Below are 144,179 nucleotides of genomic sequence, written 5' to 3'. Positions count from 1 at the left end.
AAAGTTGAAATCATAGTAAACACTCAAGGTCAATGATTAAGTAAAGAAGCAGTTCCAAGCATGGTTTCTCGTGGCATTGACCTATCCTGAATGTCTCGCTAACGTCATTTTCATACCAAAGAAGGACGGGAAAGTGCGTATGTGTGTAAACAATCAAGATCTGAACAGAACCAGTCCTAAAGACGACTTTCCATTACCACACATCGATACCCTGGTCGACAATATAGCGGAGCATGGTATATTTTCGTTCATGGATGGATTCTCGGGTTACAATCAAATAAAATACTGAAGAAGACCAAGAGAAGATTGCATTTATCACACCTTGGGATGCCTTTCACTATAAAGTTATGCCATTCGGTCTGAAAAACGTTGGGGCAATTTATCAACGAGCTATGATTGCTTTGTTCAATGACATGATTCACAAAGAAATAGAAGTTTACATGGATGACATGGTAACAAAATCAAATCTTCATGAGGATCATCTGGTGAATCTAAAGAAACTATTCGATCGGTTAAGGAAGTATAGCCTAAGACTTAATTCGGCAAAGTGCGTATTTAGGGCCACATCAAGAAAGCTATTGGGGTTCATTGTCAGTAGAAGAGGCATTGAAATCGATCTAGCTAAAACGAAGTATATTATAAACATGGAGCCACCCAAATCAGAGAAAGAGATCAAGGGATTCCTAGAAAGAATTCAGTACATTAGTCAGTTCATCGTACAACTAACGTCGATCTGTGAGCTAGTATTCAAACTATTGAAGAATGAGCTGAAAGAATGGAACGAAGACTGTCAAGAAGCTTTTGATTAAATTAAGAGATACCTACTTAATCCAACAGTTTTATTTCCACCTACACCAAGTCGACCTCTATTGATGTACCTTTCCATACAAAAAAACTCCATAAGTTGTATGCTAGGGCGACATGATGAAATTGGTCAAAAAGAACTAGCCATCTACTACCTTAGTAAGAAGTTCACGAGTTATGAGGTGAACTATTCGACTCTTGAGAAGACATGTTATGCTCTCGTTTGGGCATCCTAACGGCTACGCCATTACTTGCTTAGTTACTTGACCATGCTCATTACTACGATAGATTCTTTGAAGTATCTCTTTAAGAAGTCAGTACTAACAGGATGCACTGCGAAATGACAACTACTATTATTTGAGTTCGACATCACCTATGTTACTCAAAAGGTCATTAAAGGACAAGTCATTGTTGACCACTTAGCGGAGCACCCTTTACCCGACTATGAGCCATTGAAAACAAATTTTCTTGATGAAACCATTTTATTTACTGAAGCCGAAGACGATGATGAAGACAAAAGCTGGAAGATGTATTTGATGGAGCAGAAAGTCAAAAGGAAAACAAAATTGGGGCAGTTCTGGTTAAGCCAAATGGAATTCATATCCCCATTGTAGTCAGACAAAGGTTCCAATGTTCGAATAATGAAGTCAAATATAAAGCATGCATTATGGGGTTGAAAGTAGCGATCAACCTGAAAGTGGATGAAATAGATATATTTGGAGACTCAAGTTTGGTGGTCTACCAGACAACGGGAGAATGGAAGACCCGAGAGTAAAGACTAATTCCTTATCATGAGTATCTCGAGGATCTAAGCTCAAACTTCATCCAGATCTCACTTACTTATATGCCGAGGGCTAAGAACCAGTTTGCAAACGCATTGACTACTTTGGCATCAATGATCAGCATTTTCGAAGTTAGCATACTCGACCCTCTTGAGATGGTATTCAAGACTAGCCAACATATTGCTTGTCTGTGGAGATTGAAGAACTTAAAGAAAAGCCATGGTATGCAGACATCTATAGATTTTTAGAAGATCAAACTTTCCCACCCGATACCACAACAACTGACTGAAAGACTATTCAAAGATTGGTAGGATAGTTCTTTTTGAGTAGTGAAGTTTTATACAAAAAGTTGCACCATGAGGTCCTCCTAAGATGTGTAACAGAAATAGAAGCTCAGCGTCTGATCGAAAAAGTACATGGTAGAATCTGTGGACCTCACATGAACAGACACATGCTCACAAAGAAGATAATGAGAATGGGTTACTACTGGATGACCATGGAGAGTGACTGGTGCCAACATGTTTAGAAGTGTCATTTGTGTCATATATACACCAACAAAATCAATGCACCACCTTCAGAATTGAACAATATGACTTCTCCCTGGCCCTACTCACTCTGGGGCATGGATTTCATCAGGCAGATCAATCCTCAAGCTTCCAATGTGCATTGCTTCATCTTGGTCACCATCGACTACTTTATGAAATGGGTAGAAGCAGCATCTTACACCAATGTTACAAGGGGCAATGTCTTGAAGTTTGTAAAGAATAACATCATATGTCGGTACGACCTCTCAAACAGGATAGTAACCGATAACGTCAAAAATCTCAAAAATAAAGACATGTCCAAAATGTGCAAGGATATTCAGATCACCAATCATAATTCAGTTATTTACAGGCCAAAGATGAACAGAGTAGTCGAAGCCGCCAACAAAAATATCAAGAAGATCATCGAAAAAATGGATGTTACTTATAAGTATTGGCACGAGATGTTACCATTCGCTCTACATGCTTATCGAACGTTAATCTGAACTTCGACTAGGCAACGCCTTATTTATTAGTTTATTAAATGAAAGCAGTTTTGCTCATTGAGGTTGAGATCCCCTCTCTTCGGATCTTAAAGGAAATTGAATTAGATGAGGCAGAATCGATCCAAACTCGATTTGACCAGTTAAACTTAATAAAGGAGAAACAACTCTCACCAATCTATCATGGGCAAACTTATCAACGGAAAATAATATGAGCTTATTGCAAGAAGGTTTGACCTAGAGAGTTCTTGCAAAGAGACCTAGTTCTGAAGAAGATTCTGCCTATACAATAAGATACAAGAGGAAAGTTACGTCCAAATTATGAGGGGCCATTTATTGTCAAAAAGGTACTGTCTAGGGGAGCACTGATTCTCACAGAGATGGATGGGGATGTCTTCCCACAACCGATCAATGTTAATATCATCAATAAGTATTACGCCTAAAGTCATCCTTTGAAATAAAGAGAGGCCATCTTTCTACTATCTAAACCATTATCTACCCTTAGTTAACCCTTTTTGAGCTATCACATTCATTCTTAACCTAGGACTAGGGCAAGTAACCACCATCAAGGAAATAAAAAAAAATCAAAAGTGAAAATAAAAATACCAAAGTATACTCCTGACCCGCATGAGGATAAATTGTGAATGATCAAAAATACAAAAAAATATAAAAAAAAAGTCAAAAACCTCAAATATTTGATCTTAAGCTCGACCAAAATCTCCTACCTAAACAAGTTTGTGAGACGTTGGGAGGAGACATAAATCATATTTTCAAAATAAAAATAGGCAAACCCCGTGTCCATTTCATCCCTTAGTAAATCCAGATTCAACTGTTCTTATTCTTTCGCAACCATAGCCAAGCATACGTTTCGTCCTATTTAAATTCCTCTCAGATTAGAGAATGGTTCAAGGCAACTCAATCACGGTGGAAGCATGTCATGAAAAATATTGTCAGGGTATAGTTGATTTTGCTACTTAATTTGGATTTCAAAGCACCAAAGTTGTTGGAAGACCTGAGAGGGGAGGTTAGGTCAAAAAAAGAATAACTTGAAGTGTAAAGTCATTGATCTTGAAGCTCAACTTGAGTCACCGCATCATGAAAATCGTCGGACGAACTCGAGAGGAGAGTCCAGATCTATTACTCAAGAAAGAGCGCCACTAGAAGAGTAGAGTGTTCGATCTAGCAGCTCAACTTGAGTTACCAAGTCACAAGGGATATAGAGAAATCGAGAAGGTATTCAAAGTGAAAATCTATAAAGTAAATATAGACTGAAAGGGCATGGTGAAAACCCCGCAAAGGCACTGTGAGTAAAAAAAGCAGTCTATGGCAAGATCAAAATCACTAGTACAATGAAAATTCAAAAAGGGTGTCGATGCGCAAAAATGTGAAAACTGGGTCTGGTGAAAATCATAATGGGCACCAGGGGTAAAAATGGAAAAAATAAAATACGAAAAAAAATTAACTCCTGACCCGCACGAAGATAAACTATGAACGACAAAAATCTCGAAGTCCTCAATGTTTCAATAGATACAACGAAGATAACTCAGTCAAAATCTTTAGTCTCGGGGATGACTCTGAAGATGCAAAGGATTAGTCAACACTTGTATCCTCGGCATTTGGCAAAGGTACCATAACCGTTGACCTTTAAAGTTGTCAAACACTAATTTATCATAGATTATTTGACAAAGGCAATCTTTTAAAAACCTAAAACAAAAAAAATGCATCATCAAAATTACTATTTTTGGCATATGACGAAGAATCTAGGACTTTGCTTAAAATCAAGAGTTTTCGAAAGTAATAGATATATCTGAGGTCACTACGTAAAAAACCTATTTCATTCATTTCAAATAGTACTACATTATTCTCTTGAAAAATAAGGTACGAGAAGGAATAACGGGCAAAGAACCACTTAAGCATTTCCCTAGGAAGCGTAGTAGGGATCAAGCCTATCCTTTAGGGCTTTGATTTGAGCAGCTTGGTCAATCATGATTCTCTCCACATCCCAGGCAAGATGACTCACCGAATACTCAAATACCAGGTCATCATGCATCTTCAAAGCAAGCCTCTTTCAAGAACGACCACACTACACCAAGTCCTTTCTAGATGATCTTGTAACTGCCATAAAAAAGAAAAAAAGAAGTTCAAAATTTGGAATTAACAAGAAAAAAGAAAAATATATCAAAATTGCATTACATGGTTTAAAACGTCAATCATTGTAAAATATCATCAAAAATTCTATCTAAGATTTCCAACGAGCTCTATGCCATGAAGTTAAAGGTTTCAAAAAGATTAATCATGTCAGACCCTATGCTTGGGTAACCACATTCTACAAAAATAAAAATAAAAAAAAATCTTCAATCCAACTGAAATTGTTAATCATCATGCATTAATTATTTTGGATTCGTGCAAATAAAGGGTTTATTTTATTCTTTGCAGTTCTGTACAAGCAATTCCTGCAAAGAGGGGCAGCTGTAAACACCCCAATTTTCACGAACCCATTAGAAAAATCCAAATTTTCTCGAATTAATTCCAACTAAGAACTCAAGCCTATCACGGGCCCACATTGCCACATAGCATCATTTCCCTACATACATGCAGACATTCATATGGTCATATAGTTTTGCATGCTCAACCTTGTCCCTAATCCACTTTAAATCCATATCCATCATCCATACCCTAGCCCAAGTCCATAAACAAAGTCCATATCCTAATCAAGCCAAGTCACCCCAAAACCTTAGCCCATTATCTATAAACAAAACCCAATACCATTCTAAACCCATTACCCAAATCCATTTCCTAGTCCAACCCAAGCCCAAGACAAAGTCCATTTTCTAAGTCCCCTCAAAATGTGACACATGTTGATCTTTCACAAGCCCCCAATACCCAATGCATTATCTAATTGGAGAGTCAACTGTTCCTTGTGAAAAATCCAAGAATGCATTTCCCAAAAAGGTTGGTCAAATCAAAAAGGTTCTTGAGTCTTTGGCAATAATAAAGTTAAGAGAACTTCCAATCATACTATCAAAAGTTGAGAATATTCAAATACATACATGGAGCTCTCCCATTAGTTCATTTCAAAAATATACATCTACCCTTACTTTATTAGTTATTTATAAATGAACTAAGGTCTACTTTTAACCTTCCACTTTACCTTTACACATGTCACTCCCCTACTCACCCTCCCAAAAGTATTTTTGTTCTCCCATTGGTTCATTTCAAAAATATACTTCCACCCTTACTTTATGAGTTATTTACAAATGAATCACGGTCTACTTTTCACCTACCACTCCACTTTTACATATGTCACTCCCTTATTTATCCTCCCAAAAGTACTTTTTGTTCTCTCACCTCTATTTATCAAAAAATCAAAGATTAAAGAATACTTTTAAGGTTTCTTCACAAATGTCATATTTGCCCTTACACAAATGAAAAATCCAAAAAGAAATAACTTAAACATCATGTCCATTCTCTTTATTTTTAGGGTTGGACCACTTTATCTTCAAAAGTTCTCCAAAAACTCTATAATTACCCTCATTTTCTATGAACAATTCATGCTCTCAAGCCTCCATCTCTCAACCTAAAACTCTACAAAAATCTCTACTCATCTCTCATCTATAAACTTTCAACTCTCCCATCTCTCAGCATTCAACTCTCTCAACCCTCAACTACATCCTTCAACTCTCAAGTTCATCTATCAAGATCAAGTTCATTCAAGACTTGTAAGGGGACAAGGTGGGTATAGTAGTTGTTATTTATTTTTTAGTTGCATCTTCTTTTCCTATCCCTTTCTTTTCGTTTCTTTTTAGTAGTCCTTAGGATGTAATGGAGTACCCTCCTTCATCCTGAGTAGATTGAACCTTAACCTTGGGCATGAAATGCTTGAGGTGGTTTTGTTGAAAGGATGGAGGTTGAAGTCCTCTCTTAAACCCATCTTATCTCATGCATCATAATTTACGCACACACACACCACACATGCTTGGAAATGATGAATAATTGTGTAACTCTCTCGATGGGGCTAAAATACTAAGTTCGTAGCTAAGCATTCATGTAGTAAGATTATGGATCTAAGGGAAGTCTATTCATGGAACTTTTCTAAAATCCTAAACTAACATTTCAACTCATGCAAAAAACGTGTTGGTTTCATAGGATATCATCTTCTATAGGATATTCCTCATGTCAACATTAACATTAAATTCTCTTTCAAAGAGGAACTTACTCACCATATGCTCACACCACTTCATACATCTCATACATTTCTATTACTATGATATTCTTTTTAAAAATTGTCAAATTTAAAAGGGAAACCACCTTAGGTGGAGAGAATGGGGTGCTTAACACCTTCCACATTCTCTAATCAAATCCCTTTACCTAGATCTTAGGTAGATTATACATTTTTCATAAATGTCACTATAATACCATGAAAAAATGATTTTCAAAAAATTGATTTGGGTGCCCATTCACACCCATTTCTAAAAAAGAATGGTGGCGATTCCAAACCACGTAGCATTGAGATTCGAAAATGAACATCTCATGTCTACAGCCGTAAACCCACCTCAACAACAGAATATCAACCAAAACCCCCTACCTACTTACAATAGAGGGAGAAGTGGGCACAGAGTAAATACCAATCTCTAGGAACTCAATTTTAATCCATCAACTTTGACAGTTCCTATCGGGTCGAAGATTAGAATCCACCTAACAAGGGAACCAGAGACGTCAACAGTCAGCCCCGTTAACCAATACACGACAAACCAGCATCGAAATACACGACCTCTACTGAAAATGGCTGGTCTCACCATCTATCCTACTCACCAAATTCCTAATGCTACCACCCGACCACCACTCATCATACCCTATATATCGCCAAATCCTCAAAAATCGATTTGACCCCTCCTTCACATACCTTACCATTTATCCTCACGACCACCTTTCATTATTCCTTACACTTCATCATCCCTTCAAGTAGCTCCTCTCATCACCACGACATCCAAATCACAATTACCACCTCTTATTCTCAATGTAAAACCCAATCCACTCCCAATCACCATACATTCACCAAAACCATTTTCATACAACTCTAATCAAGTAGTCCCCTAGAACTATGAGACCACTACCACCATGTCAACAGGGGTCAAGATGATGAAAAAAGTGATGGTGGCCGACATTGACCAAATGACAAAAGTTGGAAGGTGCCAAAGAGTACCAGTAAAAGGGATAAACATCAGAGAAGGAACAAAATAAGCAGCAAAAGAAACAGTGGATGAATAAACAAGAAAGAAAAAGGAAAACGATAAGATAAACGAAGAGGACAAGGAAAAGAAAATAGGGAAAGTATAAGATAGAGAAACAGTAGACTTAATGAGTGAACATAATGTAGTAGACCAACTGAACAAATAACCAACTTAGATCAGCATTCTGGGCCTACACCAAGAAGTACTGTTGAGAGTTCTTGGAAAATCACATGTACCTTTGACCACTTCACCTGTACAGTTGGAGCAAACAATGGGTCAGATCATGGCTCCCAAACCAATCATCTTCACAGGAATTTAATTCGTTCCAGAGGGGCGGGGGCATGTTGAACCGTTAATTATCATGGTCATGTGAAAGGGCATGATGGTTGCAAGGATGTTAATCGATAATGATTCAGTCCTCAACGTCTGTCCTTTCGAAATATTTTGAAAACTTAACGCCAACTGGTCGCATGTTAAACCCAACAATAAGATTTTCCGAGATTTCGATTATTCGAGAAGGGACTCTCTAGGAGAGATAAATTTACCAATCACTATAGGACCCTGCACCTTCGATGTAACATTCAAGATCATGAAGATACCTACAACCTTTAACTTACTGTTGGGTAGGGCATAGATCCATATTGGTGGGGCAGTGCCTTCCTCTCTGTACCAAATAGTCAAATTTATCATGGGGCAAATGATGATATCCTTCTTGGTAGAGAACCTAATCTCAACCGGGAAGCTCCGGACATCCCTTTCATCGATATAGAAATGACAAAGGACAAAAAATTATACCATTCTTATGAGTTTGTTGCCGTTAACCACGTTGAAAAAAGGATAGGGAAGGTGAAGGCAGAACTATCAAGGGCAAATTTGTTGATTGGCTGGATCTTGAAAAAGGCAGGTTACCGACCCAAGCAAGGGTTCGGACCAAGAGGAAAGGGGAAAGCTACACTAGTTGAAAAGAAGTAGCATACTCCTTATTTCGGTTTGGGGTTCAAGCCAAAAAGGATATATCAGACATGAATGACAAAAATAGGGAACTTCGATTAGCCAGAAAGCAAAATCGTGAACCAAATGTTTGGAATTTGGGTAGAATTCCTCATATCAGCGTCAGTTTCCCAAAATCACAAATCAGATCCAACAGTCTATCTGAACCACTGTCGACAAAGCCAGTCAGAAAGAAGAAAATAGAAAGTTTCAAACCCCAGCATATTCAGGAAGACTCAGTTGTTGAGTCCCAACCATCATTTATAGAAGGCATTGATGTCTTATTTAATGGGGACTCCAACGTGAATCTAACAGAAATAGCAAGGGAACCTACAAAAGTGGAAATTACTATATGCAAAGAGAAATAATCACCCTTTCCCACAGCATCGACTGGGCATCAGTCATCATCCTACCTAGTTTGGGGGGAACTATGCCCAACTCTGACAACAATCAATTGGAGATCATGGTCATCTTCGAACCAATGACCAAACCACCCAACAAATCACTTTCTCATCTCATCCATCCCTTTAGAGAAGGGGAAACCTTGAACAATAGGGAGGAATTTCCTATCACCATTGAGGCTACCATAGCCTCAAAAAAATACCGTTAGGCAAATTCACGTTGTCCGAGGATCATAACGAGCCCTCCTCCTCAGGGAAAAACTATTTGGAGGGCTCCCTATCTTTACTAATGAATTTGCACGATTGTCCTTCTTACTTCAAGTGTCCGAAAAATAACACCTAAATATAAAAAAAATCAAATAATCAAAAAAATTAAAAAAATAAAAAATTCTTCAAAAAACAAAAAAATTAAAAACTTTCAAAATCTCAAAAAAAATAGATATCTTCCTGAAAGCACCCTCGATCCGTGGGGTGCGCGGATCCACTTTTGACCTTTGAGATCTGGGAGTCGCCACCTAGTTATTACGGTCTAGGAACCGAGAATCGATTATAAACAGATAAAAATAACTAATCTACTTAAAAAATAACTGAGTTCGAGGATCAAATTACGGGTTTGGAAGGTGTTAGGCACCAACTCCGCCCGGCAAACGCTGGTCATTACTAATTCCCAAATAAATTACATTGCTAAAAGACCTAAGTAATAAATAAATAAATAAAAGAAATATATACATTTTCGAAGACATCGATCTTGTTCCCTCAGATCTGGTAGAATATTTTCTTGTATAGTACTCCTCGCTTCATTCTGCCGTTGGATTCACTTTAAATTTCCAAGGTAAGGTATCTCTTTCTTAAATCTGGATTCTTCAGATTTTTTATGGATTTCTAGATATTTTTGAAAGACTTCTAGGTGTTTTTTGAGCTAAAGTTGAGGTATAGGTGTTAGGTAAGGAGTTAAGGCTTCAAAATTAGGGTTTATGAGAGGCTAGGCAAGTTTTTTGACCCACTTCTCTTAGGATTTATTCTTGGATACGAAAATAGGGTGTAGGGACCCCTATTTATAGTCTTTTTTAAGTGCCTTTTAGAGAGAATTATTGTTTAATTATAATTCTTTTAGAGAGAATTATTGTTTAATTATAATTCTTTTAGAAAGAGTTATTATTTAATTAGAATTCTATTAAATAGAATTATTATTTAATTAAAATTATTTTAGATAGAATTATTATTTAATTAGAACTTTATTAGGATTTTGACTTTTAGTCTCATTTGATTGACTTTAAGATTTTGACTTTAGTCTTACTTGGTTGACTTTAATATCTTAACTTTAGTCATACTTGAGTGACTTTAAGATCTTGACTTTAATCTTACTTGATTGACTTTAGTCTTAGTTGATTGACTTTAATTTTTTGGAGAGCCCCCTTTATTATATTTTTAATTCCTTTGGCCTCTAGATGGAGGGGTCATTTAATAAATATCCGGACAACCAACAACAATTTTACCTGAGAGCCTGATTGATCGATTTTTTTAGTTTAAATTTTTAAATAAATTTTATTAATGTTTCACTTTACATTATTTAATATTTTATTTATTAATTTCAGAATTTTTAATTATTAAAATTATAAAATTATCGTTTTACACTAGGAGAAGACTTTTACGTTTCAAGTCGATTTTTGATGTTCCAAGATGTTTTAGAATCGATTTTTCGTAAGGAATTCAATGGGAATATTGGTTTGTGTCATTTATGAAAATTTTTGTGTGCAATGGACATGAACTTTATGAGGGGCATTTTCATAATTTTGTCAAATTTTGTAAAAATTGGCAAAATGATTTATTTGATTTTGATTTGTTATTTTATGTGTTTGAAAGGATTTTTCTAAGCATAATATAGGCTCTAGGATTATTTTGATGTTAGGGGTATTTTGGTAATTTGATCATTTTTTAGTGATTTTTATTTTAAAGCTTCTTTTTGTCTGCAAGATGATGATTTTTATATTTTTGGGGTCATATTTTTCTAGCGTAATGTGGTTTCTATTGTTTTGTCAGTTCGAGATACTTTATCCAGATTTCTGAAATACATATGATAACAAAATAAAGCATTGGAATAATCATTCATCATTAGAAACCGTTGCAATCGGGTTGACGAGTTAATTAATCAAGCGAGTGCAAAAATGGGATGTTTATAGATGCCCCTCTTTGGCAGAGGGTTGAAGTAAACTAGATAGCAAATCTATTTCGGTAAATAGTGCGATATCTGAATGTCAAAGCTAGTGACAGTTCATTTTGCAACTTGATTTTGCAATTCATCGGGGCGTTCGGATCCTTGAGGGTAAAACTCTTCTTGAAAAAGTTTGTCAGGTCCTGGAACTTGAATTCTCACTGACGATGTCAGATCCTTAATTTTAAAAAATTATCCCTGACTAATGCAAAAGTGCACGTGTGTGCAATGGTGTGATGCTTACTGAGTAAAAATGTGTCAGGTCCTAGAGTTCTTTTCTCGCTGACAATAATAAATTAAAATTGATATGTACTTATGAAACAAAAGCAATCATGGCACGGTTGAATAATGAGGTAATTGGAGTCATAACATTGTAGAAACTTCGTTTAATCCTATTTGAAATTCTTTTTTAGAATTCGAAAAAATATGAGTCTCGTTTATCGGACTCGAACTTATTGTAGCCATGTTTCTCGGGCTAAAGAACTTAAACAATCCTGTTAATTCAATATGATTCAAACAAAGTTGGAGTCTCGTTTCTCGGACTCTGGTTAAGGTTTACAGGAACTTAAACAATCCTATTAAAATTGGAGTCTCGTTTCTTGTACTCGAACTAAGGTTTATAGGCACTTCAAAAAACATATTCATTCTATAATTCAAAAAGTTGGAGTCTCACTTCTCGGACTCGAACCTAGGTTTGTAGGCACTTCGAAAAACCTACTCATTTTATGATTCAAAAAGTTGGAGTCTCGTTTCTCGGACTCGCACTTAGGTTTGTAGGCACTTCAAAAAGTCTACTCATTCCATGATTCAAAAAGTTGGAGTCTCGTTTCTCGGACTCAAACTTAGGTTTGTAGGCACTTCAAAAAGCCTACTCATTCTATAATTTAAAAAGTTGGAATCTCGCTTCTCGAACTCAAATTTAGGTTTGTAGGCACTTCAAAAAGTCTACTCATTCTATGATTCAAAAAGTTGGAATCTCGTTTCTCGGACTCGAACTTAGGTTTGTAAGCACTTCAAAAAACCTACTCATTCTATGATTCAAAAAATTGGAGTCTCATTTCTCGGACTCGAACTTATTAAATCACGTTTCTCGAACTTAGATTTATAGGAACTTCAACAATCCTATTAATTCATTCTGTGATTCAAAATCGAGCTCAAAGTTTAAAAGATAGGGTCTTTTATTAACTTATTATGCATTTGGATTCATAATTATCATGGGATTTCATCGGACTTTTAAATAAGATTTTTCTTTTTATCATGTGATTAAGAACAAAACTTTGGAATTAAATGACTTTCAAAAAATATCCCTAGTTTCAAGGTTAGCTTTAACTGGAACTTGATTACGAGACTGATGGAATATATTACGCTTGAAAAATATGGACTTTGATGTATGACAGATAGAAGAACTGACATTCCCTTAAATTTAAGACTCTTAAGGTTATCATATGTGCAATAAGGGATTGATTATTTTCTTTCAAATTTCTTTTGAAAAATACTTGAGCTGGACTTAAAAAATCTTGATAAATATTAGAATAGAAGATCTTTCTCTTCAAAGTGGTTAATGATTCTACATCTTCTATTAACGAACACTTGAACAAGTAAACATACTTTTGAAGATCCTACAATGTTCAAAATGACTTCTGATTTTTTCGACTTCAACATTATCTTTGTTGGATATGAACTCTTGGCTGAAAAAAGAATATTGAGGCTTGGATGGTTCTGTATTTTCTAGTTTCTGCACAAGCTTCCTTCTGAATTCTTCTTCTTGATGAGACTTTTCTTTCCATTTGATGATGCCCTAATTTTTTCCTAGATCCTCTCTTCAGGTTTTCAATCTAGTGGGCTTTATTTTTCTTTTTTTGATGATGCCTTGATTTTTGCCTATGTCGTCTTTTTAGGTTTTCAACCTAGCAGGCTTTCTTTCTTATGGTTATGTCATAAATTTTGCCTAAGTCGCATTTTCAGATTTTCGACTTAACGGGCTTCTCTTTTTTTTTTTTGATAATCTTGAATAATCAATTCGACAACTTCTTGGTTCCCTGCACTTTAATCGAGCCAATTAGCATTCAGGAGGACTTAATAGGTGGAATTAGGATATGATTTAAAAAAAAAGGATATAAGGCTCAACTTCCCAAAATACCTCTAGTTTGATATTCTCTCTTTTCTGTCAGTCATTTTGATTTTTTCTAAATGCCCCTAGTTTGGCATTCTTTTCTTTTTATCAATTCTTTTGATTCTTTTTTCTAATGCCCTTAGTTTGGCACTATTTTCTTTTGAACCTTTCAATAGGGGATTTTCCTTTTAGATGACACTTTTCTTAAGAGAATACACTTATTTTTTTCGTGACAGGGCCTGAAGTAACTTATCAGGTTTCCTACGTACCCCAAATATTTCTTTTTTTCTTTTGAGATCAGGTCAAAACGTAGTTCATACTAAGATTCCTTCCCAAGGTTGGTTGGTGTGATTTAGAAAGAAGAGGCTTTTTATTTTTTTTAAAAGACTACGAGAGACTAAAGAAAGTTATATTTTTATCGGTTAGACAGGAAAATGGTTCGGCCAAAGAAGGCCTCCTTTGGTGAATGCTACACTTAGTCAAAGTTTCAAGAATTCGATATCTGGATTGCTCTGTCAAGTAAGGTCTTCTTTTGAGGAGGAGTAACTTCAATTTTCTTCTGAGAATGAGTAATCTTCAGTCTTCTTCTACGAAATTGAGTATGATTGCATTCTTTGTATTTGACATTAACTCGTTCAATTCTTTCCAAACTTTGAAAGAAATCTCATATTCTTTTGCTAATGATAATTCTCTTCTCTGAGTAAAAAAGCATAATAGATCCCTTCTTGTGGGTCTTAGCACATTTGTGATGGTTTCGAATACATCATTCTTAATCGATAATATTTGATTTTGAAGTTTACCATCGACTTTATGTCTTGATCTATGTTTTTGTGTGATCCATCCATATATCCTTATGAGACCATGCAAGAACATTGTTGAATTTCTCAAGTAAGTTTACTATTCTCTCATGTTCTCCTAAGGATAACGTATTACCAATTTGCACTTCTTGAGTATACTCTTTAATTTTAATATTTATCAAATTTGATTAGTGAGCTTTAAGTCATTTCTTATGTTTGATTTTACTTTCACATCATTATTGCACACATGATAATCAAAAGTTTCTTTATTTATTAGAATAAAAAAGAACATAAATTGACAACCTTACTAAAACCCAAAAATAAAGATGAATAACTGAACTCAAAGACTGACGCAACTTGTAGACACCCCATTTTTAAACTCGCCTGATTAATCAACTCATCAACCCGATCGCAACGGTTCCCAATGATGGATGTTTATTCCAATGCTTTATTTTGTTACCAGATATGTTTCAGAAATCCGGATGAGGTATCTCGAACTGAAAAAACCTTAGAAACCACGCTATGCTAGGAAAACACGACCCCAGAAACATAGAAATCATCATCTTGCAGACCAAAAAGAAGCTTCACGATAAAAATCAATAAAAATAATCAAATTACCAAAATACCCCTAACATCAAAACAACCCTAGAGCCTACGTTACGATTAGGAAAATTCATTCAAACACATAAAGTAACAAATTGAAATCAAATAAATCATTTCGTCAATTTTCATAGAATTCGACAAAATTACGAAAATGACCCTCATAAAGTTCAGGACCATTTCATACAAAAAATTCATAAATGACAAAAACCAACATTCCCATTGAATTCCTTATGAAAAACTGATTCCAAAACATCCTGGAACATTAAAAAATGACTTAAAACGTAAAAAATCATCTCCGAGGGTAAAACGATAATCTCACAAATTTAATAATTAAAAATTTTGAAATTAATAAATAAAATATTAAATAATGTAAAGTGAAACATTAATAAAATTAATTTAAAATTTTAAACTAAAAAATCGATCAATCATGCTTTCCGACAAAATTATTGATGGTTGCTAGGATATTTATTCAAGGACCCCTCCATCTGGGGGCCCAAAAAATTAAAGATATAATAAAAGGGGGTTCTCCAAAAATTAAAGCCAACCAAGTAAGACTAAAGTCAACCTTAAAGTCAATCAAGTAAGACTAAAGTCAAGATATTAAAAGCCAACTAAGAAAGACTAAAGTCAAAATATTAAAGTTGATCTCATAAGACTAAAGTCAAAACCCTAAATCAAAACCCTAATCTCGACAAATCAAGTCAATCTCATAAGACTAAAGTCAAAACCTTAAATCAAAATCCTAATCTAAACTAATCAAGTCAATCTCATAAGACTAAAGTCAAAACCCTAAATTAAAATCCTAAAGACTAAGTCAATCTCATAAGACCAAAGTCAAAATCCTAATTAAAACTCTAAAAGAAACCCTAATCAAACCCTAATGCTTCTAAAGAACTTTATAAATAGGAGTCTCCACACCCTATTTTCGTATCAAAGAAAAAACCCTAGAAAAAGTAGGTGAAAAAGTCTCCACAACCTTTCCAAAATCCTAATTTTGGAGCCCCAACTCCTTACCTAATACCCTACTTTGATTTTAACCTAAAAAACACCTAGAAACCTTTGAAAAATACCTCAAAATCCACAACAAATTCGAAGCACCCAGATCCAAGAAAGAGATAGTTTGCCTCGAAAATCAAAAATCAGATCCGGAGACAGAACGAAGTAAGGAGTACGGTACAAGGAGTAGTTTCACGAGATCTGAGGGAATAGAACCTTTGCAGATCGAAGGTAAGGTTTTTATTATTTTTTTATCTAGGTATTGTAATTAGCAATGTAGTCTTATTTTGGATAAGTAGAGACCGACATTGGCTGGGCGGGGTTGGTGCCTAACACCTTCTAACCCCGTAATATGATCCCCGGATTCAGTTTTTCTGTAGTAGATTAATTTTTTTTATCCGTTTTAGAGTCAGTTTGGTTCCTAGACCATAATAACTAGGTGACTACTCCCAAACCTCAAGGGTCAAAAGTGGATCCATGCACCCCACGGATCGAGGGCACTTTCACAACTGAAGCTAAAAATTAAGAAGACTTAAAAAGACTACACATTCTGAATGGAGGAACACAATTCTAGGGTCTATGCCACTTCGGTTATCTCCGATGGATGACTTGAACTTACCTACTTTTACTATCTCTTCATATTTCGATTCAAGCCTGTCATATGCGGGATAACCCGTTACTTCAATAATTTTTCTATTTTTTTGTTCTACCACTGCCTTAGGGTAATTGAGCTCATTCTGACATGAAGCGAGCACATTATTAAAATCAATCAGGTAAATGAAGGAAACTAGGTCAATTGATTCAAATTTGGATATGGATATTAGGTTTAGAATAGGAGAGGGTTGATTTTGAAAGGTAGGCAAAGGGTTAGTCTTAACATTGGGAGTAGTAGGAGTGGGTATGGTGACTTTTCCTTGCTCAATAAGGTTTTGGATAGCATGACGGAGGGTAATACATCTATCAAGAACATGATCGAGTATTTGATGGAATTCACAAAATTACCCATTGTCCATGTTTGGAGGAAAAGGATTAGGCAAAGACTTAGGTTATAAAGGTGTTAGCAATCCCATTTTCATCAATTTTTGATAAACAACACTAAGGGACATTCCAAGATTGGTAAATTATCTCCTAGGCTTGGCTTGTGAGGGTTGAGTAACTTGAAGAGATAGTGTGAAAGAGGTGTTGGCCACTTGTAAGGAATTGACATTAGGTTTGAAAATTTTGGGTTTTGACTCAGACGAGTTACTAAAAAGTATCGAAGAGTAAGCATTCTCAACTTGATTTCCAACTTCAAGGAGGGATTGAAAAATAGGAAGGTACTGAGGCATCAAGTATTTGGCATAATTTGGAGTGAGATTCTTGAGGATGATCTTGACTTGTTCCTTCTTTTGAGGTCAGTCCCATAATTGAGTGGCTTTAGCTCTCCATCGAGTAATGAACTTAGTGAAAGTTTTCCTGGGTTTCTGTTTAGTAGTTTCTAGGTCTCTTCTTATAAGTTCAATATCCATGTTTAATGAATATAGACCAATAAACTCTTTCATCAATTCATGCCATGTTCTTACTTGAGATTAGTCCAATGACATTAACCAACGTAGGACAGGACCCGTAAGGGTTCTTTGAAAAAGTTGAGTTATCTGCTCTTCACTTAGACTTTGAGATTACATTATGCTAATATATACTTTTAAGTGAGTCCTAGGGCATCCAATACCGTCAAACTTCTCCATATCTGGTATTGTGAACTTCTTTGACAGATGGACCGTGGGAAACAAGGTAGCCCCTAATCAAAGAGTAAGATCGTCGGGATCTTTAATATTCTTAAAAGTAGTTTCAACCTGAGTTATTCGATGATTTAAGATAGGGTCGATAGGTAATTGATCATCTTCTTGATTTTCGACAAGGTCAAACACATCTTGAGATTCTATAGCTTTATCTTTTCCCTTTTCAATCTTTAGAGATTCAATTTGTGTTTGAACTGAAGTAATAATCTGTGCTTGAAAAGATTCTAAAATCTGACGGAGCGCAGTTTCATCCATGGTACTCGTTTCTTCTTGTGGCAAAGACTAACTACTTGGCAATGGTACTCTGGAAAGATGACTTTTTTCACAGACCCAAAGTCGTACAGATGGAGGTTTAGAACGTTTGGAACCAATTATCACCTAATTGGAAGTAAACCAAGGTTAACCATTGACTCTAAAGATTTGACTCTTAACCATATGATTAAAGTTTCGATATAGAATAGCTCAAGTCCAGTGGGAAATATCGAATCCAAATGCACTATAAGTATATGGTGACCAAGAAAGTGAGAAAGGTTAGACGTGGGTCTACCCTTGATTGGGATTGAACATTTGATCAGACAAATTAATTTGATCCTAAGATCGAATCTATCTATATAAAGTGGTCTGGATCTTTAAAAGTGAAACCAATTAGTCCAACTGATTTGATGTTGATAAGCTAATCAATTTGTCAATTGGGCCAACTAGTTTAATTGGTTCAAATTGATCAATACATTTCACTGATTGGGTTGGACCGATATAGTGGGTTTAGTTTGAACAATCTGGATTAGTTCACCCACTTACCTGTTGGTTGGATTAAATTGAGCAACCTGAGAACACCCATAGTCAGTTCAGGTCGTGACCTACAGGAAGGCTTCTAGACTCTAGGTTTACTACCTGCAATGCAATTTATCTGTCCACCTTGCCCAAGTGCACCTATGTCCCTCTCGAGCGTACTCAATCGGATGGTACGTGGTGACTTGGTTTGATATACAGTATAAGTGATAATCTAAAACTCCAACTCACTTCTCTGAAGTCAAAAATAGCCAGTTTGATCTTTAGTTGAGAGGTGGAGCACGATGCTGAGCAAGGGCCCACTTAAATACCTCTCGTCTATAATAGATGTTGTCTATCCCCCTCATACAGTAGGGCACAGTGGGATAGGATTTTGCTTAGACATTGATTTTGACCAAGAAGTGCAATTGGTGAACTTGGATTATCTTTGATATATCGTATAGGTACGAGTCTAGAGTTGTAGCTTTCATAAATGGTTTAGCATCCCACGAGGGGACCGATCACGTACTAATACTGCGTTGGCAATCAGGACATGTGACTGTGCGGCTTACAATAGGTCAAATGCTCAGGTCGCTCCAGCCTGGGTGCATTAATATACCTTTTAGAGTCACCTGATCAGACGATACTGATGTCCGAGTTTAATATACCCTAAGGTACATGACTAGAGTTGTGGTTTTCATGAATGACGTCGCATCTTCGAAAAGACCGGGCCACTCACTAGTGCCACGTTGGCTATATTGGGACATGCAAGCGTGTAAAATAGGGTAGGGTGTGCCCGGGGCCTTTTCAAACAAATGGGCCCATGGGTCCAATTAAATCATCATAAAATTAATACCACGTGAATATTAATCAAGGTATACAAAACACATTATATTGCAATTAAGATTAAAACAGTCATGTCAAACACATCTATCAATCAATATTATGGCACGTTAGATAAGCAATCATGAAAACTGGTAATCGGGTTCGACTATTGAATCAAACAAGCAATCTAATCCGGATATATTTTTTTTTATACAGTCCAATCAAGGGTTATTTTGGGGTGACCCTAACCAAATTGATATTTCTGAGGATATTGGATTAAGAATGAAGTGACAATCGTTGGGATGAGAGGTTATGATGATCTTTAAACAAATTGAAAGAGAGAAAAAGAAAAGAAAATTTAAAAAAAATGAAACATTTTAGAAAACAAATCGACTTTTATCAAGCAATAAAAATCGATTTTTTTTTTAATAAAAAAACTTAAAACACATTTTTCTTATAAAAAAAAAATTAAAACAAAACCACCAATATTTGCCATGCTAAACCATTAGCCATTAAAGGAAAAATTTAGAATCTCGATGGTATATTGGTGTGACAACATAAAAAAACTAAAACACTCAAACTAGATAGAGACTTGCGTGGAATCTCCTCAATCAGGATGATTCTCGAATTAGATTTCGACCACATAGATTTTTTTATTATTATGATTCTTCTCGATCATGCACTCTATCCAGCACCAAGAACAGAGAACTCATAATCTCGATGACATTCGAAATTTGCACATCAAAAACCCAGCTAGCTGTGTTCTTGATTGTACTCGAAGAAAGAAAAAAAAAGAAAAATTACTGGGAAGCTGCAGGATCGTCCAAAAAAAAAATTATGCAATTGCAATTGCATCACGATCGGATGGTTTACGCTTGGCAAACAACACCTTTGAAGTTCAAAACCTCTCAATTGATGAAATCCAAATCTTAAAAAAAATCCACAATCACTCTGAAACGTATAGACAATTCCAACATGTTTTGGATCGAACAAAATAAGATTTGAGGAAAAGAAATTCAAATTGAAGTACCGATCATTGATTCCGGATTAACCGATCCTAAAACTTGATCGAACGAACCAGACAGAAACAAAAAGAGAAGCTAGGTTCATCATCGATATGCAAACTTCTATAAAGTACCCAAAGGAACTAATCTGGAACCCTCTTATGTTCGATCGTTCTAACTCTCTCCCTCCCTTCAGACTATACCACATCAACTTACTCTGATTAATTGAATTTCCTAATGATCTAAGCCGACAGACTTCAAAATTTCCTTTGACCGAATGAAGAGAGGTCAATTTTCTCTTAAGGAAACCATCACTTTGAATCGGTTTCAAGAGGAACTGATGGTTATAAGCACTAAATCACAAAAAATTGTTGATAAATAAGGAGTTTTAAATCGATCGGACTGACCTCAACCGATCGGATTGAGAGACTAGATCAGTCTCTATTGAAAAAATGATGAACATGGCTGAAAATCGATTAAGAAGATGGTGTGAGGGTTAAAAAAAATTTTCTTTTTACTAAGGACACACCCCCTTTATTGAACACGATGGATAGTTACTGTTGCTAACAGCACACTACCAAATTGCCTTCTTTTTTTTATTTTTTATTTTTTTTTCTATTGTTTTTTGCTTGTTGTCAATGGACAACACAACTTCCCTAAAAAAAAATTTATTTTATTTCTTTTAAAAAAAACATACTAATCACACACTTTAAAAAAAAAAAAAAACTAAGAAAAGAAAATGTTATCCATGGATCAATCGCACACACCCTAAAAAAAAAATTAAAATAGATCTACACATGTAAAAAAAATCAAACGTCATGGTCCAACAATCATCATATTATCTTCAATAAATCCAACCATCCTAAAACCCTGCATTATTTAGGATCACCTTAGATGACCCTTGATTAACTCACAAAAATAATATGCCAAAGCCAAATATTCAAAGTCAAAACACATGCTCAATAATCGAACCAAAAATAAAAAAACAAAGATGCAAATATAATAATAAATAAACAAATAAACAAAATTAAATAAATAAAAACATTCTAGGTCATTTTAGCAATGCTCCCATACTTGGGGTTTTTCAAGTTTGATCCTCAATGGTCCCTAGTGGAGTCGTCACTGAAAGCGCCTTTAATTCGAGGGATGCGCGGATCCGTTCTTGACTTTTGAGGTTTGGGAGTCGCCACCTAGTTATTATGGTCTAGGAACCGAGAATCGACTCTAAACGAATAAAAACAACTAATCTACTTAAAATATAACTGAGTTCAGGGATCAAATTACGGGATTAGAAGGTGTTAGGCACCAATCCCGTCCGGCAAACGCTAGTCTCTACTAATTCTCAAATATACTACATTGCTAAAAGACTTAAGTAATAAATAAATAAATAAATAAAATAAATATATACCTTTTCGAAGACAATGGTCTTGTTCCCTCAGATCTGGAAGAATAGTTTTTGTATAGTACTCCTTGCTTCGTGTTGTCGCTAGATTCACTTCAGATCTCCAAGTCTAGGTATCTCTTTCTTAAATCTGGATTCTTCGAATTTTTTTATAGATTTCTGGGTGTTTTTGAAGGACTTCTAGGTGTTTTTCGAGCTAAAGTTGAGGTATAGGTGTTAGGTAAGGAGTTAGGGCTTCAAAATTAGGGTTTATGGGAGGCTAGGCAAGTTTTTTGACCTACTTCTCTTAGGGTTTATTCTTGAATACGAAAATTGGGTGTAGGGACCCCTATTTATAGATTTTTTTAAGTGCCTTTTAGATAGAGTTAAGGTTTAACTATAATTCTTTTAGAGAGAATTATTATTTAATTATAATTATTTTAGAAAGAGTTACTATTTAATTAGAATTCTATTAAATAGAGTTATTATTTTATTAGGATTATTTTAAATAAAATTATTATTTAATTAGAACTTTATTAGGATTTTAACTTTTAGTCTCATTTGATTGACTTTAAGATTTTGACTTTAGTTTTACTTGGTTGACTTTAATATCTTAACTTTAGTCTTACTTGAGTGACTTTAAGATCTTGACTTTAATCTTACTTGATTGACTTTATGATTGACTTTAGTCTTACTTGATGGACATTAATTTTTTGGAGAACCCCCTTTATTATATCTTTAATTCTTTGAGCCCCTAGATGGAGGGGTCCTTTAATAAATATCTGAGTAACCATCAACAATTTTGCTTGAGAACCTGATTGATCGATTTTTTTTATTTAAATTTTTAAATAAATTTTATTAATGTTTCACTTTACATTATTTAATGTTTTATATATTAATTTTAGAATTTTTAATTATTAAAATTGTAAAATTATTGTTTTACCCTCAGAGAGGACTTTTGCATTTCAAGTCGGTTTTTGATGTTCCAAGATGTTTTAGAATCGATTTTTTGTAAGGAATTCAATGGGAATATTGGTTTGTGTCATTTAAAAAATTTTTTGTGCGAAATGGTCGTGAACTTTATGAAGGGCATTGTCGTAATTTTATCAAATTTTATAAAAATTGGCTAAATGATTTATTTGGTTTCAATTTGTTATTTTATGTGTTTGGAAGGATTTTCCTAAGCATAATGTAAGTTCTAGGGTTATTTTGATGTTAGGGGTATTTTGGTAATTTGATAATTTTTAAGTGATTTTTATAGTAAAACTTCTTTTTGTCTGCAAGATGATGATTTTTATATTTTTGGAGTCATATTTTCTTAGCGTAGCGTGGTTTCTATAGTTTTTTCAGTTCGAGATACCTCATTCGGATTTCTGAAACATATCTGGTAAGCATTGGAATAATCATTCATCATTGGGAACTATTGCAATCAGGTTGACGAGTTGATTAATCAGGCAAGTGTAAAAATTGGGTGTTTACACTTCCATAAATCAAAAAAAGAGTTTTCTCAAAATTTAAGGGATTTGTCTCAATCGAATGGACCTTTGGAGAGAATAGAATATGAAAGGGATGAGTATGATTTCGATCTCGAACTCAATTTCGATCTCATGGGAATTGAGGAAGAGTCTGAGGGTGAAATGGAATATCCTTCCAAAGAGATCAATGACCTTCTAGAACGAAATGAAAAAGGTGTTCAACCAAAAATTAAGGATACAGACTCAGTTAATCTAAGCACTGAAGATGACCCACGTGACGTAAAAATTGGAGCCTTGTTAACCCCTCAACAAAAAGAAGAAATGTTTGAACTACTGCATAATTATCAAGACATCTTCTCCTGGTCCTACAGAGATATGCCCAGCTTGGACATAGATCTCGTTGTTCATAAGCTGTCGATCACTCCTAGGAGCAAGTCAATCAAGTAAAAGTTAAGAAAACTCAAGTCAGAATGGACACTCAAAGTCAAAAACGAAGTGATGAAACAATTCCAAGTAGGCTTTCTCGCAGTCTCTACATACCCCAAATGGCTAGCCAATGTCGTTTCGGTATCGAAGAAGGACAAAAAGGTGTGAATGTGTGTCGATTACTGAGATTTGAACAAAACCAGTCCTAAGGATGATTTTCTATTACCTCATATCGATACTCTAGTTGATAGCATAGCAGGACATGGCATGTTCTCATTCATGGATGGTTTTTCTGATTATAATCAGATAAAAATGGCAGAAGAAGACCAGGAGAAGACATCATTCATCATACCCTAGGACACTTTTCATTTCAAAGTCATGCCATTCGTACTCAAGAACGTTGGGACAACCTATGAACGCGCAATGACGACTTTATTCCACGATATGATACACAAATAAATGGAGATTTATATGGATGATATGATTGCTAAGTCTAGCTTAGAGGAAGACCATATGATAAACTTGAGAAAGTAGTTTGATCGACTAAGGAAGTACGGTCTGAGGCTCAATCCAGCAAAATGCATCTGCGAGGTAACACAAGAAAAATTATTAGGCTTTATCGTCAATAGAAGAGGCATCGAGATAAATATAGTAAAGACCAAGTACATTCTTTAGATGAAAGCACTAGTGTCAGAAAGGGTCGTCAGAGCATTTTTAGACAAAATACAGTATATCAACAGATTGATTGCGCAACTCATGCCTATCTGCGAATCAGTATTTAAGCTACTCAGAAAGGATGTACCAAAAGTATGAAATGAAGATTGCAAAGAAGCCTTCGACAAAATAAAGAAATATTTACTCAATCCACTAGTCTTGATTTCTCCTATGCCAGGATGACCCTTATTAATATATATCTCAGTATAAGAAACGTCTATGGGCTGTGTACTGGGACAACATGACAAGTCAGGTCGAAAAGAGCAAACCATTTACTATCTCAATAAGAAATTCACCGATTATGAGGCAAAGTACTTGACACTTGAGAAGACTTGCTTGTGTACTAGTCTGGACATCTCAATGATTGTGCCACTACCTCCTCAGCTACTCAACTACGTTTATCTCTCGAATGGATCCTTTCAAGTATCTCTTCAAGAAGCCAACGTTGACAAGTTGTACTGCAAAATGGCAATTACTATTATCTGAGTTTGATATCACCTATGTCACTCAAAAGGCCATCAAGGGGCAAGTCATTGTCAACCACTTAGCTGAGCATCCCTTACCTGACTATGAGTCATTAAAGACAAATTTCCCAGATGAAGCCATCCTGTTGATAGAAGTTAAAGACAATGATGAAGAACAAGTTTGGAAGATGTATTTCGACGGAGCTGCGAATTAGAAAGAAAATGAAATAGGGGCAATATTGATCAAACCAGATTGTTCTCATATTTCGATCATCATTCAATTAAAATTCTAATGTTCCAACAACGAGGCAGAGTATGAAGCATGTATCGGAGGGTTAAAAGCAGCAATCAACTTGGAAGTGGACGATATCGATGTATTCAGAGATTCGAGTCTAGTGGTCTATCAGACAACCGAAAAATGGAAGACTCAAGAACAAAGATTAATCCCTTACCATGAATATTTGGAAGATTTGAGCTCAAACTTCACTAGGATCTCATTTACTTACATACCACGAGCTAAGAATCAGTTTGTGGATGCACTAGCCACGCTTGAATCCATGATCAGTATTTCAGAGGACCTAGTTATTGATCCTATCGAAATTGGCATCCAAGACAAACCAACTTACTGTTTACTAGTGGATATAGCAAAACCTGAGGAAAAATCAGGGTATTCAAATATCAATGCTTATTTAGAAGGACCTTCCAAAGATTGGCAGGTCAATTTTTCCTAAGTAATGGGACTCTATTCAAAAAATCACATAACGATGTTCTTCTCCGTTGTGTTACAGAAGCAGAGGCTAAACGATTGATTGAGACCATACATGGTGGAGTCTGTGGACTTCACATGAATGGTCACATGCTTGCCAAGAAGATCATGAGGATGTGATATTACTAGACGACAATGAAAAGTGATTACTATCAACATGTTCATAAATTCCATCTCTGTCAGATCTATGCTAATAAGATCAACGCTCCACCTTCAAAATTACACAGTATGACTACTCTTTGGCCCTTCTCACTTTAGGGCATTGACGTTATTGGGCAAATTTCTCCAAAAGCTTCAAATGGACATCGTTTCATCCTGATCTTTATCGATTACTTTACAAAATGGGTAGAAGCTGCATCATATGCCAATATCACAAAAAAATGTATTGAAGTTTGTCAAAAACAACATCATCTATAGATATGGGCTTCCCAATGGATTAGTAACGGACAATGCCAAGAACTTCAAGAATAAGGATATGATCAAGATGTGTGAAGACTTCCAGATCACTCATCACAACTCGGTACCCTACGACCCAAGATGAACGGAGCCGTCTAGGCAGACAATATAAATATTAAAAGAATCATCGAGAAAATGGTTGTTACATACAAGGATTGACACGGCATGTTGTCTTTCGCCCTTCACTCCTATCAAACTTCATTTCGAACCTCAACTGAGGCAACTTCCGTACTCATTGGTATATGGAATGGAAGTAGTTTTACTCATCAAGGTTGAGATCTCCTCTCTCCGGATTTTAAAAAAAGTAGAATTAGATGAAATTGAATGGATTCAAACTTGATTTGATCAACTAAATTTGATAGAGGAGAAATGACTTGCAGCTATCTGTCATGGGCAAATTTACCAACGGTGAATCGCACGTGCTTACAACAAGAAAGTCAAACCACAAAATTTTTTACTAGGAGACCTTGCCTTAAAAAAGATTTTACCAATCCAACAAGACACCAGGAGAAAATTTCGACCAAACTATGAGGGATCATTTACAGCAAAAAAAGATAATAACGGGAGGAGTTCTGATTCTCACAGAAATGGACGGACAAATCTTCCCGCAACCAATCAATGTTAACACTGTCAAGAAATACTACGCCTGAGAACTGATCCTGAGATGACGAAATGTCATCTTTGCTATCTTAAAAACAACTATCTAACCCTAGTCAATCCTTTTGAGTCATCATGTTCATTTCTTAACCTAAGACTGGGGCAAGTCAACGTTAAAAAAAAAAAAGACTAAAAGAAGAAAAAACATCAAAGTACTCCTGGCCTGCATGAGGATAAATTGTGAACGATTAAGAATACAAAAAAATCAAAAAAGTAAAAAATCGAACACTTGACCTTGAGCTTGACCCAAATCTCTAATCTAAACAAGTTCGAAAGATGCTGGGAGGAGACATAGATCATTTTTTCGAAACAAAAATAAACAAATCCCATATGTAATCCACTCTATATAGATCCAGATCTTAAACTTTTTGTATCTTTTCCACTACCCTTAATCTAAGCCAACGTTTCATCCTACCAAAAGTTCTTTTGGATCAGGAAATATTCTAAAGGCTTCACAATGACAATGGTAGCACCAATGATCTTATAACTTGATCCATACCTCAAGTCTTATTAGTCGTTGGAAGACTCGAGAGGGGAGTCCAGACTGGATATTCAAAAAAAAATACTCGAAGTGTAAAGTAGTCGATCTCGCGGCTCAACTTGAGTTGTTGAACCACGAAAAGTCGTCAGTACACTCGAGATGAGAATCTAGATCAATCACTCATGAAAGAGTGCCACTATGAGAGTAAAGTCGTCTATCTCACAGCTCAACTTGAGTTGCCAAGCCACAAAGATACAGAGGCTCCAAGTAAGATTTGTAATGTAAAATTCTAAAAAATGCAAGCATAGTCTGAAAGGATATAGTGAAAATTTGAAAGGGCGCTACGAGTAAAAGAATCAGATTATGACAAGATCAAAATCACCAACATAATGAAAACCCCAAAAAAGGGCGTCGTTGCGCAAAAATGTAGAAATTGGGTCTGGTGAAAATCCTAATTAGCACTAGGGGCAAAAATATTTAAAAAAAAGATTAACTCCTGGCCCGCATGAGTATAAAATTGTGAACGACAAAAAAATTTTGAAATCCCAAGTCCCACACTCAATCGATATTCACTCAGTACTGAGGTATTGGGGATGACTCTAAAAAGAGCGAAAGAGCTTCTGATATCTATTTCCTCAATAGTTGGCAAAAATACATAAATCATCGAAGTAACAAAGGTTTTTCAAAGTGTTCATATTCTACATTTTCAATATTTATTTGACAAAGACAGATCAAAAAAATTCAAACGTTTCAAAACTATTATTTTGGCCGATGATGAAAAATCTAGGACTGATTAAAACTTCATATTTTCAAAGCAATAGATGCACCTGAGGCCAAGTAAGTAAAAAACCTTTTTTTTTTTCATTTCAAAAGTTTCATATTACAAAAAAGAATACAAAAATATATGGTACCAATCACACATCTCGGTCAAATCTAATTTCCAAGGCATGAATTTGGGCAGCTTACGCCATCATCACCACATTGGCATCTGAAGCATTATGACTCACCAGGTAAGACGCAATGCATCGAAGCACGAACCCTGAGCAAGTCTCTCCTATAGATCATCAATCTCAACCTTCAAAATGGAAGATTCCTCACTCATCAAAAACTGAAACCGAACTAGCTAGGTCCTCAGATCATTCTCAGAATGTAGTAAAAAATATCTTTCCTAACTGAGACACTCTCATCTCTTCCATTCAATCATGGTGGTTGAAGAAACAACCCAGTTGATGAGTGTCTAAAAATACTCAATTATACGCATATTTTCTGAATATTTATCTTGATTTTTGTCCTTATTTCTTCGTATTAAGGTAATTATCATGAAAAGCCTCAAAGCACCATGTTATATGTTAATTAGACTTAATTATATATAAATAAATTCATGTACTAGATAAATCTAATTACGTGTGTTTCTCGTGCAGAAAATCAACAATTTGAAATCAAAATCTCAAGAATGTCCTAATCCTTAACTCATATACTCCTCTTTTGTCTTTTTGTGCAAAGAAAATGGAGGCTACTTTTAGACTTTTCTATACACATTTTCTCTATAAATAGAGCTTCAATCTCTAGAGAAAGAGTTCCTCTTGATTCTAGTAACACCCCGAATTTTTAATTCGTATCTTGAGGAAAAATAAATAGTGGAATTTTAAGAAAATCTTGAAAGTGGGATTTAGGGGTAAAATTTTAGGATGTTTCTGATTATTTTTAATGGAATCTGACCTCACCATTAAATTCAAAATGATTGAAAAATATAGTTTAGCCTGTAAGCACGCTCAAATGCGAGTCCGAATATAAAAGTTGCAAAATCCTCGAGTACCGGGTCGGACCAGGTTAAAACAGTGACTTTTTGTTAGAGAAATAATTTTTAAAATTTGATCATACCATTGGGTTCATAACGAAAAACTATTCAACATGGACTATTTATTTGTCAAATTTGGAGACCAGAAAGTCAAATTATCGTCAAAAACGAAAACGACATCAAGTTTAGGGGTCACCTCAGGCTAAAAATGTAAATTTTTGATGGAGACATAATTTGTAGAAATTGACTACACCATTAAATCCGGAACGAAAAATTAGACGAAATAGAGTATTCATTCGTCAATTTTGGAGTTCGAATGATCAAGTTATCGACGATCCAAACAATTTATAAAATACCGATTCCGTCCCAACTTTTATATAAATAAAAAATTTAAATTTTGTTTTAAACCCATCTTTCCCAACGCGTCCATACAGCCGAGACATATAAAACGATTTTTTTTTCTTTTCTCTTCGACCTTCCACCTCAGATCTCTCACAAACGGCTCGTCATCGACGATCGACGCAGAAGGGAGAAATGTCCGCAACTACGTTCTCTACAAAACCCACCCAACCTTTCTTCATTTCACTTTCTATTTCACCCGATATCGTCAAAAATCAGCCGTATTTGGATACGGAAATTTCAAAACTTTGACCTCGGATTTCGTCCGTTTCCGGGTCAAATCGCTTTCTGACGCAGAAGGGAGAAACGTCCGTCGTCTCATTCTCTACATAACCCAACCAAGTTCCTTCCGTTTTCTCGTCTTTTTCACCCCGTATAGTCAAAAATCAGCCGTATTTTTATACGGAGATTTTCGTCACTTCGACCTCGGTTTTCATCGATTTCGGTGTCAAACCACCTTTCGCCGTAGAAGGGAGAAGAGACGAGCACGTCGAGATCTTCGAAACCACTGGGCCGGTTTCAAAAATCAGCCGCTTCGAAGTTCGATACGCCTCGATTTACGTACTGATCGCCTCGATTTCCGTGCACATGCTTTGATCCTTTCGCCTAGACATTGTAAGGAACTCTCAATTTCTATTAATAATCGTAGATTGTGAAAATTGCACTTAGGATTTTATTGGAAAAATTTGGATGTATTTCCAAAATATAGAATTCTTTTGTTATTTCAAAAATTCACGCTAGAAATTGCATGATTGATATGTTTAATTGTATTTTTAACAAATTATACGTGGGTAAGGTATTTTATTGGGTTATTTCTATAAGTTGGGTCCTGTGCACGGCTTGGAACCTGTTTTAATATAAGTTTTGTATTTTTTTAAGGTTCTTGATAAAAATAAATTCTTTAGTTGGAAAATGTGATTTAATATTCAATGAACTCGTATTGAGTTGATGAATATCAGAAAATGGATGTTTTATTGAAGAGATTGAAAAGTGTAAAAATCGGAAAGGGGGAAAAAGGGTATGAAAAGTGTAAAATGTCAGAGTCACACCCGAGGGGTGATGTCTGCATTTTACGTTGTGGTGTTGTGTGTAGGTTGGTGAACAGATATCCAGGGATAATATTATTGGTTGCATGTTTATTTCCTTTCTGTTAGCGCGAGGCGCTGTTTACGTTTCCGTTATGTTATTTATTTTAGGTCGGGTGGCCACACTTGCATGGTAGGAAACTGGATATCCATTCCCAACCTTGTATTGTTAATTTCTCTTTTGTTTTCAAATGAAAATAATATATATATATATATGTAGCTATTTTGTGAGCTGTTAAAGAGTTTGTGAATGCCTGAAGGGATAGTGCGTCATATCATCCGGAGTGGTGTACTATCCTGGGATGTACGGTAGGGACCACCAAGCTCATACGTGGTATGGGACGCGTATGAGAGTGGAGTCACAACTGGAATCCGGGTTTATTCCTCTCTATCTTTACCAGTGAACTTGTAATGTAAAGGTGGTCGTATACAAATGGTTTATATATTTGGGAATCACATGTACGCCTGATAGGCATAGACGAAGATGATTGGTCAGTGATCACTAACAATCTATAGTAGTCGAACGTTCTGACACATCGAAAAGAGACCCATTACTTACGGTCACGTCAAACGGCCAGCCTGAGTCGGATAAATGGTCAACCAAACGTGGTAAGGGCAGCGACCGGCCACAAAATCAGGAACTAAAAGCCAGAGAGAAATTGTAACATCATGTCCCGACTGGGAGCGATCCAGTCGTGAATCCCAACACTCTAATTCCAATACTCCACTATTGTGTATTATGTATCTGTTGTTTATTTTGATATATAAAATGAAATCCATGTTTATTGTTTTCATTTGATCAATTAGATTTGTATAAAAAGAGAATGTTATAGTGAGTACTGCTGATCGATGTAATGTGAGTTTTAAAATGTTTAGTTGCTCACCATGGCTATATGTATCAGTTAACCGTAGTTTATTATGCAAAACTTTGATTATTTTAAAATGATTCAGTATGCTTATTCGTTCATGCTAGGAGGGGTTATTGGCAGAAATTGTTTGTTTTCTTATTGGGTAACCATTGTTACTCACTCTTTCCTTCTCTATTTTTTTTTAGTTTCAGATTCAGAACTTGGCGAGGCAAGTATAAAGCACGAATGATGATCATCTGGTTGGTCAGATAGACAACCAGAGTCCGTCACCTGGTAAGTACTAGGATTATACCTCCTAGTGGTGTCAGTTTCCCCAGGTAGCCATATGGATTCTGCCTTGAGTGTTAGGACTTTTGTTAGAGTGAGAAAATCTCTATATAATCCTGTATATAAATTTTCTTCTTCCGCACTCTGATCTATTGTACAATATTAGATGCGTATAAGCTTCCGCTAGTATTATATTTTGTATATGTATGCAGGATTGTATGTCGTTTATCAGGTGCTGGTTGAACGCCTTGGAATGCTAACATAAACAGAGGAGACCATGCCGAAATTTCGAGGTGCTACATAATACCTCGAGATCTGACATGGGGATTTGTGTTAGCGTTCGGCGGGGCGCCACAGATGGTATTAGAGCATAGTATTAGATCCGTATGGGATACAGATCTACTATATTTTGGAGAATTGACTGATACCACATATATTAGAGCGATAATCATAGAGTGTCACTAGGAATTCGGTACCCGAGCTCATTAGTAGTTCCGTATTGGAATTACGAGTTCTTCCGTGTCTAGAAGTCTATAGAGCCTAGTAAGCCTAGGATAGGATTCTTGATTTGTTCTGTTAGTAATGGAAATGGAGTCCATTACTAAGTTCCAAGCTATGATAGGAATTCATAGTTACGTAAGAGCGGTTTTGGCCTTATTCTGATAAGTACCTTGTTACGGATAAACACAAGTGAGAGGAATGAACAAGGTAGAGGCCGAAACATAATAGAGACAAGACAGATTCTGGATCAGACCATTGACCCGATAGCATAGCTAATGTCATTCATCGGACAAGTGACTGGGTCTCATGACAAGTTTAGAGAGGAAATATGAATAATACAACCACTACCATTTCGAAACCAAATGGAAGGAAGGCAATTAGTTTCTAATAAGCGACAAACAATTTCGAATCTAGCACATTCATTGAAAAATATATCATACATGAGGATTGAGATTATAGACATACCTACTCAATGGATAGAAGAAATTTATAAGAAACAACAAACAACATATACTACTAAATCAGTCGAAAGGAAGAGTTGTGATATATTACGAATGTGGTAAATTGGGATATAAAAGACAATAATATTCGGGTCGATGTCAATCGATTAAGGATGCGTGGCTCAAAAAGATGCTAGACAAACCAATTGAAGGAACGATAAGACTACCATATTTTACTAGAGTTGATAACGTATTCGTGCCATCCCGAACATACAAGACTAGCGATCAAAAGTGAAAGATGGTACAAGACTTACCATAATTGTAAGGTGCATCATTAAATCCAAGAAATGAGGAAGTGCTGGACTTCTTCGAAAGGGACAAATACTATTCCACCTCAGGGACCACTTCCACAAGTTATGCCTTTGAAGAATGAGAGAATTCCCAAGTCCAAAAGACAAGTAAATCCAAGGATGTGGTTGTAGAATTTTCAACGATTACGTTTATCGAGATTTGGGGACTTTTCCGATCTGATTGAGGTCAATGAGTGGATTTTGAATACTAGAGAGATTTTGAGTGCCATGTAGTGCCCGAGAGATCAGTGGGTGACGGTGACTACATTCCAATTGGATGTGGAGGCTAGTCATAACGTTTTGAAAGGAATGTATTGGACGATCGATCGTTTGAGTAGGTAGACCTCGAGAAGATGTTTGTTGATAGATTATATTTGAAACTGCTCAAGAATGTAAACACTAGGAGTTTTTGATATTAGTGCAGGGTAATCTATCACTTACAGACTATGATATGATGTTTATTAGATTGTCACAATATGCGTCTGAGCTTATCTTGACAAATCTGCAAAAGGCTCGTAAATTCTTTAGAGGACTATAACCCTAACTAAGAGCCAAGAGATCGATGATTGAGATTACCAATTATAGAGATACGATGAATCGAGCTTAAAGGATAAAACGAGAAGATATGGAGTTACAGACCTCTAGAGGACAAATTAGTCGACCTTAGACTTCTTTTCCTCCCAAATCAAATATGACCAAAAGGTCGATGTATTCAAGGCCAATCTCCTCCGAATCAAGGTATCCATAATATAGAACTCCTACACTATCAAGTTTTAGAGTTCTCCAATCGCTGAGTTATAGAGCAGTTGGAGCTCCAATGATGCCAACAAGGCCAAAGGAATCAACAAGGTAGGTTCAGAGCCTACAAACCCCAGTCTACCAACTGCCTACTCCACAGAGATCTATGAAGACAAAATCATTGACATTGTTACGCGTGTAGTCAGGTGGAACATATTAAGAAATAATGCCCTCTATCACAGTCGCGAGCAAGGATTGTGACCGAGGAGAAAATACCTGTCTCCAACAAAGTTTTGGAAGGTACAATTGTTAATTATAATGTTAGAACGTGGAGTTTTACTCAATATTGGTTCTTCTAGATTATACAATTCTGTGAAGAGTTTGTACACTTGCTAGAACTAGAAACCACTGACACAGGTCAAGTAATGAAATTATTTATACCATTAGGAAGCCTTGCGAAGAAAGAATGAGATTTTTGGAAGATCATTTAAGAACTTGCAAAACATAGGTGTTAGAATAGTTGTAAAGTGTGAGAAGGCGGATGCAAATTGTAAGGCTAGTGATGTGATTATGTAGCAAGTGAAAAAAATGTGTGATGTGGACAAGATAAAGTTAAATGGATAAGGTTTAATCGACATTACAATGATATTTAAGTAGTATCTAGTAGAAGTTGTAATTTTGGGGGTAGAGTAAGAAAGTGTGTGTCTTGCAGTATAATTCTACCACCACAAGTTGAGCAAGCCTTCAAGGTGTTCCACGTATTCCTGCTGAAGAAGTATTTGCTAGATCCTTCACACGTAGTTAATTTGCAAGACAATTTATTGGATGTGTTTAAAGAAGAAATGTAGTATCATTCTATTTTGTCAGGTTCATCTCAACTAGTTAACTCCGACTGAACTATTAGATGAAGCAGCCTTTGCTTCATGACTTCTTGAATCGATTCTCCTCCTTTAAAAAGATAGATCATCTTTTCCCTTTTATCTTTCTATCCTCAGTGTCGATTTTAACTCTTCTTTTGCTTTCTCCTTTCACGATCGCCTTCTAGTAAAAGAATTAATTATTATTGTTCTCGTTACGTGATTAATTCTTTCTACAGACAAGCACTCACTTCGAGACTTCGATCGTGACTCCTTTTCACTCCTCGAAACGAAAGCGCTATAAGTAAAGATAATAATTCCGTAGAAGCGGCGACTACCACCTACCTGTACCCACATCCATCCTAAAGAGATTTAGTAGAGTATAAATTAGGAGGTGGGTCGATGTAAAATGTAAGAAAGAATAATCTTGTGACAATGTTGCATTCATGATGACTTAATGGAATTGTGAGAAAATAGATGTAGGGTTTATCCCCTCGAGTAAGATTTTAAATTATAAAGGTTATGACAGAGGTTTTGAGGAAATATCGCAAAGTAAAAAATGTAATATCGAATTGAATATAAAAATAGTGGTGTGTTTGCGGTAAAATTATGCATTGAGGAGTAATATTCATAACAATTATGAGTAACACATAATAGACAATGTAATTGATGAGAGAAGTAAAGATGAAGAATAAAGAAGATGTGAAAGGATTGTGGTTGATAGACATTGGTGGGGAAGTGATACAAGGTAAATTGATTGTTGTGTTAGGATTATACAAATAATGGATTAGTTGAAATATGGGTTTAAAATAAAGTGATTAAGTAATGAATGTATTGGGCTGACAAAATATGGGAGACATAAGTTTACGAGTTATAAATGAGATTGGTTTGGGACTAACAATAGATGGTAATCGAAAATAAGTGTTATTTATTATATATGTCGTGTTAGTGGAATCGCGACAAAGCTCAATAAGGTATGATTTCAATTTCGAGGACGAAATTTTTATTAAGGGGGGGAGAATGTAACACCCCGAATTTTTAATTCGTATCTCGAGGAAAATAAATAGTGGAATTTTAAGAAAATCTTGAAAGTGGGATTTAGGGGTAAAATTTTAGGATGTTTCTGATCATTTTTAATGGAATCTGACCTCACCATTAAATTCAAAATGATCGAAAAATATAGTTTAGCCTGTAAGCACGCTCAAATGCGAGTCCGAATATAAAAGTTGCAAAATCCTCGATTATCGGGTCGGACCAGGTTAAAACAGTGATTTTTTGTTAGAGCAATAATTTTTAAAATTTGATCATACCATTGGGTTCATAACGAAAAACTATTCAACATGGACTATTTATTTGTCAAATTTGGAGACTAGAAAGTCAAATTATTGTCAAAAATGAAAACGACATCAAGTTTAGGGGTCACCTTAGGCTAAAAATGTAAATTTTTGATGGAGACATAATTTGTAGAAATTGACTACACCATTAGATCCGGAACGAAAAATTAGACAAAATAGAGTATTCATTCGTCAATTTTGGAGTCCAAATGATCAAGTTATCGACGATCCAAACAATTGATAAAATACCGATTTCGTCCCAACTTTTATATAAATAAAAAATTTAATTTTTTTTTCAAACCCATCTTCCCCAACGCGTCCATACAGCCGAGACATATAAAACGATTTTTTTTTCTTTTCTCTTCGACCTTCCACCTCAGATCTCTCACAAACGGCTCGTCATCGACGATCGACGCAGAAGGGAGAAATGTCCGCAACTACGTTCTCTACAAAACCCACGCAACCTTTCTTCATTTCACTTTCTATTTCACCCGATATCGTCAAAAATCAGCCGTATTTGGATACGAAAATTTCGAAACTTTGACCTCGGATTTCGTCCGTTTCGGGGTCAAATCACTTTCTGACGCAGAAGGGAGAAACGTCCGTCGTCTCATTCTCTACATAACCCAACCAAGTTCCTTCCGTTTTCTCGTCTTTTTCACCCCGTATAGTCAAAAATCAGCCGTATTTTTATACGAAGATTTTCGTCACTTCGACCTCGGTTTTCATCGATTTCGGTGTCAAACCACCTTTCGCCGTAGAAGGGAGAAGAGACGAGCACGTTGAGATCTTCGAAACCACTGGGCCGGTTTCAAAAATCAGTCACTTCGAAGTTCGATACGCCTCGATTTACGTACTGATCGCCTCGATTTCCGTGCACATGCTTTGATCCTTTCGCCTAGACATTGTAAGGAACTCTCAATTTCTATTAATAATCGTAGATTGTGAAAATTGCACTTAGGATTTTATTGGAAAAATTTGGATGTATTTCCAAAATATAGAATTCTTTTGTTATTTCAAAAATTCACGCTAGAAATTGCATGATTGATATGTTTAATTGTATTTTTAACAAATTATACGTGGGTAAGGTATTTTATTGGGTTATTTCTATAAGTTGGGTCCTGTGCACTGCTCGGAACCTGTTTTAATATAAGTTTTGTATTTTTTTAAGGTTCTTGATAAAAATAAATTCTTTAGTTGGAAAATGTGATTTAATATTCAATGAACTCGTATTGAGTTGATGAATATCAGAAAATGGATGTTTTATTGAAGAGATTGAAAAGTGTAAAAATCGGAAAGGGGGAAAAAGGGTATGAAACGGTAAAATGTCAGAGTCACACCCGAGGGGTGATGTCTGCATTTTACGTTGTGGTGTTGTGTGTAGGTTGGTGAACAGATATCCAGGGATAATATTATTGGTTGCATGTTTATTTCCTTTCTGTTAGCGCGAGGCGCTGTTTACGTTTCCGTTATGTTATTTATTTTAGGCGGGGTGGCCACACTTGCATGGTAGGAAACTGGATATCCATTCCCAACCTTGTATTGTTAATTTCTCTTTTGTTTTCAAATGAAAATAATATATATATATATATATGTAGCTATTTTGTGAGCTGTTAAAGAGTTTGTGAATGCCTGAAGGGATAGTGCGTCATATCATCCAGAGTGGTGTACTATCCTGGGATGTACGGTAGGGACCACCAAGCTCATACGTGGTATGGGACGCGTATGAGAGTGGAGTCAAAACTGGAATCCGGGTTTATTCCTCTCTATCTTTACCAGTGAACTTGTAATGTAAAGGTGATCGTATACGAATGGTTTGTATATTTGGGAATCACATGTACGCCTGATAGGCATAGACGAAGATGATTGGTCAGTGATCACTAACAATCTATAGTAGTCGAACGTTCTGACACATCGAAAAGAGACCCATTACTTACGGTCACGTCAAACGGCCATTCTGAGCCGGATAAATGGTCAACCAAACGTGGTAAGGGCAGCGACCGGCCACAAAATCAGGAACTAAAAGCCAGAGAGAAATTGTAACATCATATCCCGACTGGGAGCGATCCAGTCGTGAATCCCAACACTCTAATTCCAATACTCCACTATTGTGTATTATGTATCTGTTGTTTATTTTGATATATAAAATGAAATCCATGTTTATTGTTTCCATTTGATCAATTAGATTTGTATAAAAAGATAATGTTATAGTGAGTACTGCTGATCGATGTAATGTGAGTTTTAAAATGTTTAGTTGCTCACCATGGCTATATGTACCAGTTAACCGTAGTTTATTATGCAAAACTTTGATTATTTTAAAATGATTCAGTATGCTTATTCGTTCATGCTAGGAGGGGTTATTGGCAGAAATTGTTTGTTTCCTTATTGGGTAACCATTGTTACTCACTCTTTCCTTCTCTATTTTTTTTTAGTTTCAGATTCAGAACTTGGCGAGGCAAGTATAAAGCACGAATGATGATCATCTGGTTGGTCAGATAGACAACCAGAGTCCGTCACCTGGTAAGTACTAGGAATATACCTCCTAGTGGTGTCAGTTTCCCCAGGTAGCCATATGGATTCTGCCTTGAGTGTTAGGACTTTTGTTAGAGTGAGAAAATCTCTATATAATCCTGTATATAAATTTTCTTCTTCCGCACTCTGATCTATCGTACAATATTAGATGCGTATAAGCTTCCGCTAGTATTATATTTTGTATATGTATGCAGGATTGTATGTCGTTTATCAGGTGCTGGTTGAACGCCTTGGAATGCTAACATAAACAGAGGAGACCATGCCGAAATTTCGAGGTGCTACATAATACCTCGAGATCTGACATGGGGATTTGTGTTAGCGTTCGGCGGGGCGCCACAGTTCTCTTATCCAAGACTCCTTTAATCTAAGGTTCTTAGCCTATTCTCTTATTTTTATATTTTTATCTTTTAGTTATTTTCATTTTGACTAAATACGCTTGTAAGAAGTAGAAGAAAAAGATTTTGTAAGTTTCCCCATGAAATAAAGATAAGTTATTTCATCTCTTATCTTCCCTCTCTTGCAATGACATTAGGCTGAGTTCCCCTCCATTGAAGAGTAAAAAATCCTAGAGCAAGTTCTTGTGTTGTTTCTAGTTTTATGCCTTTCTTTTATTTAAAATACTTATGAGTTCTCTTTAAGATTTCTTGCACATTTTATTCTTAATATAGATACTTTATACTTAGATTATATCAAGATAAAGTATGATTAAACTAGATAATTGGTAGTAGAAAATTTTCAAAGAATCCTACTTTGTTTATCTACTCTCATTTGATTTAATTTGTAAAATTTTTCGATCTAAGGAGTTAACACCAAGCCCTTACGATTGAGTTATAAAAAGGCTAGAGATTAAGAATTGCTCACTAACATGTTCTAGGTATATCCACCTCCAATGGTGCTTTAATTTCATGAGTTTACTTGCTTTTAACATCATTTACTTTAATTCATTTTCTAGCAATTTTACATCTTCTTATAAGTTCAAAAATACAAAGAAAAATAGTTTTAATTTTTTTTAGTTAATTTGAATTTTATCCTCTTAGCTTAACTCTATTCGTTATTTCTCTTGAGTTTGATCCTCTACTTACCTCACAAGTAAGGTAAAAATATGATTAATATTAACTCCGGTGAGAAGAACAATGACAGTCTCATCAGAATTTTGACGCCGCTGCTAGGGAAAAGAAAGGTAATAGTGGTAAGTTTTGATTTAAAATTCATTTCTTTCATTTTTATTTTATTTTATTTTTTTCTTTTGGTTTCTTTCTATAAGTTCAAGTGTTCCTGAGATTTTAAAAGAGAAGAAAGAAGAAAAAAACATTTAAAAAAAAGTCATTCCTGTTTGTTTTTACACCATAGACAGTAGAACTTAAACTGACTGTAACTTTCTGCTTCGATTTCTGATTAACTATGATATATACTATATCGATTTGGGGTAGAATGAAAATTTCTATAAAATGTGACATAGTCAGCAAGATTTTGATAAGTCAGATTCTATTTTTGAGTTCGTTTACTATCATTTCTGCTAACATTTCTATTTTGCTCCTTGTAGGTGAATATTTTTTTTCATCTTTTTATTTTAAATTTCCTTTAATTTTTAGTTATGTTTATTTTTCTATTTTAGAAACTCTTGTATAGGTATAATTTTTTTTAATTATCCAAGAAGGCTTGGATTGTAATAGACTAAGGAAGGACGACGGGTGGACGATACTGTCACAGCTCTTTAAGTTTGCACATCAAATTTGGAGTTGGTGGCCTAAGTTGACTCAAATCGTCTTCACCCTGTCTAGCACGGGAGGTAATTTCGAAACACCTACGCCTCTCTTTGCTAGTGAGTTACTCCTTATCTTTGTGTGTTATTTTTTCAATTTGCACACACTTGGAATACTTAATTAAGTAGTAAAGAACACCCCTCTCCTAGGGATGGCATGATAAGATAATGATTGGAAGTCATTACCAATTTCTTGCTCTGATTAGGATAATCAATTTACTAGTCATCCAATCAAATTAATTAAATTAATTAGACTTGACTATAGGACCACGAGCTCAATAGGAGAAATTTCGCTTCAAGTTGTGCTAATTACGCTTCTTCGTCATCTTTTGTATTTAGTAAGATCTTGTCCTTTGAGGGGATAGACCCAATTTATTCAAGAAATGAACGTGATTTAAGAGTGCCCTTGCTTATGTATTGTGCGCCACCTTCGATCTGGAGATCCGAATGATTCAAAATTGACTTCATAGAACTGAGTTGGAAGGCTAGTTGTGCTATTTCTACCCAATTAGGAGCTTTCTAGCTTTAGAAATCCTATCTAGGTCTAGTCTTTTCTTTTCATGATTATTTAATCGACTGTGTGATTTGCATGTTTGGTAGACGTTTACAAAATAACGTGTTAGAACCATTTGATCTTGAGATCGAACGTACCATTAGTAGGAAATGCAAGACACGATCAGTAGTTATGATGGATGATCGAGAGCGAACTCTCAATGAACTCTTCGCTCTAGCTTCTGCATCTCCTCCTACATGTATTGTGTTACCATTGAACAATGCACCTCAATTTGAAATTAGGGCTGCCACCATCAATATGCTTCCTAAGTTTGACGGTTTAGAGCGTGAACAACCTTACACCCATCTTAATTGATTCTTGACTATATGTCAAACTTTTAGAAATTAGAATCTAGATGAGGAGAGTATCAAACTTATTCTGTTCTCGTTATTCCTGGAAGACCACGCAGCTGTGCGGTTGAATTGCCTAACACCCAATTCCATATCTACCTGGGATGTTCTATCCAAGAAATTTATGGCAAATTCTATCCCGTGGTCAAAACTAAGAAAATGAATGACTCCATTAGAAATTTTAGAGCACGTCCTGATGATGAATTTTCCCAAACTTGGGAAAGATTTAATGATTTATTGGTCAACTTCCCACACCATGGCATTGACAAAACACAGTTGGTGTAAAGTTTTTATAGAGGATTAACAATGAATCAATGTACCTTAGTCGAGTCAATGCATAAAGGGTCAGTTCATGAACCAGCCTCCCAACCAAGCGTACAATTTCCTAGTAGAGTTAGCTGAGAGTGCTCAAAATTGGAGCACTAACCATGAAAAGTTTGATAGAGACGATCTAGTTAGGTAGACAGACATGTATGAGATGAAGGCAGACCTTGATCTAAAAAATGTCATGTCTAATCTAGTGAGTGGGATGAACAATCTCACGAAAAAGTTAGATGCCTTTACCATCTCAGCATCCAAACTTGCCCTAGACCCTCGTACAATTTCATAAGTGACTGTCGAACTGAGTTCTTTGTGTGTCATATGCAATGGTAATGACCATTTGTTCGAGTGTTGTCCCACCTTTTCTTAAATCAAAGCTGAACAAACAAATGCGATTAATGACTATAGTGTTTTTAGGAAGCCAACTTCAAACTCTTTTAGCCAAACGTATCACCCAGATAATTGGTTCCATCCTATTTTTTCATACAAACAGAACGAACATATTCAATCTAGTAGTTCGTCAGGTTACAATAGGAGTTTTCCTATGCAATCTAGTTCTTCCACAAACCAAGCCATTGTTCTTCAAGTCCCTTATCAACCCCAACAATCTACAGATTGTAGAGCCATCATACCAGATCCTATGACCAATTACCAGCAGCCTGCTCAACAATAGTCTTCCTTAGAATCTATGATTGTCGAGTTGATGAGGTAACAGCAGCAGTTCATCCAAACTCAACAGCAAACTCATCAAAATCAAACTCAGATTAACTAGGTCACTGTGCAATTTATAGCTAAAATGGAAGTTCAGTTGGGGCAGTTAGCTCTCTCCTTGAGTGGGAGAGAGAAAGGTCAATTGCCTAGTCAGACTATCCCTAACCCTAGAGGTCAACTTTTGATTCCAAACGAATCAAAATGTCAATACAAAGTAGGAAGCCATTCTAGAGCTCCACAAGACTCAATCCAAGCTATCCACACCTTGCGTTCAGAAAAGAAAGTAGACAACAAGGTCCAACCTATTAATAAGGGAGAAAAAGTCTTAGAGAAGGACAAAGTTCAAAAAGAAGTCATAGAGTCTCCAATAGAGAAGAAGAAAGATTTGGAAAATCCTCCTATCATTTTTCCATTTACAAAAGCTCAATTTCTCCATCTCCTTAGAGATTCTAAAAAATATAAATAGTTTTAAGGTATCTTAGAAGTCTTCCAAAATGTGCATATCAATATTCCATTCCTAGATGGTATTAAGCAGATACCTTCTTGTTCAAAATTCCTAAAGGATTTGACCACAGCTAAAAGGAAAACACCATTTCCTCGGGAAGCCATCATGACAGCCTAAGCTTCGTTACTCATCCAACAAATGATTGCACCAAAATTTAAGAATCCTGGATATCCGACAATTTTCATTCATATTGATAATCAAGTGGTAAAAAAATGTCTCTTAGACTTAAGGGCCAGTGTGAATCTTTTACCATATTCAGTTTATAAACAATTAGGTTTGGGGGTTTTGAAACCCATTGATATCACGTTGAGTCTACCCAATAAGTCCATAAAAATTTCAAAGGGTATAGTTGAGGACGTGATAGTTAAAGTCAAAGATTTTTATTTTCCTGTTGACTTTGTTGTCTTAGACACAGAGCCAGTCATCAATTCGAACAGTCATGTTCCTATCATCTTAGGACGTATATTCTTAGCCACGTCTGACGTAGTCATTCGTTGTAGAAATGGGATTATGACTTTAGCATTGGGGATATGAAAGTAAAACTGAACGTCTTCAACAATTTCCAAGGAATTGATATAGATGATGGTATGGAGGAAGTGAACATGATAGATATGCTAGTCAATCAAACATATCAAGAGTTAGGGTACTCTAATCCCCTAACGAAATGTTTGGCTCACTTTGGCCTTGATTTGGATGTAAAAGAGTGTATAAGCGAAGTTATTGCTTTGCTTGAATCTGTTCCACTCTTAGATTCTGTGTTGTGGCATACAAAAGCTAAAAGTCTTCTTGTGCATACATCCAATCTTATTCATTTCCATGTCGAGCCTCCAAAATTAAAACTCAAGTCACATCTAGAGACTTTGAGATATGCATTTCTTGGCAAGAATCAAACATTGCCTGTGATCATTTCCTCTCACCTCAATGAAGTTCAAGAGGAAAAGTGTTAGGAGTATTAAGAGAACATCAAGAAGCTATTGGTTGGAGCATATCTGACATCAAGGGAATTAGTCCATCTGTGGTGATGCACCATCTTCGTTTAGAGGATTTTGCTAAACCTTCATTAGAACCTCAGAGACGGTTAAATCCTATCATGAAAGACGTGGTTAGGATGGAAATGATGAAATTGCTAGATATGGGTATTATCTATCCTATCTCAGACAGTCATTAGGTGAGTCCTATACAAGTAGTTCCTAAGAAGTCTGGTATCATTGTAATAATGAACCAAGACAATGAATTAATCCCCATTCGGGTCCAAAATGGATGGAGAGTTTGTATTGACTATAGGAAACTCAACTCGATGACTCCTAAGGATCATTTCCCCTTACCTTTCACTGATCAAATGTTAGAGCGTCTAGCAGGACATTCTTACTATTGCTTCTTAGATAGTTATTCCGGGTTCAACTAGATACTCGTTACTCCAATCGATCAAGAGAAAACAACTTTCACCTGTCCTTTCAAAACTTTCACGTATCGTCGCTTGCCTTTTGGATTATGTAATGCACCTGCTACTTTTGAACGGTGCATGATGAGTATATTTTTTGACATGCTAGAAAGATATCTTGAAGTGTTCATGGATGATTTTTCAATTTTCAGACCAAGTTTTAATGAATGTCTCCATCACTTGACTTTGGTCCTTGTACGTTGCAAAAATGTCAATCTAGTTCTCAATTGGGAAAAATGTCATTTCATTGTAACATCGGGGAATGTGCTAGGGCACATTATTTATGTTAAGGGGATTGAGGTAGATAAGGCAAAGGTAAGTTTAATTGAAAAATTACCACTTCCTAAAACTGTCAAAGAAATTAGGTCATTCCTAGGCCATGTGGGTTTCTATCGTAGATTCATTAAAGATTTTAGGAAAATCTCGAAGCCTTTATGTGAGATATTGGGAAAGGATGTTCCTTTCGACTTTTCAGAGTCATGTCTCTCTGTGTTCAATAAGCTCAAGTCCGAGTTAACCTCGGCACATATTATTCAAATTCCAAACTGGAGCATTTCATTGAAAGTTATGTAGGACACTTCAGATTATGTAATAGGCGCTGTTTTGGGTCAGCGAATAAAAAAAAACCTCATGTTATCCAATATCCTAGCAAAACCCTTAACGATACTCAGTTTAACTACTCTACAACAGAGAAGGAAATGCTAGCAGTGGTCTATGTCGTTGAAAAATTTTACCCCTACTTCATAGGATCTAAAGTCGTGATCTACATAGACCACATAGTATTGAGGTACTTTCTATCAAAGAAAGATGCTAAAGTAAGGTTAATCCGTTGGATTCTACTTCTACAAGAGTTTAGTCTCTAGGTCCGAGACAAAAAAGGGGCAGAAGATGGCATAGGTGATCACTTGTCTAGGATAGCTAACAAGCCATCTGAGGAGTACTTACTAGTCTCTGAATCTTTTCCCGATGAGCAACTTATGCAAATCTCTCAAGCCAAAGTTTCATGGTCTGCGGACATTGTCAATTACCTAGTTACAGGTCAATTCCCAGTTGAAATGACTAGTCAAGAGAAATTCCATCTTCTGTCAAAAACAAAATGTTATTTCTGGGATGAACCATACTTATTTAAGTATTGTCCCAATTAAATCATTAGACGTTGTATTCCAACCTATGAGCAAGTCAATATCCTAGACTTTTGCCATAATCATGTCTGAGGAGGGCACTTCAGTGGTAAGAAGACCGCCATGAAAATCTTATAATGCGATTTTTTCTGGCCTAGTATTTTTTGTGATGCCTACGAGTTTAGCAAATCTTTTGGTAGATGTCAGAGATTAGGAAAAATCTCTAAGAGAAATGAAATGCCTCAAAATCCTATCCTGATTATCGAAATTTTTGACTTGTTAGGTATAGACTTAATGGGATCCTTTCCTATTTCCCAAGGTTACCAATACATCCTAGTTGCCGTTGACTATGTGTCAAAATGGGTCAAAGATGTGGCATGTAGAACTAACGATCACAAGATTGTGATAAAATTCATCAAAGAGATGATTTTTTCAAAATTCGGTACTCCGCGAGCTATCATAAGTGATGGTGGCTAGCATTTTGCAACAAGATCTTTGCTGCGTTGATGAAGAAATACCTCATAACGCATAAGGTTGCCACACGTTACCACCCACAAACAAGTGGGCAAGTGGAGATTTTTAATAGGGAAATAAAGACTATCTTAGAAAAAATAATCAATCCTTAAAGGAAATATTGGTCTTTGAGATTTAGTGATTCACTCCGGACCTATAGGACTGCATTCAAGACACCCATAGGGATGTCTCCCTACCGGTTAGTTTTTGGCAAGGCCTACCATCTTCCTGTAGAGCTAGAATATCGTGCATATTGGACGATCAAGTGCCTCAACTTTAATTTGGATAAAGTCGATGAGAAGCAAAAGTTACAACTAGACGAGTTAGAAGAGATTAGAAATGATTCGTATGATTGTGCCAAAAGTTACAAAGAGCATACCAAATTTTTTCACGATAGACACATTCATAGGAGGAATTTCATTCCTAATCAAAGAGTTTGTAGTATAATAACAAACTTCACTTTTTCTAAGAAAACTTAAGTCTCAATGGACTGACCCATATATTATCCAAACAGTCTACCTCCATGGTGCTGTTGAAGTCCTTAATCCTAAGGATGGATCCACTTTCAAAGTGAATGACCAACGTCTCAAACCTTTTCTCGAGTATGTTCCACAGGAGGAAGTTCTTTTCCTCGACGACCTCGTCTATCAAAATTAACTATGTTTTCGTCTAGCTAAAGACGTTAAATTTAGCGTTTCTAGGAGGTAACCCATGCACTTCAAGGGACATTGTGTTAAATATCAACAGGATTGTAAGGTCTTTCTCAGGTGCTATCTAACCCACTTTATTTGCATGTATATGTTGAAATATTGAGGACAATATAATATTTAAGTTTGGGGGTGTATGGGTTGGATTTCCACTTATTATTTTATTCTTTAAGAAAAAATTTTATTTTTTTGGTTGGCGACTTTGTTGTGTTTTGCTCAAAATCTTAACTTGTATCTTTAAACACTTAGTTAAAAATATTTAATCATTCTTTCATTGGAAGCTATGATTTGGAGCCCCCATTTGTGTTTCTCTTAGGTAAAAATTAGATCAAAATTATCTTTTGGTTTATAGTCACTTCTAATAAGGTTACCAAGAGTCCAGATTGTATTAAGAGAGCTTGTTCCCTTCTTTCTACCTAGAGTTTAAGTAAAACTAGGTTTGATAAATTTTGACTTCCTTGTTCAATTGGTTGGCTGATTAGAAGAAAAATAGAACTAGGTTGTATACACCTTGTACAACAACCATTGAATTAGACTAGGTACCTTGAAAAGGGTTGCCTACTTTTTTTAAAAAAAGAGTAATGAAGTAATAATAAAAAAAAGACCTTTCAAAAAAAAAATTGCAAAGATCTAAAAGTTTATGTAAAATTTTAGTAGGGTGAAAGCCATCTAGTGTAAAAATGTGAGTATACTGGAATATCACAGATAAAGCCTATTAGAAGTATTAAAGTGAATATTTACACTTCTCACTACCCCAGACAGGATGTTAAGTTTACAATTAGACCCTAAGTTACTCCAACTATTTTTGAGTAGTTAGAAGGTTGAAACTCGTTATAGGAAATCGAATCTCTTAAATTTCTAAGCTAGAACCACTATCGCTCAAAAGTCAATTTAAGTCTAAATTTTGTTGTAGAGAAATAAGGGTTGGGACTTTATACCAAGCAATACTTCCAATTAATTGACGAAACAAAAAATAAACTTGTGTTTTTCAATATAAGTTTTGATTTTGACTATTTTTACTTCAAAATTATTTTCAATTTTGTGGGTATATTTTTTGTAAACCCTCACGAGTCAAACTCGTCCAATAGGAGTAACCTAGCGGTTCAAGGGATTGATGCATTCGCTAAATGTAGTCAAGGTGCCTGCGAAAGTGGAAGCTTTATTTTCTAAGGACTAAAAAAAGGTAAGTTTGGGGGTGTGATGAGTGTCTCAAAACACTCAATTATACGCACATTTTCCAAATATTTATCTTAATTTTTGTCATTATTTCTCCGTATTAAGGTAATAATCATGAAAAGCCTCAAAGCACCATGTTGCATGTTAATTAGGCTTAATTATATATAAATAAATTTATTTACTAGATAAATCTAATTAAGTGTTTCTTGTGCAAAAATCAATAATTTGGAATCAAAATCTTAAGGTAAAAGTATTTGGACCCACTTTGGAATGTCCTAATCCTTAACTCATATTCTCCTCTTTTATCTTTTTGTGTAAATAAAAGTGGAGGTTACTTTTAGATTCTTCTACACACATTTTTCTCTATAAATAGAGTCTCAATCTTTAGAGAAAGGGCCCCTCTTGGTTATCTAATCCAAGACTCCTTTAATCTAAGGTTCTTAGCCTATTCTCTTATTTTTTATATTTTTATCTTTTAGTTATTTTCTTTTTGGCTAAATACTCTTGTAAGAAGTAGAAGAAAAATATTTTGTAAGTTTCTCCATGAAATGAAGAAAAGTTCTTTCATCTCTTATCTTTCCTCTCTTGCAATGATATTAGGCTAAGTTTCCCTCCATTGGAGAATGGAAAAACCTAAAGCAAGTTCTTATGTTGTTTCTAGTTTTATGTCTTTCTTTTATTTAAAATGCTTATGAGTTCTCTTTAAGATTCTTGCACCTGTTATTCTTAATATAGATACTTTATACTTAGATTAGATCAAGATAAAATATGTTTAAACTAGATAATTGGTAGTAGAAAGTTTTCAAAGAATTCTATTTTATTTATGTACCCTCATTTGATTTAATTTGTAAAACTTTTCGATCTAAGGAGCTAACACTAAGTCCTTACATTGAGTTATAAAGAGGCTAGAGATTAGGAATTACTCATCAACATGTTCTAGGTAGATCCACCTCCAATGGTGCTTTAATTTCATAAGTTTACTTGCTTTTAACATCATTTACGTTAGTTCATTTTCTAGTAATTTTACATCTTCTTATAAGTTCAAAAATACAAAGAAAAACAATTTTAATTCCTTTTAGTTAATTTGAATTTTATCCTCTTAGCTTAATTCTATTCCTCCGTTCTCTTGAGTTCGATCCTCTACTTGCCCCACAAGTAAGGTAAAAGTAAGATTAATATTAATTCCGGTGAGAAGAACAACGACAGTCTCATCACCAGTTCAACTTCCTGGTATTGTGCTAAGTGCAACTGCTTCCGTTCCACCAAAGGGAGTTTTTGATTTCATCCGAAATGAGAATTCTCGTGATGAATGAGATATCTTTTCTAATGGTTGTGGTATTAAAGAAATGACACACATTGCTAATAGCCAAGATCCTGGTAATTGTGTATCTCTACTACAAGTAAATACTCAAAATTCCAACCAGAATAACATGTTGATATTGCAAGAGAGTAGCACTAATACAACAGGCTCTTCCATAGTTTATACTCCTGTTGATATTGTTGCAATAAATGTGGTTCTAAATGGGGGTGACTCAGATTATGTAGCCCTTCTACCTTCAGATATTGGTTGATTCGACTCCAACAACAAAACTCCATCTTGGATCTGTGGCAACTGTTAACAACTTTATTGATTGCACCGTTGAAAGGATCAAATGCGTCATTACAATGGACAATACATGAATTGAGAGGGTTAACTTATAGTAGAAATAAAGTAAGATTAACAAAAGAAGGCAATGAAGAGTGGATTTTAGATGGGAAAAGAAATAAAGTAAAGAAGTCAATAACGTACCATACGTCATCATTGCCTTGTGTTTTTTTTTTTTGTTTGAGAAAAAACGACTTGGGGTGCATTTAAAAAAAAATCCAAAAAACTTCAAAAACCTTTTGAGTTGCACTCAACTCCAATTTATCAAAACACGATTGAAGAAATATTCAGATTTTAATACTCATCAAATTTTCATCAAATCCAAGATCTCATACGAGCTCCGCGCCATCAAGATCAAGGAATTAATAAAGCAAAATTTTGTTAGACCCCGTGCTTGAGTAGCCATTTTCTACAATAGTCATCAATTTAATCGGTAATTCGAAGTTATGTTTTACAAAGTTTTTGGCTCATGCAAATAGGGGTTTAGTCTATTCTTTGCAGTTGTTTGCATGCAATTCCTGCAAAGAAGGATAGTTGTAGACACCACAATTTGAAAGGGCCCATACTCGAAAGGGTCCTAAAAACTACAGTTTTTCAACAAAATATGCTAAAGGGCCTCAAAGGCCCAAATCATTGAAAAGTGACATTTTGATCGAATCGAGGCTCCTAAGACCCCCTAAAAGGTCTAGTGGGCTACCCAAAAAGAATTGGGATACCCATCACTTTCCCACCTTCATCGCTTCGCTCTCAAAATTAAAAACACCCAATTTTCAATAAAATTTACCAACGGACCTAAAAAGCCCAATTTGCCAACACCTGACATTCTGATCAATCAAATGATTTCAAAAAATGAATAAAATTAAAAAATGAGACTTGGGAAACCCACTACCCTCCATAATATTCACCGCTCTGCTCCCGAATCAAATACCCTAAACCAATCTAAGACCCACCAACCCGCGATACACACAAAGTATATATTTCATCTTACCCCCTAACCTAAATTTAACACCATTTTACCTAAACTCTAAAACCTACCCATCATAAAAAATCCAATCCAAAATGATCTTAACTAATTCCTAAAACTCAAAAATCATCCTAAAATCTAAGTCCAACATTACTAAGCCCAAACCCACATCCAATGCATATCCAACCCATAACCCTAACCTATAAACCACCACCCATATTAAATCAATCATCACTTTTTCATAAAAAATGACACATGTCATTATCCCATCTCACATCCCTCATCAAACCACCAACTCCCGTCAACTTTTTAAAAAATTAACTACCCTATTATTTTTTCTCTAAAAAAATCACATCAACCCACACGCCCCTAACCTACTATCATAACTCCCTACTAACCAACCATCACATTCCCCTAATCTACCATCTCTACAACCTAAACCTACATCCCTCCTCTCAAATCAAACACTTATTCTCTCCTATCAATTAAATTTAAACCCCTAATCTCCACACATCTTACCACATGTCACCATCTTCCTCACCTTCCCAACCACCCCCTTACACCCTCTATTCTCTTGAACCAAACATCATTCAATCACAACCACTATCTTAAACACTCATTATCTCACCTCACCAAACACTCCACCTAAATGGGTTAGGAAGGATCCAAATCATTTGGGTCAAAAATCACTTATTTACCTTCATTACACAAGTTGCCTCATCCTAATTCTAAATTTCATACCCCCACCTTCAAAACTCATGCCATTCTCTACTATTCCAACATTTCACCCCATTATATCCCTAAAGTATCCTCTAAACCCCTATAAATATCCCGCTCATCTCCTAAAAAAAACACCCCCAAATCTCATAAGAAAAATCACTCTCTCTCACTATCATACTCAACCCTCTAATCTCAACTCACAACTCATATCTCCACTCTTAACTCTCAAACTCTCAACTCACCTCAATTCTCAACCCTCAATACTCAACTCTCAGTTTTCTCTCAACTATCAACTCTTTCAAGCAAGTCCGGAAAGTCAAATAAGACTCAGCCTTTGAAGAAAGTCAAAGAAGGTTAAGAAGAACAAGGTGAGCTTTGGACAAGGATCACCCCCTTCTCTCCTTCCTACTTCCCTCTTCTACTTTTTTCCCCTCTATACACTTACATATACACACCACAAATTGTTTGAATCATTAAAGGGGTCCCTTTTTTTAATAAGGGTGCCCTCAACGATTTGAACCAATATCCAAGTCCTTCATCTTCGAGGATACATGTCGGATTTTTCCAATTTTTTTTTCTTTATTTTTAAAATGGACCGAGTTCGAGGTTACCACCAACGGTGGATGGACTAGGGTACCTAACACCTTCCCTACTCCATAAAATGGATCCCCTTACCTAGAATCAAAAGTTTGATCAAATGAGTCATATCCATACGAGAATCACTAAAATGCCAAAAATAACATATTTTTCAAAAAATGTAATCCGAGTGACCATTCACATCCTTTTCCAAAATGAATGGTGGTGACTTCAAAATCCCCCAAAGTGATTGATATATTCAAAATTAAATAAATCACGTGTCCACATTGGAGATTTATTTGACTTATGATCTATTTAACAGGATGGGAAGGGATATGGCATATGATTGATGGTCTTGTGACTTACTTTGTGCTATCTCTTCTTCAGATCTGTATATAATTAATTTGGATCAGGTTTGACTCATTATATATATATTTTCAACAAAACCTAAATATATTATTTTTTGATGGTTGAAAACCTCATGCATCAGTAGTTGCTATATCGTGTGTATGTCCAATATACGTACATATAATGTTGCTAATCTCCATAAACTAAACAATGAATAGATGATCGTGCTAAGAAACATTTGTTAACATGGCAATGCACCAACAATCCTTGATCTTTTAAACACTTCTTTTTTTATCTACTATTGTAATTAGGTCATCAAAAATGCCTATCTTTTCTTCATTTAGCAATCCATGTTTTATCTTTGTATTGGTTGATTATTTGAGAACGTGGAGACTCAAAATACTTATTACGTAGTGTTTGGTGGTGGAGAACATACTGCATATATGATGTATAAAGAGAGCTACTATTGACACCCCAACTTTTAATTATTACACCCCAATTTCTTAAATTATTTCACTCGCAAATTAAAGGTTAAATCACTATTTTCAAACATTACAGAGGTTTGGCTCAAATTACAATCTCAACATTATAACACTCATTCAAACAATTTGAATAGTTGTTTACCATTATGATTAGGCTAAAATAAAAACCTAAACCCAAACAATAGAAATTTAGTTAAACAAAACAAGAGTTTCTATTCGCACCCCAACTTTTACTTATTCTCGTCCATTCATTTATTTTTAATTGGGGTATAATAAGTAAAAGTTGGGGTGCCAATAGCAGCTCTCCTTAAAAAGTAGTGGCTCAGAAAAAAGAGATAGCTCAGTATTAGTCAACTGCACATACCCCTTGTATTATGTACATAGTAACTTTGATCTTGTGATAGTGATACATTGATATAATACAATCTCAATGTAAGGCCACATTGGATATGGAACTAGTGATGCTGTTTTTGGACTTAACCCACATAATTAGAGATTGTAATGACACAATTATTTTCTTAACTTCCACCTGCCTCAATTTGTGCATGATGTAGTAGATTCACTAAAATGGCTAAACAATTTAGTCTTAGTTGGTATCTTATATAATAGATTTTTTATGAGCCCCCTCCCTATCAATAAACAAGGTTTTCTCTCTTTTAGATAATGACTTATAAAGAATTGTGTTTATTAACTTTATCTGGAAGAAAATCTTGGTATATTATTTGAAGCACTACGTCGTTACTGACTTTTCCACTATGTTGCGATTGGTATGTGGCCATTGTTATTTTATTCTGTCTTACTACCTATTGAATTTTAAATGCGGACACTTTTCAAAATCAATTTTTTGTACTGGTTCAGTGAATTCTGACACCTTTCTAATTCACAGGGTTGTTTTCTCCCTCTCTCACTCAATCCCCAGCATTAACTGTAGTTTCTCGAAGGTGGTTGAGAATATTACTGCTATTCTATTTTCGACCTATTCTATTCTTTTTCTTCATTAATCTGAAATTTAGCACTAAAATGATAGTTATATGGTTATTTAGAGGTTGATGCAATTTTCCTTTTGAATTCAGTAAACTTCATGGACTAGTTGCTTGTGGGGGTGAGGATGGTGCTGTTGAATGCTTTGACTTGAGAATGAAATCTTCAGCTGGTAGGCTTTAATGCTGTTGCACCTGCTGGTGACATTTATCTGGTGCTGCTCTTGCATTCTTCTGAGTTATTTAGGGTTTTTGGGTGCAAGTACATGGAGATGGATTTATGAGAACTAGACTTTGCCTATGCCTTTGGCACAGTCATCCTTTTTAAGGTTAAGTGAGGTAAAAGTGGAAAAATGATTAAGTTGGAGAGGTATTGTTAAAAAATGTTTAGGTTTAAGGTGGTTAACAATGGAAAAATAATGAAGTTGGAGTAGTATTATTAATAAAGGGGGAGATGAGGAAAGATGACAAAGTGGGCTAAAGGGGAAATATAGTAAAGTTGGGGGGTATTTTGAAAAGGGGGTAAAAGAGGAAAAATAATAAAATTGAAGGGATATTATTAAAAAAAAGAACAGAAGGGGTAGGAGAGGAAAGACAATAAAGTTGAAGAGATGAAAAAAAAAGGCAGTAAAGTGAGTGGCCCCGCACAAAAAAAAAATGCAATAGATGTAACTGGATGAAATAATTAATCCCACAAAATTGTAACTGAATGGAATATTTATCCCTTACAAAACTATAGTATAGTGGTCTTTATAGTTGTGTTTTATTATATAGATTGGTTTCTCAACCCAATTATAAGGCATCTAAAAAGCTAGATATCATTGACAAACTATCGAAGTCCAATATTCCTCAGCTAAACAAGAAAAATACAAATATATAGACATTGATTTCTTATCCTTGGTTTAGGCAACAATGGCTTGCACTCGAAACTTCCCTTATGGTTATTTTCACTATTTATTGCAAATTCTTCTATATTTGTTTCTTTGGTCTTAGTAAGCTCTCTTACTATGAATGCTGGATTTTCTAGGAGGTTATTGCATTAGGATTTGATGAAGATGGGGGGGTTTCCTCATGGCTGTTGGAAGTAGTGCTGGAAAGGTATGATGGCACATCATTCTCACAATGTAAAATCCTATGTGGTTTTGAACTCTATCATTTTATCTCAACCTTTGTAATTTTTTTTCATAAAATCCTTTTTGGTTAATTTGTTGTTGATTATAAATATTGTAATTATTTGTATAATTGTTTATTTTGTCATCCTTATCTCAACATGTTTTGGGTTTTGGGGTAAGGCTTTGATGACAACGATGGTATAAATGTAATTTAGTAGGTAAATTTCGGAAAAAACCCATAATGTGAAGTAGATTTTTGTTATAGAGCTGCTATTCACACCCCAACTTTTACTTATTACACCACAATTTCTTAAATTAATTATCACACCTTAATTAAAGATTAAAACACACCATTCAAACATTATGAAACATTGGTTCAAGTTATTATTTTCTCAACGTTACAAAGCATTATGTCACATTCAAACAACTTCAACAGTGGTTTACAATTAGAATTAAGCTCATATAAAATCCTAAATCTAGCAATTAGAAATCTAAACAAAAATAATTGAGGGTTTCTATAGGTACCCCAACTTTGACTTATTCTCAACCATTGATTTATTTTTTTAATTTTAATTAGGGTGTAACAAGTAGAAGTTAGGGTGCCAATAGAAACTATCTTTTTAAGAAAATTTATCAGAATGATATTTCTACCAGTGATTTGAAATTCACAACCTTTGTTAACCGGTGCTTGAGAATTTATTGTCATTGAATAGTTGAATTAAAGATGTTGCACAGGTCACCCATTTAAAAAAAAAAAAAGTAAAATTAATTTAAGAAGAAAAAAAATTAAATGTTGGGTAGGACTATTTACACATGTAAATTGGGTATAACAATCAATATTATCACTTCTACTGTAACCTACGTTCTCATTCTTGCCATTAAATATGCAGGCATTGATCTATGATTTGCGCTCTTCTTATCTTATTCGAGTGAAGGATCACATGTGAGTATCTTTTATGATTTGCTTAATGTTTCTAGAAATCTAGTAGTTGTGCATAAGATTAAGTCTCATTTTCTTTGGCTTAGTTCTGACTAGTTGCTTTTTGCAACCATTACCATTCTTACAGGTATGGAAGTCCAATATTGGACATCAAAGGGCACCAAACTCTTAATTCTGAGTGACCTAAGTTGATCACTAATAAAACATATTGTTGTAGGATGCCATGTTTCAACAGTTTGTGAAAATCAGAAAATTTTCCTGCATAACTATTTTTATATTAATTTTATGTGTTATTTATTATAGAGGGTGACAAGGTTATCTGTGGAATGTTTTCAAGTTTCAAAGTGACTTGGCAGTAAGAAAGCATGTTAGAACTGATTTTATGAGATTAAGTGGCTATTGGACATCTTCTCTAGAAAATAATTCTAGTCAAAAATAGGGATTTGGTGACAATCCTTATTTGATAATCCAGTCGACAACCAATTGTCCTATTGGGTTATAAGTTTTGAAATAGGCTCATTTTTTTTGAAGATGATCTCCATGGAAAGGTGATCATCCCAAGAAAAAATCAGCCCATTCTGAAACTTCTAACCCCATCAAAAGTGGTTTACAAAGTTCACTACGTCATAATGCGTTAAAAACGACTGCTCTTACAATCGGAAAAGGGGTCGTTTTAAAATGAGTGGTTTTTAAATTATGACAGACTAAAACAGTTGGCAACAATGACTGTCTTTGACAATCGAAAAAAACGACTGTCTTAAACAGTCGTAAATGAAAGACAATCATAGACAGTCGTTTTTCTTGCTTTATAATATAAAAAAAAAAAAAAAATTCTTAATTTATAAATTGAAAAAAATAGGTCATTAAAAAATCATTTTTCTGAAATACAAAAACACTGCCACCAAAATCTGCCAAAATCCTGATGAAAAACTAATTTCTCACCTTAAAATTATTGAAACCTCATTTGCTTCTATTTTTATTACTACTACTATTATTAATATCATAAATGCATGAAACAGAAAATAAAAAATACATGAAAGATAACCAGGCATTCACTTGCAAGGTTAGACTTGTAAAAATCAGACATGAGACATGTGTGACCCTCTAAATTTGCTTTCCAATGTAATTGGTGCGTCTGGACCTATTAACATAGCAATAGCAGCTGCCCCTCCAGTAGGCCGGGCTGGTCATTCTGCATAGACCTAATTAAAGAAGATAACTAGTTAGAAAATAGGACATTTTGAACATGAAAACGAGTTTAGCATTTATCAAAACTAAACACTAAGAGTTCCTGTTGACAGAGCCGAGCAAATTCACTACAGCCAGATACTCTTCAGGCTATCGGATTATGTTAAGATCGTGACCTCTTAAAGCATACAAAGAACTTGTGACTTTTTATGATCAGTTCCACTGGAAGGTAAATTGCAAATGTCATAAAGAAAAGGCCCTATCACACTATCTGTGCACACAACAAGTCCATAGCGCCCATCCCAAGAACTATTCTCCACCCAATTCACAACATGCATTTGTTGAGTCAACTCCTTCAATGTCGGTATTACCAGATTCTTGCTTGTTTTACATTAAGGTGAGAGCAGAAGACGTCAGCAAAGCATAGAATATAAAGTTAAGAACAGTAGAACGAAAATAACAAAATGTGCGAAACCAAGTTTTTAACAAAATTCAAATAAGTTTTAGTGGTATGATAGTTGCATTGGGTGCAATATGTCTCAAGTTTAATTCTTCTAATTCTGGGTAATCAGTCAGTCGGCTCAATAAGTAGTAGTACATATTTTTATAGTAGGGTGGAGCGCTTGGATTTCTAGACCACTCATGTCATAAGGGAAAAAAAATGAAATTTGGTTCTAATTTCAATTGAGAAAAGGCATGCTCCTCCAGAGTAATTGGAATAATACCTCAAAGATTTGCATCAGGAAGGTCTTTATGGACTTGCTCTTGTCTATAACAGTCTCACTACCTACTTCAAGGCAACCAATTTGTTTGGGTCAACCCCATACTTTTCAAGAAGGGTAGTAACAGTTGTCAAACTGGATGAGAGAGAGAGAGATGGAGCATTTGTCAATAAAAACTCTTCAGAACACTGTTGATGTGTAAATAAGTTGAAGATAGAGAAACAACCCCTTCAAAATTTGCATGTAGTCTCATGTCAAACTATGCATGAATTTCTTGAAAAATTAAGAGGATTCAAATGCAAACCTAAATTAGGAGTATGCCCTGCCTACTACAGAATTCTATGCTTCTAGAGTTATAAGAATAAACAAATGTTTATCACAACCTTTATCCCTCAAAGAATTGCAAAGAAACTATTGGCAGTAAAAGAACATCAGGGATCAAATAGAGAGTTCAAACCTCATTGAAAAAACATCTTCCAAATTAGTACAAAATGCCATGCAGTCTTGCCCAAGACCAATAGTGTATTTTCCCTTACTTACACCATGAATTTGATTGAAGGAAGGCCTGAACCAAAGTCAAGACAAAACCAAAACTATATTATAGGCAAAAGATGAGAGAATATCAAGTTTAAGGAAAGGAATAAAGTACATAGATGTATTAATCTTTCTATAAATCCAAGCTGTCACATGTGCTTATGTGCCTCCTGAAAATAAATTTACTTATGTTTAAAATGCTTACCTAGGAGACGAGTGTATATGCTTGGTAATTGATATTTCATGCTTACATTCCACCCGCCATGACATACATTATAACGTTAATAACTTGTCCACCATTGTAACCTTTCTCGATGATCAACTTTGAACCGTACCACACAGCTAGTCCATAACTTCCAAATATGATTACTAAACCAACACCAAGTCCTATGCCAGTTGCCAAACCTTGTTTAAGTGTGCTAGCATATGCAATTTGAAGTGATTTGTTGTATCTTTCAATGGCTACTCTTTCCCCTGTAAAGGATGCAACCTTGTATTTCGACATACAAGAAGGATATATCAGTATCAACAACACTAATAAAAATTTTTGATTTCTACAACATTATAAATAGTGCCTTTCCGTTCTAATAGATTCGATTGTTTGTTCTATTATATTTCCAGCTTCGACATATGCGATTTGTCCACGGCTAGTCATCCTTGACATGAAAATAGACAAAATGCCACCAACGTTCACAAGTGGAGGAATGCATGATAACATGACAAGTATCATAGCCCAGCGTCGAGTGAATGCGACCAGGAAACCACCAATGAAAGTTGACATGAGTTGAATGAACTTCCCAACCTATTAAAAGGAAAAGTTTGACATATATAGTGAACATAACATGGACATGTCTAGCTTATTTGTGTCATGTTTTGCAAGTAAAATTCTTACCTTTTCACCCATAGTAGCTTGAATGAGAATGGTATCCCCAAACATCCTTCCTACGACTTCTCCTGTTGTTGTTTCTTTGTCGAAAAATGTGATGTCTTGCCTTAGTATGGTTTTTAGGTATAAACTCCAAATGCAAGTGCTTGCCTCTCTCCTGTCACTGTCCAACAAGACACCTTTGCCATGGATGGAAAAAAAAAATTTATATTGCTACATTAACTTTTCTTTATAACACATCAATTAATACAATTAACTGTTACAAACCACATATTGATATATAAACATCAGTTCCATACATAATTTTAAATGGACTTTAAAACATTGGACTCATCCTAGACACTATACCACATTTGAAGTCCATGACAATGCATATAAATACACCTTTACACAATTACAAATAGAAGCTAGATGACAAGGAAGTTCAGTTACAAGAGTTATACTTATATACAAAAGATACTATTGCTTACTTTTGTTATTGAAATAGAGAAAATAAGATCTTCACAAACTTCAATCTTCAAAAACAAATACCATTTTGAAAACTCAAAGCCTTTACCTCTCTGAACCAACCAAGTCCACAAGATTAAACCAAGCAAATCTTGACAATGATAACCATCAGGAAAGTAGTTACAAAATCCATTTACAAGTAACTAATAAATATTGACAATGATAACTGGCCAACTAGCAATATTAAATCAATAAAGTTCTTGAAAATCAAATAATAGTCGGGGACATTTTGGAGTCATAGTTGCCCCACATTACATAGATAAAATCTTGGCTCCTCCTTGTGGTTTGGTATTGCCCAGACAATTAATAACGTGACATATAGCCCCATCTAATAAGTAATATAATGATTTTAAAACTCATCCAAGTCAACTCAACACATTTGGATTTCAAGTTGGGATGCCTATAGCATATCTCCTAGAATATTGTCACAACTCACAAATGCAAATTTTGTATTGAGTTTCTCTATTATTTCATTTTTTTTTTTTTCAAAACTATTTAGGATCATAATAAACTTAAGAAACAAACAATATCTAAATAGAAAAATACAAGAATAGAAGAAGCAAAAACTATTTCTTCAGTGTTAATGAATCAAATAAAGAAACATACACAGAAAATTAAGTCCATTTTGCTAGAACTTAAAAAAGTAAAATATACTTTTCAACAAAAAACAAAAAAAAACATATAGTGAACTTGATGAATGTATAAAGTATAATTTATTTCTGCATATACTGAAAGTCATGGACAAGAGCAGTAAAGGGGCGATGTAAAAGTGAAATATAATTTCAATAAACATTACTTGAAATTTAAAGATAAGAGTCGTGATAACATGACTCCTCCATGTGGCATACTCAATCAACTCCCTGACGTGACATGTGCTAAAACTGTAGATCTTTACTCCTAGGGATACATAAGAGTTGTGATAATATGACTCCCCATATGAGGGAGTTCATAGTTCTTAGAGAAAACTGTGAGAAATATACCGCCGATCATTGACATTCACAAAAAGTGGTGCATAGCTGGCCATCTCATCAATATTGCAGTATTAGAAGAGAAAATGCAACCATTGTTAGTAACCAGAGACCAAAGGTCCAAAGTTGAATAAGAGATCTATGAAGACAAATAATTTTAGTGGGTAATTTGAAGCTTACAAGTTTCAAACTGAAAACATACGAACTTCTTTAAGTGTGGTTAAATACGAGAACTTCTAGTGCCACACCAACTTTTGCTAACGCCCCCCAAGATGTGCCTAATTCTTTGGCGATTTACATATGAATTGGATTGGCGTTAGCAAAATTTGGTGTGCTAATAAAATCTCTCTTAAATATTGACTTTGCACAAGTGAATTGAGTGAAATTATTATGAAAAATATAGCAGTGACTAGGCTCCGAAGAATGGAAGCCTTTCTCTTCAAACCTGTTCAGAAGCTAATTCAGAACATATGTTTTCTAAAGTGGGAGTAAGCAAACCTGTTCCTTTTCAGCCCAATAAGGAACCCAACTTCTGCTAGCACTGCTAAAAGACTTCTGGTGCCAGCATCATTTCCCATTACAGCATACTCACTCACAGAAGCCTAGACATGTATTAAGTGGAAGGATAATTTATAACCATTAATATAGAGCCAAATTTTAAGTCAAAAAAAAACCAACGGAATCATACCTTTGGACTAGTGTGTGATGTATGATCAAATTGATGAGTCATAGAAAACAAGTTCTTAGCAGATGTGTAAATCTACAGGTAATTAGAGAGTTAGACAATGTTATGGCCACATGACCCTATACTTACATACAAGAGGTGTTGATGTTAATGTTCTTATTTCTTACATGATAGTCATATAGATCAGTGGGATGATCTAATGGGCAAGAATACCCATTACAATTTGAGATTATTTTGATATTCGGGAATGCTTGTTTTAAAGCATTATAGAACTTTGAGGTAATTTCCTAGTCAAATGAGAAGATAAGAGTAAGTTCTCAGATTATTTACAGGGATAAAAACTAGTTAAAATCTTTGCTCCAAAATAAAAAATAGAAAATCCAATTATAATTCAGAAACTACATATTGGAATGAAATATATCTATCAATCTTAGTGATTAACATTGGTGAATAAGTTGGCATAAAAAATCAAGCCCAATTCCATAAATACGCAGAAATCACGAAAAAAGCCTAATTATTTTAGTAATATTATGCATGAATTAAGCATTACATCCAGTTCAAACACTAACATATGAAACTATATTTTAGGTAATTTTAGAGAAGAAAATACTGACTCCGCAATTGAGAGGAAATTCAGCCATGAGTGCCAACTGAGTTAATAAGGATAGATATGTCAGAAATTTTGTTTAGATATAATATTATGGTCTTTCATGATCAACAAATAATTCTGTTGAAAATTGTCAGCAAATCCCACAAATAATGAACCTTGCCATTGTTGAACTTTAGGCTTGCATTGCTGGTCCACATATTAGAACTTCCCAAAGGTTCTAGTTGTTGTCAACATAGTTTCCTAGACTGCAACTCCTCATGTTTCAGGCTTTACCATATCTACTTTAGTGTTTTAGGTTCCAGTATTAGTTTTTTAAGAGAACATGATTAGTTACAACACTTCAGTACCTTACCACACTTACTAACTCTATGGTGTTGGGGAAATAGATGCCTCATTTGACCTATGAATGTGTAAACAGTGCAATGCAAGAAGCAAACATTCAACCAAAAGACAAAAGCATAATAAGCATGCCAATAGCATTTCCTTTTGAAGTACCTCTTTGGCATACCTGCAAAGGACAAAAGCATGTAGTTCTCCTAAACATACATACCTTCACATAGACAACATACATCTTGAAGACATGAACAGAACTATGAACTAAACATACTCAATCCTTTTTTCCCTCTTCACACCTATGGTGGATCCCCCTTTCTAAGTGTGTGAGCATTTTGTTGAGTATGTGAGTGCCTTAGTGAAATCAAAGGAACTCCTTGGACTCTTGGCTGAAGCTATATTAGGGGATTAGCTTGAGTGCCAAACGTACTCTATGCGACAAGAGGCTAAGTTAATGCCAATGTGGAAAAGTATATCAAATCTTGGAATCAAATATAAATGCATTCAGACAAAATCTTCTTTGAGCACTTGAAGAGCATAATAAATCAGGTAAAAAAGGATATTTCCTACCAACATTTTTTTGTATAATCTAGAACTCCCAAAATAGGAAAAACAAAAAAACAAAATAATTTTAGCTCAACTAAGATAAATTGAAATAATTTTTTGAAAAAAAAATCACCTTCAATTGGGTATCTGGTCCAAGTTTCAATTTTCCTAATTACCAAATCTCAACAAACCATAACAAGACCAATCGAACCCTAATTACCAAAAAAAATACTCAAATCATTCAACAACCTTAAAGTAATTTGATCCACTAATGTAGAAACCTCATGTGATCAAAGAATCTCAAAATCTCAAATCTCGAAAGTTGGAACAAAAGATAAAAAGAGTAAAACCATACCTGAACAGAGAAATCGAAAAAGTTGTTTTGTTCTTCTTTGATTAAATCAAAGAACAGTGAGAGATGCGATTAATCTTGAGTTCCAATAGAAGAACATAGACCCTAATTTTTGAGTTTTTTTCATTTTTGACTTGTGATTTTTGTGAACCCTAGATTTAGGAATCTATGGAAGGAGAGAGTGCGCAAACCCTAGGTCTGGGAAGCTGCGAAGAGAGAGAAAGTGTGTGTGTGTGCGCTCGCACGCAAACACGAGATCTGATTAAGATTTGTAGATTTGAGACAAATTTGGGAAGCGAGTTCACAAGCCCAAGATCTGGCATGCTGTGGGGAGAGAATGCGTGCAAGAGAGAGAAAGAGAGAGAGTGACAAAGAGAGAGAGGGAGAGAAAGTTGGCACAAAGGGAGTATGCTCGAGAGTTTTTAAGAGAGAGTGACGAGAAATAAAGAGAGAGAGAGAGAGAGAGAGTGAGGACAAGAGACAGTGTGACTTTTCTCTCTCTTGGATTGGAGAAGAAGTAGAAGAACGGGTTTTTTTTAGAGTGACTATTGGAACCCCAACTCTTACTTATTATTGTCGGTGATTCTGTAAAAATGATGGTTAAACGACAGCTTTTAGCAGTCCTTTTTAACGTAATTATGACGTCATGAAAAATGCAATATGACGTAGTACTTGAAGAATCATTGACTGACAATAAATCGGTTAAAATAGCTTATCCAACAAAGACCAATTTATTCATACATGTTTTTACCATCCTGTAATTGCTCCCTTAAGAACCACTTTATCTAATAATCTTCACCATTCCTCTGATTTGAAAGAGTTAATCCATTGTGTTTGTTTAATGCATATATCTTGAAAATGTGTGCAGTTAAATGATCTGAAGAAAGAGATTGGTTATTGGATACCAATTCTTACATTTCTATTATTCCAATGCTTGCATTACTTTTGCTCTAGTAGCATTGATTTTGTGCGTAACGTGGCATAGTCAAAATTACAGAGAGTTCTCTTGCTAGTGTTTGATACTTTTGCTAGGCTTGGGCAAGTAAGAATGTTGGGGCTGCCGACTAATTGCTAATATAGCCGAGTATTTTCTTTTCTGAACATCTGATTTCTTTATGTATGTGTGTTTCGTGAGAGTGGATTGATGTTGTTGGCTCTGGACTCTAGCCCGATACCGTCTTACTTCATACCTGCTTTAGGACCTGCCCCAAAGTGGTGCTCATATCTGGAAAACTTAATGGTATGAGTATTTAATGAGATTTTATCTGTTCTTTTAATAAAATTATACATCTTAATATTCTTACTTCCTTTCCATTTGGTTCATATTTTATTAATCACCCCTCTGTTAATTTAAAAAAAAAATTATATTATTACAGGAAGAAATGGAGGAGGGTGCACAAACAACTATTTATGATGATTTCAAATTCTTGACTAAAGAAGACCTTGAGCGGTTGAACTTGACAAATTTGATTGGCACTAATCTTCTAAGAGCGTACATGCACGGCTTCTTTATAGATCATCGGTTGTATAAAAAGGTAATACTGTCTTCTTATCTTAAACATCTATCTTCTACGAAGCATTATATTTTTTTGGAAATGGAACCCGGTCAATTATATTTAGCGTTTCAAATTTTTCTTAAAGATAAAACGAGGAGTAATACTTTGAATCTTTCCGTACAACTTGTGGCTTATTGATTCTGTTGGATATCATGATTCCTTATCCACTGTTGCAGGCAAAATCGTTAGTAGATCCATTTGCGTATGATGGTTATGTAGAGCAGTGGAAACAAGAGAAGCTGGAGGCAGAACGTGCTTCTCGAATTACGGTCAGATATATCTATCTTCTCTTCTTTGATTCTGCTAGCTTCTCTCCTTCAATTAGTTAGTATTTTAACATTTTTGATACAGGTTTGATACTCATCTCATCCTTCTTTTGATTTTCTGTAGATCAAGAGGAAATTACCTAAAGTTAATCGTGTTCTTGCCGCTTGTCTTCTTGAAAATGAAGAAGCTGTAGAAGGTGAAGTGAAAGATGTTGATGATGCCAATGCTGATGCAAAGAAGAAATCATCTAAGAAAAAGAAAGGACTAAGCGGTGAGGTGGCGTAAGATGAACGTTTTGCGGTGATGTTTACAAACAAGGTACCCAATCGATCGATCATTCGGAAATGTTTCTAATCTAGGCATTAATTTATTATTTACACATGTTATGAAGTCTGTTTGATGAATTAATAATGCCACCAGTGACTATTTTAACTATAGTATTGGTAACAAGAATCTTGAAACGTCACATAAATGTAGAGAGCTTTTATTCCATATCAACTTTTTTATATAACACTGACACCAATTGATGTACTTTTGTATACTCTCTCCCTCCCACCCTCTCTAGTCTAAGAGAAGGGAATGGCGTGAATGATGAAGAAACAAAAAAGGTCATCCCCATTCCCCACCCCTTCGATATTTTAAATATTTTTGCTGGTGTGTTACAAAAATTTGATGTGGTGATATGACTTCTTTGAAGTGCCATGTTAGCTAAGTTGATGATGTGTGGAATGTTTTCCCACGTTCTATATTCAAACTTCAAAACCCCCTTGAACCCACCTTCACACCTTCGCTTTACGTATAAAAAAGTGGTTTACAAAAAATTGGATGGCCCACGATTCTTCAACTTGTAAATTGGAGTAGAGACCATCCTCACAAAAAGACAACACATTCCTAAACTTCTAACCTATATGGGACAAAACATGTTGGCCTCTTGATCTTGATCCATATATATATATATATATTTGATAAGTATAATGTATTGAAAAGAGAAAATATAGAATACAAAGGGGCCGAGAAAGCCTCACAGAGAAAAGCAAAGAAAAGAAACAAACAACACTAGTAATTACATAAGGAGTTCCATCTAAAAACAAAGCCATCAAAAGAAAATCCCGCTAACTTTATGTTTTGTTTAGACCAAAGATATAAATAACCCAAGATCTCCAAGAAACCTGCATGGGAGCTTCTAACCTTACTATTGAACACCTTGTTATTTCTTTCATTCCAAATTTCCCACGTAATAGTAGAGGGAAGCATAGCCCACAGGAAATGTTTTTTGGTGTGAAAGGCATTACTGGTCCACTCTTCTAACAATGAAGAGAACTTACGAGGAAAGAACCAATTAATATGGAATAGACCAAGGAAAGTTAACCAAATGTTATAAGAAAATGAGTAGTGACTTAAAATATGATCTACAGATTCCCCTTCCCTCAAACAAAGGGGACAACAATTGGGAGTGATCCAACCCCGAGCAATCAAGTTATCTATCGTAAGAATCCTTCTAAGGGAAGCTAATCAAATAAAAAAGAAGATTTTAGAGGGAACTGACTTGGACCAAAAGATGGAACCCGATATGGCACGTCAGCAAAAGGAGTGAGCCACTTATGGAAGGACTTAACAGAGAATCTTAAATCCTTAGCCCTTATCCATTCCCACCTATCCTGATCACTTTCGTAGAGATGAAATGTATGCAAGAGATCAGGGAAAAATGTAACCTTAGTTAGTTCCCAATCGTTAAAGTTTCTCTTGAATCCCAAATCCCAAGTAGGACTGAACTCGTTGCGAATCAAGCACTCTTGGATTGAGCGATTCTTCTTAATAAAACATGCATACAAAGATGAAAATTAAGTTGCCAGAGACGCTGTGTCGTACCAAATATCTTTCTAGAATCTGATTTTGTTTCCTACACCTGCTTTAAACCTAATCCTTCTCTCGAAATCCTTGCTTACTTTCATAATCCCTTTCCAAACACTACACCTATATATATATATATAGGGGACCGTTTAAGGGCCAAATATTTTTGCCAACGTGTTTCGTCCTATATGAGTTATAGACTATTCTCATGAAAAATTAGCTCATTCTGAAACTTCTAACTCCACTTTACAAGTTGAAGAATCTTTGACTGTCAATTATTTGTAAACCATTTTTGATGGAGTTGGAAGTTTCAAAATGGGCTGATTTTTTGTGGAAATGGTAAGAATGTGCATGACATATGAATGAGGAAGTGTTTTATTTTGCATCACCCCAAAGGTGTAATCAGTTGTTGTCATGTACCCTATTTTTGTGTCAATTTTTTTTATTACTTACACTTTCTACTAAATCATGTTTGTTGTTTGGTTTCTTGTTCAGGACTTTGAAGTTGATGAGTTCTCTCAAGAGTATCAGTCCTTGCATCATGCATCTTTCAAGAAGCATGCCTCATTGATTGAGGAACATTTTGAGTGAGTCATGGAGGATGATGATGAGGGTTTAAGTGATTCTGATGCCTCCACAGTACTCGTGTCTTCAGAAGATGAGCTCAACAAGGACAAAAGGGAAGTTAAAAAGAAGAAATCACGGGTTCCAAGGTCAATTTTTTATATATAATAATGGAATGGCCTTTTGTGGGTGGACCATGCAATTTCGATTAGAAAAGTTTGATTTTGCATGGTATATTGTATTCTTCGAAACTTGTGAAATATCTTGGCTTCGAAAAATGAAAATGAAAAACATGCTCAACATATTTTCTAGATGACCCAGGCAGATCACATTCATTTCTAAGTTGACTTAGTGGCCAGGATTAGGGGTGTCAATTAACCTAATTAGACCCAACATCCTATTTGTTATGATGCTACAACACTAGTTCTGGATCTGGATCAAGGAATTGAATTCTGATCTGAGAAGCATCTGATTTTGAAACTTCACTACAACAAATATGGAAATTAGGAGCCATTCTTAAGCTAGTATGAAATGGTTTGCAAACCGTCTCTAATCAAGGCGTCGTTAATGAGTTTAAACGGATGGAAGCCGTTCTATATTTCAGGATTTGGAACAGTTAAAAACCGTTCCAGATCTCGGAATGTGGAACGGTTTTAAACCGTTCCAAATTTGAAAGCACTAGTCCAAAAAATGACAACTTAGACATCGATTTAAAATCCGATGTCTATAAGACTGATGTCCCATGTTTGAGACTTTAGACATTGATTACAAACCGATGTCAAAAGTGGTCATAAATCGATATCTAAACTTTTTAAAAGAAATTAATTAAATTTTTTTTTCTACCCCACTATTAACAGCGGTCAAAATAGACACAAATAGAGAGCGTTGAGGTTTTCTATCACATTCATTTATAAACAAAAATAGTTACAATTAATCATAATTTACAAAATTACAAAATAGAATCACCACCCCCCCCCCCCCCCAAAACAAGAAACCTACCCATCACTTCTTCCCTACATTACCATATATACATTACAAGTTCCAAACACTCGTAAAGCTCTGTTTTGGAAGTTCAATAGCAGTCGACAAGAGTCCTTCCTGTGAAAAATTTTCAAAACGACCAGAGATTAGGGGATAAAGCAAATGTTTATAAATAATTAATAAGTCTTCTCTAAACTTTCATAAAATTTGGTTATAAAAGTATTGCTTTTTGTTTTCTAAATTCTAAATCGAAAAGTAAATTTTATTCACCTATTATGCCAACAGAGGTATCAAAGATTTGTAAAAATTGCCACCACAGAAGAATTTATAAAAAAAACATATAAATTAATTAGAAATGAAATAGAAACATGGAATCATCAAATGTTGAGGATTAGAGAAGAGAGAAGAAGAGTTGCCTCGGTTCGAGCATCAGTTAAGACTTGTCTTTCATATCCTCATTTAGATCTAGAGGTTTAAGAGCGGCTGAAATGCCATTAACACTTACTCTTCTCCTTCTTCTTCTTCTTCTTCTTATTATTATTATTAGCTTTGATATGAACATAAAACGAATTAATGCTATTGCTCACCACAATAATTGATAAGGCAAAGAACAAGACAACCATTAAAAAGTGTAAATTACTCTAACTTTAAATGCTCAAATATACCATTCGCTTCATGAATTATTAAAATCCCTAGAAATAATGTTTCTAATCCAATTCAATTTCCAAATCCTACCGCAAAATGATCCAAACCCAACCATTAACATAAACGAAAAAGTAAATTACTAATAAACAGTTAAGTAAAAACAGTAAAAAAAAATTGAAAAAAAAACCTTGTTAGGATCAATGGCATCGAGATGGAGAAGCCCAGCAACAATAATGTTCCCCATGTCATCGTCAACGGCTCCTCCACAACGTATTATTCTCTAAGAATTCAGCTCAATTAATAACCAAAAAACTACTAAAAAGAATTTCACGATTCATCCAAAAGAAATTAAGAAAATCTTACATGCTAAAATAGCTGACTAATAATACTCTGGAAGCACTCTTGTACCATAGGTGGCGGCCCTTGACCTCCTTGCATGTAAGAAGGGAAGAACAGTGAAGATGGAATTTGCCAATCATCCTTAAAATAACAATCACCGCCGATAGGAAAGAAAAAAAAATCATTGAACAGTAAATCTTGCAAAAGAGCTGAGATAAAGTTAAAAAACCTTAAACCTTATAGACCAAATCCCTTGCCCAAAACTTCGTTCTTGTACCCAAACAAAGGCGCCATGTTTTGGAAGTGGCCTTGATATTGGAGGTACCTTCACAATTGAACAATAACAAGGAAATCCACAAGGAGACATTAGGACTGCTAAAAGTGTAGGTTGTAGTGTGATGTCCGGGAAAACGAACATAAACGACTGTACCAATTTTGCAATTTTTTTGTAGTGTGATTACCGGGAAAAAAAAAATACCACGAACACGTGGTATCTCACCATAAAAGTTTAAATCTCACCATCTAGCTAGTAATAATAAATCAAGTTACTAAGGATACTATAGAAGCTTTTGTTTGCCTGCTCAAAGAGAAGCATCCAATGGGAGAACTATTCTGGTATTCTATCCATGACTCATAGAGCCTCATGGAACAAGTCCCTATAATGGAAGAGATTGAGATCAAGAATAACCAAAAAGTAAGATCATTTTAGCCTGGTAAAAGATTTTATCCATCATTGTAAGTAGTCTAAAACAGCAAAAAAGTGAATGAGATATGTTGGTTTCAATAAGCATCCCCAATAATGGAAGAGATTGAGATCAAGAATAACAAAAAAAAGCATTGGAAAGCACTGACAAATGGGCAAAATAGATATGATAACAAATTTAGTAAAGGTTTACACTAAGAAAGATTAGAGGTCTAGAGACAGGCAACCAACAACAATCCATCACATGTCTTTTAGATTGACATAAAATTCATTAATCAAAAGTAAACAAAACAAAAGGAATCGATGAGACCTAATGGCAGAAAAGAAAATAAAACTAAAAAATAAATAAAGCGGCGAATCCCTCATAAAACCTTACATGCTTTCCTTACAATTTCCTACCTGAAAATTAAGAGGCCGTTGAAATCATTAAAAGGTTTACACCAAAAGAAACTAAGGTCTAAAATGCAAATGATAACCTTGTGGTGCAAATACCCCTTCCCACTAAAAGCATGAAACTCACATTTGTGAATAAACTAGCCCAACCAGATCCGTCAATACTGGGTAGATCAATCTAGTCTCATATATAAATCTATGATTCAAATTTGGAATAAATATCAAGAACTCACAATTTTACAAAGTACATTTCTATAAAGTGAGAATATGTGTAGAAGAGATGTCATACCATTACACATTCCGTGGTCTAGAGAGAAATCATTTAAAGATTGAGAAATGCTTAAAAAGGTCAATGATTGTAAAGATCAAGAAAAATATTATTTTCAGTTTTCATCATGTGATGAGGAGCACCTTATTTGCGTCTCTAGGGTCAGATTCTCTTTTTGCCTTCTCGCAACGACATTCATAGTCCCTTATGAGTGTCAAAGCCTCCGGTGACCTCAAAAATGATGCATTCTCTAACTCCCATGTAGCATGCTCATAACCAAGACCAGTCCATTTCACAAATCACTCATAATGGCAATTCGAGGTATCACTACAATGCTCACTGAGGTACTCATCATGCTGCTTTGGAGACATTAACAATCTTCTACATGGCAGACGATGTGGCTTACTCCCCTCTGATTTCCAAAGTCAGGTCACATGCAAGTTTGATTGCCCTTGATGGTGACCCTAGGAAGCCATCACCTTCGATATGATCAAAGCAAATTGTCTATGCATGCCAATGGGTCAACTTGCTTTCCCTCCAAACCCGCAACCTTCATATCCCCCTTGTGCAACTAGAAGCGGCCTCCCTATATTTTTCCATGCAACACAACACTACACATCCACATGTATAAGTTTGTTTTGTACTATCTACAATCCTAAAAGGAGATCAGATGGAGAAGAAACCCAAGAATTTGTCTTGGATGACAAAAGAAAGAGAGCACATCTTGTTAAACAAGGAAATCTCCCCTCCATTGATCTATTTTCTACAAAGATAACAGTTTTGCCATTATTAATAATGTCTTCTAAATTTGCCAAGAGAACAATGGGAAGAGATCAAAAATTAAGACTAAATCAGAAGAACAGAGAAAATAACTTTGGTTCAAAGTTCAAGCTTGATGCTATGGTGTACGATGCAGATGACCAAAACAATGTCTCACGAAATTGAATTTGAGCGAAGGACAATTTACGATGTGAGGACCAATGCCACAAACTAAAAGAATACGAAAATAAAATGTATCATTAATGCGTACAGATTTTTATCAAAACCTTATCCCAAAAATCTGGGGTCTACAAGCCTTCACCTAATCACTTTCGTATTCAATTAGATCATTGGGCTGCAGAATCCTACTCACTTTTGCTTTACCACATATTATAATACAAGAACATAAAATTTGGTTAAGCTGTCTAAAAGGACCAAACAAGTCTGACCAAATTTCATAGTTAGAGGGCAGAAAAGGAAAGGCATGATTTTGGATGACAATCCCACTCAAACAAGATCACTGTATTGTGTAGTTTTTTACTAAATTTTAAACAATGGATACTTAATTGTGGCTGACTTCATGTCTTTTGCAAAGTAATCTCTGACTTTAAAATTTCATAGTTGAATTATAATTGTATTATTTCTAACTATCATGCTTTGAGTCTCTTTGTGACTTTTGTTGGGTGTATTTTAGGGAATAACAGAGCCTATGCTTTACATTGGTATGCTATTCAATATGTTTGAATGGCATGTGGAAGATCATTTCTTGTATAGGTAATAGTAGTCTCCATGGAGTTCCAACATCTATTCCTAATTTTTGTGTTCTTTGTGTTGAGAGTGCATTTCAACCTGGTAGTATAAATTATCCGCACTGTGGAGCTTCAAAAGCTTTATACGGGATAAAACGTTTGGTTTATATTTTTTGATTTATGTTTTATCCTTAGTGGAAAGACCTTTGATTTATATTTTTTGATCTATGAGCTTATAAGGTTTATATTTTTCGTGCTTTTAGAGACCTTTTAAGTCCAAGCAATGGAAATTCATGGTTGCAAGCCCTTGGAAAATGCTTATCTGATTGATGAGTACCCATCAATCAGATGTGACTATGGATCATAAATAACATAACTTTACACCAAAAAAGAGTTCGTATAAATAAATAAGAAATACCCACTTGAATAAAACCCCTGGATTTTCATTAAAATTTTCGATTTTCATTAAAATTTTCAATTTTCATTAAATTTACAATATACGAAAAGAAACTCCCAACTTGAGAACAGAAGCTAAATAAGTCCAATTTCATAAACGAAGTGCGACGTAGAAACAACTAAAAAACACACACACGCAGATTTGATTTGGTAAGTAGAGAAAAATTTATCCAAGTAAACTGAAAAAGGTGACAAGCTTGTACCGGTTATTAAGATCAATTTCAAGAGCTCTATTTATATATAGTTCAGCAAGATGTAGATGAGTGAGCTATAGCAATTAGTCTGTGGTTTATTTTTGAAAATTCCATGGTGGAAGCTGTCCTTTATAGCTTTCCCCTTATAAATTGAAATGAAATAACTATTTTTTATACCATAATTGAAGCAAAAAAGAAATGAAAATTAATAAAAGAAAACAAGATAATACACAGAACTAGCAAAAAATACAAACAAATATACCGAAGAAATTGTTGTCTTAGATGATTCAAAGATCGATCCAGATGATGTTGGAGCATGCGTTGCTTGGGATCGGAAAGAGAAATTAGAAAAATAATGTCTTCTCAAATGGTCCTCATCATCATGACTCTTGTTCCAATCATTAGAAAAATATAAATTTGTAACTACGATCTCACAATCATTAGAAAAATATAAATTTCATAAATAAAAGGACAAGGTAGTTGTTGATCCATACCGAGTTTGCAGTAGCCAGTAATGTGACACATGGAAAAAATGAAGTGCATGATTGACTAACACAGCATGATTCACATTGTGCAATATCCAACAAACTAAGAGATCCATCCAACATTTCTTCTACCCATTTCTCGTGATATTTGTGGCCAAAGTCTTGTTGGGCAAGGGTAATTGAAGCAAATCATCTACACTTTCATACAAGTTGTCAAGGACACCCTAGTTGTGGCATATTAAGGTTGGAGACAATGAAGAGGTGGCTTCTGAAGTACTTAGTATGTACAACTAATCCTCAACTTTAAGAACAAGAGGATGGGATCTGGAGGGCAAACTGGTGAAAATACCATGAAAAAAATTTTGGGTGTGGAGGCAGCCATCTACACCATGGTACTAAGGAGGCCAAACAATACAACTGATGAGTACCAAGTCAATTTTACAGATAGATTTCTAAGTTACCTCATATTTGGCACCAAATGTATGGAGGAGTAAAGGAGACATGAGAAATCTTACCCTCCTAACTACATTGATCTATCATCAATTGTCTGCATAATAACATACATAATTAAGGCCCGAAGTACACTATAAATGCAAATTACTACAATTATCAATTAAACCCAACTAAAACTACGTAGAACAATCGTAATACACAAGAATTAGAAGTTTTGTCATTCTGACCTCTCTTTCAGCTTGAATATCCTTGATATTGATACATAGTGCATTACTTGGATCTACATTAGCATACTCTTCGCCACAATTTTTCTTTGTCGACTGGAAACAGAGCATATAAATGTATACTTTTCTCATAATTAATTTACTTGTTTGAACTATCAACCTTGATAATGTATAGATATAGTGAGAGTACAAAATTGATTCACCTCGTAAAGTTCATTGGAGATAAGCCCCATACCATAAGCAAATGGGACTCTTGAGTTTCCTTCAAAGTTTGCATCTATTACAGGGTTGCCGAGCACATATGCCTGGAACAAATTTGGATACAACAATTTAGAATGTTAAGTGTCTTTTCCTATTCCTTGAACATTGTAAAGTCAAACCCTATTCTTGCCAACAGTATACCTCATTCCCCATCTCACAAATAGAACCAATTTTAATTTTGAGATGTTCACCATATCCAATTTCCAGTCACCACTACTCTAATGATATGACTCATTCCCCATCTCATGGTCAAAACCCAATTTAAGTTTGCAAGGCCACCCAACGGTCTATGAAGAGAAGAAGACAATCAAAAAAAAAATTCATATGGTTTGTTTATACAGTTATATTGTAGTCCTGACTGGACATAAACTAGTATAAAAATTGCACACCATCAACTCAAAATTCCAGAACCATTAATAATAATAAAAATTGAAGAATTTTTTTATGAAAAGCCTCACCATTGATGGTCTGAGAAGAAAATTCTTGATCTACAACATTTTGGGAAAAAAAATATAAAACAAGATCGGTAGTGGTGTATTGTATGTGATACATAGATTATTGTGGCACAATCATATAGAAATGTAGAAAGTAATAAAGGAACCAACAACAATGAAGAAAATGCTTCAAAATCGAGATAATAATGTAGAAACCTATCTCCTTCTTGAAATGAAAATAAATAAGGTTTTGTGAGGATTGAGAAGCTACCTGATCTCCTACTCGAACTTTAGGGTTTGTTCCTTGAGACAAAAATCAGAGTGAAGTTTGTGAGAAACCCTTAATCAAAGCTTTAGGGTTCGTTCATGATCTCTTTCTCATGACTCTTTCTCAAAATCGAAATCGAATGACCAAGGTTTGCTCTCGATCTCCTTCTAAAGACACCTTCTCGAAATCGAAATCGAAATCAAATGAGTTCAGATTTTGTCTCTCGAAATCCAAATTGAATGAGCTTTAATGTTCATTCCTGATATCCTTCTCTCGACTCCTCTCCTTAGAAATTGAATGAATGTTAGGTTTCGTCCAGTTCGTTTCGAAAGAATAAGTCGTTAAACCGCGATTTTTCAATTTTAAAACCACGATTAGAAACGGTTGCAAAGGTAAAACGGTTTAATACCGTTTTTAAATAGAAACGGCTTAATACCATTTTAACCCTTTGTTCCTATTTCGCCTTTTTTTTTTTTTTTTTAGTGCTTATTAGATCGGTTATAGATCAACCATCTCCCAATCCAATAAGAATCCTATACCATATGTTATTGAAAATATATAAATGATGTATTTTTGTGTTATATATTTTATTGTGCACCTATTGTTCTGTATATACTTCTATGAATCCGAATTGGATAAGATTAGGATCAATAAGATCCAAAACAACATGGTATTTCTTATCAGGTCTGGATCTAATAATTTTTTTTATCAGATCAGCCAACTTAGTGCCAATCTGATGACAAAGCTAATGCCTTGGTCGGGAGAAAAATCGATCACCTCATCTGAGACATTCCGAAATATTCTGAGACATTCAAAGCATTCCCAAAACATTCAATCTTTCCATGTCAATATTTTGTTCTGGGCTCAACAGAAATCGGAATGTTTTGTTCAAAGCATTCCGAGATAGTACAAAATTATTATTTACTACTTTTGAAACCATACCTATTTTCATTAATATGCATCCTTTCCTTTTGATCTTCACACATGTAGAAAAACAAAAAATGAATGCATGTGCTTTTCTAAAACCTGCAGGCTATATGAAATGAAGGATGAACGCCATGCAGAAGCATTTAGGAACCGTGCATCACTTGCGGCAGAGGATGCTCTTGCTCCAGGAGAGTGGGTGGCCTCTCTTCAAGACCAACAGGTTTCTGGTATCCCCAACAATGTTAAGTTAGGACCGGGAGGATCTTGAGAGATCTCTTTTGTTTCTAGAAGCCCTGCCAGGTACAGAGAGGACAAGGAGGAGGAACGAGAAGCGAAAAGAAGGGGAATCCAATCCTTGGGCTTGAAACCTGATAGATTTGCTATCCGAGGTAGAGGACCTGGTGGCAGAGGCCATGGTGGTGGTGGTAGAGGGAGGGGAGGTAGTTGTGGTCGGAGTAAAGGAAGAGGTCGGAGGTGAAGTTAAGCTTAGCTTGAATTCACATATTTATCATCTTATTGTTCCGCTTGTTTCCAGGAAGAGGGAGAGATGGTACCAGAGAGGTACACCATTTTTGTCATATTGAGAATCTGCCAAGTTTTTTTCTTCACATTTAAGTTTTCATGAAATTTAGTCAGATTTAATATTACAGCAATATTTTTGTTTTAAGTCTTTTCTGGGGGAATTAACAAGCAACAATCTCCAAGTGAATGTAATGTTAAAGTATTCATAGTTAATTGTCTCTTGAACCAAAGCCGTGTTAAGGCCATGTTCGGTACAAATGCAACTGATATGCACTGCAAATGGTTTGCAACGACCGATTTACTATTGCTTGGTTACCATTGGGAAATCTCTTGCAATAAAACATTTCATTGCAATTTTGCAAATGATTTGCGCTACTTTTTGTGTTTCAAATAATTTATTGAAATTTCTTAAGAATTTGGGTGATCCATGCAAATCATTCAATTTGCATTGTAACCATGCACAAGTTAAATTGATTTCAGAAAATTATTCGCATTTCCAAAAGATTTACATCATACCAAGCAAGGTTTTTATTTACATTATTTTCCAGGGATTTGGATACAAAAAATAGTCAAAACTAAAATTACTAGCATAGCTAAAACTGTTCTAGATCTATATTCTAGCTACAATATATAAATTCTCCTAACTTCTAATTACATCAAATCTACTAATTTAGAGGTATTTGATTATCCAAATACTTGAACAACTCATAAAATAATCATTTAGGAAAACAGTGAAAGTGTGCTATTTTGGGACTGGAATTTGAAGGTTTCCATCCGTGATATTCAACATAAATTTATACACCAACAAAGTTACATGAAGAATCAGGAACAGGTTATGTGTCCCTTCCTATAATAGGAAGGGTCATATGTTTTAGTTGGATTTTAAAACACATTTGGATCCTAATCAAGCTGTTTTCTATGTGGTACACAGCCTTATGTGTTTAATCTTTACTTAAAACATGACATGTAGACCCCATTCTTTTTTATTTTGAATTATTAGCTGGGGTTGATGAGACCCCTCCCAAAACAATACTACTAAGGACCCGATGTGTTTAATCTCCAATTAAAACATGACAAGTAGACCCCATTCATTTTTATTTTGAATTATTAGCTGGGGTTGATGGGACCCCTCCCAAAAAAATTACTACTAACGATCCGATGTGTTTAATCTCCAATTAAAACATGACATGTAGTCCTCATTCTTTTTTTATTTTGAATTATTAGCTATGGTTGATGAGACCCCTCCCAAAAAAATTCTACTAAAACGAATGTAATTACTAGGGCTGCAACCCGGGTGGGCCGGCCTGAACTCAACCCGGACTCAACGTGATTGAGAACTTGGGTTATGTCGAAAATGAGTTGAGCCTGAGTTAGAATATCTCAACCCAATTTCAATTCGAGTTAAGCTAGAGTTGGAGATACAAGCAGTCTGACTCAACCCAAACCCAATGCTATATTAGGTTTTCTATTCCCATCTCATTCTATTATGATTTATGGACAATTAGTAAAATATTAATGTGAACTTTGATTTGGTATGGTTTGTCTAAACATTCTCTCAATGATGGATTTAAGGGTTATATGCGATTTTATTTAATAGTAGTTTTATTTTTGATTTTGTATATATATATATTTTTAAAATATTAAATTTATTTGCTAATCAAAATGCAATTAGGGTTATTGAACAAGTCTAACCCACCCAACCCAAGCAAATCACCCAAAATTATTTAAACTTGGGCTGACCTGAACTCAATCCAATTTTAGAATATCAAGCTTGGATAGTTAACCTAGGCTCGATGGCCAGGTTGAGTTGAGCTGGGCTTGAGGGTTCTGCTTCTTGGGTTGAGCCTGAGTTTACCCTATAACCTGCCCAGGTTGCAACCCTTAATTACAAGTGAGATCTTCATCTAAAATTTTATGAAGCTCTTGAGTAGTTTTGTCTTCCTCTTCTATTATAAAAAGTTGATCAACATAGGTACCAAGCTAAATGATCAGCAGCCCTATTATAGGTTTCTCTCTAAAAGAATTCCAACACACAAGTAGTAAATGAATTTTGTAGCAGTTGAATCTCCTTGTCAGTTTTGAGTATTTCCACGATGGCTCTATCTCCTTGTGTATACGTAGACACCATTCTTTTTTATAGGAATGAGACATCTTACTGGATTTCAACTCTTACATGAAAGGTCATCCTGAAGAGCATCTAGCCACTCACTAAGGACATAACATTTCATCGGCGGATGAGTATGTATTTGCATGCAGATATATGCATAGTCACAAAGTCAGAGTATGGGTTTAAAACGGTAAGAGAAAACTTTAGAAAAAACATAGAAAATGAGAAAAAAAACAAATGATACATAAAAGATAAAAGACATATATTAAAAATGATGAAAAAAAATGTGTACATCTAATAATAGATAAGACATTTTGATTATAAAAAAAAAAAAAAAAATAGATAGACATTTATTTTAATTTATTCTTTGTTTCCCATGTAACATGGTCTCTAACATAATTATACATGTTATGATACCAAAAAAAGTTAACTCATAAACGTATCTTTTGTTCAACATAATACATTTAAAAACTAAAAAATCATAGCATTAAGATATTATCATCAAATCTTATATTTTTACATTTATGAGTCACTATATTCTATTATCTATTGAATCCCATATTAAAAATAGGAAGTGTTTTTTATTTTACTTTTTATCGTTTTAATCCTCAGAGGTACAAGATGTGTTTTAAACGCATTTAAAATATATATATATATATATGTACAAGCTGTTATCTAAAAGTCTCAACGTGAGATATGTGAGGACTAAAGTAGGTCCTTGTCATGGTAAGTATGCCCATGTAATACGTCGACTGATCCCAGGGCGGAGCCAAGATTTTTCTGTAGTGGGGCAAATTATGATTAGTTGTATAGTGAAGATTAATAGTTTTAGGGAGATATTAAGAGGTTTTTAGTTAGAAATTAAAGAAAATGATATTTAGGCCATTTTTATTTAATATTTGAGAAGTTCCAATTAAAAGACAATGTCATCAACAAAAAATTGAAAAGATGAGAGAGTGGGGATAAATGAGACATGTAATTAATCGAAAATATAGGTGTATTTTAAAATTTTGTTGGGATAAAAATTGGAGAGAGGTGAGGATGTGGGGGCAAATGAGGAGAGAGGTGAGGGAATAAGGATAAATGAGACATGCACCTACTTGAAAATATAAAGTTCTGTGGGCAGTTGCCCCATGAGCTCCTTTAACAGTGGAGAGCAGAATCAGTCTTGGCTTTATTTTAATTTTTTTTTTTAAAGTAACAAGACTAGACGTTAAAGAGGGATGGTTATCGGCTTATTGTATTATAATTTTTTTTTTAAAGGTTGAAAAGATAAAATCAATAAAATTAAGCCACGTACACCCAAAACGTCGAAGGCTCATTTAAGATGACGAAAAAGACAGGCTCAATCTCTTGTGCCCTTTTTTTTTTTAAAATAAAAATAATATAAAGCAAACACTCATTCTGCTCTCCACTATTAAAGGGATGGTCGTCAACGTTGCAAGAGGAAGTTATTGGATATTACTTCTGGGATCAGTCGGCACGTAATACGTGGGCATACTTAGGGGTGTCAATGGATAGTCAAAATTCGAATTCAAATCCGAATTAGATATTATCCAAAATTTTTGAATATCGGATTCGGATTCTTATAGTTTTGAATATCTGATAACGTTTCGGATACGAATTTAGATATAGATAAATTCGATTCGATAATATCCGATCCAAAATCAATAATATCAATACCATTTTATTTTTATTTTTATTTTAAAATTAAATGAATTTTCACTCATCCTGTCGAAGAACAGTCGAACAGATCCGTCATCGTCTTCAATCATCCGTCATCGTCTTCAACCATCTCAGGCAGCGGTTGAACTCTTCCTCTTCATCGCGGCATCGCCTCACATCCTCAACCCCTCGCAGTCACGAACTCAGGCAGTGGCGAAGCACAGATCTACAGATCTGTCGTCGTCTTCAACGATTCAGGCAGCGGCTCATCTTCCTCTTCATCGCAGCATGGCCTCACGACTTCAACCCCTCGCAGTCACGATCTCAGGCAGCGACGAAGCACAGATCTACAGATCTGTCGTCGTCTTCAACAATCTCAAGCAACGGCTCATCTTCCTCTTCATAGCGGTAGTGGCAAAGTCACGACCTCAACCCCTCGCAGTCACGATCTCAGGCAGCGGCGAAGTCACTCATCGCCTCACCTCGTCCTCACGACTTCAACAGTTCAACCTTTCGGATACTTTTCGAATAATTTTCGAATAGTAAACAAGTTTCAAACAGTTTTCGAATCGGATAATATCGGATATCCAATAATTTATTCGGATACGAATTCGAATATTAGTTACTGATATCCGATCAGATTCAGATTCGAATTCGGATATTACTAAAAAATTTCAGATTCGGATTCGAATATACCACTATCCGATCGGATACCTATCCGTTGACACCCCTAGGCATACTTACCATTACAAGGACCTACATTAGTCCTCGCACATCTCATGTTTAGACTTTTATAAAAAAAAACGTGTTTAAAACATATGTTGTACCTCCAGGATCAAAATCATGAAAAAAAAAAAAAAAAACACTTGCTATTTTTAATATGGGATTTGTAGATAATAGAATTTGGTGATTCATAAATGTAAAATATGAGATTGATGATATTACCTTAGTACTATAATTTTTTAATTTTTAAATGTATTATCTTGAGCAAAAGATATATACGTTTATAAGTAATATTTTTTTTTTTATATTTCAACATGTATAATTATGTTAGAGATCATATTACATGGAAAACATAGAATAAATTAAAATAAATATCTTATTTATATATTTATATAATCAAAATGTCTTATCTATTATTAGATATATACAATTTTTTTTCATCATTTTTTATATATTTCTGTTATCTTTTATGTGTCATCGTTTTTTCCCCCATTTTTTTTATGTTTTTTCTAAGTTTTCTCTTGCCATTTTAAACCCATACTCTAACTTTGTGACTATGCATATATCTGCATGTAAATACAAACTCATCCACCAAATAGTAGAGCATATGTTATGTCCCAAAAGTTTCTTGGCATATACTGATGAAATGTTAGTCCTTAGTGAGTGGCTAGATGCTCTTCAGGACGACCTTTCTTATAAGAGTCGAAATCCAGTAAGGTGTCTCATTCTTATAAATAAGAACGGTGTCTACGTATAAACAAGGAGATAGAGCTAAGGATGTACATTTTACTTGAATCGAACCCATTCGGGTTAAGATCGAATTGAAATCGAATAAATTCGATTTGAGTCTAGGTTTAGCCCTCCTAGATTGGATCGAACCTATTATATGATCCATTACCCAAGATCGAATCTAGACTGATAAACCCAAAAATTTGAATATTTTTCAATTTCCCCCGTCCCCCTCCCCCTCCCCCAATGGCCAACCTAAACCCTATCTGAAACCCATTTTTATGAAGAAAAAAAAATGCTAAAAAATTCAAAAAAATCCCCCCCCCTACCTAACAGATTTATGACCGTTTTAAAATCTGTTGGAAGGGGGGGGGGGGGGGGGGAAGAAATTCTATTTATTTATTTATAAATATGTTATGCCATACTAAATAATCTACTACTCAACACTATAAAATTTTTCCTAATCTGTCTAATTTATTTTCATACTTTTATACAAAACTAATATTAAGTCATCATAAGGTAATTAAGATCAAGTAATCAAGAATTTATGCTTTGTGACAAGATCAATCGATTAAATTGACACGTGACAAGATCAACCAATCAAAATTGAATTTTTCAACATTAAGGTGTAGTGATTCTATTTTTTTTTTTTTTTTCATATTATTTGTAATATCTTCTTCTCCCTTTTAAAATTTTTGTTTTCTACTTCCAAGTGAAGTCTAATCAACCTCTATTAGTTTTTATTTTAGTGTTTAATTTTTATATAATATATCTCCAAAATTTAATAATCAAGATTTTCAAAATTATGATAATACTTATCATCAAATCCCTTGTTTTAATAATGATTTTAATTTATTTACTTACAAGGTTGCAATGAGTCTGAAGCCTCTAATCCTAATCTCTCAAAAAATTCGAAATTATTTCGTTCCGAGATATGACAACATTTCACATTAATAGATGTTGTAAATCCGGATGGAACTAAAAGGAAAAAGATAAAATGAAATTGTTGTAGTAAAATTTTAGTTTATTCTAGTATAGCTATTGGAATAAGCATAATGAATATACAAATAAAAAATATGTGTCCAGAAAAAGAACAATCCAATAGTAGTTAAAATTTACTTAGTCGATCAACTACCGACGAAGTAAGCACGTGGCCGTATGATGTCGAAAAAGCGTGTTGGAAAACCATTAAATTTTTTTTTATGAGAGAAAATGATTGTTTGGATACGACGCATGATGGTAAGTCATTGTTGTTTTGATATTTTCTTTTTTAACTATATATATTATTTTTTTATGGATGGAGTGGATGTAGTTGCTCTGGATTGGATGTTGATGGTGAATGACAGGTAGGGAGTGAACACAGTAAATATGTGAGCTGATGGAGTACAAATATGATTCACATCCAAATGTCTTAAATTATTTATCACGCCCTAAGTAAAGATTAAAAACATACCATTCAAATGCTACGTGAAAAAGGGGTAAATTCGATTTCAAGACATGTTGAATTTATTGGAATTTGTCTAAATTTGACGGATCTTGAAATTGAATTTACTATTTTTGCACGTGATAAAACATTACAAAAGTTTGGTTCAAGTAATTATTTCAATGTTATAAAGCAAGATATATAATACATTGAACTTAACAACTTCAATAGTTGTTAACAATTAGGATTTGGGCATATAAAATTCTAAATCTAACAAATAGAAATATTTAAATATGTAGAAAAAGAGAGAGTTTCTATTTGCTTCCTGACCTTACTTATTACCAGTTATTGACTTAAATTTTTTTATTTAAATTGGGAGTGGAATAAGTAGATGCTGGCGTGCCAATAATAGCTCTCATATTTTGTAGCTGTTATTTCACATGTAGGTGCTGGTATTGCCCCCCCAAGGCCATGAAGAGGATGCTTGTTGGGATTACTTTGATTCCTTATTTGGGAGATTGAGTATCTCTAGGATGATCTTAGGACTTTGATTGGTTATGAAAGTATGCCCATACACTGTCTATTATTACAAAATTTATTTATTTTCTTTTCATTGAATTAGAAGAACAAACAGAAATAAAAAAAATCTCTCAATTAATTTATCAAAACTTGTGGAACAATTGGTGATCCTTACCACCTGTAGAGGTAAAATCTTGGATATTGTCGATTCCTCGAGATTTACTCTTAACAACCAATCTCATTGTTATTGATGCACACGAGATTAAAAATCACATATAAAAATAGTCAGAGAAGACAAACACAAGATTTGTTCACGAGATTCGTTCCAAAATTGAACTACGTTCCCGAGATCTGAAAAGCCATACCACTATTTTTGAATCCAGTACAAGATCTACAAAATCAAGCCTCCACTACTTTTTTTTCCTCCCAAGAGCCCCCTCCCATTGACATAGTAATTTTCTTTATATAGATATAAAAGATGAAACTAAATTCTAATGGAATGAGTCAATTCCCCCCCCCCCCCCCCCCCCCCTCCCCTCACGCCAATCATGGGATTCTCCATCAATTATTCAAATCTAATTCAAATATACCAATTGAAACCTCGTGATATGCATTAAATCTGTCATGTGACCAATATTCGCTTTATTTACGCCACGTCCCTAATATCGATTTTACCCTTTATAGTTAGTCCCTTGTAGGTGGAGATTGTTGAGGTTGAGATCCACCTATGAGAATACTATACTATTCTCATGTCTCCGCTTTATCTTATGAAAATATTGTCCTCTTATCTTCCTTTGACGAGGCGATGGTCCCTCAAAACCTTGTGTTCACCCTAAGCCTCTTTAACCACTCAGGGTAGAGTAATCACTTGGGACATTGGTCATTCAAGACCCTCATCCTTTCATTACAAAGTTGTCAGTTGGGACATTAATCATTCAAGACTTTTAAGCTACTTAGGACTACTCTCTCACTCAGGATAACTTGGCCACTCATGACTCCTATTCACTCGGGACTACTCCGCCACCCATAACAAAAACTTGGTCAGTTTGGACTCATTGTCACTCATGATAGCTTTGCCACTTGGGGCAGAAATTTAATCGTTTGGGATCTTAGAATGTGAATCAGACTTCCTCAATGAGTCTGATTTGCTAAGTGCTTTTCTTGTAACCTACAATTCTTAGACACCACCACCAACAACAATAACATATCCATGGAATATAACGTGGCCATTATTATCCCCCCAAGTGGTAATTTAATAATTTTATTTCATAAATTGGGTTAAAAGGGAGTCCTAGTGTATACCACTTAATTTGGTGGAGCAAATAAATGGAAACACTTAACTCAATGGAGTCCTTGGACTCGATCAAGTTGGGCATAGAATTAGTCCCCATGTCATTTTTATGCTGAGTTGACTCAAATAACAAATTAGGTCACATGATCCTTACTATGAGCGTGAATTAAGCCCCCCGAGTAATATAATTGCTAGGCACCATACATTGGTTGACTTGATTAAGTTGACAATTACGTAACTTGGCTCACCAAGTTGGATTTGGACTACGTCACCCACAAAAATGATGCACATGACACCCCAACAATCATGTTCCAATGTTACCATGTGTAAATATAAACATAAAAAATACTGGTGAATTTTTTTGATCACCAAATTTAATCTGAGTTACAAAATAGAGAATGCCATTAATTGAGTGGTAGTTGTGGGATGATATTGGAGGTACCCCTTTGCCTTATTGTACCGAGATGAGATCTGCACACCGGCTCTATGTGTTGTGGTTTTTACCTTAACATATCGTTAACCTAATGCATTTATTTTCCTCTTTTACACTCCAGCCGTCATCAATGTAATACCAACTTAGAATCTTTCATCCCTCGTAATAAGATGCATATGACTATGATTCACCTCCTTGTCTTTGGTGATGTTTGCATCACGCAGTCGTTCTCCATCCTAAATGATTGAGTTACTCACCACCGATGCGTAGTTTCCTTCACAAAAATTCTGATTATAAAACCTGACAGCTTGAAATTTATATATATATATATATATATATAGGTGGGGTTCCGAAGACACATAAAGCTACTCATAGAGCTACAATATTTTTGTCTTATATGATTAAAAAGGTTTGGAATGAGCTGATTTTTTGTGAGGATGATCTCTATGGTGAAGGGATCATCCTTACAAAAAATCATTCTATTCCAAAACTTCTAACCCTATCAAAAGTGATTTACAAAAATTGGACGGTCTAAAATTTTTCAACTTGTAAACATGGGGCTAGAAGTTTCATAATGGGCTGATTTTTGGCAAGGATGATCTCCTCACTATAAAAATCATCCTCACAAAAAATCAGCCCATTCCAAACATTTTTGCACATATAAGACAAAACACGTTGTAGCTTTATGTGTATACGGATCCTAATCCTATATATATATATATTATTCTTCTTGATCAATCCAAGTACATGATCCTTGGTTCATTGAATCGATTTCGTCGATCTTCTTCTTACAATCAAAGATTCAAATCGACAATCAATGGTTCATCTTTTAACTAAGTCAAATAAAAAATTCAAAACGTTATTTGGGGTAGCCCCCAACACCGGATTGAGTTTTTGTATAGTTAAACATAGTTTTTTGATCAATATCCCATAGACAACGCCAATTTGTAAAGGTAAAATCTCGAATGTTGCAATAATAATCCATCTTTATTATTATTGATGTACATGAATGATAAAAAAATTACATATAAAAATAATCAAAGAAAAGAGAAAGGGGAGGGAAGACAAATGATAATATCTGATCACGAAGTTTGTCCCAAAATTAGACTACGTTCTCGGATTTCGAAGATCCATTCCACTATTTTTGAAGCCATTACAAGATCTACAAAATTTATCTTCCTTTTCATTTTTTCCTCCTCCCAAGAATCCTCTCTCATTTACATAGTAGCTCTCCTTATATAGATATAAAAGTTGAAACTAAAACTTCTTGGAAGGAGTCAATCTCCCCCAATCAAAAGATTTTCCATGAATTATTCAACTCTAATTCAAAATATATCAATCAAAATTCTGAGATATGCATTAAATCTGCCAATCGACTAATATTTACCTTATTTAGACCACGTGTCTAATATCAATTTTACCCTTTACACCACAAAAAGTAAATGTTGAAGACAAAGATTCTTTTGAAAAAAAAGAGGAAAATAAAAAATAATAAAGAATTTTAAAAAAAGATTGAAGAGGGAAGACGAAGGTATACCGTGTAAGGGTTATCTCAAAAATACCAACAAAACTAAAGTGCTTTCTCTAAGTCACAATAGTTTTCACACTGTACGTTAGATGTGTCCAAAGTCTAGACGTGGTTGTCTTTGATTCTTGACTCCACTTTATTATTGCCTTTTTTTTTCTTAAACTATCAGGTTCATCTCCATCAAAGAACGGCTGAGATGAAAGGCTACACCATGGAGACTCCTAATAGAAATGGATCCCTAGGAAATCATGGAGATTAATTGATGATTGAAGTCTTGACTCTTGAGCCTATCTTTAGTTTCAACGCGTCAGGGTCCCATTCAATTATTGAAATAATAAGCCTACTTCTTCTTCCAATTTCCTTGTTAACTCATTCATTCACAGACATCTTCTCTTCTTTGTTTCAAAATGAAGCTTCACCTCATCCAACTTATTAATCTCTTCTTTTTCTTATACTTCATCATCGACTTTATCAATCTACCGAAATCTTTATGTCAGAAAATTGATGCCGATAGTTCAAATGGCAAGCCATATATCTCTAGGGGTTGTGATAAGACGATCAGGTGTCTACCAGGTTCTTCTACTGTGAAATCACCCCCACCCCCACCCCCATCCCCACCCCCACCCCCACCCCCATCCCCACCCCCACCGCCTGTGCAAGCAGTAATAAAAAGCCCTCCTCAAAATTCAACCCTGAATGTAACTAGAAGCGCTACTGCCAACAAGAATCTAACAGCTGCCCCGACCCCGACTTCATCTACAGTTCTCGATGCAGCATCTACTTATCACGCTCACGGTACGTAAATTGGCTAAGGACTTTCGAGGCTTTTCCTCCATCAAACAGACAGTTGAGATAGAAGAGAAAACACGGATTTCCTAGAGATCAGTAAAACCTTCAAAGAAAAGAATTTCTACTTCTTCTTTTTTTCCCTTCGCTCATGGGGTTGAGAATCTCCATCAAATAGACAGTCAGTCTAGATAAGAGGAAAAATGCAGATTTCCTAAAGAATAATATAAACTTCTTAGCGATTACTACTTTGTTTTCAAGGGATACATTTTTCTAGGAAATCTGTAGTGCATGTCTCAACTGTCTGTTTGACCAAGAGCCTCAACCACAGGTTAAGAGTTGAGACAAGTGTTTTCCATACACTCATTTAGCCATCAAACAAACAGTTGTTGAGATGACCCCAGAGAAAAATGCATCAAAAATTAATTTATGTTATCCCTAGAAACCAAGATGAGGAATTTTATAGGGACTTTCAGCTGAAATTTATATTAATCCCAAAATGAGGAGTTTTATTGGAAAAATTACTCCCTAGAGGAGGGATTTCTTTCTTAATAGTTCATAAGTTTTGGATGGCTTCTTAATAATTCATTTAGTAAATTTTTCTCTTTCTAAACAGTTCATGGACCTCTTCTCACACATGCTCACAATTGAATGCTTTAACCGTTCAAACTCATCATTTTAATAAAAAAAAATTGGATTTCTGGCATCTCAATCAAGTTTTGAAGATTCAATACCATCATAAAGGATTTATGAAGGAAGAAGAAATCATTTTCAAACATGTTGAAGATTTATGTAAAAAATTAGAGTTTTTTCTCTTTCTTTTTTTCTTTTTTTGGATGAAAATCGATCAAGAATGGTTCTTTTGGGTTGAAATCATCTAAACAAGTCATTATCTCAAATTTTTAGTCGATCTTTCTATATATTTTAGTTGAAAAAATTTTAAATTTTAAAATGGGTGGATTTTACCAGTGTCGCTAAATAAAAAGTGGTGAACTCGATAGTAAATAATGGTGAGTTCGACAATAAAAATTGTGAACTCACAACAACGAGGGACCATTGAAAAAGAAAAAGTTTACCAAATGTCCTATCAAGCAATTGTGCAAAACATAGGGACTATTTAGAAAGAAGCCCTTCCGCGAAGGTCCTTTAAGTAATTTTTTTCTATTTTATTTGATACCTTTTTGTTTAAGAATATTATGAGGGGATCAAACTTTGTATCCTTGTTTTAGTTTTTTTGTCATAGGGGAAAGAGAGAGGGAGGAGGGGGATTAAAATGAACAATTAAACAAATAAAAAAAAATTCCATGAAAGTTTAATTTCCCACCAATTTTCTATGTTAAACTAAACAAACCCTAAGAAAATAATTTCAGAGCAATTGGGACTAAGATGGTTAGAGGTAAATTATAGTATCCAACAAGGTTTGAGGTTCTCCATCAAACAAACAACTAAGATGATAGGATGGTTCATCCTAGCCATCGATAGCTAAGGAACATAATTAATCCCAAGAAAACAGAATTTTTCCACTCATCTCAACCATATATTTGATGCTACGCACCAAACACTGTTTGATGTTTGGAAAATCCATCCCCCAAAAACCTGAATTTTTCACTCTACTCAGTAAATAATATGATAAAAGTACAAAATGATCTCTTGAATCTATCGATGGACCTCTTTTTGGAGTTGAGTTTTATTGACTAAATATTTAATTACTTTGCGATTCAAAATTGAACTTTCCATACAGTCTTGTCATGCTATACTCTCATCAAGCCATCGTGTGTATGATTATGTATTTTTATAGGTAAGCTAGGGTTGTAGACAGCTCCCCCCTTAAATCGATATCAAGCAAGAGAATAATTAGATATGAAATCATCATGTAAAATTCTTACCAACTCTTGAGGGATACAACTTCCATCCACAATTAATGTGGTAAATCTTTTGTATGATTATATTGAAATCATGTAAAAACATTTAAGTTACATTGGAATAATTTTTAGGTGAATTATCATTTCGTGAGTTGAAAATGAGAATGATTCCGACTCACTGCTCATTTTAATTACCAAAACGTGAATGATCATGTTTTCTTTATAAAAAAGAAAAATTCGGAACAGTAACGAATTCGACGGATTTGAAGTGATTATTTCGCAGTCACTTTAAACCTATGAAATAGTCACTTAAAAAACCTCCAAATTCATTATTGTTCACGTTTTGGTAATTAAAATGAACAGTGAGCCAGAATCGTAAATTTGTCAAAAGTTGATCACTTTTTTGTAAATATCCCATAATTTTTCATGTTTCAACTAAATCTATGTATCAATTGTTTTGCAGGAAATGTAAAATTCAAGCTTGCTATAGGTAAGTTACCCGTCGACAAAGTTTATTTTATGATTTTTCTCTTTTTTATGCCTATTGATCCACAAAAAGTCCATGTTTTCTTTTTATTTTTTCCTAGCAAATTATATTTCAAGCATCCAAAAGTTAATTAGATTTTTTTATCCTCTGTTCATTTCATGCAGCAGCATTAATAGCTGGTATCATTGTTATAGCTACAATGGTAGTTATAATATATTGTTTGAGAAAGAAATTTTCCTCAGATATATTTTTCTTTTGGAAGAAAAAGGCTGAAAATTCTCAAAGTATGGAGACATTTTTAAAGAATCATGCATCCTTGATTCAAAAAAGATACCAATACTCAGATGTCAAGAAAATGACTAACTCCTTCAAAGACAAATTAGGCCAAGGAGCTTATGGTAGCGTGTTTCGAGGAAAACTATTCGATGGACGTATGGTGGCTGTAAAGTTGTTGAGAGAATCGAAAGGAAATGGAGAAGAATTTATTAATGAGGTTGCAAGCATTAGTAGAACTTCCCATATTAATATTGTGAGTCTCGTAGGTTTCTGTGTTGAGTCTTCCAAAAGAGCTCTTATCTATGACTTCATGCCCAACGGATCTCTTGAAAAATTCATATATGATGAAAAACCATTACAGAAACATCCTTACCTTGAATGGCAGACGCTATACAAAATTGCTGTTGGCATTGCTCGGGGACTAGAGTACTTGCACCGTGGTTGTAACACACGAATATTACATTTTGATATAAAGCCTCATAACATTCTTCTAGACCAAGATTTTGTCCAAAAATCTCTGATTTTGGGTTGGCGAAATTGTGCTTTAAGAAAGAGAGTGTCGTTTCAATGATAGGTGCTAGAGGGACTCCAGGGTATATTGCACCAGAATTGATTTATAGAAATTTCGGAGGAGTCTCGTACAAGTCAGATGTATATAGTTATGGAATGATGCTGCTCGAAATGGTTGGAGGACGTAAGAACATTGATCCAGGAGTAGAAAATATTAGTGAAATATATTTTCCACATTGGATTCACAAGCGTCTTGATACACGCGCTGATCTGGGATTACGTGGAGTTACTACTACTAGGGATGAAGAAATTGCACGAAAAATGATTTTAGTAGGTTTGTGGTGCATACAGATGGATCCATCGAGTAGGCCTGCGATGAATAGAGTGTTGGAGATGCTAGAAGGAAGCCTTGAAGCATTGCAAATTCCACCCATGTCACTTTTTACATCTCCTTCAAGATCACAAGAAGCTTCTTCAACCAAATCAACTTTGTAAAATTATTACTTTATAATATATCTAACTTTTTTTTCACATGAAAGCAATTATAAATTCATTTCATCTATCGAATAAAAAAATATGTATTTCAAATTTATGTTAATTTGTAGTTGATTGATGATAGCATTAGAGAATAAGAAGCTTCTTTTTACGTAGCAACTTTTGCTTATAACAAGCAATTAATATATACATAAACAACAATTTAATTAATGTTTGAAGGATTGGTGTACTTTAAGTAAAAGTTAGCGTGTCAATAGAATCTCTCAAGATTAAGCACATCATTTCCCGGTTACGATCATATCAACAATGTCAAATAAGCCGTTTTCTACATGCTTGCAGCCCGATGTGTTAATTTCCAACAAAAACATGACATCTTGACACCGCATGTTGCTATAGTAACATGACACTGTTTTTGGATAGCAACATGAAATTTTTAATTATTTTTCCATTTTGTTTTAAGTGATATTACCTGAGATCAACTTGATTTCAATTAGTTGCATATCACTAGTTGTCGGATGCACCTCAGTCTTAAAAAAGTGTGTATCTTTAAACTTTCTTTTGCAAAATCCATACCACTTGCACTTGATTTCAATACTCTCTCTCTCTCTCTCCCCCTCTCTCTCTTGCAATTTCCTTTGTGTTGTTGTTGTACTAGTGTCAAGGAATGAAAAAGAAAAACATTTGAGCTTCTGTAGAATGATTGCAACTTTTGATTTTGTAGAGCAATATCATACCAATGGAGTGCAATTGGTACTAGGTGATTTGTAACTAATTAGTCTCGAGAAGAATCAGATTAGTCCCATTTTAATTGTGCGTGATCAAAGGAAAAACTAACCCATAATCTAACAAGTGAGAGGGATATATTTCTTCAAAACTGATGAATTGTTATTTTCATTCATATTCATCTGTCACATTACAACCCATATTTAAAGAAGGTTTTCCTACGATTAAGCTCCTATAATCACTCTCATTTACAGCTATACAATCACACCCAATCATACCCAATTAAGCACGATCTCACAACTAATATATAACTAAGAAAGGAAAGAATCATAAGGGCAATCAGACTAAGAAAGGAAAGAATCATAAATCTTCTAAAATCTCAACACTCCCCCTAAAGTTGGTGCATAGCTATCACACATGCCCAACTTGCCTAAAATTTTTGCGAATACTCGATAGGAGACTGTTTTGGTGAGGATGTCGGCTAGTTGATCTTCTGATTTTATCTTAGGCAACTCCACAATCTTCTCATCTAACTTCTCTTGTTGAAAAATCTGTCCACTTCGACATTCTTTGTACGGTCATGTTGTATTGGATTATGAGCAATGTCACATGCTGCTTTATTATCACAGAACAATTGGATTAGTTGCCTAGATAGGTGATCCAAATCCTGTAAGAGGAGTCTTAGCCATAATGCTTCACAAATTCCTAGTGCCATACTTCTAAATTCAACTTCTGCACTTGAGCGAGCAACAACATTCTTTTTCTTACTTCTCCATGTCACAAGATTACCACCTACAAAGGTAAAGTAACTGGAGGTAGATCCCCTATCATCCACGGCACCAGCCCAATCAGCATCCGTATATACTTCTATACTCTGGTGATCAGAATTTTTTTTGAACAAAATTCCCTTTCCAGGAGCACTCTTCAGATACCTCAGAATGCGCATGACCGCATTCATGTGTTGTTCTCCAAGATTATGCATGTATTGACTCACCACACTTAAGCATAAGCAAGATCTGGCCTTGTATGTGCTAAGTACATCAATCTCCCCACAAGTCTCTGGTATCTTCCTATGTCAGCAAGTATTTGATTGGGTTCAATACACAATTGCAGACCTTCTTCTATTGGTGTATCAATAGGTTGATATCCTGACATTCCAGTTTCCTGTAAAAGATCCAAGGCATACTTTCTTTGAGATAGAAAAATTCCTGTACTGGATCGAGAAACTTCAATCCCAAGAAAGTATTTCAGAGGACCTAGATCTTTCATTTCGAATTCTCTAGACAGATAATTTTGTAGAGCCTTTCTTTCTTCAGGATCATTTCCTGTAACTACCATGTCGTCCACATATACGATGAGTGCTGTAATTTTACCATGTTGCTTCTTCAGGAACAAAGTGTGATCTGAATTGCTTTACTGAGAGCCAAAAGCTCTCATTGATTTTGTAAATCTTCCAAACCATGCTCTCGGGGATTACTTCAACCCATATAATGACTTCTTCAATCTGCACACCTTTTGACACTACTTTTCTGATGCCATGCATCCTGGTGGAAGATCCATGTATACTTCTTCAGACAGGTCGCCATGCAGAAAAGCGTTCTTCACATCAAACTGTTGTAATGGCCAATTCAAGATTGCAGCTAAAGATAGCAACACTCGAATTGTGTTGATCTTAGCTACAGGTGCAAATGTCTCTGTGTAGTCGATCCCATAAGTTTGAGTGTACCCTTTTGCTACCAGTCTTGCTTTAAAGCGTTAGATACTACCATCTGACTTATAATTCACAGTATAGATCCAACGACACCCGACTGGCTTCTTTCCTGGTAGACACTCTACTAGTTCTCACGTCTCATTTTTCATCAATGATTTCATCTCCTCATTCATGGCTCCTTTCCACTTTGGATCAGCTAAGGCCTCCTACACACTATTAGGAATAGCTATAGTAGATAATTGATTTACAAATGACTTATTTGATTCAGAAAAATGATGGTTAGACACATAGTTACTCATGGGATATCTGACTTTACTAGACAGTTCAGGTTCATATGTGGGTTTAGGAATACCTCTAGTGTGAGATAGCTCAGACTCTAAATTAAGAACATCCTCAACAAACGACGATTGGTTTGGTAACTTAGTTAAAGCGTCCTCGAACCCAAATTGTTCAGATGGTGGTGGAGGTTGAGTTATAATGTCTCTTTCTTCTTCTATCATTTCTTCAACTTCTGAGTGCTCGTCTCTACTTGGTTCCACAATTACACCACTCGATTCCAATTCACCCACTTCCTGATTCATTGGTTCAGTTTGTTCGGATTCACCTACCTCAGAGATATGATAATCATAATCGAGAGTCTGAATTTCCTAATGGTACTCCCCCTGAAGTTTAGACTTACATCGTGTCTTCATGAAACACCACATCCATTGTAATAAACATTCGTTGAGTTGGCGGATGATAACATCGATATCCTTTTTGGTATAAGGCATATCCAACAAACACACATTGCAATGCACGAGGCATTAACTTGTTGCATTGGTGCTTGTGGAGGTGTACAAATGCCACACAACCAAAAACATGAGGAGGCAGATTTGGGACATTTGGTGCTACTATAACGTTAGTCAAGGCTTGGAGAGGTGTCCGAAAGTCCATTGAGCTGGAAGGTACTCGATTGATTAAGTATGCGGTAGAGGTAAGTACTTCCCCCCAATAAGATATTGGCATATGTGCTTCTATCAATGAAGTTCGAACAATTTCCAATAAGTGTTGATTTTTTCGTTTAGCGACTCCATTTTGCTAGGGTGTGTTGGAACAAGTAGTCTGATGAATGGTTCCATGTGCTTCCAAATATTGCTGAAGATCAGAGCTTTGATATTCTCCACCATTGTCGCTACGAAGGATCTAAACCTTTGCATTGTACTGAGTTTCGATCATTTTATAAAATTTTTGATATAATGAGTTCACTTCACCATTGGACTTCATCAAGCATATCCAGGTCATTCTGGTACAATCATCAATAAAGGTAACAAACCAACGTGATCTTCCCAAAGTTGGGACTTTAGATGGACCCCAAACATCAGAATGTATAACCATAAAAGGAAGTGGACTTTTATTTAAAATCAACAGAAACGACGCACGATGGCTTTTTGCTAGTTCACAAACATTACATCGAAAAATAGAAACATCACATTTTGCAAACAAACTAGGAAACAATTTTTTAAATAACCAAATGAAGCATGCCCTAAGCGTCTATGCCACAATCAAATTTCAGACTTCTTCTTCTCCCTTTCAGACCCATTTTCTATCAAGGCTTGTCGCAGTTTGTTAGACTCCTTCGACTGCAAGTCCATGTAATACAGTGTAGACACCCCATTTTTGCATCTGCCTAATTTGACAATTCGTCTTCCGATTACTGTGAATTCCTAATGATGATTGTAAATGACTCGAAGGCTTGTGAGTACTATCCCTATTTCCTCCCATTTCCAATCTTTTCATCTCCTCTACTCGTTACGACTTGACATAGAAATTTATGCACGCTTAGGATCATTACACCTTATACTCGATTTAGCAAGCACGTACACTTAGGTTCGCTACACAGTTCGATAACCTAGAGACCTCGTCATGCTAGAAAAATACGACTTTGAAATGTAAAATAATCACGTCGGAACTGAAAGAAACTTCACGTTAAAATTCGTAAAAATCTGTAAAAATTGACAAAATGACGAAAATACCCTTTATAAATTTTGAAAATCCGAAAGACCTCGAAAGTACTTTCATTGCACTCAGAACAAGATTTCGAGTCTAACGAGACACAAACCAATAAAAACAGAGAAATTTAAAAAAAATCATAAAAATGACTGAAATGCCCCTCAATATCCAAATTCAACTTAGAGATCCCAATTCTTAAGAAAATTTAATAAAAATCAAAATCCGGTTAAAAATCCAATCTAACTAAAAATAAAACTCAAAAAATTCAAATTCAAAATAAAACTAAAATAAAAAATTAAACAATTCAAATTCAAACTATTGAAATTAAAAATCAAACAATACAACAATTAAACAGTTAAAATTAAACCATTAAACAAATAAAACTTAAATTAAAAATTAATCAATTAAACAATTAAAATTAAAATCAAGCAACAATTAATTAAACAACTAAATATTTAAAATTAAAATCAAGCAACAATTAAAATTAAACAACTAAACATTTAAAATTAAAATCGAACAACCAATCAATTCAAAATCAAAACACAACCAACAAATCGGATTAAAATTGAATCAATAAATTAAATTAATATTAAAATAAATCAATAAAAAGTTTTCAAACCAAAAATCGATCCATAAGATTCAAATCAAAACAACCAAAATCAACCAATCAAGACGTAAGCATCGAAGAATTAATGAACTATGAATAGCGGGGAATCCCCACTATCATTCTCAAAAAAGAAATATAAAAAAGAAAGAGGGAAAGACGTGTAAAAATAAAAAAAATAAAGAGAAAAATTAGAAAGGTTTTTTTTTATAAAAAGAGGACGTCTCCTTCTTCTTCCTACTCTCTAAAAAAAACGTCTTTGGGGCTACTCTCCTTGAACTCTCTCTCCCAACTCTTCTTCCTTCTCTCTTCACGTCTCATCCTCTCTACTGGTTGCAGTACCCACGCTCCAACCCTTTTATCTTTCTCTTCCTGCTGCAATACCCCTTGCCATCTTCTTCTCCATTAACTTGCTACACCCTTTTCGACCTGCCTTGCAACGCCCAAACTTGCTGCCCAACCTTTTCTTCAATAACCTCCCCAACAGTAAGACTACGTCTCTACACATTGCTGCCCTCTTCATCTTCTCCTTTGCTGTACTCCATCCCTTCTACTGCACTTCATCCCCTCCACTTACCTGTAACACAGCCCATTCCATTAACACCCTAACTCTCTGCCCTCTCTTTTCTTCAACATCCTCTCACTCCCTACAATCTCCTTTCCTCTCACTCTCAGACCTTTTCTCTCACGCCCCTGCAAGAGCTAACATCCATCCAACACCCTGCAACAACCTTCTTCTTCTCCTTCACAACATCCCAATACACCCACGTTTTGGCTAAACCAGAACGCCCTTCTGCTGCCTTCCTCACTTTCAACAGTCCTCTCTACAAAACGTGGCTACAACAGCCATTTGGTCTGGCACCCCTCGATCAATCTTCGCCTCATGTGTTAGCACGTTTCCAACGCCCCCATTGCAGCCTTCTCTCTATCCTTATCATTCTAACAAATCGGTAACACGATCCTCTCAGCCATCATCTCCTTCCGTACACAACCAATCAGCCTTCGCAAAACGCTGGGAATATTCACAAGGATTCAAGTCATACCTGAAGGAATCGGCACCCACTGTTCTTCTTTAGAGGTAGGTTCATTATTAGATTATCTATTTGTTTTTATTTATTTTATATTTTGATCTCCTTTTTCTCTCCGTTCTTCACTACACTATTTTTCTCCTCTCTGTTTTCATATGGTTAAAAGTACCCCTACATTGGCATGCCACATTAATTTTCGATGTTACGGTCATTGTGGGAGTTATTATAACGGAGATTTTTTATGTTCATGGTGTTACGAAATGATTTTGTCGTGCTTAGGGGAAATACACTGTTTTACCTTTTGGTAATTATTTTTGGTATATTAATGGGATTTGGAGATAATTTCATATATATATATATATATATATATATATTTATATGTATTTTTTATGTTTTTATTGTGGTAGGATTAGGAGGGTATTTCTTATTTCATGTAATTTTTATGTTTTTTTTATCGATACGGTTAGGCTAATTTTCTTAGGAATTATTTTTTGTGTTTTGTTTATTTTTTATTCTTTTTAGCCTATCAATAGGATTAGAATAATTTCTTGGGTATTTTTCTAGGTCTTTATTTGTTTTTGCATCTCAATAGGGGTTAGGAGGATACTTTGTTTATACATATTTTTTGTGTTTTTTTTCATATTGGTAGGATTAGGAAAGAAGTTGTTTTGCATTTGTCTTTATTTAATTTTTATTTTTTTTTATGCATTTTTTATGTACTTGTGATGACATGATCCTTGTATTTAAGCATGATGGTTCTATACTTCTACAATGAGTTTGTGATGATATATTTTTTAGCATGACGAGTATGCATGTCGTTGAATGATAAATGTTGCTGAAAAATTGAAATATGTCATTGCATGATAGTTGCTTTGAAAAAATTGATGGTCCTAGATGCTTGCCCGTTTGAGTCGATTTGAGAACCATTTGAGTTTGAAAATTTTGTATGCATTGGTATTTGTTGATCTACAATTTGGCAAGCATGGTATTGTGAACTTTTTCTTGTTATTTCATAAGTTTCCAAATTGGTGAACCTTGGCAAATCCACATTTTTTTTAATTCGGAAATTCCCATTCATAATTTCGTTTTGAAAATCGGTATTTGGAATTTTCTAATATGGAAATTGCATAATTTTCTATTTAAGGAAGGAATATATTTATAAATTTCTATTTTAGGAATTTCACATTTTATCAATTTCTAATTTAGATGATTTTTCAATTTCATATTTAGAAAGTTTATGGATTTAGAAGTTTCTAACTCAAAATTGTTATCTTTGGAAAATTTCTATTCCGGGAAAGTTCCATTTTTTAAAAAAATTCTAATTTGGGAATTTTGCATATATTTTTGAATCATAGTTGGGGGAACTTCGGATTTCAAATTTGGAAATTCTTTGAGTTCCAATTTGGCAGTTTCTACTTCGGACAGTTTGGGGAATACTTGCATGTGAAATTTCTTAATTGATTCAAGATCATGAGACTAATTATGGCTTTTTCAAATCCTTCTATTTTTGTGGAATTCAAAGAATAATCATGTAATTGGGACAATTTTAGCCATAGGATTTGTTTGGAAAACCCAACATAAATTGATGATGAAGATTGGATTGCAATCTTGATCGTAGTCTTTGTATGTTGACCATAAGATGATTTTTTATTGTCGTAGAGACCGATCATCTTAATCGGGCGGGTTCGGTGCTTAATACCTTTCGAAACCCGTAATCTAACCCCTTACCCATATCTTTGATCCGTGAAGCGATCCGTATCCATTTGGAGTTATTTATGGTTCCTAGACTTAAACTAGGTGGCGACTCCCATTTTTCAAAAGTCCCCCATTTATAAATCGGACCCCTATCCACTATTTAGTGAAAACGGGTTGAGGCGATTTCATACAGCTTCCCACGCTTAATACCACAACCAATCATCTGTCTTGTTTGGATGTCCTTAAATACACAAAATTCAGGCCAAAAGATGACAATACAAGATAAGGCTGCAGTGATTTGGGAAACTGACAAAAGATTGTAATCTAAAGATGGAACAACTAAAACAGAATCCAAGTTCAAAGTACTAGTAAGGGTTAAGGATCCTTCCCCAATAACTGGGGTTGTGTTACCATTGGCTGTGGAAACAATTTTTTGTGAGGAAGGTTTAAGGGTTGAAACTTGTCTAGAATCAAAAGTCATATGATCTGTAGCACCAAAATTAATTATCTATGCGTTATTAATAACAGATGCAGAAATATTTAAAATCTTACCCCCATTATCTGTGGCGACTACCATTGCAGAGGCATTCTCAGCAACATTATCCTCTATTTTTATTTGGACAACAACTGCAGCCGAGGTTTTCTTTGAATCCTTCTTGCGATTATGATCCCACCATTCTGGATATCCCACAAGTTCAAAGTAGCGACTCTTGGTATGACCAGTCTTTTTGCAATGAGTGCATTTGAAGGTTGACTTATCAACATTAGGATTTGTCTTAGGATGGTTGGTCTTGGTTCGATCCTGCCAATTTGGAGTTGATCGCTATTGAGCTATCATTGCTGAGGTGTCATGATTGTTAGATTCTCCTTTCAAAGTAGCATGACGTATTGCTTCTCGTCGAATCAACGCATAACATTCTTCCAAATCGAGAATTGGATCTTTACGTAGAATCTCTCCTCGAACTTGGTCGAAGTCACTATCCAATCCAGCAAGAAAGATGTGCACCCGTAGTTGTTCAATAGATTTTCGGTATGCTGCAATGTTGTCAGGATCTTTCATGACTACCTTATCTCGATGTTCCAATTCAAGAAAAATCTCAGTCAACTCTCCATAATATTCAGATAGAGACTTGCCACTTTGTCTGGCAGTAAAAGCCTTTTGATTCAAAGTGAAAACGTGCAATTCATCACTTCCATCATAGAAAGCCTTTGATAATGCACTCCAAATTTCTTGTGCGGTGGGTAAACGTAAGTAACGTTTCATAATTTCTGGGCTCATGGACATTAACAACCATCTCTTCACCTTCTGATTTTCAGCATACCATTTTTCATATTTATCGTATGACTCTATAGGTGGTTTTGTCTTACCCCTAATGTAGGCAAGTTTCTCATGTTCAACAATGTGCATCTCCATTAGTTGTGACCAAATATCATAGTTGGATTCGGTGAGGATGATTCCTGCATTAAAACTACTTTTTGACTGAACAATAACTAGAGATGATTTTGTTCTAGATAATTCCTCCAATTTTTTTTAAAGTGCGTGTAGTTAAATCACAAAAGCACAAGACGTTGCTGATAATAAAAAACAAATGTCGTTTCTGGTGTTCTCTTCTCTCTCGGTCAGTCTCTTTCCAATGGCGTTGTACCCCTTCTTTGAATCAACCTCTGGTTTCACCCTCCATTGAGGTTGTTAAGAGTTTTGTTATGGATCTCAACCGATTCTATAAAGTGGTGAAGCTCGCCACGTTTCATCCATTCTCATCTCCTCTCAATGCTCTCAACCAATGTAAAGCTGTCTTTGAGGGCTTATGACTGATGAGTTTAAGAAATTTTTTTATTTGCAGTTGAATCTCCCTAAAAATTACAGTAGGGAAGATAAGGTTTTGATGCAGGGCGACTTCGACGATCGAGTGGACAATAGAGTCCCGGCTGAACAGAGATGGGGCTAAACAGAGTCACGGCTGAACAGAGATGGGGCTGAACAGATTCACGGTTGTGCTTTTCTACGACGGCAATAACGATGACATAGATGGGGATTTCTTGATCTACAGCGATGAAGTTCAAAGCTCTCTAGCTTTGCTTACAACTGGAGATTTGAAGGTAGTTTCTATGGGTTTATGGATTTTGGGTTTGGTGAAAAAAAAAATTTCTTTTCTTTCTTCAAAGATTTCAAAGAAGAGGTTCTGATACCATCTTCAAAACTGATGAATTGTTATTTTCATTCATATTCATCTGTCACATTACAACCCATATTTAAAGAAGGTTTTCCTACGATTAAGCTCTTATAATCATTCTCATTTACAGCTATACAATCACACCCAATTAAGCACGATCTCACAACTATTCTCACAGCTAATATATAACTAAAAAAGAAAGAATCATAAGGGCAATCAGATTAAGAAAGGAAAGAATCATAAATCTTCTAAAATCTCAACAATACTATCCCCATTAATGTCGTAGCCCTCAAATGGGTATGTATTTTGATATTAGCAAAATGACGGGAAGGAAAGCTCCCAAATTGCAGGTAAGGATATTGATTGAATTTCTCTGTAGCAAATCCACTATCATCAGAGTTGAAATACTCTAAAATCAACCACTACGATCACCACTCCATATGGTGATCTTAAAATCTTAGTTCAATGACTTTGGTCAATACCTAATCTAAGAATCTTGAGCAAGGAGATTGAGTCAACCCATTTGCATTCCGAGTTTAACATGTGTGACTAAACAGAGATACCTCAAATTATCAAGGCCAAGTTTGTTATGTGAGGACTACAGATTACTTTTTTAGCAAATGCACTGCTTATGAGAAGGGAAGTTATTTTCTAGGAATTCCCTTAAGAACTAATCACTGGGAAATAGATACATTTATTTGCATCTAAGTCGTCAGTCAGACATCAAGTGATCAAATATTAGTGACTAGAAAAGTTTCCTTTCTTCAAAAAACATAACATAGATCTTCTCATTACTTTAAATTGCACGCTAATTAGCTTCTTCTACCATCTTCGAACACTACAAAAGATATTACAATATGCATGAGTCTACTCTTTCGCTGTGTGTATGTTTATAGATGATAGAATTAAGAACAAATAAAATTTATCTTAAGTGCTTTAGCAAGTAAGGGTTGAACCCACAGGGACGGTGGGGAAATCTCAAAAAATTGAAAGAAATCGAATTTTAGTTTCTAGAGAAGTTAAAATCAGATTTAAAGGTTGATCAACTTTAAAATTATAAACACAAAAATTGAAGTTTGGAAAAACATTGAAATCAAAGCATTAGAGAAGAAAAATCCACCATGAACAATGATCAAGGCCTAAAAATAGCTACAAGGGTGTTTGGCTACTTAAAAAAAAAAACCTCTCCTCTTCACTCTTAAACTTGACAAAGCCTAACTTCATTACCATACAAAAATCCATCTCCTCTTGAAATCGCAAACCCTATTGAACACAAGGGAAACTCGTCAAATCGAAGAAGCTTACTGAACTACAGCAAATCAACCACCAAGAATTATAAGTTTGAATTCTCTCTCACATTTGCAACCTTGTATTCGACAAGTCCTAACCGTTCAATATTTTCTCACATTTTCCTCCTTAAAAAAATTCAAGTTTATTTTCTGTTGGATTATTTTGTAGGTGTTTCAAGGATAAGGTTGCTTGTATTTTAATTTTTTTTTTTTTTTTTGGATATCATGTTAGTTTTTATTTTATATTTTTCATCAGGTTTAACCTTGGATGGAATGAGAAACTTGGTGTGTTGGTCTTGCCAACAACCAGATCATTTTTCCCAGACTGTCGAAAGAGAGTTGCATGCCCAAGTTGTTATGAAGGGATGATTGTTTCCTTTTTCGTCAAGTTAGACACACGAAATAAAGGTTGACCATATCAGAAATGCTTAAAAATTATACAATTTGTGGGTATTTTTTGTTTACCGATCAAATTCATAAGGGAGATACATCATCAACGGATCAATCAAAATTATTCAATATTGATGCGTTCTCTCGTCTTTTTGGAGAAGTAGGGCAAGCAGCGTTTTCTGAAGATATGGAGGTGGAGGCGAAGATTGAGTTAACTATAACATTTAAAAGGCCTCATAAATAAATAAATAGTTTGTAATATTGGAGTTGTGTTAGCCATTTTCTTATTTTTATCAGTATTTAGGGTTATTATGTAACTTAATGGAATGTTCTGAATATATTTAATTTGGTTCAACAGAAATCTGGATGGGTTGCAACCTTGGTCTTGGCTTTCACTTGCAGATCTTTCCTTTGTCACTACTTATATTTTCTGGAACAAGAAGGTGATCTGATACCCAAGTCACTAGGTTCAAATACAGAGTAGCAGTGAGTAAGCATTTTTTTGGCATATTCAAGAAGAAAAATAATGGTGATGACCATATGGTGTTGTTTTCGCTAGGAGCAGCTATCTTGGCCTCCCTCGTTGTCCTTCTTTACTTTAATGCTTGAGTAGGATTTCTAGATAATCATTTTCATAGTTGCATTATCATTTTGACTGAATTTTACATCTCCCATCCATTGAAAAAATGGGAGTGCTCGGTTTTCGTATCAATGGCCTCTATGCATGTCAAATATGACAACCATGTAACCCTTTTAAAATAAGGCAGCAATAGCTAATCTAAAAATTCCAAATTATGAAACAAGGTTAATCCTTTAGATGACTAAGGTACTTCCTGAGTATGTAAAGGAATACTGCAAAAACCAACACCCCTTCAAAAAAGGAACTATGGGTGATTTATGATGCACCCAAGAGGCTAAATATAATCTAAGGACCATATGCTTAAAGACTTTATGCCCACAACTCTCTCTACATGCAACTCAAATCTGATAAATATATTAGAATACAAAGTTGACTGAAAAAATCCTTAAAGACTGTTCTTGTTCTTGATACATTTCTAAGGGAACCAAACCATTAAATATTCTTTCCAATTCTAAAGATGAGGTCACCATTCACCAGCTTTTCTTACTCCAATGCCAAATCTTCGGAAATCAACAGCTTCTGCAAATTTTCACAATCCATATCAAAATCATTTTTACAATAAAAGCACAAAAAGAAAGATTATGTATCAAACAAATCTATGTATATATATGGCAAAAGGTTACATGAACCAAAGGACCATGTAAAACCTGGACCATGGTTCACATTTGGGTGCCAAATTGGTTCTGCCGAGCAAGTATAGAGCGTAGACGAGTGAAAAAAAGTGTTTCATACAAAAATCTTTTTTTTTTATTCAAAATTAATGTAAATAATACACACTCAATGCCTACATTTTCCTTTAAATTTTTCAATGCCTTACAATTATAAGGCAGGAAAAGATGTAACTCTGAAGCAGGTTTTCTAGCTCATCTAAATGCAACCACACACTATTAAGCACAAATTTCAGGCAGAGGGAAGGAAAGCAAGCAAGCAATTCTTTGCAATGTCAAGATTTGTATACCCATTAAACAAGTTATATTGCAATTAGCAATCCAAAGAGTCACTGATTCTAGTTTGCATCAATAATAGCACAGACTTGAGATTCCTTGATAGTTCAAAATGAATGACACAAATTAACTAACATGCTTATATAAGTTCAAGCATATTAAGGCTTATAATATAATATAGGTCTACAAATCCTAAAGATGATTAGATCATAACCATACATATGGTGTAGCCGCCATCAACATTATCAAAGAAAATAGAAGTCCATTATATGCATTAAGTTTTTATTATGAAAAGAAATAACAAGTGTGGCCTTTGTATTACCTTACATATGGGTGGGAAGAGGCTCATTGACATAAGGTGGATTTTTGCAACATCGCTGCTTGTGATCAAATTCCTTACATTTCGAGCAACGTAAAGCCACTTGTATAACTGATTGTGACTCAATTCATCTTTTATATGGTTGACCTACTAGACTTCTACCTACTTGTGGAATTATTTCCGATCCAATGTCAATGCATGGCCATAAAAGAATATCTACAATAGGCGAAAAGTGTTCGGCATGTGTAGCACTGTAAGTATAGACAAAAAAATACCTCTCGCAATAAGAGTAAAGATCATACCCTCTGTTTAGAATTGAAACAAGGGTTGTTTATATGGTATTCCCATTACCTTGAATTCATAGTAGTTATATGTCATTTTATCCAAATCTACTGCATACAAAAAACTGTCGTAATGAATTTGGAATATATTTGGCCCAAATGACGTAGTCCTCAAACCTTATGTTTGATCATGTCTTGAAGTTAAAAATTCTTCCACATTAAGAAATTTGATATTTGGCAACATCTTTCATCATTAAATGTTCAAAAGTTGCCACTAAAAGTTTTAGTAGCAACATTTTTATTATGACTATACGGTGACTAAAAATGCCGTGGCTAAATGTTTTAGTGGCAATTTTTAAAAATTGCCACTTAAGTTTATACCTTTAGCTATAATAAAGAAATCATCACTAAAAGTATAATATTAATCATAAAAGATATTGTAACTAATTTAAAAAGTTATTGTCACTAAATATATGAAATTGTCACTAAAACTTGTCAAACTAATTAATAAAAATGAACTTTTAGTGACAACTTTAAGTTGTTGCTAAAAGTGGAAAGTTCACCAAACCATTAGTCACAATCATCAATTGCCAATAAAAACAGTTTAGGAATAGATTTAGTATTGAATTACTTTCCGACTAAAAATGGACTATTAGTCACAACCAAAAAATCGTCATTAAAATTCCTTAAAAGTTTTGGTATGACAAATTTAATGATATTAAATTCTTTATATATATACTTACTTTTCATGAACTTGCTTATATTTTAAATGAGAATATGAAGTCTTCATCACTTATAAGTCTTGAAATCATTTAAATACAATATTCCAACATAAATTGTTTAACTCATAATAACAATAAAAGAAAAAATCTTAATCATAGAGATTTTGAGAAGTTCTACATCATGTCTTTGACTTGCAAATAAAACAATTGACAAATGATTACATTACAATAAATTAAATGAATAGATCATAAATATATATGTATATGTATATGTATAAAATAGATCTCCTTAGAAAACAAAATTCAACGGAACCTCCTTTATATTTCAAACATGTGGAATTATGACGTACGTGACAAGAAATCATTTATATTATAAGAGAAGGTCCTGATTAAAAAATATACATCTATGTAAGGAAATCATATCATTTATTCAAATGAATATGTTCAAGATAAGCACCTTTTTAACTTCTAAATAAAAAAAAGGACTATATCACATCAATATATATATTTATTATACTAAGCGATAGAATATAAAAAAATGATTTTAGGCTTATAAAAAGTAATATATTTATATATGAAAGAAACATTTTCCATGGATATCACAGTCACATCAGGAAACCTAATCAAGATAGGTTTATCCGATGCCCTTAAATCCAATTCAGGTAGATTCGTAGCACTTAAATTTGCAGCATAATGGGCAACGAGACCCACCACCGGTGCCATATACGTGTATCTAGGTAATGAGTAGCAGACTAAAGACCCATTACCCAAGTTGTGGTAAACTAGAATAAGTCTTTCCATGAAAGGTTGTTCCACAATTCCAATTGGAATCTTAAACTCCATGAATCATCTTGATCTTGGGAGTCTTTCTCTACCTCGAGGTTGTTAAGGTTGAGTTCTGTCATTTCAACACCATAACATATACATGCATTTGGGCTGCTGTTTTTACTGATAATTGGTTGTTGAAATTTGAAGTTTCACTTAGAAACGATACAATTGAGGCACGAGGATTAGTAAAGTGTTTTTATCAATAGGTGGTTCATATTTTATTAGAGATGTTTTGGAATAGAAGCCAAACAGTCTCAACCAAATGGACCAGTATTTGTTAATTTCTGATTCAGTAGTTTTGTAGGATGTTTTTTAGCATATCCATAAGTGATTTTGTTATAAAATCACACCATAAGTGAGGGATCACATATGGTGTTTGTTCGTGTTTTTATGTTGTAGTAAAATATCATGACCCTAGTTTTAATATGTTAAAAATAAAATTATAATATATGTTATGGAACTATGGCTTGCTCAGATATATCTTTTTGTTGAGCCAAATGGCCAAAAACCTGCAAAGTTCATGTTTGTAGATTAAACTGAAATATGGATTTTAATTAAAAAATAATAATTTATTGCCAACTATTTCATTGACAGAGGATTTCGACTGACTTCTAGCATTCAACTTTTGATGGGGTTAGAAGTTTTGGAATGGGCTGATTTTTGGTGAGGATGATCTCCTCACCATAGACAACATCCTTACCAAAAATCAGCACATTCCAAAACTTTTAACCCATATAAGACCAAAAAAAGTGGCTATGGTGTGGGGAGCCCTTGGTAATAATTAAAAGCTCGGAGACAACACCAAGGAAGATAGGCATTTTAAGTGAAAATTATAAAGAGAAATAGTATGCACCTTACCTCATGAGTTGGAGCCTTATTTCGCTGCCCATTCAACCAGCATATCCACTCAACTCCAATTACCAAGCATTTATATTAGGTATCAAGAACTGAGATAAGAAAAAAAGTTATTTCTTAGTGGGGTTGCTTCAACTGTCAAAGTACTCAAAATTAAGAGAATGGCCATGCTTTACTTTGAAGGGTCAAAAAACTATAAAGAACAAAATCACTCCAAGTTCTAATCTCACTCCCAATGTACTCCAACTTTACAATCAAATCACATTCAGGCATTTTCCCAAAGAATAGGAGAAAAATAAAATTTGTATTTGAATCAAAATCTTACCTGGAATGGAGGTAGAATCCTCATCATCTTTGAATATCACCTATCATTTTTCTTTCACTAGCATATCAAAGGGAAGGAACGACAAAAAAATGACGTTAATATTGAATTTAACAATGGGTAAAAGCCATAAGCACATTAACCAAATACAATATGAATACCATCTACAATCACTTGTGGATAAATATATGAAAATTGACACTAAAAAAGGTATTAATCTCATGAGGGAATTGGTAAATTTGATAAAAGAAGAAATCTCATGGACAAATGTAATTTATACCTCTATACATATAAAAAGATCACCATCATTAGTAGAATATATGCCTTATCCCAAATATTGGGGTTGGTCGGCGACACAAATTCTACTTCGTTCAGTGTTTGAAAAATTGCATTAACATCATAGCATTTTATAATAAAATTTTCTAATCCCATGTTAAGGAAACGCCGAGAAACTAAATAATTACAATAAAAAACCAACTTTTACATCCTAATAATCCAATTTAAGACAACCCATGTTAACACATACAATTCATTATCTAAGTTACATGGAGGATCTTAGCAATGTTGTTGCAAGAGGATTTTCAAAAAAATTTGAAAACAGATTATCCATGGATTTCCCCAACTCTCTCTTAGACAAAATATGGGTTAATCCAGTTCAAGTTGTCTCAAAGAAGTCTGGTGTCGCAGTCGTGACCAATTAAGACAATGAACTGATACCTACTTGCATACAAACTGGGTGGTGTGTTTTTATAAACTATATGAAGTTGAATACCATGACAAGGAAAGATCACTTCCCTCTCCCAAATATCAACCAAATACTCGAACATTTAGCTGAACATGCCTATTACTATTTCCTTGACTAGTATTTGGGTTATAATCAAATCCTAATTGCTCTAGAAGACCAGGAAAAAACAACATTCACATGCCCCTTTGAGACATTTGCATATCGTCGCATGCCTTTGGGCTATGCAATGTACCTAGCATCTTTCAATGGTGCATGCTGAGTATCTTCTTCGATATGGTAGAACATTCTTGGAAGTCTTCATGGACGATTTCTCTATGTTTGGATATAGCTTCGAAAATTGATTGAATCATCTGAAAAGAGTGTTAGCTAGATGTCGAGAGAAAAAACCTTTAGTATTGTTCTAGAACACATATTTTCCCATAAAGGAATAGATGTAGATAAAGTAAAAATTGATCTTATCTCTAATCTACCTCCACTAAAAACTATTAAGGAAATCCGATCATTCCAAGGCTATGCAGAATTTTATTGATGCTTCATCAAAGACTTTGGGAAATTTTCCAAAACCTTGTATGAATTACTTGCTAAAGATGTCTCATTTGAATTTTCAACATCCTATCTAGAACATTTTGAGAAACTCAAAACTGAATTAACCTCTATACCTATCATCCAGCCACCTAATTGAAACCTCCCCTTCGAGGTAATGTGCAATGCATCAAATTACAATATAGATGTTGTTCTAGGAAAAGAGTTGAAAAAATCTCCCATGTCATTCAATATGTAAGTAAAACACTTAATGATGCCTAACTCAATTACTCCACCACAGAGAAAGAACTACTTGCAGTAGTTTTTGCACTTGACAAATTCCAATCCTACCAATTGGATCTAAGGTCATAATTTTCATAAACCATACTGCATTGAAATACCTTCTCACCAAGAAGGATGCTAAAGTACGGTTAATACGATGGGTTCTCTTACTCTAGGAATTCGATTTAGAAATTCGAGACAAGAAAGGATGCGAGAATATGGTCGTAGACCATTTGTCTAAGTTAGTAGTTGAGTCCAGTTCAGACTCCTTCCCAATTTCTAAAAAAATTTCATATGAACAAATCATGTCAATCTCCAACCCTGACACACCATGGTACGTTGACATTGTCAATTACCTGGTAATAAGGCAAACACCGATCTCATGGATTAAATAAGAGAAAATGCAATTTTTTGCCCAGTCCAAATGATTTTTCTAGGATGACCCCTATCTATTCAAATATTGCTTAGACCAAATAATCAGACGGTGTATACCTGATGGAGATCAGAAAAATATTTTTGAGTAATGCTACTACCTCGCATGTGGTGGACATTTTGTGGTAAAAAAACAACTATAAAAGTTATACAATGTGGTCTTTGCTAAGTCTTGTAATAGATACCAACGATTAGGAAAGATTAGCAGGAGGATTGAGATGTCCCAACAACCAATCCTGATCATCAAAATCTTCGATGTTGACGCATCCATTTTATGCGTCCCTTTCCATTTCACATGGATTTTAGTACATTCTAGTCGTAGTAGACTACGTGTCGAAATGGGTAGAAGTTACAACATGCTGAACTAACGATCATAAAGTCATTGTTTAATTTCTTAAAATACAGTGTTTCCCAGATTCAGTATACCATGTTCAATAATCAGTAACCGAGGTAAACACTTCTGTAATCAAGTTTTTAAAAGTCTGATGCGTAAATACGCAATAAGTCACAAAGTAACCACCTCATATTACTCACAAACAAATGGAAAAGTCAAAATTTCAAATCAAGAAGTAAAGATCATTATTGAGAAAACAATCAATCCCACAAGGAAAGATTGGTCTTTACGTTTGATTGATGCACTATGGGCCTATAGAACAACTTTCAAAATCCTAATTGGCATGCTCCCTATTGACTGGTAAAGTTTGTCACCTTCTGGTAGAAGTAGAATATAAAGCTTACTGGGTGGTGAAACACCTTAACTTTGACCTTGCTAAGGCAGGTGAACACAGGAAACTCCAACTCTTAGAGTTAGAGGAATTAAGTAATAATGCCTATGGTTATGCAAAAATATACAAAGATCGCAACAAAGCTTGGCATGATAAGCACATTCATAGAAAAACCTTTCAGATAGGTCAGAAGGTGTTGTTTTAATACTCTCAATTTCATCTGTTCCCTTAAAAGTTAAAATCTCGATGGATAGGACCCTTCGTGGTTCATCATAGTTACTCACATGGAAACATCGAGATACTTAATCTAAAAGATGGTAGTACATTTCAGGCCAATGGCTAAAGATTGAAATCATTTCTTCACTTTCCTATGTCCTAAGAATGATAATCAATTTTGAGTGATCCTATGTACCAAAATTAACACCATATCTTTGTCTGACTAAAGAGTTTAAACTTAGTGCTTTCAGGAGGCAACCCTTGGTGAAGAAGGCTTACAAATTGTTTTTGCTACCATGTATGACCATTTTTTCACTTCCTTTTCTCAATTTGAACTCACCATTGAGGGTTAAAAAAAGGTTAAAATTTTGAAAATTTCATAAGCAAATTTTCCTATAAAATTTATTTTCCATCTTGAAATTTTCTTGGAAAATTTATTATCCAAGGTTTTCAAGATCGAAAAACTTATTTTCCTAAAAAATTGAATATTCTTTTAAAATCCTAAACCTAATCTCTTTCTCATCACTTTATCTTCTCCAAAGCCTCCATTTCATTCTACTTATTTCTCAACAACTTGGCCGAATGACATCCAACCATTACAACGTCAATCCGATCGGCTCATTCTCTTCGTTCGTACAAAATGACCAACCTCTAGCCTCCGCACCACCATCAACCACCACCCTATCATGCCATCCTCTCCATTCAAGGTGTCACGATACACCTAGGGCCCACAGTATCCATTTTTTATAAAAAGCTTCCCATCCTTCCACTGCTTCAAGCCATAGGTCCAAAAATTCGATCAATTTTTTTCGAAAAGGCATATTACGATTTATTCGACACACCCCAAGGCACGTGGTTTCGAGAGAAAATTCTTGCACGTGGTTGGAGTCGTCTACTTTATGAAGGGGATGAATATTTGTCGATGAATTAATCTAATGATTTTATGGTTCTTATGTCTCTATCCATTCCTCTACTCCTTTGGTCACCATCAATTATCTTGGCATCTTGATCACTATCAATGCTTTAGATATTTACGCAGTTTTAGGAATCAAACTTGTGAAAAATGAAATGTGTAAACCCGATTTTGGTTTCGATTACTATATCATATGCTTCAGCCTCTCCAAGCAAGATATTCCCATCAAAGATGACGGGTTGAAATCCAAGTGTTTTTACGAAAAATCAATATCTATATTGGTGCTGAATCATGACCAATGTGCTCCGTATACAACATTTGACAGAGATGTATACCAAGCATCTTTACACCTTATGCACCATTCAGACACATGGCCCGATATTTTGTCTGGTTCGTTTGCTTATGGAGACACTAGTCAATGTCATGACCAAACCAGAGCTTTAAGAAGAATCTAGATACCTCTAAAATGAGGTTTAGAAAATTAAGTTTTTCATATTTTTTGTTCTTTCTTTCTTAATTTTGATTTTTGTAAGGAGACTCTGCCAGATTCGGTTCCAAGATCAATAAAGATAATTTTTTTCTCATATTTCTCTTTTTATTTTATTGTTCTTACAATATTTCTAGGCTAAACCTTTGTTAGATAGGTCAATGAAGCCAAAACAACATATAGTGAATAAACTTGTTTTGAATTTATCTTATTTAAAATTCTTAGGTGATCCATTTTTCGTTTATAATTGTTCAAAATCAATTTTAATTATCAAGAGTTCTGATTGTTTAACCTTAAATAAGATCAAGTTAAATCATGCTTAGTTCTAGTAGTTTGATTTCGATTTTGATATTTGTTTATTTAAAAAGAGAGTCATAATTTTTAATTATTATTTGTGCTAAACTAGATTTACTTTCCGATCTGCAAGCATTAATTTTGTTTGAGTAGATTGAGATAAAAAAGATTCAAACCTTATTTTATTTACTATACTTACCAAGGTGGATTTGATTGATCTAACTTTTCTCTTATAGTTTTAATCTTTCCTTTTTATTATTTTGATTGATAAATATTTCTAAATTAGTTTTTAATTAATTACCCAAAATCCTTATTTGATTTGAGTTGAAAAGATAATTGGATAACTTTGTATCTTTGGATCGACCCCTTACTTGTCAAGTTTATTTAATTTTTGGTATACTATTATTCTTATTGATTAATAACTACATATTAAACAAGCTGGCGTCGTTGTTGGGGATAATGGTTTGATCCAATATATGATTTTTTTAGTCTTGAGAAAAAATTAAGTAAAAATTAAATTACAAACCACTTTTGTAAATTACATGATTGCATTTAACGATTGCAACAAGCCCTTAAACCTCAGGTTACCCTTAATGGATAAGTTTGACTCATGAGGGTTTGCAATAAATATACTAACAAAATTCCAACACTTTAGGCAAATATCAAAATCAAAATCAAAGTATGTAAGACGAACATAACGACATTTCACAAATTAGTCAACGATATTTTACGTTTGAGCAAAGTTCTAAGTTTCTGTTTCTTAGTTTAGAAAATTCCCCCAAAAAAAAACTTGAGGGCCTGTGTAATTTTTAAGATTTTAAAAGTAACATCTTTTTTAAGAACAAGATTTCACCTCTTAACTACTAATAATGGTCAGCTCTACCAAAGTTCTAACTCAAAATTAAGCATCCTATCTAGGATTGTGAAGAGCTGTGGATGTTCATTTTAATACCTCTAAGAGGTTTTTTCTGTGATATTCCAGCTTACTCACATTTTTACCATTGACAACTTTCAAACTATTGAAACTATTTTATTTTGTATCATTAGACTATTTTTATTTTTATACTTTTTCAGTTCAAGTATTTTTACTTTGATTTGGTCTTTTTCACATTTTTTTTTGCTTTTTATTTTTCAAGTTTTTTCTCACATTACCATTTTTCTAGTGTTCTTTTTCAAAAAATAGGTAGCCTTTTTAAGGGTACCCAGTTTAATCATATGGTTATTGTCCAAGTCATATTAATCTCAATTCTGTTTTTCTTCTAACTAGTTAACTAGAGGACAAGGAAGTCATAGTTCACTACATTAAATTTTTCCTAACACTCTAGATAGAGAAGAGGGTCAACTCTTGTTCTATAAAATTTTATTTTTCCAGTAACTCATTCAGAAGTGCCGTGAAATTTTCAAAGTAATCTTTTTATGATTTTCTTAATGAGGAATAACTAAAAAAAACTTATGATAAAAAATTAGGACATGAACCTGAGATTTGAAATTCATATGTAAACAATACATATAAGGATTTTGAAGAAAATATTTTAGAAGTGTTTAATATTTTTATTTTTATTTTTTATCTTTTTTGAAAACTTGAAAATAAATTAACAATGATTTGTGATTAAAAATATCCAATGCAATTGTGAGCTAACCCTAATACCCCCAAATCTAAATAAAATATTGTTTTCGATATGATTTTTTTTAGAAACTTTAAACAAAAATATGCAATTATTAACTAATTCTATACCCCCAAACTTAAATGAAATATTTTCCTCAAATGAAGCAATAAAGAAAGAGAGAAAATGTTTGATCACACCTGAAATGATTTTGGTATTAATTGCCATTCATATGATCAATAGGTTTTGCAGGAATATAAATCCTGCCTACGAATAGTAAATCATCCTAACTAGAAAAGCAACGACTAATATAAGAAAATAAATCCTAATTTGAATTTGAATTCGAGGCTCTAGCACTGCACATGCCTTATGTTCCTCAATATAGGTGATTATCTGTCTCTGCTGCTCAATCAACAAGTGTTGATTGATTTGCAGATCCTTGTAGTGTTGGTTGACCTTTTTGACTCCCTTAAAAACCTTCCCAGAGGCATTGCCCTTTCTGAGGTATCTGATCAAATTATGAAGTCTACTCGAAGTCCAGACTCGGTGTTCGGTCCTCCTCAGGTTGTTGTTCATTAAATTATTTTCTTGGGGGGCCATAGTCATGGGGGCTTTTGTGTTCTTCCTCATTAATGCCCAAGGCTCAAAAGCCCTGCACACATGTCTTTAAAGTCATTTTCTTTTTAAAAGGTGGAATTCGCTCTAGTCTACCATGTGTGATCAAACCAGACATCAAGACACCCGTCCTTCATTGGAGAATGCAATAGACAAGATGAAGTAACACAAATGATCGACTCTGGTTGGTTATGACATCGACCAGTGTCTCCATAAGAAAATGAACTATACAACATATCGGGTCACGTGTCTAAATGACATGCAAGATGTAGAGATGCTTGGTATACATCTCTGTTGAATGTTGTGTACCAGCACATTGGTCGTGATTTATCGTTAGCATATATATTGATTTTCATAAAGGTACTTGGATTTCAACCCGTCATCTTTGATACGAATATCTTGTTTAGAGAGGCTGAGACGTATGATATAGTAATCGAAACCAAAATTGAACTCACACAAGCCATTTTCCACAGGAAAGATTAATCTACCCAGAGTATCCACTTCCCAATCATTAAAGGTTCTTTTTAAACCCAAAATCCCAATTGGTTTTCCCATTTTCAAAATTCTAGAAACAAGAGATAACAAGATTCTTTTTCAAAGACAAATCAAAAAGCTCTGGGAACATGTCTCTAAGAGGAGCATTCCCACACCACAAATCCTCCCAAAATCTTAGTGTATTCCCCCTCCCAACCTTACACTTCACTCTTTTCTTAAATTCCGAAAGTCTTCTAAGGATATCCCTCCACATCCCACACCCCGCCGCACTACGAGCAGGACCACTTTCCCACCACTCACATTCTCTCTATACTTATCCATAATTACTTTCCTCCACAAACGTTTCCCCTTCTCCCCAAATCTCCAAAGCCACTTCCCCAACAAAGTCAAATTCATAGAACCAAAGTTACGAAAGTCCAATTCCCCATTTTTCTTTGGTAAGCAAAGCTTTGTCCAATTCACCCAGTAGTGTTTTTTGGAGCCATCCTTACAATTCCATAGAAAATCTCGGCAAATTCTATCTAATTGTTTTTCCATATTCGTTGGCAAGGAGAATAACGAAAACATATAAATAGGAATACTCGTCAAAACATTCTTGATGAGAGTAAATTTCTCCCCTTTTATTAAAAACTTGGGTTTTGAAGAGTTTAATTTCTTTCTCATCCTTTCTAAGATTGGCTCCTAGATATCCCTAAAGAAGCTCAACTGTCTCGACGAATGATCCAAAAAAAATTAAGGTATCATCCGCAAACTGGAGATGAGAAATCACATGTCCACTTACCCTAGTAGAAAATCCATTAAGTTCTTCCACAATTACTGCCTTGGACAACATTCTTCCCAAGGCTTTCATAACTATCACAAATAAAAAGAGCTATAATGAATCTCCTTGGCGAATACCCCTTGAGCTTCTAAATAACTAGTTGGAGATCCTTAATCAAGATCGAAAATGTGGATGTGGAGATACATTTCATAACCCAACGAACCTACCGTTCACCGAACCCCATCCTCTTCATCAAATATTTCACAAATTCCAATTCACATGATCATAGGCTTTCTTTAAATCGACTTTGTAGATTTGCCTATGGAATTTAGCTTTTTTTCGCGAGTCAATACATTCATTGGCTATTAAGACCCCATCCAGAATCTATCTCCATACTACAAAAGCTCCTTGAGCCGGACCAATGATATTACCTAACACCGTCTTCAGCTTAGACGCCAACACCTTTAAAATATTTATATAAACCGAGCTCACCAGACTAATCGATCTTAGATCCATAATGTCTTCCATGCCTGACACTTTAGGGATCAATGCAATGAAAGTATAGTTAGAACCCAGGTTCTACCTTCCTTATAAAAGTCCTTAGTCATTGCCATCACATCATCTCTTGCTGTCCCCCAACAAGCTTTGAAGAAACTAAGAGAGAAACCATCTAACCTCGGGGCCTTGTCACTAGCCATCCCACTCACCACTCCCCACACTTCCTCTTCATTGAATAGTCTATCCAGCCACCTCTGGTGATCTAGAGAGATACTATCAAGGTGTAAAGAGTCTAACGAAGGCATGAACGCGTGCTTCTCCATATACAGACTGTTATAGAATTGCACCACCCCCTCACACACCTCTTTCTCACCCATTTTCTACGAACCATTGACTCTAAGCTTCGAAATGAAATTTCCTCGACTATTAGAATTCACAGTACGATGAAAAAATGATGTCTTTCTGTCTCCCTCCTTTAGCCAACGAACTCTCGACTTTCGTTTCCAACAAATTTCCTCTATAGTAGCTAGTTTTTTTAACTCAACTTTAAGATTCACTTGCCTTATCCTTTCCCCAGTGCCCAAGCATCCTCTTTCCTCCTTATTCCCCAGCTCTTGTAACTCCAACAACGCAACAATTTTCCTATTGTTCACCGAACCAAAAATTTCCTTATTCTAGATTTTCAGTTTCTTTTTAATAGCCTTCTGTTTCAGTCTCAAAACCTTCCCTGGCCTACCCTCAAACGAGATCCCATTCCACCAATTATGAATCAACTCCTCGAGGTCTTGCTGTTCTAATCATATATTCTCAAATCTGAAGGGCGTAGGACAATCCCTCGGTACCCCAGCCACCAAAGAAATAGGACTATGATCTGACACTGGATTCAGCTACTTGTCTTGTATAATCCTCCCAAAATGCTCTTCCCAACCCAACGAGACAAGAAAAGGGTCCAACCTGATAAGAATCAGATTTTCCTTATTATTCGACCACGTAAACTTTTCCCCACCAAGCGGAAGATCAATTAGCTCATTACGATCAACAAACTCCAAGAATTTGCACATTTTTGGTGTAATTCTTTACCAACCACTCTTTTCGAACGAAAAATAGGTAACATTAAAATCTCCCCCCGACAACCCAAGATTTATCCCATTGCCCTCTAATATTTTCTAATTCCTCCCAGAACTGGCTCATATCTCTCTCCAACGTCGGACCATACACCCCTCTAAAGACCCAAATAAAATCTTCCCCGATCAACCTACATAAGACTGACATTGAAAAGGCCTCTATAAGATTATCTTCCACCACCAACATCTTCCTATTCTATAATAAAATAATTCCTCTCGAAACCCCCTAAAAGGGAAGCTCGCACCAAACTACAGATTGAATCCCCCAAATTTCCTTAACTATCCTTTCATCCACCTTATCTAACTTAGATTCTTGTAGTACCACAATATGAGGCTTCTGATGATGTAAGATGGCTTTAATTGCTGCTTTTTTTTAGCCACATTCAAGTCCCTTACGTTCCAAGAAATTTTTTTAATCCATATTAAGCCCTACTAAGCGCCTTCCGACTCTCTTTCCTTTTTTGGCTGTGAGTGAAAAATCTTCTACAGATCTTTTTAGTGAATAATTTCCTTCAGCCTCTTCTTTCTCTCATTGGCCATATTATTACAACACGATAACTGTCTCGTAATTTTCAGCCTGGAAAATTCATACTCAAAGCACTCCCTTGGTGAAATCTTCGCTGCCCCACTGACAGAGGGAGACCTCCCCGAGAGGGACCACTGCCCCACCACTTTTTGCATACAAAAATCTACTCCCTTACTAGTCTTTAGGGCCACATTAAACAGTAACTAAGACATTTCAGACCAGATTCTAGCATATTGGCCAATACTTGCTCTATGAGAGACATTAAATTAATCTGATCATCCATACTACCATTCATCAACTTTTTCAACGAAGTTGTCTTCTTAGAATTTTCAGAAACCCTCACATTTCGCTGCACAATCCTCGAAACTTTTTTCTCTTGCTCAGAGTTAGGTGAACCTTATAATCCACCCTAACTGCTTGTTACCCCTCAGAACTTGCTGGGAAAACATATATTTATCCTTGTTACCAATCCCCAGTCTACTTGATGCACGCATTGCCCCGCTTCTATCACATAAATGATGCTGGGATGTTAAAACCTGGAACCCATGACCCTTCATTATTCTCAAATAGTAAGAAAAGAAGCTGCCTTCTGTCCTGATGTCCAAACCCTACCTACCTACTAGCATCCTACCTTCAAAATCCGCACCCACATTTCCTTCTCCAATAATCGTAATCTCATGTGATGACAGATACATAAATAGTTGACTCTTCCTATGACGAGACCTAATCTTGTTTGCCTCCGGAAAAACATCTCCTACCATCACAATAGAATAGAAATCAAACTGATCTTTGACACCCCCAGATCCCCTACGATGGCTATATTCTGACCCACTGGACTTGGAGATCCTTCTTCTTCAAATCCTATCCAAATGTTAGAATTCAAGTCGTTGTAGTGGCCATTGGTAGCCCCTGTTGAATCCATTGCAATAGGTTCCGATGTAGTAAGGACATTTGACTTATCTCCGCCTTCTACTTGCCTAGTACTGGGCCTCCTCTTAACTATCTTATATCAATTTAAAATATCCCAAGCCTTCTTAATTTTCATCCCAGCCCCTTTAAACGACTCGCCTGGCCCATCTCCAACTTTACTACTCTTCTCTTGAACCTTACATTCCTTCGACAAGCCTGAATCAAAAGAACTCAAGTCTGAGGCCTTACCCAGGTCCACATCATTACCCAGCCTAGTATCTGTCAGATTGTGGGCTTCATTATCAGCCCGCCTGTCACCACCCCAATGGGCCACTAAGCCCATAGATCTCATCCCATTAGACTTGGGCTCACTACCTTCCATCGCCCCACTTAAATGCAACTACTAGGCCCCGTTTGATTCAGCTGCCTGAATCTGCTGTCAGCTTCTGCTGTCAGAAGCTGTCAGAAGCTGAAACACTGAAAAGCTTGTTTGTTACAACTTCGTAAAAGTGTTGTGCTGTTGACCAGAATCTGGTAATTATTGTTTGATACAGCTTCTAGAATCTGCTGTTTAGGGTAAAATGACCAGAATACCCTTAAGGTTGATAGAACACTCAAAATGCATAAAAAATTATCAGAATACCCTTATAAATACATAATTACACTAAATATATATAAATATAATAAAATTATATAAAATTTTTTAAAAATAATTGTATTAATTTTAAAATATTTATAATTCAAAAAAAAATTATAAAAATTTTTATAATTCTACAGAAATTTCGGCAGCATCTCCTCTTAAAAATGGACATATGAAATTTTCTTGATAAACAAAATACCTGCATAATACTCAATTCAACATTCACATTACATCATATATACATAACATATCCACATCACATCATATATACATAACACATCCACATAACTTCTAATTTACATTCCGACATCATTTAAACATAATAATCATAGTTAATATAATAAGTAAAATTGAAATAAATAAAAATATGAAAAATATACATCCAACAAATGCATACAAAATATATTTTTCATTCTTCTTATTTGACTCCGTTACTTTATCTTGAGGAACATTATCATTGATAATGTCAACTTCATCTGCCCAAACAAAAGACCCTGCATGTCTCTATAAAGTAAAATAACACATGAATTAATATCAGTCTCACCAAATATAAATATGCGCCCAACATTAATATCAATATCATATTACCTGCCAAGATGGACACCTATAAAACATCCTCCCATAATTTTCTTTTGTTTTAGTTGTGATTAATGTCATCACTCGACCACATGAACAACATGGTGGATACGTATAATTTGCCATCAATGCTATTCATCATACACAAAGAACATAAATAAATAAGTATAGAATCTTCGAAATATAATTAAAAACAGTATAATCTTTATTTCAACATCGAAGAACAGTATTTATAATTACAATACAAAGTAAAAAAAATTAATATGAAAATGCATCAATGATTGCCAGTAAAAATGGCATCAGCTATTGAATCCCTATGCATTTTCATTATTTGTTGACTCTGACGACCTACTGATGGGGGAACTGGATACTCTTGATCAATGATCCCGTCTTCTTCTTCTTTCATTGCTCCTTCTTCTTCAAATTGAATAAATTCTTCATCGGCAATAGCATGTTTTCTGATAAAATTGTGCAATGCCATGCAGGCCACAATAATGTTTCGTTGTTTGTCCAAATTATAAGAACGCATCATCTTCAAGATAGGTCATTTTGCCTTCAAAATTCTAAAGGTTCGTTCGATCACATTCCGAAGTGAAGAATGTAAATGATTGAACATTTCTTGTCGACCATTTGCCCGTGACCTCCGATAGTCTTGTAGATGGTATCGAACACCTAGGTAAGGTGCGAGATAACCTTCCATGAGCGGGTACCTAACATCTACCAGATGTATTTACCTATTATCCAAACAAATTTATATTGCCTAATCTTGAATATAAATATATATAATTGACAAACTTTTAAATACAGACCTAGTGGAGGATATGAAAAATTTAAATTGGGAGTATTCAATGTCTCAAGGAAGACCCGTGAATCATTCGTCGATCCTTCCCAACCAACCACCACATGAGTGAACAACATGTCAAACGAACATGTTGCCATTATATTTTGCGTGAGTCCCTTATGTCCTCGATATTGCATTTGGTCTGCTATTGGTACAAATGCACTAACATGTGTTCCATCTATTACTCCAATACAACCCTATATATTTTTTAATTATATTAATCTATAAACATTAATAAAAAAATATATTTAAAGTGTATGTATATGAGAAATTACATTAAAATATGGTAAAAAATGAGGATTGTTACGGATGTGTGGAGAAACTTCATTGAGGTCGGGAGGTACAATCAAGGACATTGACAAGTTCACAATCGTCAAAAGAACTATGTTGAAGTACTTGCTAACCGTTTCAAGTAAATGAATAAAACAATCTGCAATTACTCTTTGTCCTTGATTATGTCCTATTATCAATAGGAACATCGCTACTTGTTCCTGAATAGTAATATATCGTTGCATCTTTAGCAGACCCCGTTATTCCAAAATGGAACATAGATTCACAAATACATGACTTTCCATTCTAAACAATGAGTGGCACGTCGTATTATCATTCAGTGTTTTCTACACAAAATCAATCCCCTTGAACGGACAATTACTATGTTCCTCCCTATCTAAGACATTCTCACAATAAAATAAAGAACCTAGGATGGCTCCTCTCGTGCCTATATTTAAAACACTTGACCCAACAGTATTATTGGTATCATCATTTGAATCCATGGTATCAGTAGTATAACAGTATTTGTGCTATCAACATCTGAATCCATTTGACCTGTTTATGGATCCATATTAGTTGTATATACACCCAACTTACAATACAAAATAAAATGATATCCACCACATACAACAAAACTCATTATCCATAATATTAATCACAATAAACATTCAATAGTGCAAATAATATCCATCTATAGGAAAATATAATATATGTCTAACAAAAATTAACATATCCATCTAACAGAGTATATACATCATATTAGTGCAAAAAGTAACCATTGTATATTGCACCCTATAGGTGCATCATCAAACAAACATAAATATAAAAGTAACCAAGTATATTGCACCCTATATGTGCATCCCAAAACCAACATAATATAAAAAAAACATGAAAAAATGTCTAATAATCTATCCCAGCTAGATAATCAGTCATCTCGCTCTCCAACCACCAAAGACGAATATCTGTTGATCGTAACCCACAAAAAATCTCTCTGAATTGCTTGTTTTTCATAAACATCTTCAACGCAAAATGATAGAGATCACTGTTGGGGGTTATATCTGTTAGCTGGTCTAAGAGGTCGATTGACTCTTGAATAGTGCCTTTCTTAACAGATGTCTGATTGATAGAAGCAGATGTCTGATTGTTAACTAAATAAAATTATAAATTATATATAAAAGAAATAAATAAAATTTAAATAAATAAAATAAAGAAGTAACAAACAAATATACCTCTAACCACCCATCCCACCACTCCTCACTTGCATCTAATATACCAGTCTCAACATCATAAGAGACGTCAATATTTGTGCAAATCTTATTCCAACGTCCCCATAGTCCCTTTTGTCTATCCCACTTATTTTTCATTTGCCCTCTATCATAGTAAACGCCAGTTATCCTTTTAAACTCCTTCACCAATGTTTCATATCCGATCTTATCAAGTACTTTATGTGGTCACCTCTCCTTTTTAACTAATTCATAGCATATTTCGACCCAAACTTCATGTTGTTTGGGTGTCCAATCTGCTTTCACATTCTTTGAATTGTTATCTTCCATTTGTCAATGGTAATAACAACAGAAGTACATGGAACAGAACATGTCATATTCTACTTCAACTTTATCATCAATCTTTGACTGTCTAGAGTACAGTAATTGATGTGTGTGTGTGTGTGTGTGTGTGTAAGTTAAAGAAAAACATTCATGATTTAGTTCAAACTTCAAACAATAGTTTGGAAAATATACATTGAAAATCTCCTTCCATATGGGTTTGTTTCCCTTTGTTCACTCCTTCCATCCCATAACCTTGAAGAGGATCATAAACATCTTCAGTTTCACCAAAATCAAAAGGCTTGAGAAAATACAAGGCGTTTTCCATTCTTGATATCAAAACCAATCAGTGAGCTCATTTGTCGATTAAAATATTAGTTTTCTTGATTAAACTCTACCTATTATAACCATTGTCATGGATGAGGTGATTCACGAAAAACAACTTGGCAACTCATAGTTTAATCTATGATTAAGTAAATAAATACGATAAAATATATTTCCAATCATTTAGTACTTATATCGGTCTCGGAGACCACGTACATTTTGAGTCCAAATACATTTTGAAGGTTACAACCAAACAATAGTTTGGAAAATATACATTGAGAATCTCCTAAAAACTTCAGCCAAACAATAATAGACATACAAAAAAGTGAAGAAACTAAAGAGAAACAAATGATCTAAACAAGATATAATAGAAATTAATACAGGAGAAGGTGTCATGGCATGAAGAAAAATAAGAAGGAATGGTGTATTAAAGTACATAAAAAGAAGCAACAAGAAAGCCTAATGAAAATCTGTTCTTTATTTGAGTTGTTTTTTTTTTTTTTTTCATTTTCATTTTCAGATTGTGCAGATCTATAGAAAAAACCTAGCTCAAGATTGAGATAAAAAAATTCAGAGAAAATCAGTGATATTTTCAACTACGAATCATGCACAACATCAAGGAATTACATCTACAGAATAATCTATACTAAATCGAAATTTAGAAAATAAAATTTGAGATCAAATTAAATGTTTCACTAAAGATCATAAAGTATCCATAAGAAATCACATAGAAAAAAAATTAGAGAGCCATTCAATCGATCACGAGCTTTAACATCAAATGACATTGAAAGAAATAAGAAGAAGCCCTAAATTTCGAAGCAAAAACAGCGGAGAGGGGATCAACTTTGCTTACCTACTAAGCAGAAATGTCAAGAGGAGAAGACGGATCTGAGCGAGGCTCTGTTGAGAGAGATGTGCGAGAGAGAAAGAGTGAGAGCTTTGCAAGAGAGGGATCTGTGCGAGATTGAAATCGAACGGCTGTGTGTGATGTTTGTCGACCGAGAAGAGAAGAAAAGAAGCAGAGATCGAGACCTAGAGATAGAGAGAGAGGAGTACGACAGAGAGAGGAGTGCGAGAGAGCGTCTGTGAGATGAGGTTTGACGATTTCTGTCGAACGAGTGGGTTCTGATCAGTTTCGGTCGAACGAGAGAATAGAGACGATGGACATGGGCAAAATCATCAATTCACATGAGCCGTTTATTCGGTGAATAATTCCCCCGCAAACGCGAATAAAAAAGCGGTACGAAAGAGCTTCTCTAATTTGCATTTCAAAACGCAATTCCGAAACGCAATTTCTTAACGCACATTTTACCAAACGATAATTACAGCCGGAAACGCAGATTTTAGATGCAAACGCACTACAATCCGCGTTTTGAAGCGGAAACAAACAGCACCTTAATATATTCTAGATTCCTGGATCCCTTAACCAACAACTCTATTGTTCGTGAATGTTCCAGGTCCTATTGGCGTGACTGTGAACATTGAATACACCTGTCACATGTGTTAGTGCACTGACGAGATTTGACTTTCAACGATCTCAAAACCTTATCTTGCATACATTCTCTACCCAGGTATGATAATTTTTGGATTGAAACTTTAACGCTAGGTATTTCCTCCTATTTTGCCTTTCCATCGTCTGAGACCACTCCTCGTCCACCTGCGTTCATACATCAACTGAGATGCTAACCCCTCCAGCTTTATCTTTTTCGATGAAGACCTCTTGCATCAGTAGTTGCTATATCGTGTGTATGTCCAATATATGTACATATAATGTTGGTAATCTGCAGAAACTAAAGAATGAATAGATGATCGTGCCAAGAAACATTTGTTAACATGGCAATGCACCAACAATCCTTGGTCTTTTAAACACTTCTTTTTTTATCTACTACTGTAATTAGGCCAGCAGAAATACCTGTATTTTCTTCATTTAGCAATCCATGTTTTCTCTTTGTATTGGTTGATTATTCGAGACCGTGGAGACTCAAAATACTTATTACATAGTGTCTGGTGGTGGAGAACATACTGCATATATGTTGTATAAAGAGAGCTACTATTGAGACCCCAACTTTTACTTATTACACTCCAATTTCTTAAATTATTTCACACCCCAATTAAGGATTAAACCACTCTCTTCAAACATTACCGAGGTTTGGCTCAAATTACAATCTCAACATTATAACACTCGTTCAAACAATTTGAATAGTTGTATACCATTATGATTAGGCTAAAATAAAATCCTAAACCCAAACAATAGAAATTTAGTAAAAAAAAAACGAGGGCTTCTATTCGCACCCCAACTTTTACTTATTCTCAATCATTCATTTATTTTTAATTAGGGTGTAATAAGTAAAATTTGGGGTGCCAATAGCAGCTCTCTTTATAAAGTAGCGGCTCAGACAAAAGAGATAGCTCAGTATTAATTAGTCAACTGTACACACCCCTTGTATTATGTACATAGTAACTTTGATCCTGTGATAGGGGTAAGTTGATATAATACAATATCTCAATGTAAGGCCACATTGGATATGGAACTAGTGATACTGTTTTTGGACTTCATTATTCTCATGTCGAACAAAATGGGCGAATAGAATCCTAGTGTCAGGGGATAGGGGTCAGAGAAGGTAAACTTAACCCACATAGTTAGAGATTGTAATGACACAATTATTTTCTTAACTTCCAACTGCCTCATGGACTAGTTGCTTGTGGGGGTGAGGATGGTGCTGTTGAATGCTTTGACTTGAGAATGAAATCTTTAGCTGGTAGGCTTAATGCTGTTGCACCTACTGGAGTTGATTAGGTGCTGCTCTCGCATTCTTCTGAGTTATTTAGGGTTTTCGGGTGCAAGTACATGGAGATGGATTTGTGAGAACTAGAGTTTGCCTGTGCCTTTGGCATGGTCATCATCTTTAAGGTTAAAAGAGGTAAAAGTGGAAAAATAATTAAGTTGGAGGGGTATTGTTAAAAAAATTAGGTTTAAGGTGGTTAATAGTGGAAAAATAATGAAGTTGGAATGGTATCATTAATAAAGGGAGAGATGAGGAAAGGCGACAAAGTGGGTTAAAGGGGAAACATAGTAAAGTTAGGGGGGTATTTTGAAAAGGGGGTAAAAGAGGAAAAATAATAAAATTGAAGGGATATTATTAAAAAAAAAAAGAGGGGGGAGGAGAGGAAAGACAATAAAGTTGAAAAGATGAAAAGAAAAGGCAATAGAGTGAGTGGCCCCACACAAAAGAAAATGCAATGGATGTAACTGGATGAAATGGTTAACCTCACAAAACTGTAGCTGAATGGAATATTTATCCCCTACAAAATTGTAGTAAAGTGGTTCTTATAGTTGTGTTTTATTATATAGATTGGTTTCTCAACCCAATTATAAGGCATCTAAAAGGCTATAGATATCATTGACAAACTATCGAAGTCCAATATTCCTTAGCTAAACAAGAAAAACACAAATATATAGACATTGATTTCTCATCCTTGGTTTAGGCAACAATGGCTTGCACTCGAAACTTCCCTTATGGTTGTTTTCACTATTTATTGAAAATTCTTCTATATTTGTTTCTTTGGTCTTAGAAAGCTCTCTTACTATGAATGCTGGATTTTCTAGGTGGTTACTGCATTAGAATTTGATGAAGATGGGGGTTTCCTCATGGCTGTTGGAAGTAGTGCTGGAAAGGTATGATGGCACATCATTCTCACAATGTAAAATCTTATGTGGTTTTGGACTCTTACCATTTTATCTCAACCTTTGTAATTTTTTTTTTCATAAAATCCTTTTTGGTTAATTTGTTGTTGATTATAAATATTGTAATTATTTGTATAATTGTTTATTTTGTCATCCTTATCTCAACATGTTTTGGGTTTTGGGGCAAGGCTTTGATGACAACGATGGTTTAAATGTGATTTAGTAGGTAAATTTCGGGGAAAAACCCATAATGTGAAGCAGATTTTGTTATAGAGCTGTTATTCACACCCCAACTTTTACTTATTACACCTCAATTTCTTAAATTAATTATCACACCTTAATTAAAGATTAAAACACACCATTCGAACATTATGAAACATTGGTTCAAATTATTTCCTCAACGTTACAAACCATTATGTCACATTCAAACAACTTCATCAGTTGTTTACAATTAGGATTAAGCTCATATAAAATCCTAAATCTAGCAATTAGAAATCTAAACAAAAAATAACTGAGAGTTCTATTGGTACCCCAACTTTGACTTATTCTCAACCATTGATGTATTTTTTTAATTTTAATTGGGGTGTACAATTAGAAGTTGGGTGCCAATAGAAACTATCTTTTTAAAAACCCTTTAATTTTTCAGGATGATATTTCTACCAGTGATTTGAAATTTACAACCTTTGTTTACCGGTGCTTGAGGATTTATTGTCATTAAACAGTTGAATTAAAGATGTTGCACAGGTCACCCCTTTTAAAAAAAAGTAAAATTAATTTAAGAAGAAAAAAAATGAAAGGTTGGGAAGGACTATTTACACATGTAAATTGGGTATACTGCTTGCTACTATGTTTTGGTGTGGGTTCAACAATCAAAACAATCACTTCAGCTGTAACCTACGTTCTCGTTCTTGCCATTAAATATGCAGGTATTGATCTATGACTTGCGCTTTTTTTTTTATTTATTGATAAGCCGGGATTGAAGGGTCCCCTCCCTAAAAAGCAATACTAACGAGTGTAGATACAAGCATTATCTTCTTCAACAATTCTTAGAAGATCATGAGGAACATTAGAATTATCCTGAAATATTAAAAACCCATCCGAATCAGCCCCCAATTTTGCTAAAAAATCCGCTGCTCTGTTTGCTTCTCTCCATTGGAATTCAAAATTACATTCAACAAATTCTTGGGCTATGACTGCAATCTCCATCAGCATTTCATCATACTTACATGAAGGACTAGTCTCACCATTTATGCACTTAATAGAATACAATGAATTTGATAAGATCAGAATTCGTTTGAATTCTTTCATTTTTGCAAAACGCATTGCTTCAAGTATCGATTGGATTTCAATTTGAATTATGTCTCTTCCCTCACTATTACTCCAAGCAACAAAATGCATAACTCCATTTTTATCTCTCCCAATGAATCCAAAACCAACCCCTTGACTTGATAATGATCCATCAGTACTTATCTTCAACATGTTGTCTGCTGGGGGAATCCACGAGAGTTGTTGAACTACATTTGGTACCAAAGAACCCACATGATCAGTTCTTCAAAATTTGTAACATTACTTCTATATTTTTATTGACAACTTTCATCCCATCAAACCGAAGCCTTACTACCTCTTCCACCTGTTTTAGAATCACCTCCTTTTGAACAAACAATTCAGCAAAAAGCCGCTGATTTCTTTCTTTCCAGCAGAGGTAGATCACTGCACAAACCGTTCAATACAACATCTGTTTAATATGTTTTTCCTGAAACAAAATGTTGTTAATAACCTGCATTTTCTCCTCAATTTTCCCCATGCCAACTCTTATTATTCCAAACCTTTGCAAAGATTGTTTCCATATCCATCTAGTATATGGACATTGGAAAAAAATGTGATCATTTATCTCCTGATTGTTACAGCACAATACACACCTAGATACCCATTTAAAACCCCTCTTATTAAGGTTTTTCACAGTCAATAATTTCCTCTTGATTGCTAACCAAGCAATAAAAGAATATCGTGGAATGCCCTTATTACTCCATATAATCTTTCTCCACCCCACTGACTCCCGTTCTTCATCCAACACTTCATAGGCTGATTTCGAAGAGAATAGACCATTTGTTGTTAATCTCCATACTATTCTATCTTTAAAATATGACTTGCACTCTTCTATGATTTGCTTAATGTTTCTAGAAATCTAGTAGTTGTGCATAAGATCAAGTCTCATTTTCTTTGGCTTAGTTCTGACTAGTTGCTTCTTGCAACCATTACCATTCTTATAGGTATGGAAGTCCAATATTGGACATCCAATGGCACCAACCTCTTAATTCTGAGCGACCTAAGTTGATCATTACTGATAAACATATTGTTAGAATTTGGGACCCTGATATGGTAAGGAATTCTTTCTCACCATATTTGTAAACAAGTAGGATGCCATGTTTCAACAGTTTGTGAAAATCAAAAAAATTTCCTGCATAACTACTTTTATGTGTTATTTATTATAGAGGGTGGCAAGATTATCTGTGGAATGTTTTCAAGTTTCAAAGATGACTTGGCAGTAAGGAAGCATATTGGAACTGATTTTATGAGATTAAGTGGCTACTGGACATCTTCTCTGGAAATTAATTCTAGGCTACTGGCCCTCATATATATAGATAGGGATTTGGTGACAATCCTTATTTGATAATCCAGTCGACAGCCAATTGTCCTATTGGATTATAAGTTTTGAAATAGGCTATTTTTTTTATGTAGATGATCTCTATGGAAAAGTGATCATCCTTAGAAAAAATCAGCCCATTCTGAAACTTGTAACCCCATCAAAAGTGGTTTACAAAGTTGAAGAATCATTGACTAACAATAAATGGGTTAAAATAGCTTATCCAACAAAGACTAATTTATTCATACATGTTTTTACCATCCTGTAATTGCTCCCTTAAGAACCACTTTATCTGATAATCTTCACCATTCCTCTGATTTGAAAGAGTTGATCCATTGTGTCTGTTTAATGTATATATCTTGAAAATGTGTGCAGTTAAATGATCTGAAGAAAGAGATTGGTTATTGGGTACCAATTCTTACATTATTATTATTCCAATGCTTGCATTACTTTTGCTCTAGTAGCATTGATTTTGTGCGTAACGTGGCATAGTCAAAATCACAGAGATTTTTCTTGCTAGTGTTTGATACTTTTGCTAGGCTTGGGCGAGTAAGAGTGTCGGGGCTGCCAATTAATTGCTAATATAGCCGAGTATTTTCTTTCCTGAACATCTAATTTCTTTATGGCTTCCAGGGAGATGGTCTGACCAGCATTGAACCAATAGGTGGAACTATTAATGATGTATGTGTGTTTCGTGAGAGTGGATTAATGTTGTTGGCTCTGGACTCTAGCCAGATACCATCTTACTTCATACCTGCTTTAGGACCTGCCCCAAAGTGGTGCTCGTGCCTGGAAAACTTAACTGTATCAGTATTTAATGAGATTTTATCTGTTCTTTTAATAAAATTATACACCTTAATATTCTTACTTCCTTTCCATTTGGTTCATAGTTTATTAATCACACCTCTGTTAATTTTAAAAAATATATATTATTACAGGAAGAAATGGAGGAGGGTGCACAAACAACTATTTATGATGATTTCAAATTATTGACTAAAGAAGACCTTGAGCGGTTGAACTCAACGAATTTGATTGGCACTAATCTTCTAAGAGTGTACATGCATGGCTTCTTTATAGATCATCGGTTGTATAAAAAGGTAATACTGTCTTGTTGTCTTGAGCATGTATCTTCTATGAGGCATTATACTTTTTCAGAAATGGAATCAATTATATTTAGCGTTTCAAATTTTTCTTAAAGATAAAACGTGGAGTAATACTTTGAATCTTTCCATACAACTTGTGGCTTATTGATTCTGTTGGATATCATGATTCCTCATCCAGTGTTGCAGGCAAAATCGTTAGTAGATCCATTTGCATATGATGCTTATATAGAGCAGTGGAAACAAGAGAAGCTGGTGGCAGAACGTGCTTCTCGAATTACAGTTAGATATATATATCTTCTCTTCTTTGATTCTGCTAGCTTCTCTCGTTCAATTAGTTAGCATTTTAACATTTTTGATACAGGTTTGATACTGATGTCATCCTTCTTTTGATTTTCTGTAGATCAAGAGGAAATTACCTAAAGTTAATCGTGTTCTTGCCGCTTGTCTTCTTGAAAATGACGAAGCTGCAGAAGGTGAAGTGAACGATGCTGATGGAAAGAAGAAATCATCTAAGAAAAAGAAAGGACTAAGCAGTGAGGTGATGAAAGATGAACGTTTTGCGGTGATGTTTGCAAACAAGGTACCCAATCAATCGATCATTCGGAAATGTTTCTAATCTGGGCATTAATTTATTATTTACACATGTTATGAAGTCTCTTTGATGAATTAATAATGCCACCAGTGACTATTTTAACTATAGTATCGGTAGCAAGAATCTTGAAACATCACCTAAATGTAGAGAGCTTATATTCCATATCAACTTTTTTATATAACACCCTGACACCAATTGATGTACTTTTGTATGCTCTCTCCCTCCCTCCCTCTCTAGTTGAAGAGAAGGGAATGGCGTGAATGATGAAGAAACAAAAAAGGTCATCCCAATTCGCCACGCCTTTCATACTTTAAATATTTTGATTGGTGTGTTATAAAAATTTGATGTAGTGATGACTTCTCTGAAGTGCCATCTTAGCTAAGTTGATGATGTGTGGAATGTTTTCCCAGGTTCTAAGTTCAAACTTCAAAACCCTCTTGAACCCATCTTCACACCTTCACATTGCCAACCACTAATCCTTTACCTATAAAAAAGTGGTTTACAAAAAATTGGATGGCCCACGATTCTTCAACTTGTAAATTGGAGTAGAGATTATCCTCACAAAAAGACAGCACATTCCTAAACTTCTAACTTACATGAGACAAAACATTTTGGCCTCTTGAACTTGATCCAATATATATATTTTTGATAAGTATAATGTATTGCAAAAGAGAAAAAATAGAATACAAAGAGGCCGAGAAAGCCTCATAGAAAAAAGCAAAGAAAAGTAACAAACAACATCAGTGGTTACATAAAGAGTTCCATTTAAAAACAAAGTTATCAAAGGAAAATCCCGCGAACTGTATGTTCTGTTTAGACCAAAGATATAAATAATCCAAGATCTCCAAGAAACCTGCATAGGAGCTTCTAACCTTACTATTGAACACCTTGTTATTTCTCTCATTCCAAATCCCCCACGCAATAGTCGAGGGAAGCATAGTCCACAGGAAACGTTTTTTAGTGTGAAAGGAATTATTGATCCACTCTTCTAACAACGAAGAGAACTTACGAGGAAAGAGCCAATTAATACGGAATAAACCAAAAAAAGTTAACTAAACGTTATAAGAAAATGAGTAGTGATTTAAAATATGATCTACAGATTCCCCTTCCCCCCGACAAAGGGGACAACAATTGGGAGTGATCTAACTCCGAGCAATCAAGTTATCCATCGTAAGAATACTTTTAGGGGAAGTTAATGAAATAAAAAAGAAGATTTTAGAGGGAACTGATTTGGACCAAATGATGGAACCCGATATGGCGCGCTCAGCAAAATGATTGAGTCACTTATGGAAGGACCTAATAGAGAATCTAAAATCCTTAGCCCTTATCCATTCCCACCTATCCTAATAACTTTCGTAAAGATGAAACGTATGTAGGAGATCAAGGAAAGATGTAACCTCAGTTAGTTTTCAATCGTTAAATTTTCTCCTGAACCCCAAATCCCAAGTAGGACTGGACTTGTTGCGAATCAAACTTTCCTAGATTGAGCGATTCGTCTTAATGGAACATGCATACAAAGACGAATGCCAGAGATGTTGTGCCGCACCAAATATCATTCTTGAATCTGATTTTGTCCCCCACACCCGCTTTAAATCCAATCCCTATCTTGAAATCCTTGCTTACTTTCAAAATCCCTTTCCAAACACGACACACACACACACACACATATATATATATATAGAGATAGGAGATCGTTCAAGGGCCAAATATTTTTGCCAACGTGTTTCGTCCTATACGGGTTAGAGACCATTCTCACAAAAAATCAGCTTATTCCGAAACTTCTAACTCCACTTTACAACTTGAAGAATCCTGGACTGTCAATTATTTGTAAACCATTTTTGATGGGGTTGGAAGTTTCAGAATGGGCTGATTTTTTGTGCAAATGGTAAGAGTGCGCATGACTCATGAATGAGGAAGTGTTTTTTTTTGCATCATCCTAAAGGTGTAATTAGTTGTTGTCATGTACCCTATTTTTGTGTCAATTTTTTTGTTACTTACACTTTGTACTAAATCATGTTTGTTGTTTGGGTTCTTGTTCAGGACTTTGAAGTTGATGAGTTCTCTCAAGAGTATCAGTCCTTACATCTTGCATATTTCAAGAAGCATGCCTCATTGATTGAGGAGCATTTTGAGCGAGTCATGGAAGATGATGATGAGGGTTTAAGTGATTCTCATGCCTCCACAGTACTCGAGTCTTCAGAAGATGAGCTCAACAAGGACAAAAGGGAAGTTAAAAAGAAGGCATCACGGGTTCCAAGGTTAGTTTTTTTTATATATAATAATGGAATGGTCTTTTGTGGGTAGACCATACAATTTCAATTAGAAAAGTTGGATTTTGCATGGTATATTGTATTCTTCGGAACTTGTGAAATATCTTGGCTTTGAAAAATGAAAATGAAAACTTTTCTAGATGACCCAGGCAGACCATATTCATTTCTAAAGCTGGCTTAGTGGCCAGGATTAGGGCTGTCAGTGAACCTAATCAGACCCAAAATCGTATTTGTTATGATGCTACAACACTAGGTCTGGATCTGGATCAAGGATTTGAGTTTTCCGATAAGGACCTGATCCGAGAAGGATCTGATTTAAAAACTTATTAGATCGGTTATAGATCAACCATCTCCCAATCCAATAGGAATCCTATACCATATGTTTTTGAAAATATATAAATGATGTATTTTTGTGTTATATATTCTATTATGCATCTATTGTTCTGTATATACTTCTATGAATCCAAATTGGATAAGATTAGGATCAATAGGATCCAAAACAACATAGTATTTCTGATCAGGTCTGGATCTAATTTTTTTTTTTATCAGATCAGCCAGCTTAGTGCCAATCTGATGAGAAAGCTAATGCCTTGGTCGAGAAAAAAATCGATCATCTCATCTGAGACATTCCAAAATATTTTGAGACATTCAAAGCATTCCCAAAACATTCAATCTTTCCATGTCAATATTTTGTTTTGGGCTCAGCAGAAATCGGAATGTTTTGTTCAAAGCATTCCGAGATAGTACAAAATTATTATTTACTACTTTTGAAACCATGCCTATTTTCATTAATATGCATTATCCTTTCCTTTTGATCTTCATCACATGTAGAAAAACAAAAAATGAATGCATGTGTTTTTCTAATGATGATGTATAAAATCTTCAGGCTATATGAAGTGAAGGATGAACGTCATGCAGAAGCATTTTGGAACCGTGCATCACTTGTGGCAGAGGAGGCTCTTCCTCTAGGAGAGAGGGTGGCCTCTCTTCAAGACCAACGGGTTGCTGGTATCCCCAACAATGTTAAGTTAGGACCGGGAGGATCTCTAGAGATCTCTTTTGTTTCTAGAAGCTGTGCCAGGTACAGAGAGGACAAGGAGGAGGAACGAGAAGCGAAGAGAAAGGGAATCCAATCCTTGGGCCTGAAATCTGATAGATTTGCTATCCGAGGTAGAGGACCTGGTGGAAGAGGCCGTGGTGGTGGTGGTGGTGGTGGTGGTAGAGGGAGGGGAGGTAGTCGTGCTAGGAGCAGAGGAAGAGGTCGGAGGTGAAGTTAAGCTTAGCTTGAATTCACATATTTATCGTCTTATTGTTCCACTTGTTTCCAGGAAGAGGGAGAGATGGTACCAGAGAGGTTCACCATTTTTGTCATATTGAGAATCTGCCTAGTTTTTTTCTTCACATTTAAGTTTTCATGTAATTTAGTCAGACTTAATATTACAGCAATATTTTTGTTTTAAGTCTATTCTGGGGGAATTAACAAGCAACAATCTCCAAGTGAATGTAATGTTAAAGTATTCATAGTTAATTGTCCCTAGAACCAAAGCCATGTTAAGGCCATGTTCGGTACAAATGCAGCTGATATGCAGTGCAAATGGTTTGCAATGACCGATTTACTATTGCTTGGTAACCATTGGGAAATCTCTTGCAATAAAACATTTCATTGCAATTTTGCAAATGATTTGCGCTACTTTTTGTGTTTCAAATCATTTATTGAGATTTCTTAAGAATTTGGGTGATCCAGACAAATCATTCAATTTGCATTGTAACCATGCACAAGTTAAATCGATTTCAGAAAATTATTCGCATTTCCAAAATATTTACATCATACCAAGCAGGGCCTTTATTTACATTATTTTCCAGGGATTTGGATACAAAAAATAGTCAAAACTAAAATTATTAGCATAACTAAAACTGTTCTAGATCTATATTCTAGCGACAATGTATAAATTCTCCTAACTTCTAATTACAACAAAATACTAATTTAGAGGTATTTGATTATCCAAATACTTGAACAACTCATAAAATAATCATTTAGGAAAACAGTGAAAGTGCGCTATTTTGGGACTGGAATTTGAAGGTTTCCATCCGTGATATTCAACATAAATTTATACACCGACAAAGTTACATGAAGAATCAGGATCAGGTTATGTGTCCCTTCCTATAATAGGAAGGGTCGTATGTTTTAGTTGGATTTTAAAACACATTTGGATCCTAATCAAGCTGTTTTCTACGTGGTACACAGCCCTGTGTATTTAATCTCTACTTAAAACATGGCATATAGACCCCATTCTTTTTTATTTTGAATTATTAGCTGGGGTTGATGAGACCCCTCCTAAAAAAAATACTACTAAGGACCCGATGTGTTTAATCTCCAATTAAAACATGACAAGTAGACCCCATTCGTTTTTATTTTGAATTATTAGCTGGGGTTGATGGGACCCCTCCCAAAAAAATTACTACTAACGATCCGATGTGTTTAATCTCCAATTAAAACATGACATGTAGACCTCATTCTTTTTTTATTTTGAATTATTAGCTATGGTTGATGAGACCCCTCCCAAAAAAATTCTACTAAAACGAATGTAATTACTAGGGCTGCAACCCAGGTGGGCTGGCCTGAACTCAACCCGGACTCAACGTGATTGAGAACTTGGGTTATGTAGAAAATGAGTTGAGCCTGAGTTAGAATATCTCAACCCAATTTCAATTCGAGTTAAGCTAGAGTTGAAGATACAAGCAGTCTGACTCAACCCAAACCCAATGCTATATTAGGTTTTCTATTCCCATCTCATTATATTATGATTTATGGACAATTAGTTAAATATTAATGTGAACTTTGATTTGGTATGGTTTGTCTAAATATTCTCTCAATGATGGATATAAGGGTTATATGCGATTTTATTTAATAGTAGTTTTATTTTTGATTTTGTATATATATATATTTTTTAAATATTAAATTTATTTGCTAATCAAAATGCAATTAGGGTTATTGAACAAGTCTAACCTGCCCAACCCAAGCATATCACCCAAAATTATTTAAATTTGGGCTAACCTGAACTCAATCAAATTTTAGAATTTCGAGCTTGGATAGTTAACCTAGGCTTGATGGCCAGGTTGAGTTGAGCTGGGCTTGAAGGGTTCTGCTTCTTGGGTTGAGCCTGAGTTTACCCTCCAACCCGCCTAGGTTGCAACCCTTAATTACAAGTGAGATCTTCCTCTAAAATTTTATGAAGCTCTTGAGCAGTTTTGTCTTCCTCTTCTATTATAAAAAGTTGATCAACATAGGTCCCTAACCGAGCTTAATGATCAGCAGCCCTATTATAGTTTCTCTCTAAAAGAATTCGAACACGCAAGTAGTAAATGAATTTTGTAGCAGTTGAATCTCCTCGACAATTTTGAGTATTTCCACGATGGCTCTATCTCCTTGTTTATACGTAGACACCGTTCTTTTTTATAGGAATGAGACATCTTACTGGATTTCGACTCTTACATGAAAGGTCATCCTGAAGAGCATCTAGCCACTCACTAAAGGACATAACATTTCATCGGCAGATGAGTATCTATTTGCATGCAGATATATGCATAGTCACAAAGTCAGAGTATGGGTTTAAAGCGGTAAGAGAAAACTTTAGAAAAAAAAAGTAGAAAATGAGAAAAAAAAATGATGATACATAAAAGATAAAAAAAAAAATGTAACAGAAAGATATAAAAAATGATGAAAAGAAATGTATATATCTAATAATAGATAAGACATTTTGATTATATAAATAACTAAATAAGACATTTATTTTAATTTATTCCATATTTCCCATTTAATATGATCTCTAACATAATTATATATGTTGTGATATCAAAAAAAAATTTACTTATAAACGTATATATCTTTTGTTCAACATAATACATTTAAAAACTAAAAAATTATAGTACTAAGATAATATCATCAAATCTTATATTTCTACATTTAAGAATCATCAAATTCTATTATCTATCAAATCTCATATTAAAAATAGTAAGTATTTTTTTTTTTTTTTTTTCATGATTTAAATCCTGGAGGTACAACATGTGTTTTAAACACTTTTTTTTTTATTATAAAAATCTAAACATGAGATGTGCGATGACCAAAGTAGGTCCTTGTAATGGTAAGTATGCCCCCGTAATACGTCGACTGATCCTAAAAGTAATATCCAATGACTTCCTCTTGCAACGTTGACGACCATCCCTTTAATGGTGGAGAGCAGAATCAGTCTTTGGTTTATTTTACTTTTATTTAAAAAAATAAAAAATAAAAAGGGCACAAGAAATTGAGCCTGTCTCTTTCGTCATCTTAACTGAGCCTTCGAATCAAGTCACTTGGCCGTTTTGGGTGTACGTGGCTTAATGTTATTGATTTTGTCTTTTCAACCTTTAAAAAAAAATTATAATACTATAAGCCCATAACCATCCCTCTTTAACGTCTAGTCATGTTCCTTTTTGAAAAAAAAAATTAAAATAAAGCCAAGATTGATTCTGCTCTCCACCATTAAAGGTATCAACATTGCAAGAGGAAGTCATTGGATATTACTTTAGGATCAGTCTGGGGCGGAGCTAGTAAGGAGCTGGTGGGGGCAATTGCACCCCCCCCTCCGAACTTTGAGACACTCCTATATTTTTAACTAATTACATGTCCCATTTGTCCTTATTCCCTCACCACTCTCCCCATTTGCCCCCACACCCTCACCCTCACCCTCACCCTCACCCGCATCTCCCTCTAATTTTTATCCTCACAGAACTTTAAGACACCCCTATATTTTCAATTAATTACATGTCCCATTTGTCCCCACCCCCTCACCACTTCAATTTTTTGTTGATGACATTGTCTCTTGATCGAAACTTCTTAAATATTAATTGAAAATGACCTAAATATCATTTTCTTCAACTTCTAACTAAAAATCTCTTAATTTCTTCCTAAAACTATTAATCTTCACTATACAATTAACCATGGTTTGCCCCACTACAGGAAAATCCTGGCTCCGCCCCTGGGATCGGTCGACATATTACGTGGGCATACTTACCATTACAAGGACCTACTTTAGTCCTCACACATCTCATGTTGAGACTTTTAGATAACAGCTTGTACATATATTTAAAAAAAAAGAAACGCATTTAAAACACATCTTGTACCTCTGAGGATTAAAATGATAAAAAATAAAATAAAAAACACTTCCTATTTTTAATATGGGATTTGATAGATAATAGAATTTAGTGATTCATAAATGTAAAAATATAAGATTTGATGATAATATCTTAATGCTATCTTTTTTTGGTGTCATAACATATATAATTATGTTAGAGACCATGTTACATGGGAAACATAGAATAAATTAAAATAAATTTCTTATCTATTTTATTTTATAATCAAAATGTTTTATCTATTATTAGATGTATAATTTTCCCTTTTTACACTCCAGCTGTCATCAATGTAAGACCAACTTAGAATCTTGTTCATCCCTCATAATAAGATGCATATGGCCGTGTGATTCACCTCCTTGTCTTTGGTGATGTTTGCATCATGCAGTCGTTCTCCATCCTAAAAGATTGAGTTACTCACCACCGATGCTTAGCTTCCTTCACAAAAATTCTGATTATTAAACTTGACAGCTTGAAATTTATATATATATATATATATATATATGGGAGCGGTTCAGCAGCCCTAAAGTTTGCCAAACATTGTGCCAAACATTTTTCAAAACATGGGTTAGAAGTTTTGGAATGAGCTGATTTTTTGTGAGGATGATCTCTATGATGAGGAGATCATCCTCACCAAAAATCAGCCTATTCCAAAACTTCTAACCCCATCAAAAGTGATTTACAAAAATTAGACAGTCCACGATTCTTCAATTTGTAAATTAGGGTTAGAAATTTCAACGTTTTTGTAAGGATATGTAGACACATAACGCTACTCATAAAGCTACAACATTTTTGTCTTATATGGGCAAAAAGGTTCGGAATGAGCTGATTTTTTGTTAGGATGATCTCTATGGTGAGGGGATCATCCTTGAAAAAAATAAGCCTATTCCAAAACTTTTAACCCCATCAAAAATGGTTTACAAAAAATGGATGGTCCAAAATTCTTCAACTTGTAAACATTGGGCTAGAAGTTTCAGAATGAGTTGATTTTTGGTAAGGATAATTTCCTCACCATAAAATTCATCCTCACAAAAAATCAGCCCATTCCAAATGTTTTTACACATATAAGACAAAACACGTTGTAGTTTTATGAGTAGTTTTATGTGTATACGGATCCTGATCCTATATATATATATATATTCTTTTTTATCAATCCAAGTGCGCGATCCTTGGTTCATTGAATTGATTTCGTCGATCTTCTTCTTACAATTAAAGATTCCAATCGACAATTAATGATTCATCTTTTAACAAAGTCAAATAAAAAATTCAAAACGTTATTTGGGGTAGCCCCCAACACCGAATCGAGCTTTTGTATAGTTAAACATAGTTTTTTTTTATCAATATCCCATGGACAACGCCAATTTGTAAAGGTAAAATCTCGAATGTTGTAATAACAATCCATCTTTATTATTATTGATGCACACGGACGATAAAAAAAATTACATATAAGAATAATCAAAGAAAAAAAGAAAAGGGGAAGGAAGACAAATGACAAGATCTGTTCACGAGGTTTGTCCCAAAATCAGACTATGTTAACGGATTCCGAAGAATCTTTCCACTATTTTGGAAACCATTACAAGATCTACAAAACCTAGTTTCCTTTTCATTCTTTCCTCCTCCCAAGAATCCTCTCTCATTTACATAGTAGCTCTCCTTACATAAATATAAAAGATGAAACTAAAACTTAATGGAAGGAGTCAATCTCCCCCAATCAAGGGATTCTCCATGAATTATTCACATCTAATTCAAAATATATCAATTAAAATTTTGAGATACGCATTAAATCTGCCATGGCTCAAAACATGTCATGTCGCGGCTTGTATTTTCATATTTTTGTTATTCATTTCTTGAATTCCCGTTGCGGTTTCGTTTTCTATCAAGCTGCAGCTTGAAGACTTTTTATCTTGTATGCTTAGCTTCCTTTTTCTGAGAGTGAACCAATTTGGAGTCAGAATTTCTCCTAAATGTTGGCAAATATCCCAATGTTCCATGCTGTTTCTAAATTGCAAAATAAGCATAAAAATCAAATAAAAACACAAAATCACATAAAAAATATAAAACAAACTAAACTTAAATAAAAACAACTAAAAGACTCTAAAATTAACAAAATATTATATTTAAAAGTGGTTAATTCACAAGTATAAAATCCACTCGTCAGTAATACTCAAATTTTCAATTTATAAATAATAATTTTTATTTTAAAAGCTCACAAATTTCAAATTAAAAATATTAATGTCATACAAGTCACCAAAATTTGAAATCATCACTGAAAGAACTTAATTTGGGGTGAATAATTTTCACTGGAAATAAAGGATGTGTAATTATAAAAGCACCCCACGAATTAATAAGGGCAACCCACACCATAGCCAATTTTTTTTGTCTTATATAGATTAAATTTTTTGGAATGAACCAATTTTTGGTGAGGATGATCTATATAGTCTAGATATCATACTCACCAAAAATCAGCCCATTCTGAAACTTCTAACCACGTCAAAACTAGTTAAAAAAATGATTTACAATTCTTGAACTTCTTTTGATGGGATTAAAAGTTTTGGGATGGGCTGATTTTTTATGAGGATGATCTCCTCATTGTAGAGATCATCCTCACCAAAAATCAACTCATTCCAAGACTTTTAACCCATATAAGACAAAACAATTTGGCCATGGTGTGGGTTTATTAATTTTTGGGGTGCTTATATACTTATCTATAAGATATAAGAGGTAATATCCTTTTAATTATAAGGGCATACTTTGTCCATGCCCAAAAAAACGAAAGGTATACTTGTCCGTGATGAAAAAAGCAAAGTGTTTACCGCTTCAACACTTTTTTTCAGCATTAAAATAGTGCTGAATACTTATGGAACAAGTGGTGATTCTTATCACCTGTGGAGGTAAAATCTCAGATACTGTCGATTCTTCGAGATTTACTCCTAACAATCAATCTTCATTGTTATTGATGCACACGAAAGATTAAAAATCACATATTAAAATAATCAACGAAAAGTGAAAAAGGGAGAGAAGACAAAACACAAGATTTATTCACGAGATTTGTTTTAAAATCAAACTACGTCCTCGAGATTCGAAAAATCATTCTACTATTTTTGAACTCATTACAAGATCTACAAAACCAAGCCTCCTGTTCATTTTTTCCTCCACCCAAGAGTCCCCTCCCATTTACATAGTAGCTCTCTTTATATAAATACAAACGATGAAACTAAATCCTAATGGAATGAGTCAATCTCCCCCCAATCAAGGGATTCTCCATCAATTATTCAAATATAATTCAAAATATACTAATTAAAGCCTCGAGATACTCATTAAATCTGACATGTAACCAATATTCGCCTTATTTACGCCACATGTCTAATATTGATTTTACCCTTTATAGTTAGCTTCCTCTTGTAGGTGGAGATTGATAAGACTGAGATCCACCTACGAGAATACTATACTACTTTCGTGTCTCCGTTTTATCTTATAAAAATATTGTCCCCTTATTTTCATTTGACGGGACAATGATCCCTCAGAACCTTGTGTTCACTTTAAGCTTCTTTAGTCACTCAGGGCAGAGCAATCACTTGGGACATTGATCATTCAAGACCCTCATCCCCTCACTACAAATGTGTCACTTGGGACATTAGTCATTCAAGACCTTTAAGCCACTCAGGATTTCTCTCTCACTCAAGATATCTTGGCCACTCATAACTCCTATTCATGCAGGACTATTTGTTACCCAGAACAAAAACTTGGTCAATTTAGACCTATTGCCACTCGGGGTAGAAAATTAATCATTTGAGATCTTAGAATGTGGATCAGACTTTCTCAATGATTTTGATTTGTTAAGTGCTTTCTTTGCAACCTACAATTCTTAGACAACACCAACAACAACAATAACATATCCACGAAATATAACGTGGTCATTATTAGCTCCCAAGTGATAATTTAATAATTTTATTTCATAAATTGGGTTAAAAGTGAGTCCTAGTATATACCACTTAATTTGGTGGAACGAATAAAAGGGAACACTTAACTCAACGGAGTCCTTGGACTCGATCAAGTTGGGTATAAAGTTAGCCCCCATGTCATTTTTATGTTGAGTTGACTCAAATAACAAATTAAGTCACGTGATCCTTACTATGGGCATGAATTAAGCCCCTAAGTAATATAATTGCCTGACACCATACATTGGTTGACTTGATTAAGTTGGCAATTATGTAACTTGGCCTACCAAACTGGATTTGGACTAAGTCGCCCACAAAAATAATACGTATGATACCCCAACAATCATGTTCCAATGTTACCATGTGTAAATATAAACATAAATAATACTTGAGAATTTTTTTGATCACCAAATTTAATCTGAGTTACCAAATAGAGACTATTGATTGAGCGGTATTTGTGAGATAATATTGGAGGTACCCCTTTGCCTTATTATACCGAGATGTGACTACACAATGACTCTATGTGTTGTGATTTTCACCATAACATATCCTTAACCTAATGCATTTATTTTCCCCTTTTACATTACAACCGTCATCAATGGAAGACCAACTTAGAATCTTGTTTATCCCTCACAATAAGATGCATATGACCGTGTGATTCACCTCCTTGTCTTTGATGATGTTTGCATCACACAATCATTCTCCATCCTAAAAGATGAATTATTCACCACCGATACTTAGTTTCCTTCACAAAAATTCCAATTATAAAACCTGACAGCTTGAAATATATATATTTTGTATTCACCTTGATAATTCCAAGTGCATGATCCTTGGTTCATTGAATCGATTTCGTCGATCTTCCTCTTACAATCAAAGATTCCAATCGACAATCAATGACTCAGCTTTAGACAAAGCCAAATAAAAAATCCAAAACTTGATTTTGGGTAGCCCCAACACCGGATTGAGTTTGTAGACACCCAAATTTGATGGGGCCCTAGACGCAAAATGCCCAAAAAGATAGTAAAAAATGGATTGGGCCCTCAAAGCCTATACCTCCAAAAGCCCTATATTTCTTTCAATAAATGGCCTAAGGCTTCCCACGTGACCCATGGACACCAATTCCTCATCTCCCTTCTACACTCTTCAACTCAATCCAACATAAGTCCAAACCCATTTTTAATCTACCCATTACCTAAGCCCATTCAACTCAACCCAAACCCATTATTATTCAACCCCTCACCTAAGTCCACTCAACTCAACCCCCAAACCCATTCTTATTCAACCCCTAACCTAAGTCCATTTGAAAGCGCCCTCGATCCGCGGGGTGCGCGGATCCGCTTTTGACTCTTGAGGTTTGGGAGTTGCCACCTAGTTATTACGGTCTAGGAACCGATCAATGACTCTAAACAGATAAAGGACTAATCTAGATCAGAAAAAAAAAAAATTGAATTCGGGGATCATGTTACGGGGTTGGAAGGTGTTAGGCACCAACCCCGCCTGGCTAAAGTCGATCTCTACTAATTTTTCAAATAAGTTACATTACTAAAAAAATCCTAGATAATGATAAAAAAAAATGTAAGAAGTTATACCTTTCCGATAGCAAAGACCGTGTTCCCTCAGATCCGACAAAAAGTGCTCCTTGTACCGTACTCTTTGTTTCGTTCTGTCTTCGGATTTGATTTCTAATCTCCGAGGTAAGGTATCTCTTTTTTGATCTGAATTCTTCGAGTTTGTTTATGAATTTTGAGGGTATTTTTGAAGGGTTTCTAGGTATTTTTTAGGTTAAAATCGAAGAAGGGATGTTAGGTAAGGAGTTGGGACTCCAAAACTAGGGTTTATGGGAGGCTAGGGGGCTTTTAGACCTACTTCTCTTAGGATTTATGATTTGATACAAAAATAGGGTGTGCGGACCCCTATTTATTGATTTTTTTAAGGGTTGATTTAGAAAGAGTTAGTGTTTGATTAGAGTTGTTTTAGTTAGAGTTGTATTTTAGTTAGAATAGTTTTAGGTAGAATTGTATTTTAGTTAGAATTGTATTTTAGTTAGAATTGTTTTAGGTAGAATTATATTTTAGTTAGAACTCTATTAAATAGAGTTATTATTTAATTAGAACTCTATTAGGGTTTTGACTTTTGGTCTTATTTGATTGACTTTAGTCTTAATTGATTGACTTTAATACCTTGACCTTAGTCTTGCTTGATTGAATTTAATT

The 144,179-nt window shown here is 34.8% G+C and overlaps 2 protein-coding genes, 2 long non-coding RNA genes and 2 pseudogenes across 20 annotated transcripts; 3 read left to right on the top strand and 3 right to left on the bottom strand.

Moving 5' to 3' along the window:
* The first annotated feature begins 48,824 nt into the window (after positions 1-48,824).
* On the top strand, positions 48,825-134,247 carry LOC147394399 (uncharacterized; annotated as a pseudogene). The gene is made up of 12 exons (XR_015181311.1): positions 48,825-49,044; positions 53,100-53,154; positions 53,287-53,408; positions 54,221-54,291; positions 55,196-55,248; positions 128,521-128,629; positions 129,528-129,698; positions 129,833-129,991; positions 130,184-130,276; positions 130,398-130,577; positions 132,630-132,847; positions 133,746-134,247. The product of XR_015181311.1 is annotated as an uncharacterized LOC147394399 (transcript).
* Positions 56,210-63,113, bottom strand: LOC147394404 (uncharacterized). Of its 9 annotated transcripts, none has more exons than XR_015181368.1 (6): positions 62,580-63,113; positions 60,739-60,810; positions 58,582-60,652; positions 57,895-58,491; positions 57,613-57,720; positions 56,210-56,447 (listed from the first exon to the last, which is right to left on the bottom strand). It is a non-coding gene; the product is annotated as an uncharacterized LOC147394404 (long non-coding RNA). The 9 variants fall into 9 exon arrangements; XR_015181374.1 differs by lacking the exon at positions 60,739-60,810 and having other exon boundaries at positions 58,582-58,754; positions 60,549-60,652; positions 62,580-63,081; XR_015181371.1 differs by lacking the exon at positions 62,580-63,113 and adding an exon at positions 60,903-62,561.
* On the top strand, positions 63,525-64,712 carry LOC147394403 (uncharacterized). Its single transcript, XM_086453484.1, has 3 exons — positions 63,525-64,111; positions 64,309-64,401; positions 64,523-64,712. The coding sequence occupies exons 1-3, from the start codon at positions 63,959-63,961 to the stop codon at positions 64,682-64,684; spliced, it is 408 nt and encodes a 135-aa protein (XP_086309610.1). The 5' UTR covers positions 63,525-63,958; the 3' UTR covers positions 64,685-64,712.
* LOC147394402 (uncharacterized) lies at positions 67,789-74,868 on the bottom strand. 7 transcript variants are annotated; one of them, XR_015181365.1, is made up of 8 exons: positions 74,430-74,865; positions 73,667-73,768; positions 73,467-73,559; positions 69,241-69,435; positions 69,016-69,104; positions 68,804-68,920; positions 68,628-68,720; positions 67,797-67,912 (listed from the first exon to the last, which is right to left on the bottom strand). XR_015181365.1 is itself a non-coding variant. In XM_086453487.1 (7 exons), exons 2-6 carry the CDS (start codon positions 73,738-73,740, stop codon positions 68,714-68,716), a joined length of 375 nt encoding a protein of 124 aa, XP_086309613.1. In that variant the 5' UTR covers positions 73,741-73,768; positions 74,430-74,861; the 3' UTR covers positions 67,789-67,912; positions 68,066-68,713. The 7 variants fall into 7 exon arrangements, 3 of the variants coding, with proteins under 3 accessions (XP_086309613.1, XP_086309614.1, XP_086309611.1); XR_015181363.1 differs by lacking the exon at positions 69,241-69,435 and adding an exon at positions 70,287-73,333 and having other exon boundaries at positions 74,430-74,864; XR_015181364.1 differs by lacking the exon at positions 69,241-69,435 and adding an exon at positions 70,287-70,754 and having other exon boundaries at positions 74,430-74,857.
* Positions 86,587-90,745, top strand: LOC147394401 (PR5-like receptor kinase; annotated as a pseudogene). The gene is made up of 3 exons (XR_015181611.1): positions 86,587-87,088; positions 89,405-89,431; positions 89,593-90,745. The product of XR_015181611.1 is annotated as a PR5-like receptor kinase (transcript).
* Positions 103,035-111,922, bottom strand: LOC147394400 (uncharacterized). The gene is made up of 4 exons (XR_015181279.1): positions 107,227-111,922; positions 106,905-106,993; positions 104,219-104,431; positions 103,035-103,471 (listed from the first exon to the last, which is right to left on the bottom strand). It is a non-coding gene; the product is annotated as an uncharacterized LOC147394400 (long non-coding RNA).
* Positions 134,248-144,179: the final 9,932 nt, after the last annotated feature.

The sequence above is a fragment of the Akebia trifoliata genome, chromosome 9 (genome assembly GCF_017979445.1).
Source record: "Akebia trifoliata isolate Shusen 1 chromosome 9, ASM1797944v1, whole genome shotgun sequence".
Lineage (NCBI taxonomy): Eukaryota > Viridiplantae > Streptophyta > Magnoliopsida > Ranunculales > Lardizabalaceae > Akebia > Akebia trifoliata.
Note: the sequence above shows the minus strand (reverse complement) of the source record. Positions and strands in the feature narration are given on the sequence as shown.

Bases quoted from the DNA above. Each gene is read 5' to 3' on its own strand.
- LOC147394403 (XM_086453484.1), top strand. From the start codon at position 63,959: ATGGAGGAGGGTGCACAAACAACTATTTATGATGATTTCAAATTCTTG. The intron at 64,112-64,308 runs GTAATACTGTCT...CCACTGTTGCAG, and splicing joins ATCATCGGTTGTATAAAAAG to GCAAAATCGTTAGTAGATCC. The intron at 64,402-64,522 runs GTCAGATATATC...GATTTTCTGTAG, and splicing joins AACGTGCTTCTCGAATTACG to ATCAAGAGGAAATTACCTAA.
- LOC147394402 (XM_086453487.1), bottom strand. From the start codon at position 73,740: ATGCAAACTTTGAAGGAAACTCAAGAGTCCCATTTGCTTATGGTATGG. The intron at 69,105-70,286 runs GTGCTCCTCATC...TCAATTGTGAAG, and splicing joins ACCCTAGAGACGCAAATAAG to GTACCTCCAATATCAAGGCC. The intron at 68,921-69,015 runs GTTTAAGGTTTT...TGTTATTTTAAG, and splicing joins CAAGGGATTTGGTCTATAAG to GATGATTGGCAAATTCCATC.